The sequence below is a fragment of the Muntiacus reevesi genome, chromosome 1, assembly GCF_963930625.1.
Source record: "Muntiacus reevesi chromosome 1, mMunRee1.1, whole genome shotgun sequence".
NCBI classification, from domain to species: Eukaryota; Metazoa; Chordata; class Mammalia; order Artiodactyla; family Cervidae; genus Muntiacus; species Muntiacus reevesi.
The window spans coordinates 218353505-218497683 of NC_089249.1; the positions used below are offsets into that span (position 1 = coordinate 218353505).

General features: G+C 38.9%; 1 pseudogene; it reads left to right on the plus strand.

Moving 5' to 3' along the window:
- Positions 1–90659: 90659 nt before the first annotated feature.
- Positions 90660–92373, plus strand: LOC136156018 (dnaJ homolog subfamily C member 7 pseudogene; annotated as a pseudogene).
- Positions 92374–144179: the final 51806 nt, after the last annotated feature.

Below are 144179 nucleotides of genomic sequence, written 5' to 3' on the forward strand. Positions count from 1 at the left end.
ATTATTTTTTTCCTTGGCAAAAATAGCACAATAGGCACCCATTTTCACTAAATGATCTAGTGTAGAGATCTTTCTACATCAGCACATAGAAAACATTCTCATTTTTTCATGTCACACAATATTCTACTCATATGGATGCATCATCACATACCTAGCTAGTCTCCACGGATAGGTTTTGGGTTCTTTCCCTCTATGGTAAATCTGTAATAAACAATTATGGATATATGCCACTTCACAAATGCACAGGTTTATTTGAACAACAGCTCTGACTCCTCACTCTTCCTTTAACCTGGTGTGTATGACCCCAACTTAATAGGGATCAGAAACTCAAAACAGAGTCTGGAAGAGGTTTCTCCTAATCAAGCCCCCTATTTTCCAGCTCACGGGTGTTGGGAACTCCAGGGTATAAGCCTTTTAGTCTCTGCCTCACCCTAACTCCATTTCTACTGGTCCAAATTCAGTACCCATCAGCAGTACCATGCACACACACTAACCAAGGTGGAAAGAAATCATTTTTGGAAAGAAATAATTTTCAAGTTCTGTGCTCTTAGCTACTTCTGTCAACTAAAAAAACAAAACCCAAAAAAATGTAGAATCTAAAAGTTGAGAATTATCTTTTAATAAGGGCATTACTGGAGATTTCAGCCTAGGAAACAGTCTCTCAGATAGCTCTGACGGACTGTTTTGAACAGTGTTAGGGAAATTAAATGAATAGTCTTGCTTAGCTTCAGGGACAAAGCTGAGCGGGCCTTTGATCTTGCTTCTAAACTGCTGGACCCTGCCTTGACTAGTAGTGACTGGGGGTGACTGCCTGCTGTGAGTGCAAGACTTGCAGCAGCAGAGATAAAATGGGGGAGGAATCTTGAGATTGTTGAGCCCCTGGAGAGGGCCCAGCCTAGATAGCATATTAAAAAGCAGAGACATTACTTTTTACAAAGGTCCATCTAGTCAAAGCTATGGTTTTTCCAATAGTCAAGTATAGATGTGAGAGTTGGACTGTAAAGAAAACTGAGCGCTGAAGAACTGATGCTTTGAACTGTGGTTTTTGGAGAAGACTCTTGAGAGTCCCTTGTACTGCGCAGAGATCAAATCAGTCAGTCCTAAAGGAAATCAGTCCTGATATTCATTGGAAGGACTGATGCTGAAGCTGAAACTCCAATACTTTGGTCACCTGATAGAATGACTCATTTGAAAAGACCCTGATGCTAGGAAAGATTGAAGGCGGGAGGAGAAGGGGACGACAGAGGATGAGATGGTTGGATGGCATCACTGACGCGATGGGAATAAGTTTGAGCAAGCTCCTGGAGTCAGTGATAGACAGGGGAACCTGGCGGTCTGCAGTCTGTGGGGTCGCAAATAGTCTGACAAGACTGAGCGACTGAACTGAACTGAACTGAGCTGGTAGGGGCCTGGCCAACCAAATCCCAGGCTTAACTACATTCCAAGTTTTACAAGGCAAAATAAACAACATTAACAGGAAACCAGGTTTGCAATTTGGTCACAAATTGATGATGATATCAGTTCGCATCTGTCCTGGGATTATAAGTGGAAACTCTGAACTACAGTCTTTGAAGTCTCACCCACAGAGCAGATGTGCTACCTGGAACATTTTCCCAATTGGGAGTGCAGATGTGCTGTAACGAGGGACTTCCCAGCATGAATTAAGTCTGGATGTTGGTCAAAACCCAATTTGGTGATGTATCTTCTGCTCTTTCTATTTCTTTTTTCTTTTAATGTTAGTATGTTGAAAGTAAGCTAGATAATTCTCTAATAAATATTTGTATTATTTATTTGCATATAACGAGTGGTTTATTTTGTTAACAAATCTTTTGAACCTGAGACGAAAGTGAAAACTTTTGGCAAAACATTAATTGGTTCTGTGAGCAGGATTTGTGAGACAGAATGCCACTAGATTAAGGTTGTTGATGTTTTTATTCCTGTATGGAAAGATTCACCTTATTGCTCATTAGCTAATGAATGGGATGTATTCACTGAAGTGTGTGAGAATTGGAACCTTAAATTAAAGCAGGCCAAAACTTAAGAAGTTATTGAATGTTTGCAGCTTGTGCTGATTGAGAAAGGTTAAGAATGACTGAGAAAGGTTAAGAATGTGCCATGCTAGGTGAGAGGCTGGATCCTCCTCTCTCCTTACTGGAAGGCACATGAATTTAACTTAAAATTGTCTGAAAAGAAGTTACAATTGGAAAAAAGAATTATGCTATTTGTGAAGATGATTGTTCATGTTACAATGCCAAAATTATATTTTAGTTGATCATATCTTCACTTTTTAAGTCAGCTCTCCCTTGAGATAGCCCACAGCTCTAACAGTGTCCCCCACTCCCCTTTCTTTCTCCTTTCTTTGTCCTGTTGCTGCCTTACACCACGGTGCCCCCCCACCCCACCCCAGGCCCCATCTGCCACTGTCTCCCTCTCCATCAGCTAATCCCCTTCTATCTTTCCCTATCTCTGAGTGGGGGCAGGGGAGGCCCAACTTCCTCCACTGCTTCTGCTCTAGCAAGCTTTTTTCCCCTGACCTTGTTACCAGAGTCAATTTGAACACTATTTGGTCTATATTTTAGCTGTAAAACTATGGAACACAGGATGGAGAGATGGAAACACAGGATGAAACACAGGATGGAAAACACAGAAAGGAAAGATAACTTTTATGACACAGAATGGCCATGATATTCTTTAGACTCTGGAGAAAACTGGTTAAAATGATTTTTTTCCCTTTGAAACTGCAAAACCAGGTTTTTTGTTTTTTTTTTTTTTCATATTCAATTAAAAACAGCTAACTTTTTACAAAGGCCTGACTAGAAAAAAACTTGAAGCTAACCTTTGCCTGGGCTTTCCAGATGGTGCTAGTGGCAGAGAATCTGTCTGCCAACACAGGAGATCCAAGAGACATGGGTTTAATCCCTGGGTTGGGAGGATCACCTGGAAGATCCTCCTTCAGGAACAGAGGAAACTGGTGGGCTACAGCCCATGGGGTTCCATAGATTTGGAGACGACTGAAGTCATTAAGCACAGTATGCAACCTTTGCCACATCCTTGAAATACAGAACCCAATTTGCCAGAGATTTCAGCCTTGAGCAAATTAGAATTTCAAGCCAAGGTTAAAAAAAAAAAAAACCAAAAACTAAAGAGAGAAAAGAGTCAAAGAGACATTTTATTTTATTTATTTATTTATTTAATTTTATTTTATTAGTTGGAGGCCAATTACTTCACAACATTTCAGTGGGTTTTGTCATACATTGACACGAATCAGCCATAGAGTTACACGTATTCCCCATCCCGATCCCCCCTCCCACCTCCCTCTCTACCCAATCCCTCTGGGTCTTCCCAGTGCACCAGGCCCGAGCACTTGTCTCATGCATTCAACCTGGGCTGGTGATCTGTTTCACCATAGATAATATACATGTTTTGATGCTGTTCTCTCGAAACATCCCACCCTCGCCTTCTCCCACAGAGTCCAAAAGTTTGTTCTGTACATCTGTGTCTCTTTTTCTGTTTTGCATATAGGGTTATCATTACCATCTTTCTAAATTACATATATATGTGTTAGTATGCTGTAATGTTCTTTATCTTTCTGGCTTACTTCACTCTGTATAATGGGCTCCAGTTTCATCCATCTCATTAGAACTGATTCAAATGAATTCTTTTTAATGGCTGAGTAATATTCCATGGTGTATATGTACCACAGCTTCCTTATCCATTCGTCTGCTGATGGGCATCTAGGTTGCTTCCATGTCCTGGCTATTATAAACAGTGCTGCGATGAACATTGAGGTGCACGTGTCCAAAGAGACATTTTAAATCTCAAGTGGAAAACTATGAGATCTCTGTCTGTCTGGATTTATCTCTGTCTCAGTATGTGTCTTTGTTTATGGATAATATGGGGTTAATTGGTAAATGAGCTCTAATTCAATTGGCTTAAAGAATAGTAAGTGCTTACAAATCAATTACAAGAGAAATTAACCTAAATGAGTTTCAGATTCACGTGAACTGAGAAATATTCAATATTAAATATCTAGTATTAATGTTTGTATGCTAATCTAATTGTTAAGTAGTTAGAATAGGAAACAGGAGTCCAGAATGGCGGTGGCTAAAAGACAAGGAAGGGAAAAGACTTCAAAAATAGAACAAAGGAAGGTCCGAGGACCGGAGTGAGGACCTCAGGTAGAATAAACAACACTCCTGGCTAGCCCAATTTATATAGGGCAGGCCTAGGGGGAGAAAAAACATATAAAAAGAGGAGCCAAAGGACCAGGGCTCTCTCTCTCCCTCTCTCCCACACTCTGGGGTGCTCTTCTCTTTGAGTCTTTGGGTCGACATGCCCTCACGCCTCAATGATGGATTTTCCTGCTATTATCTAAATAAAATAGAGCTGTAACACGGAGCTGTAACACTGATTTGTCTAAGAGCTATAACACAGTCTGTTTGAGACCTGAGAGCTACAACACCGTCAGTCCAAGACCCTATAGCTGTGACAAGCTGAGGGCTTTAATGTCTGTCACTCCAAGTCTTTGTTGTGATGCGACAGAACCAAGGGGAATACACTCGCCTGACATAATTAACACATGTCTTGAGTCATCAACACTGTATAATACTTTTATTGTGCCTAACTTTAATGTAAGCTAAATTTGTCAATAAGGAAAGTAACTCAAGTGAAGAAAATTTTTCTTAAAAAAAGAAAAATATAAATGGGACAAGAGCTTTTAAATAAACTCCATTAAGCTTATAAAAAAAAAAAAAGAATGTACTTTAGAGTTGTCTGTCTAAATTAGTCTCTCCGTGTTGGGATAACTTGAATTTCTAGAGTTATTCTAAACTAAGTGATGAAAATTTATTGACTAGTTAGGTCAACAAAATAAGATTTGAAAACATTAATTACTGAACACTGACTTCCTTTCACAGGGAAGCTAAAGAGATTTTGGACTATTAGTGAACATGTTTGGTGCCATCCTGAGATGTTCTGTATAAGAAAGCAAATGCTTTTAGAAATTATCACTGGTATTTATGTTCAACAACCTACAGTATGCTAATATAAAGGACAGTTAATGGTTGCTTAAGGAAAATAGGTTGTGTTTTTAGAAAAGAAAAAAAGTATGAGGAATGAAATTACATTTTATTAAGAAAAAAAAGAAAGTAGGTCTGACTTACAGGTGACTGTTTCTAAATGAACAAAGTGATTTAAAAAAGAGAGAGAGGTTTTATTGAAAGTGGACTCCAAGAAAAGAGTTTTGTGCATAAAATAATTTTCTTGAGATGTTGAACTGCCTTTGATAATGGATTTTAAGTGTCTTTACCTCTGAAGTGATCTGTTGTATGTTCACCTTTGAAATCTTTTGTTAACTGTGGCTAAGCAAATAACTGCTGTTTCACAATGACCTATATGATCCTATCTGACTGAGTGTTATAAACCCTGTGAATTTTTGGCAAAACTTCCCAAGATTAAACTCTAATGAAGTTCTTGTGACCTCTAGCTGACTTTGAGATGCTTCAGAGAACCCTGATATCTCCCACAGAGAGGTAATAAACTACATGGGTTCATTTGACACATTAAATTACATGGGAAGTACTGTTGAAGTAATGATAAATCTTCTCAGGTTATACTGTATGGTTGATGTTACTAATATAGATATCCTAAATTCTGTGGAATTAATAAGATCTGATATGTCCTGATAAAATATTGTCAATTTTAATTCTAGTTATCATATTAAAGTGTTACATGTCACAGCAATTACCAGGTTCTTTTGTCAGTTGCAATATAATCAGATGTTAAACATGCTTTCCATGATTTTGTTCTGATGCCTTTAGAGGAATACTGCTACTTCTCCAAAATTTATGAAAAAGACTTTTCTAAGATTAACCAGATAAACAAATTTTGTTATTAACAGTAACCTGGTAGCAGACTGGAATTTGGTTTTTTCTCTCTGTTAAGAGAAAAAATTTTTCTTAGAATGCAGCTTTGACTTGAAGTGATTTATATTTATTTTAAAAAACTTTTGCTACTTTGGTGAAGTAAAGAAGTATTATTTCACAGGGATTTATGAAAATTATGGTACATGTAGATAAAGCTTCTCATGCTTCTACAAAATTAACCCGTGACTGTCAAACTATTGCTATCTTGATGTCCTTGACAGTGAGTGTCACTCAGCCACATCTGACTCTTTGTGACCCCATGGACTGTATAGTCCATGGACTTCTCCAGGCTGGAATACTGGAGTAGGTAGCCTTTCCCTCTCCAGGGGGATCTTCCTGACCCAGGGATTGAACCCAGGTCTCCCGCATTGAAGGCAGATTCTTTACCAGCTCAGCCTCCAGGAAGCCCCTTGATGTTCTTAAAACATGGCAATAATCTCCTCCTAAATCGGGAGGTTTAAAATGAGTAAGCAATTAAATTGTAAATTAAGCAGTCAGGGCTATGGGAAATTCCAGGCATCTCCTTGACAAACTTCATTTTTATTTGATGGGTTAAAGCCTTCCCTGGCTGCAGGGTTAATGCCCTCACAATGAAAAATGTTTATGTTTCACCTAACATCACATTCTAATCTTGTTATTCACTTCTGAGATAGTTCCCTGTTGTTATGTTTTATGGTTTAGATTTTAATTAAGTTGTTAAAAGGATACTCTAACTTTGTTTCTAAAACTTATATCAGTAGTTAATCTTCGGATAAAGATCAAGTGCTCCATGATGTACAACCAGGAGATTAACCCCTGGCTGTAATCATTTAACTAAGTCAGATAACCTGTGGTATACTGGGCTATACCTAATGAAAGTTCTTGACTTAAATTCTAGCTTGTGACCTTACTGCTAACTGCTAGTTATATTATTTTCTATGTTGCCTGTTTAAAAAAATTGCTGTCTCTTACATTACCAAGTAGGTGACTGAGCCACTGACAAAATGATGATATATATATAGTTCCATATGAGATCAATGATTGTAATAATAATGTAACTCTAGACATGGGAATATAATCAATCTGATTTCAGTGTTACCATCTGGTGATGTCCATGTGTAGAGACTTCTCTTGTGTTGTTGGAAGAGGGTGTTTGCTATGACCAGTGCGTTCTCTTGGCAGAACTCTATTAGCCTTTGCCCTGCTTCATTCCATACTCTAAGGCCAAATTTGCCTGTTACTCCAGGTGTTTCTTGACTTCCTACTTTTGCATTCCAGTCCCCTATGATGAAAAGGACAACTTTTTTGGGTGTTCGTTCTAAAAGGTCTTTAGGTCTTCATAGAACCATTCAACTTCAGCTTCTTCAGCGTTACTGGTTGGGGCATAGGCTTGGATTACCGTGATATTGAATGGCTTGCCTTGGAAACGAACAGAGATCATTCTGTCATTTTTGAGATTGCATCCAAGTACTGCATTTTGGACTCTTTTGTTGACCATGATGGCTACTCCATTTCTTCTAGGGGATTCCTGCCCACAGTAGCAGATATAATGGTCATCTGAATTAAATTCACCCATTCCAGTCCATTTTAGTTCACTGATTCCTAGAAAGTCGACATTCACTCTTGCCATCTCCTGTTTGACCATTTCCAATTTGCCTTGATTCATGGACCTAACATTCCAGGTTCCTATGCAACATTGCTCTTTACAGCATCGAACCTTGCTTCTATCACCAGTCACATCCACAGCTTCGTACTGTTTTTGCTTTGGCCCCATCCCTTCATTCTTTCTGCAGTTATTTCTCCACTGATCTCCAGTAGCATATTGGGCACCTTACAGACCTGGGGAGTTCCTCTTGCAGTATCCTATCATTTTGCCTTCTCATACTGTTCATGGTGTTCTCGAGGCAAGAATACTGAAGTGGTTTGCCATTCCTTTCTCCAGTGGACCACATTCTGTCAGACCTCTCCACAATGACCCGTCCATCTTGGGTGGCCCTACATGCCATGACTTAGCTTCATTGAGTCAGACAAGACTGTGGTCTGTGTGATCAGATTGGCTTGTTTTATGTGATTATGGTTTTAGTGGGTCTACCCTCTGATGCCCTCTCGCAACACCTACCATCTTACTTGGGTTCCTCTTACCTTGGACATGGGGTATGTCTTTACAGCTGCTCCAGCAAGGTGCAGCTGCTGCTCCTTACCTTGGAAGAAGGGTATCTCCTCACGCCACCCCTCCTGACCTTGAACGTGGAGTAGCTCCTCTTGGCCCTCCTGCGCCTGCGAAGTCACCACTCCTTGGAGGTTGGGTTGCTCCTCTTGGCCGCTGCCCCTGACCTCGGATGTGGGGAAGTGGACCTTAGAAAGCATCACTACGAACAAAACTAGTGGAGGTGATGGAATTCCAGTTGAGCTATTTCAAATCCTGAAAGATGACGCTGTCAAAGTGCTGAACTAAATATGCCAGCAAATTTGGAAAACTCAGCAGTGGCCACAGGACTGGAAAAGGTCAGTTTTCATTCCAATCCCTAAGAAAAGCAATGCCAAAGCATGCTCAAACTACCGCACAATTGCACTCATCTCACACGCTAGTGAAGTAGTGCTCAAAATTCTCCAAGCCAGGCTTCAGCAATATGTGAACCATAAACTTCCAGATGTGCAAGCTGGTTTTAGAAAAGGCAGAGGAACCAGAGATCAGGATCATCAAAAAGGCAAGAGAGTTCTAGAAAAACATCTATTTCTGCTTTATTGACTACACCAAAGCCTTCGACTATGTGGATCACAATAAACTCTGGAAAATTCTGAAAGAGATGGGAATACCAGACCACCTGACCTGCCTCTTGAGAAACCTGTATGCAGGTCAGGAAGCAACAGTTAGAACTGGACATGGAACAACAGACTGGTTCCAAATAGGAAAAGGAGTACATCAAGGCTATATATTGTCACCCTGCTTATTTAACTCATATGCAGAGTACATCATGAGAAATGCTGGGCTGGAAGAGGCACAAGCTAGAATCAAGATTGCTGGGAGAAATATCAATAACTTCAGATATGCAGATGACACCACCCTTATGGCAGAAAGTGAAGAGGAACTAAAAAGCCTCTTGATGAAAGTGAAAGAGGAGAATGAAAATGTTGGTTTAAAGCTCAACATTCAGAAAACTAATATCATGGCATCTGGTTCCATCACTTCATGGGAAATAGATGGGGAGACAGTGGAAACAGTGTCAGACTTTATTTTTTTGGGCTCCAAAATCAGTGCAGATGGTGATTGCAGCCATGAAATTAAAAGATGCTTACTCCTTGAAAGGAAAGTTATGACCAAACTAGACAGCATATTAAAAAGGAGAGACATTACTTTGACAACAAAGGTCCATCTAGTCAAGCCTATGGTTTTTCCAGTGGTCATGTATGGATGTGAGAGTTGGACTGTGAAGAAAGCTGAGCACCAAAAAATTGATGTTGGAGAAGACTCTTGAGAGTCCCTTGGACTGCAAGGAGTTTCAACCAGTCCATCCTAAAGGAGATCAGTCCTGGGTGTTCATTAGAAGGACTGATGCTGAAGCTGAAACTCCAATACTTTGGCCACCTCATTGGAAAAGACCCTGATGCTGGGAGGGATTGGGGGCAGGAGGAGAAGGGGACGACAGAGGATGAGATGGCTGGATGGCATTACCGACTCGATGGACATGGGTTTGAGTAAACTCCAGGAGGTGGTGTTGGACAGGGAAGTCTGGCATGCTGCAATTCATGGGGTCAGACACAACTGAGTGACTGAATTGAACTGACTGAGATATGGGAAGCAGCAACAAGAGGGAATATTTTCCTGGACCAAGAGACTAGCAATACAGGAATGGTCTGGAGACTTTTGCTATTCACAGGGCCTGGTCCAGTAACAGCACCCTGAGTGGCCTAACAATGGAATCTTCACTAGACCTGGAAATAATCCTTTCCAGCACCATGAGACACAAAGGCCATGAAATTCCCCCAAAGTATGGTCAAACCAGTAGTCATAAAGGGGCCTTGCTGACTGGAAACTGGCACTTGTAGACTGCATTTGCAAAGATGAAATCATGGTCACTACAATTGCTGAACTTCAACACCCCTTGAAAGGAATTCAGGGTGGATATCAGAAAAACACTCATTCTGTGGAAAAAATGGACAAAGCAGGCCTTCAGACAGTCAGATTTTTCAAGTAATAATTTTTTTTCCATTTTTTTATGAGCCCAAATTTTTGAATCTTTTCATACCTAGAACAGCTACCCACTCTAGTATTCTAGCCTGGAGAATTCCATGGACTGATAGTCCATGGGGCCGCAAAGAGTCAGACAAGACTGAGGGCCTTTCACTTCACTTCACTTCTCATACCTACAGAAACACTAACATCATGGGCCAATGTCTGGTCCTGATTCTCCTCTCTAGCCTTTCTTCTAGGCACCTTGACAACTCTTCTGCTTTTATGCATTTTTAACCCTCTTGATAAGTTTGTTTCTTTGAGACTATAGCAAATCGATTTCCAAATGGTAACACAAAAATATCACCTGCTCTACTGTTGGTCAATAGAAGCATAAAATCAAAGACTTTTGCAAAGGTGGCTAAATTATCTAGACGTTGATAGCTGCACCCATTTGTTGACAGATTGTGACAAGGCTACGGCAGGACTGCTGTATGAACCAACTTAAGTTTGAGAACTCTGTTTATTGGAACACTCCATCAATTATTGTGAATGGACTATTTTCACTAAAACCTGCAATATGTTCTACATAGTTACTTATAGAATGAATAAGACTGTTTGTGTTATTTTGCCTTGTTCCTATGTTCTTCAGCCTAAACAATCCTGGGGCTGACTGTTAGGGAAATTAAATGAATAGTCTTGTTTAGACTTCAGAGACAAAGAAGAGCAATCCATCCTGGGATTATAAGCAGGAACTCTGAATTGCAGTCTTTGAAGTCTCACCCACAGAGCAGATGCTCTGCCTGGGACATTTTCCCAACTGGGACTCCAGATGTACTGTGACATGGGACTTCCCAGTGCTAATTGAGTCTGGATGTTGGTCAAGATACAATTTGGGGATGTATCTTCTGCTTTTTCTGTTTCTCTTTTCTTTTACTGTTAGTATGTTGAAAGTAAGCTAGATAATTCTTTAATAAATATTTGTACTGTTTATTTGTATATAGCAAGTGGCTTTATTTTGTTAATAAATCTTTTGAACTTGAGTTGAAAGTGAAAACTTTCAGCAAAACAAAGAGGTAAGTAAGGGGTCAAGACATATAGGAGTTTTTGCAAGCAAAAACAAAGACACCCAGGTAGTCTGAACATGAAAAGATTATTTCTAATGAAAGAAAATCTGACATCTCAAGTTAATGAATTTAATGCTTTTCTAAGTATGGGAAGCTGCAAGTGCCTAGGCATATTGAATTACACCTTTGATATGCATCTTAGCCATCTAGGGACAGTATTCTATTTATCTCCATCCCATCCATAGTTCCCCTAAGGTGCACAGTCTGAATTGGCTGCAGAGGCTGATAACTTGGAAGATACAACATTCTTAGTTTACTGAATTGACAGGTGACATTCTTGGTCTAAATTTCCCTCAGGAAATCAATGCTTGGATGGCTACTGGTCAGGAAAGAGCTGACCCAAGATGCAGAGCACACTGAAAAGTGCCCTAGGACAAGCCTCCAGACATGAGGCTCCCTTACACAGAAGTGAACATTTGTGGAGGCCATCACTGGGGAGAGGCTGAGATGTACCTGCCAGGCCTGTGGGAACCTCTCTGCAACCTGCAGTGGAGAGAGAGAGCAGAGCATGAGAAGAAAGAAGAGGGGCCATCTGGGATCACAGCACAGGGCAGGCAAGCCCCTGGGGACATCAGGCTTACGGTCCCTTCCCTCCCCAGACCTGCTACTCACCTTCCTGTCTAGACTGCTCCAGCACTGCACTGCTGTCCTTCTCAAACCAGAAGTGATCAGAGTTGTGGGCAGAGGAAGAAATGACAATAGGAATGAAGAAGTGAAGATGGATTGAGAAGTAGGTGGTCATGCTTGAGCATGCACCCCTGTATGGATGAATACCTGCCCCCGTCCCCACCCCCAGTTCTCCATTCACTTTTTCTTTCCAGTATTACAGATGTTTTTCCTCACATAAAGGATAAAAACAAATTCTCCAGAACCAAGTATAGTCAAGAGAAGAAGTTAAGTTCTATGAGTCCTCATATGTCAAACTGCTGTATCAGAGCCAAAGTGTGTAATGGCTCAAAATATGTAATGGTTCATTTCTTGCTTGGTTACTTGGCAAAATAACTGGCCAGCTGACCAAATCAGTAGTCACATAAGTGAGTGAATTAACAAACTTGAATTACACTCTCTTTTTTCCCTTAAACTGTTAAGACCAATCCAACAAGAAGACAGGTGAGGTGTTTACACCTCACTGATACAAAATTAAAAGGAGTAATCTGTCTGATAACAGATGACACATCATCAGTTTGACTTTGACTTTCATTGGACAGTGTGGTTTCAACCAGACCAATCCTGAATGATCTGGCCCAGACCTTGGCTCGGGGACTGGCTATTGCCCACTGAGGAATCCACTTGGGTTTGAACTGAAAACGCTGAAAGGGTGAAAGGGGCTTGATATTAGGAGTAGGTTTTTGCCTCTGCCCATCTTCTAAGACTCTGTCACAGAACATGCCTTTCCCAGAAGTCTCTCTCTCTGTTCGCTTTTTGTCTCTCTGTCCTTATCTGCCACCTCCCACTTCTGTCCTCTCATTTTTGTTTCTTTTGGCAGTGGAATGCCAGAATTATTTCATTTGAAAGGATCTGCAGGAGTGCATATCTAAGTTAATTGTCAACTTTCCCTGGTCAAAGGGATTTTATTAAATCTTTGAGCAACAACCCCCTACCCACCTACCACTACCACCAACCCGAAAAAGCACACACTTTACATTTAACACACAACCTCAGAGTATCCCTATGTCTGCTGGAGCTACAGAACCCAGGATACATGGTCTGAATCCATTTTCTCTCTCCTCACATGAGTGTATGGACAAAGATCACCTGCCATTTCAGTATATGAAGGATGTTGGGGCCTTAAAGCCATCAGCCCCTGCAGCTACACCCTGAGGGGAATTCAGTGTGGAGAAAAGTGTGATACCACCATATAAAATTAAGATATATCTCAAAAGAGTGATTTCAATAGGCCCAGACTCTTGGATCTGCCCTTACATACAAAAGCACCAAAATTATTAACTTGAGATGTCTGGCTTTTTTGTGTGATTAGCAGTAATCTTTTGGTGTTCAACTATATATTGTTGATTTATTTCTCAGCAAAATCTCTTATATATCCTGGCCCCTTCCTTACATTTTTGGAACTGTTCCTCAGAGCTATTGGAGAGACAGTATCTTGGCTATTAATCCTCACTGAGGTCACTGAATAAAACATAATTCTCAAATTTCAGTTTGTGCAATATATTTTAGTCAGTAAGGCAAACATCCCAAATTCCACCCTCGGAATTTCTAGGGACAAGAATGTTGTCCTGTGTAAGCTATAAATAGCATATGAGTAAATAACAAGAAAACACAGTGTCCTTCAACTACAAAGATTATTAGAAAATAGAAAGCAAAAGTGGACTCCAGAGGTCATTCTACAAGAACGAATAACATGAGAATTAACCTCTGGCATGTTGGAGGGGGGTTGGTTACAGACAAAAGGGGGACTGAGTTGGCCTTTTAGATGCTGAATCCAAAAACTAGTTCTCAAAATATGTTTATGTCCATTATGAAAATTTAATTATGCACCAGACATTAACCAATACCAAGAATACCAATACTTCTGATTTTGTCTGATGTGCCAAGGTCATGAAATTCTGTAAGAAAATACCCATGGTTTTTAGAAATTCCTTCCTGAATTATGATGGAGCAGAATGACAAGTTGTCTAGGATTTGATTTGGGATTTTATTCTGCATAGAAATGGACAGAGATGAAGGAAACATGGTATTAATAGTTATGTAACCTGGTTGGTGAGTATAAGGAGAGGTCATTATATTCTTTCTACTTCAGTGGCTGTTTGAAGTGTTTCTAAAATGTTTCTAAAAAGCTTATAACAGGCTTTTTTTTTTTTTTTTTTTTTTTTTTTTCAGGAAAGCAGGCCTAGGGCAAATGGACAAGTGATTTTCATTTCAAGTTGTAATAAGTTGCTGTTCTTCTGCCTCAACTGCTTATAGCTGCTCTAAGAATACAGTTAATCTTCTTCAGGAAGTTTGATGTTCATCCCCTCCCCTGCCAGTCTTGTATTTGCCCCACAGTCCCCAGGGTCCCTGTACCCAGTAAGTCAGGCTTCAAACCTGGCACATGGCTGGGAAGTGAGGGTAACCCAGTTTCCTCTCAGAAGACCCAATAACTTGTCCATTAAGATAAGGAACCTGTGGGGCAGTAATTTTTGGTACAGTAAGATCAAAACTGCATGTGATCTGCTCAGCTCTCTGGGAAGGATTTTAGTCTTGGTCTCTTTCTTCATTAGCTAAAACAATTTCTATATGCAATATAATAATGTAGTAAATAGCCCTTGCAGTCACAACTGTCATCTTAGGCAGTTGCTCTTACTGTTATTACTGTAGTCACTTACATTCCACAGCATTCCCTCATATCAATAAAGATTGAGTTCTGAACTAGAGGGTGGTAAAGCCAACCTTGTGTTTGTGTAGGCATCATTGCTCCATTTAATTTACTAGAGAGTAGGTTCTTGTCTCATTGCAGAAAGAATTCAGAGATAAGACACGGAGTCCAAGAAAGGAAACGGAGGATTTATTAAGTGACAGTACTCTTTCAGAAAGGGAGAGTGGGCAGGATCATGTGAGTGACTGCCCTGAGTTCCTTTGGCAAACTGGTTAAAAATGTTTGAGCAGAATATCCATTGAGGATGGAGGGGTATTTTCTGATTTTTATCCCAGTTCCACTTTCCCAAGGGAAGGAAGGATTTTTGTTCTTGTTGTTGTTTTTTTTTTTTTTTCAGTTTGTCTTCATTTTTAAATATTTATTTACTTTCAATTGATTGATGATTGCTTTATAATATTTATCCAGTCTTGATTATATGTGTCAAGGTACCGATACATGATGGGAACTTCTTATCAGTAAGCTTAATTATATTGTAATGAGAGCATAATGAGGGAAAACACCAGAGATTCCCACCTTTCTTCACTTTTCTTTGTCTGCCTCTAGGATCCTTGTCACCCAAGATGTATGGTTTTCTGTCAGTCTGGAGGTTATTGCTTTGTCTGCCCAAGACTCCCTGTCATTCATAAGATGTATGATTTCCTGCCACCTGATCAATGAACCACTATTCTCTGCTCATATCTAGCTATCTGCCTGCTCTTACATTTAGAAAGAACTTCCTTACACACCTGCCACTTTCCCTACAGCAGCTGCTACCCCTGTTGCACCCAGGGTTCAAAGCAGAAACCAGCTAGAAGCAGACTCTTAACAACACAAGCAAGGGGGTTGCTGCTTTTCCTGCTTTTGCCTCACTTACACCATCTGGAAGACATGACAGGGAGGCCCGGGGGAAACAAGGGGTCTTATATAAATAAGAGTACTGCTTTTTCTACTCCATCCTGGGCTCCAGGCTCCTGGGAATCACAACGTTATTACCTAGCATCTCAAGGACTTGGGAGCAGTTTTCCCCATGAGCAAAACTGGTAGCAACAGGTAAAATTTTATATGGCTGCAGAACTATCAGAGCTAGAGAAACTGCCTAGACTCCTTAGTCTGATACCAGACAAAAAATGAGGGAAATGCTGAACTGGGCAGGCACTCATCCATGGGAAAACTTGCAGAAGTCAAGCTCATCTTTGGAATGAAAAGAAAATTGCCAGTCTGACTGCAGCAGGGATGGCAAGAGAAACTTTCCCTGTGCTGCCCTTCCCCAAGAAAATATTGAGTAAGACTGATCTATCAGATGGAGGTGACCACTCCTTGTGGGAAAAGAAAAGTGTTGAGTGAGTGACAGTTATGGCTGGAAAGATTCAATTCTTTCCACCAGCCTCTCAAGTAGTAAGGTGGGATTTCTACAACTGATGGCAGGGAGGATATTGGGAAAGAGGCAGAATAGAATTTAAAGGTTATTAAAAGGATTGTGCTCAGCAGGAAAACATCCCATAAGCCTCTCAGAGTACCATCCCCAGAGATTTCCCTGCCAGGTGCACTGGTAACCCAGATGGGCATGAACACTGAACCCATAACTCCCATCTCTGCTACAGGCTCCTTGTGTGCACTCCCCAGTGTGTCTGGGAGAACAAGTTCTGGTAAACATGGAGTGGTGTCTGAAGATAGAGCATGATGGTTGGCAAGAAAGACTATAATGCCACCTTGTGGAAAACAAAACAGCAGTTTCCAATAACCAGCCTGGTATATTTTAAGAGCTCATTCATTCAGTTCAGTTCAGTTCAGTCTCTCAATCGTGTCTGACTCTTTGCATCCATGAGATATCACTTCACACTGGTCAGAATGGCCATCATCAAAGGCTACAAAGAATAAATGCTGGAGAGGATGTGAAGAAAAGGGGATCACCTTACATTGTTGGTGGGAATGTAAAAATTCCCAAAATTGATACAACCACTATGAAAAACAGTATAATAATTTCTTTAAAAACTAGAAGCAAAACTACCATGTGTGGGTGCATGCTAAGTTGCGTCAGTCATGTCCGACTCTGTGCGACCCATGGACTATAGTCTACCAGGCTCTTCTGTTCATGAGATTCTCCAGGCAAAAATACTGGAGTGGGTTGCCATGCCCTTCTCCAGGGGATCTTCCAAACTCAGGGATTAAACTCACATTTCCTATGTTTCCTGTATTGGCAGGCAGGTTCTTTACCACTAGCACCACCTGGGTGTGACTCAACAGTCCCACTACTGAGCATATACCCTATGGAAACCAAAATTTAAAAAGACTCTTTAACACCAATATTCATTGCAGCACTATTTACAATAGCTAGGTTATGGAAAGAACCTAGATGTCCATCGAAGATGAGTGCATAAAGAAAGGGAGGTACATATATACAATGGAATATTACTAAGCCATAAAAAAGAAATGCATTTGAGTCAGTTCTGATGAGGTAGAAGAATCTACAGTCTATTATACAGAGTATAGTAAGTCAGAAATAGAAAGAAAAATATCACATATTAACACATATATATGAATTATAGAAAGATGGTACTGATGAACATTTTTATAGGACAACAATGGAGATGATGACATAGAGGAGAGACTTGTGGTCACAGGTAGGGAGAGGGTGGGATGAATGGAAAGAATAGCATGGAAACATTTCTTGAGAGTCCCTTGGACTGCAAGGACATCCAACCAGTCAATCCTAAAGGAAATCGGTCCTGAATATTCATTGGAAGGAGTGATGCTAAAGTTGAAACTCCAATACTTTGACCACCTGATGGGAAGAACTGACTCTTTTGAAAAGACGTTGATGCTAAGAAAGTTTGAAGGCGGGAGGAGACAGGGACGATAGAGGATGAGATGGTTGGATGGCATCACTGATGCTATGGACATGAGTTTGAGTAAGCTCCAGGAGTTGGTGATGGACAGGGAAGTCTGGCGTGCTGCAGTATATGGGGTTTCAAAGAGTGGGACTCGACTGAGCGACTGAACTGAACTGATATACATTACCATATGTAAAATAGATAGTCTGTGGTAATTTTCTGTATGAGTCAGGGAACTCAACCCTGGGCTCTGTGAGGGGTGGGCTAGGTGGAAAGGTAGCAGGGAGGCTCAAGAGGGAGGGCACATATGTATACCCATGGCTGAGTAATGTTGATGTATGACAGAAACTAATGCAATATTGAAAAGCAACTATCATTCAATTAAATATAAATTAACTAAAAATGCTAAATATATGTGGAACCACAGAGCAGCCCAAATAGCCAAACCAATTAGGAAAAAGAAGAAAGAAACAAGAGGCATCATACATCCTGGATTCAATGCTGTAGTAATTAAAACAGCAAGATACTGACTCCATAGTTCATTGGAACTGAGTAGGTCCTCAGAATTAAACCTTAATATATGCTGAGTGAAGAACTCCCAAGGAGGATGGTATCTTCAACAAATGATAAGCGGAAAACTGGATAACCACATGCCGAAAAATAAAATTGTACTCTTGTGCCACTCACAAAAGTTTAAATCAATATAGATCAAAGATTTGAATATTATCTGATACCATAAAACACCTAAAAGAAAACATGGAGGAAACCTCTTCCACAGTGATTTTTAGAATGACACCTAAAGTAAAACCAATGATAGAAAAAATCAATAACTAGAATTAGATCAAACTAAAAATCTTCTGCTCAGCAAAGAAATAATTAACAAAATGAAAAGTCATCATACTTGGGTGAGATCAGAGTGGAAAAGGAGAAATATCCTGAACTGTTCTTATCCCATGAACACATCAAAACTACAAATCCGTATATAAAAATTCTGAAAATGACTCGAAGATTTGTAGAACATTGATCTAGAATGAAGAATGTAAGGAAAAACACAGTGAGATAGGTAGGAAAGACAAAGGCACAATTTAGTCAGGACCCCACCCTTGGTGCAGTGACCCATAAGCAGGAGTGTGTGTGTGTTGGTTGCTCACTGATCTAATCTGAGTGACCAGTGGTTGCACAGGGGCTGTCAATTGTCTTGAACGTATTAGTTACTCAGTTGTGTCCAATTCTTTGTGATCACATGAACCATAGCCCACCAGGCTCTTCTGTCCATGAAGTTCTCCAGGCAAGAATACTGGAGTGGGTTGTCATTTCCTTCTCCAGGGGATCTTCCCTACCCAGGGATTGAACCTAGGTCTTGCATATTTTAGGCAGATTCTTTACCATCTGAGCCACTTGGAAAGTGTCCAAAGCAGGAGTGAAAATGAAGTGAAGTCGCTCAGTCGTATCCGACTCTTTGCGACCCCGTGGACTGTAGCCTACCAGGCTCCTCTATCCATGGGATTCTCCAGGCAAGAATACTGGAGTGGGTTACCACTTCCTTCTCCAGGGGATCTTCCCGACCCAGGGATCAAACCCGGGTCTCCCGCATTGGAGGCAGACGCTTTAACCTCTGAGCCACCAGGGAAGCCCAAAGCAGGAGAGGCTATCACAAATTTAAAACTCCTCCTTAAGGAGTGAGGGGTTTAAGCCCCACACCAGGCATCCCAGTCCTGGGGGCATGACCCAGAGGATAAGTCTCCATAATGTCTGCTTTTAAGCCAGTAGGACTTACATCCATGAGAGCCAGAGAACTCTTGGAATCCAGGATTCAGCTATTAGAGTGTTTATGCACAAGCTAACTCACATTAAGTTCCAGAAAAAAGTTCCAGAAAACTTATTTGCTTCAGCTACATTGACAAGACTACCCCAGCATGTCTCTGAGCCCATGCCTATTGCAGCAACAGATACCCTAACAAGACAACTCCAGCTGTCTGGGCATGCCCAGGGACCTCTGCCACTTACACTCACTCTAGCCCTATTCATATGACCAAGGCAACCTCAGGCCAGTCCAGTGCACTCTGAAAAATCTGGCCTGCACTGGTTCAAACTACTGCCATCCTATAAATGTGGTCTTGGCATAGTGCACCTTGAGACCAACCCCCCATTTTCCTCACTTCAAGAACAGCTGTTCTAAGAAACTAGCTCAGTTGTAGCACATTCCAGGAAAAAATTGTCTTGTGCCTTCTCCAGCTGGATTCAGCCTGATGGGGAAAAAGCACATATCATCTACATATGGGATGTGCTTACACAAGGCCATGCCTTCAAGACTGGAAGAAGTAAATATTTTTCCAAATTCAAAGAAACAAACACAGAAAATCAAACAAAATAAGGAGACAGAGAAATATGTTCAAACAAAAGAGTGAGACAGTGAAATGGGGATGAGTAACTTACCTAATAAAGGGATTAAGTAATGATCATAAAGATGCTCACTGAACTCAGGAGAAAATACAGGAACACAGGGAAAACTTCAACAGAATTAGAGCCAATCAGAGCTGAAGAGTACAATATTTGAAGTGAAAAATACATTGCAGAAAAACAACAGATTGGATAATATGGAAGAATGCATAAGATATCTGATGGACAGAATAGTGGAAAATCTCCCATCACAACAACCACTAAAAAAAAAAAAAAAGAGAAATAACAACTAAAACATTAAGCATAATTTAAGAGACCTCTGGGAGAACATAAAAAATATCAGCACTTGCATTATAGGAAATCTTGAAAGAGGAGAGAGAAAGTGGCAGAAAATTTATTTGAAGAAATAATAGCTAAAATTAGGGAAAAAAACAGGCCCAAAAAACACAGAAGGTACCAAATATGATGAACACAAAAAAATCCACACCAAGACATCATAATTAAAATGACAAATGTTAAAGATAAGGGAAAGAATTTTAAAGGTAACCAGAGAAACACAACTAGTCCCATTTAAGGAAAAACTGATGAGGCTATAAGCCAGTATTTCAGCAAGAATCAGGTCAGAAGGGGACTGTATGATGTGTTTAAAGTTCTGAAAAAGAAAAAATAAACACTTACCACACAGATTCTTCAGCAAGGTTATCTTTCAGACCTGCAGGAGAGAAAAAGTGTTTCCCATAAAAGCAAAACTAAAGGAGTCTATTACCACTAAGCAGGCCTTACCAGAAATGTTAAAGGGTCTTCTTTAAGTGGAAAAGAAAAGACAATAAACAGATATATAAAAATAGATTAAAGAAAAATTTCATTGGTTTAGACAAACATATAGTAAAGGCAGTGGACTGGGCCCTTAAAATGCTAGTGCAAAAGTTCAAAGATAAAAGAGTAAAAGCGACTATATCTGTAACTATAGATAACTATATTTATAACTATATATATATAACTTCATCCTAAGTAAAAGGATGTAAAATATAACATCTATAACATAAAATGTGGGGTACGGAGTAAAAATATACTGTATTTAGAATTTATTTGAACATAAACAACTATTAGCTAAAATAAACTGTATAAGCAACTATAATTATAATTATATATAAAACTGTATATATATAGAAAGAGAGTGAGAGCGAGAGAGAGACAAGGAGAGAGAGACAGAGGAACAAAGAGAAAAAGATAGATAGATATAAACCTCATAGTTTATAAATAGTAACCACAAACCAAAAATTTACAATAAAGACACAAAAATTTTTTTAAAAGAGCAATCAAACATAACACTAAAGAAAATCACCAAACAAGAGAAATGACTAAAACAAGAAGAAAGAAACAGAGAAAAACTACAAAAACCATCATAAAACATTTTAAAAATTTTATTTATTTTCTAATTGAAGGATAATTGCTCTACAGAATTTTGTTGTTTTCTGTCAAACCTCAACATGAATCAGCCATAGGTATACATATATCCCCTGTCTTTTGAACCTCCCTCCCATCCACCTCTCCATCCCATTCCTCTAGATTACTACAGAGCTCCTGTTTGAGTTTCCTGAGCCATACAGCAAATTCCTGTTGGTTATCTGTTTTACACATGGTAATGTTAAGTTTCCATGTTACTCTTTCCATATATCTCACCCTTTCCTCCCCTCTCCCCAGGTCGATAAGTCTGTTCTCTATTTCTGTTTCTTCATTGTTGTCCTATAAATAAATTCTTCAGTATCATTTTTCTAGATTCCATATATATGTGTTAGAATATGATATTTATCTTTCTCTTTCTGACTGACTTCACTCTGTATAATAGGCTCTAGGTTCATCCACCTCATTAGAACTGACTCAAATGCATTTCTTTTTATGACTGAGTAATATTCCATTGTGTATATGTACCAAAATTCTTTACCCATTCATCTGTTGACGGACATCTAGGTTGCTTCCATATTCTAGCTATTGTAAATAGTGCTGCAGTGAACAATGGGCTACATGTGTCTCACAAAACAATTTTTGATGGCAGTAAGTTCATATTTATCAATAATCACCTTAAATTAAATTAAGGAAATATTCCAAACAGAAGATGTATTGGTGGCTGAATGAATAAACAGGCAAAATCCATCTATATGTTGCTATGAGGCTCACATCAGATCTTAAACACACACAAAGTGAAAGATGCAGACAGACAGTCCATAAAAGTGGAAGTGAAAATAAAGCTAGAGTAGCAATATCATATAAGACAAAATAAACATTAAAACTAAGAATGAAATCGAAAAAAAATGAGGACATTAAATAATGATAAAGGTTAATCCAAGAAGTGGATATAAAATTTGTAATAATGTGTGCACCAACCTCAAGAGTACTTAAATATAGAAATAAAATATTAACAGGCAAAAAGGGAGAAACTGACAGTAATACAATGATAGTATGGAACTTTAACACCCTATTTATACCACAGATCATCCAGATAGAATATCAATAATGAAACACAGGCCAAAACAGACCAGATTGATTTTAAAGATACAAATATAAAATATTTGTATAAAATATTCCATCTGAGAACTTTAGAAAATTATTGTAGAACACTCACTGTTTACAAGTACAAAAAAATTATTCCTCAGGAAAAATCACATTTTAGGTCACAAAACAAGTCTCAATAAACTTTTAAAAGTTGAAATCATTTGAAGCACTCTTTTTCTGACCATAACAGTATAAATTTAGAAATTAATTGAAAAAAGAAACCTAGGAAAAACATAAACACATGCATCATAAAGAACATGTTATTAAACAACCAATTTCTTCATTTCTCAATGAAGAAATAAAAGAGGATATCCAAAAATGCCTTGAGACAAATAACAATGAAACATAATATTCTAAAATATATGGCATGTAGCAAAAGAAGTTCTAGGAGGGAAGTTCATAGTAATATTCTGGAGAAAGGAATGGCAATCCACTCCAGTATTCTTGCCTGGAGAATCCCATGGACAGAGGAGCCTGGTGGGCTACAGTCTGTGGGGTCGCAAAGAGTCGGACAGGACTGAGCAACTAAGACTACCTGAAAAAACAAGAAAAGTCACAAAAAACCCATCAATCTTTCCACTTAAATAAACTAGGAAAATAAAACCCAACAAAGCCCAAACTTAGTAGAAGGAAGAAAATAATGAAGATCAGAGTAGAAAGAAAAGAAACAGAGACCCAAAAATGAGATCAATGGGACTAAAAAAACTATAGTTCTTAGAAAAGATAAGGAAAATTAATAGAGTTTTATCCAGACTCATCAAGGAAAAGAGAGGGACAAAGTAAATAACTTCAAACAGAAAAGAGGGGAAAGTTACAAATTTCCTGTTGAAATGTGAACTATCATAAAACTCTATTGCAATCATATTACAATATGGCATATTACATATTACAATATGGCAACAAATTACACAAACTGGAAAAAAAAGGGTAATTTTTGGAAACATATCATCTTACAAGACTGAATGAAATGAAACATGAATAGAACAATTATGAAATCTATGGAACATATGCCAAATCCTAGTACAGAGTCTTTTCATAATGTCCATAGCAGTTCTCTAGGCGAGAATACATGGAGTGAATTCCTATTTTCTTCTGAATTCCAATGTCAGAAAGTGAAAAGAAACTAAGACCCTCTTGATGAGGGTGAAAGAGCAGAGTGAAAAAACTGGCTTGAAATTCAACATTCAAAAAACTAAGATCATGGCATAGATTCCATCATTTCGTGGCAAATAGATGCGGAAAAAGTGGAAACAGTGACAGATTTTATTTTCTTGAGCTCCAAATTCACGGCAGATGGTGACGGCAGCCATGAAATTAAAAGATGCTTGCCCCTGGAAGGAAAGCTATGACAACCCTAGACAGCATATTAAAAAGCAGAGATATCACTTTGCCAACAAATGTCTGTAGAGTCAAAGCTATGGTTCTTCCAATAGTCATGTATGGATGTGAGAGTTAGACCTTAAGGAAAGCTAGGCACCAAAACACTGGTGCTTTTGAATTGTGCTGGAAAACTCTTAAGAGTCTCTTGGACTGTGAGAAGATCAAACCATTCAGTCTTGAAGGAAATCAACCCTGAATATTCATTGGAAGGAGTGCTGCTGAAACTGAAGGTCTTGTACTTTGGCCACTTGATGGGAAGAGTTGACTCACTGGAAAACACCCTGATGCTGGGAAAGATTAAAGGTAAAAAGAGTAGGGGGAACAGGGGGTAAGATGGTTAGACAGCATTACTGACTCAATAGACATAAATTTGAGCAAACTCCAGGGGATGGTGGAGGACAGATGAGCCTGGCATGCTGCATGCTGTCCATGGGGTCTCAAATAGTTGGACATGACTTAGCAACTGAACAACAACAAAATTATGATGTTATAAAATATGAGACATAGTAGTGAGAAAAATACACTGCCTGATAGGATTTTGAGTTTATTAGAATTTGCAGTATAAGATTTATGATGAAAACACTCCAGTGTTTTGTTGTTGTTGTTGTTCTGCTTATGCAGTTACACATTCTTTTCTTATGACCTTTCGCTGGGGAATGGGGCTGAGAATTAGTATCTTCAAGTTATATATATTCTTTTCAACAAACATTGTGCCTCCACCTTGCCATACATTAAACTCAATTGCCATGCAATGAGAAATTCATTTTACTTATTCATGGTTTCTGATGCTGATCTTATATATTACTTTCTTTGTTTGCATTTCTTAAAGGTCTATTTATAAACTAATCACAGCGGGAAACATTTTCCTTTAATAATATTGCCAGCTTTATTTTTCTTGCTACTAATCTATTGTCACTTAAATCTTTCTCACTTTGTCTCCTTCAATTTCCATTATCATTTTATGCTACTGATGTCCACTCATAGATCTTATAAAGATATTCATAGTATACAGTAAATCTGATGAGGAAAATAACTTTTACATTGATATAACAGTAAAACACTGCACATAATCCTATTTTGCCATATAGAATACATACAAGACCTTCTAGAACTAACACCAAAAATTGATGTCCTTTTCATCATAGCGGACTGGAATGGAAGATAGGAAGATAGGAAGTCAAGAGATACCTGGAGTAACAGGCAAGTTTGGCCTTGGAGTAGAGTGAAGCAGGGCAAAGGCTAACAGAATTTTGCCAAGAGAATGGATTGGTCAGAGCAAACACTCTCTTCCAACAACACAAGAGACACTACACATGGATATCACCAGGTGAGCAATACCAAAATCAGATTAATCATATTCTTTGTAGCCAAAGATGGAGAAGCTCTATACAGTCAGCAAAAACAAGACTGGGAGCTGACTGTGGCTCAGATCATGATCTCCTTATTGCAAAACTCAGACTTAAATTGAAGAAAGTAGGGAAGACCTCTAGACCATTCAAGTATGACCTAAGTCAAAACCCTTATGATTATACAATGGAAGTGACAAATAGATTCAAGGTATTAGATCTGATAGATACTGCCTGAAGAATTATGGAGAGAGGTTTGTGACACTGTACAGGAGGCAGTGATCAAGACCATCCCTTGCATGAGACAAGTGCTCGGGCCTGGTGCACTGGGAGGACCCAGAGGAGTCGGGTGGAGAGGGAGGTGGGAGGGGGGATCGGGATGGAGAATACGTGTAACTCTATGGCTGATTCGTGACAATGTATGACAAAACCCACTGAAATATTGTGAAGTAATTGGCCTCCAACTAATAAAATAAAATAAAATAAAAAAAAGACCATCCCTAAGAAAAATAAATGAAAAAAGATAAAATGGTTGTCTGAGGAGGTCTTACAAATAGCTGAGAAAAGAACAGAAGCTAAAGGCAAGAGAGAAAAGGAAAGATACACCCATCTGAACGCAGAGTTTCAAAGAATAGCAAGGGGAGATAAGAAAGCCTTCCTCAGTGATCAGTGCAAAGTACTAGAGGAAAAGAATAGAATGGGAAAGACTAGAGATCTCAAGAAAATTAGAGATACTAAGGGAACATTTCATGCAAAGATAGGCACAATAAAGGACAGAAATGGTATGAACCTAACAGAAGCAGAAGAGATTAAGAAGAGGTGCTGAGAATATACAGAACTGTACATAAAAGATCTTAATGAACAAGATAACCATGATGGTGTGATCACTCACCTTGAGCCAGACATCCTGGAGTGTGAAGTCAAGTGGGCCTTAGGAAGCATTATTTTAAGCAAAGCTAGTGGAGGTGATGGAATTCCTGCTGAACTATTTCAAATTCTAAAAGATGATGCTATTAAAGTGCTGCACTCAATATGCCAGCAAATTTGGAAAACTCAGCAGTGGCCACAGGACTGGAAAGGTCAGTTTTCATTCCAATCCCAAAGAAGGGCAATGCCAAAGAATGTTCAAAATACCACACAATTGTACTCATCTCACACACTAGCAAAGTAATGCTCAAAATTCTCGAAGCAAGACTCCAACAATACATGAACTGAGAACTTCCAGATGTTCAAGATGGATTTAGAAAAGGCAGAGGAACCAGAGATCAAATTGCCAACATCCACTGGATCATTGAAAAACAAGAGAGTTCTAGAAATATTTACTTCTGCTTTATTGACTATCCCAAAGACTTTGTGTGGATCACAACAAACAGTGAAAAATTCTTCAAGAGATGGGAATACCAGACCACCTGACCTGCCTCCTGAGAACTCTGTATGCAGGTCAAGAAGCAACAGTTAGAACTGGATATGGAAGAACAGACTGGTTCAAAACTGGGATAGGAAAAGAACTGGAATTAGAGTAGAGTTCAGTGAAATTGGAAACAGAAAATAGGGGACAGTAACAAAACTTGGCTTTATGAAAACATCCATTAAATTAATAAGCCTGTAGTCAGGACATCTAAGAAAAAAACAAGAATTCAAATTGTTAATATCAGAAGTTAAAGAGGAGACATCACTATATATCACAAGGAAATTGGAAGGATAATAAAGGAATACTATGGATAATTGTATGGTTTAAAATTTGATAGCCTAGATGATAAGTTTTATCTTTAAAAGATGCAGTTTGCTAAACCTCTCACAAGTAGAACTTAGGAAAACTGAATAGTCCCTATGTATTAAAGAAACTGTATAAAAGATTATTAACAATTTAAAACAGTATATACCAAATCCTTTTGGTTCACTGGTGAATTTTAACAAACATGTAAGAAAGAAATTATACTAGTTTTCTAAAATCTCTTTCAGACGTTAGAAGCAGAGGGAGTACATTCTAGCTCATTTTCTGAGGCCAGCATTACCCTAACGCCAAAACTAGGGTTTTGATTATAGAAAGACTGTTAAATTCAAGGTTAATACACAAAAGAGAATAATCTTCCTACATAACTACAGTGAACAGGGACTTGAATTTAGCAACACAATCTATTTACATTAGCACTGCAAAAAATGAAATACTTAGGTGTAAGTCCAAAAAAAAAAAAAAAGTACAAAAAACCCACAAACACTAATGAATAAAATAAAAGAAAAACTAAATAAAAGAGCTATCCTATGTTCCTGGAGAGAAAGACACAATATTGTCAAGACATCAGTTTTTCTCAACTTGATTTATGGATTCTATGCAATCCCAATTAAAATCCCCAAATGTTATTTTATGATTATTGACAAATTGATTCTGGAGTTTATATGGAGAGGTCAGTTAGTCAGTTCAGTTCAGTCTGTCAGCCATGTCTGACTCTTTGCGACCCCATGAATCGCAGTTTGCCAGGCCTCCCTGTCCATCACCAACTCCAGGAGTTTACTCAAACTTATGTCCATCGAGTTGGTGATGCCTTCCAGCCATCTCATCCTCTGTCATCCCTTTCTCCTCCTGCCCCCAATCCCTCCCAGCATCAGGGTCTTTTCCAATGAGTCAACTCTTCACATGAGGTGGCCATAGTACTGGAGTTTCAGCTTCATTATCAGTCCTTCCAATGACTACCCAGGACTGATATCCTTTAGGATGGACTGGTTGGATCTCCTTGCAGTTCAAGGGACTCTCAAGAGTCTTCTCCAAAACCACAGCTCAAAAGCATCAATTCTTTGGCACTCAGCTTTCTTCACAGTCCAACTCTCACATCCATACATGACCACTGGAAAAACCATAGGCTTGACTAGACGGACCTTTGTTGTCAAAGTAATGTCTCTGCTTTTTAATACGCTATCTAGATTGGTCATAAGTTTCCTCCAAAGGAGTAAGCATCTTTTAATTTCATGGCTGCAGTCACCATCTGCAGTGATTTTGGAGCCCAAATAAATAAAGTCTGACACTGTTTCCACTGTTTCCCCATCTATTTCCCATGAAGTGATGGGACCAGATGCCATGATATTAGTTTTCTGAATGTTGAGCTTTAAGCCAACTTTTTCACTCTCCTCTTTCACTTTCATCAAGAGGCTTTTTAGTTCCTCTTCACTTTCTGCCATAAGGGTGGTGTCATCTGCATATCTGAGGTTATTGATGTTTCTCCTGGCAATCTTGATTCCAGCTTGTGCTTTTTCCAGACTAGCGTTTCTCATGATGTATTCGGCATATAAGTTAAATAAGCAGGGTGACAATATACAGCCTTGATATACTCCTTTTCCTATTTGGAACAAGTCTGTTGTTCATGTCCAGTTCTAACTGTTGCTTCCTGACCTGCATACAGGTTTCTCAAGAGGCAGGTCAGGTGGTCTGGTATTCCCATCAGTTTCAGAATTTTCCACAATTTATTGTGATCCTCACAGTCAAAGGCTTTGGCATAGTCAATAAAGCAGAAATAGATGTTTTCCTGGAACTCTCTTGCTTTTTTGATGATCTAGGGGATGTTGGCAATTTGATCTCTGTTTCCTCTGCCTTTTCTAAAACCAGCTTGAACATCTGGAAGTTCATAGTTCATGTATTGCTGAAGCCTGGCTTGCAGAATTTTGAGCATTACTTTACTAGCCTGTGAGGTGGGTAAAAGACCCATAATAGTCAACACAATATTGAAGCAGAAGAACAAAACTGGAGGACTCAAACTACCTAACTTTGACGCTTATTATAAAACTATAGTAACGAAGGCTGTATCATATTGGTGAAAGACCATGCAAATAGATCAATGGAACAGAATACAGAGCCCAGAACAAGACATCATAGATATAGCAAAGTGGTCTTTGACACTTTGGGTGAGGATGAGACATGAGTAGATAGAGCCCAGAGAAGTTTTAGGACAGTGAAAAAATTGTGTATGATATTTAAATGATGGTTATATGCCATTAGACAATTATCCAAGCCTGTTGAATGTACTATACCAAGAATGAGCCCTTAGGTAAAATATGAACATTGTGTGATTATGATCTATCACTGTAGGTTTACTCCTGTTAACCCTGTATCTTTTGTTGAGTGATATTGGTAAGGGAAATAGGTGTGCATATATGTAGGGGTATATGACATATCTCCATACCTTCCTCTAAATTTTATGTATACCTAAAACTGCTCTTTAAAGATAGCCTTAAAAAAACAGAAATGTGATTTCCATAGGAGCTTCTAAAAAGTACACATCAAAAAGGACAGGTTTTCTGTATAAAGATCTGACAGTCAAATTAAAAGAGTAAAAATCTTGTAAGCATATGTGATATTCAAAACAAAATGACTATTAAATGAAGGAAACCACAAAGAAATTGATGTAGATCAACTTATGTTTAGATATAGGAACAAGTGATTCCGTATGTTTTAAATAAATAGTGTTGCAAAATCTGTTCTACTTGGATAGTTTAACTGATGATAGGAGGAATATTTTCAAGAGAATTATTTATTCAATAACTTGTTAAAAATTGATAATGTCTGCCACATGCTTTTCACAATACTAATTGCCCTTTTATCCAAAACAATTAGCACCAAAGGACTGATAGTGGAATAGAAATTGATCCAAGTGTCTGGACATCCAGGATGACTGGGTCATATGACCAAACCAGAACTGAGGAGGTTGAGATGACGAAGTCCACCCAACATGTGAACACAAAGAAACACACCAACAGAAGGATGGTCTTGGTGGCTCTTTTCTCCAGAGAGGCTTTTGAGGGGAGACTTGTGCCGTGAAGGTTCTTGAACCATCTCTGATGCTGAAACAAGAGAATCACCATGTATGCACTTGAGAGCAGCATAATGACTAGGATGAAGACATCCTTGTGTATTGTCAGAGTGAGAAACAAGCCCTTGATGATGTAATTCATATGAGAAAGTGAACAGTGTTTACTGAAAACCAGATTAGTCTTGTTCTCATTGGAAGAAGTCACAGTGTAGAAGATGAGGTTACTCCTAGAAGTCAAATTGAGAAATCAAAAGAAGAAAAATATATGAACAAGATAATTTGTGGATTTATTTTCAAACCTCACCAGCCAGGAGGTGTGGGACTGATGGTGATGGCCTGGATTATGTTCAGGAAGCAGTTAATATAGATAGAGAGGCCCTTATCACCCTGTTCATGAAGATGAATGCCTTATATTTGAAGTCATTCAAATAATTCAGTGACTCAGACAGATCTGGAGACACCAAAAATGCTACAACAAGGAGCGTTACTATGTGGACAAGGGCGGGGTGACTGGTTGCCAATTCTGTGGGCTTAGGCCTGTGATTCAGAAGGAGTACAAAGATGTGGAAGAGAAGAAAAAAGGTAATTGATGAAAAGTCCAATGCCAACTCAGGAAATAAGGCATTTTTAAATGATAACATAAGCAGAAAGTGTGTTAATCTTAATGAAAAGGAAAAATATTTTATTTGTCTGAAAAAAAATAGACCTCACATTAACATCAGTGTTATTTCTTTTTAATTATATTCATCCTCATCATCTCTTTTTATTTCATCTAATAATTTTGATAAATACTAAATATAGGATATCAGTTCAGTTCAGTCACTCAGTCATGTTCGACTCTTTGTGACTCCATGAACTGCAGCACACCAGGCCTCTCTGTCCATCACCAACTCCCGGAGTTCACTCAAACCCATGTCCATTGAGTAGGTGATGCCATCCAACCATCTCATCCTCTGTCATCCCCTTCTTCTCCTGCCCTCAATCTTACCCAGCATCGGGGTCTTTTCCAATGAGTCAGTTCTTCCCATCAGGTGGCAAAAGTATTGGAGTTTCTGCTTCACCATCACTCCTACCAATAAATACCCAGGACTGATCCTCTTTAGGATGGTCTGGTTGGATCACCTTGCGGTACAATGGACTCTCAAGAGTCTTTCTCCAACACCACAGTTCAAAGCATCAATTCTCCGGCGCTCAGCCTTCCTCACAGTCCAACTCTCACATCCATACATGACCACTGGAAAAACCATAGCCTTGATTAGACACACCTTTGTTGACAAAGTAATGTCTCTGTATTTTAATATGCTGTCTAGGTTGGTCATAAGTTTCCTCCCAAGGAGTAAGCGTCTTTTAATTTCATGGCTGCAGTCACCATCTGCACTGATTTTGGAGCCTAGAAAAATAAAGTCAGCCAGTTTCCACTCTTTCCCCGTCTATTTGCCATGAAGTGATGGGACCGGATGCGATGATCTTAGTTTTCTGAATTTTGAGCTTTAAGCCAACTTTTTCACTCTCCTCTTTCACTTTCATCAAGAGGCTCTTTAGTTTATCTTCACTTTCTTCCATAAAGGTGGTGTCATCTGCATATCTGAGGTTATTGATGTTTCTCCTGGCAATCTTGATTCCAGCTTGTGCTTTTTCCAGACCAGTGTTTCTCATGATGTACTCTGCATATAAGTTAAATTATCAGGGTGACAATATACAGCCTTGATATACTCCTTTTCCTATTTGGAACAAGTCTGTTGTTCCATGTCCAGTTCTAACTGTTGCTTCCTGACCTGCATATAGGTTTCTCAAGAGGCAGATCAGGTGGTTTGGTATTCCCATCTGTTTCAGAATTTTCCACAGTTTATTGTGATCCACACAGTCGAAGGCTTTGGTGTAGTCAATAAAGCAAAAATAGATGTTTTTCTGGAGCTTTCTTGCTTTTTCGATGATCCAGTGGATGCTGGCAGTTTGATCTCTGTTTCCTCTGCCTTTTCTAAAACCAGCTTGAACATCTGGAAGTTCACGGTATTGCTGAAGCCTGGCTTGGAGAATTTTGAGCATTACTTTACTAGCGTGTGAGATGAGTGCAATTGTGTGGTAGTTTGAGCATTCTTTGGGATTGCCTTTCTTAGGGATTGGAATGAAAACTGACCTTTTCCAGTCCTGTGGCCACTGCTGAGTTTTCCAAATTTACTGGCATATTGATTGCAGCACTTTCACAGCACCATCTTTTAGGATTTGAAATAGCTCAACTGGAATTCCATCACATCCACTAGCTTTGTTCATAGCGATGCTTCCTAAGGCCCACTTGACTTCACATTCCAGGATGTCTGGCTCTAGGTGAGTGATCACACCATCGTGATTATCTGGGTTGTGAAGATCTTTTGTGTATAGTTCTTCTGTGTATCTTCCCACCTCTTCTTAGTCTCTTCTGCTTCTATTAGGTCCATACCATTTCTGTCCTTTATCGAACCCATCTTCGTGTGAAATGTTCCCTTGATATCTCTAATTTTCTTGAAGAGATCTCTAGTCTTTCCCATTCTATTGTTTTCCTCTATTTCTTTGCATTGATCACTGAGGAAGGCTTTCTTATCTCTCCTGGCTATTCTTTGGAACTCTGCATTCAAATGGGAATATCTTTCCTTTTCTCCTTTGCCTTTAGCTCCTGTTCTTTTCACAGCTATTTGTAAAGTCTCCTCAGACAACCATTTTGCCTTTTCACATTTCTTTTCCATGGGGATGGTCTTGATCCCTGTCTCCTGAACAATGTCACGAACCTCCATCCATAGTTCATCAGGCTCTCTGTCTATCAGATCTAGTCCTTTAAATCTATCTCTCACTTCCACTGTATACTCATAAGAGATTTGATTTAGGTCATACCTGAATGGTCTAGTGGTTTTCCCTACTTTCTTCTATTTCAGTCTGAATTTGGCAATAAGGAGTTCATGATCTGAGCCACAGTCAGCTCCTGGTCTTGTTTTTGCTGACTGTATAGAGTTTCTCCATCTTTGGCTATAAAGAATATAACCAATCTGATTTCAGTGTTGACCATCTGGTGATGTCCATGTGTAGAGTCTTCTCTTGTGTTGTTGCAAGAGGGTGTTTGCTATAACCAGTGAGTTCTCGTGGCAAAACTTTATTAGCCTTTGCCCTGCTTCATTCCGTACTCTAAGGCCAAATTTGCCTGTTACTCCAGGTGTTTCTTGACTTTCTACTTTTGCATTCCAGTCCCCTATAATGAAAAAGACAACTTTTTTGGGTGTTAGTTCTAGAAGGTCTTGTAGGTCTTCATAGAACTGTTCAACTTCAGCTTCTTCAGCGTTACTGGTTGGGGCATAGGCTTGGATTACTGTGATATTGAATGGTTTGCCTCGGAAACGAACAGAGATCATTCTGTCATTTTTGAGATTGCAACCAAGTACTGTATTTTGGACTCTTTTGTTGACTCTGATGACCACTCCATTTCTTCTAAGGGATTCCTGCCCACAGTAGCAGATATAATGGTCATCTGAATTAAATTCACCCATTCTAGTCCATTTTAGTTTGCTGATTCCTAGGTGGAATTTAAAAAGATGGTAACAAAGATGCTATATGTGAGACAGCAAAAGAGACACAGATATAAATAAAAGATTTTTTGGGAGAGGGCAAGGGTGGGATGATTTGAGAGAATAGCATTGAAACATGTATATTACCATATGTGAAATAGGTGACCAGTCTAATTTCGATGCATGAAACAGCACACTCAAAGTCAGTGTACAAGGACAACCCAGAGAGATGGGATGGGTGGAGAGTTGGGAGCGGGGTTCAGGATGTGGGGGACATATATACACTCATGGCTGATTCATGTCAATGTATGGCAAAAACCACCAAAATATTGTAAAGTAGTTAGCCTCCAATTAAAATAAATAACTTATTTAGAAACTAAAGTAAACCAAGAGAGAAAAGATATGTATATTTCCAATATAAAAGTAATTAAAAATAAAAAAGCAATATTAAAATATTACTATAGTAAAAGTAGTAGCAAGTTATTCTCTTTTGTACTTTATCAAGATCCATTAAATATCAGAACCCATAAAAATTTCACTGAAGAATTTTAAAAGTTACATTTTCATGTATTTACTGTAAATATAAGCATTATTATTTTGTCTAATTAAATCAATCCAGAATGTAGAGAATTTCAGCTGTATAAGAAAACAAAACTTCGTATAGCATCATATTCTTCTTTTAGTGTCTATGAGTGTTTGGTTATGTTTTTAAGGTTTCTTACAGAAATACATTTCCATAAATGAAATATGAAAGCAATGCATAAATGTAGCCAGACGGTATTCTTGATTCATATTCAGAAATTCATGACTGAGTAGAATATTACACTAAAACCACCAAATATTTATAAGTTTATGAATGAGAATTTGCACAGCTGATTAAATATATCCTTTTTCTCTATAAAATCTTAATTAGTATAGGGAGATTTTTAGTATCACATACTGTCTAAGAGGGCTTCCCAGGTGGTACTAGTGGTAAAGAAATCCTCTGCCAGTACAGGAGATGTAAGCGACGTGGGTCTGATCCATGGGTCAAGATGATCCCCTGGAGGAGGGCGTGGCAACCCGCTCCAGTATTCTTGCCTGGAAAATCCCATGGACAGAGGAGCATGTCAGGCTATGGTCCATAGGGTCACAAAAAGCCAGAAAGGACTGAAATGACTTAGCACTCACGTGGGCACTAAGAATTGATCTCCTAGATGGTCAGTGCCCCTTTCTCCAATGAAGCTTTTGAGTTCATTGGTCCTGAGGCTGAACTGGAGATGACAATGGACCTCATGGAATGGGATTACCAAACAGCACACAGGGTACTCAATTAAATTTAAATTTCAATTAAAAATATTTTTTGTATAAAGATTTCTCAGAACTGCAGGCAAATATTGCATGCTCAAACTGAAAAGTCTTTTGCAGAAAAGTGTTTTGTTTTTGTTATTTTAGATTCTATATGTCTTTATTTCTCTTTAAAATGTGTCCACAATACAAACCATCCAAAGGAGAAAGATTCAATTTCCTGAAATTGGAAAGCCCTTTTCATTTTTGAGTCTTTTTTATTTTTCTAAATGAAAGCCATTTGTAGGGTCAGTATTGATGGTTGTGGGTAGTCTAGTCAAAATTTCTTGTTTTCAAGGCACTTTTACCTGTAGGAACCATTGCCATATAGCATAGAAGGCAGCAATTTGATAGAACATATGCTTATACAAACCTTCAAAAAGTTACAGGTATGATTTTGTTTTTAAAAGTTATCTGTTACTCAACTAAAATTCAAACTTAAGTGGTGCCATGGATTTTTATTTTCTGAATCTGACACTCTGCCTTAGAAGAGTCATAGGATTTTAGTAACATGGTCCAGACCAAAGGAGAAATAGAATTAGGAACATCCATTGAAGTCACATAGATTTGGTCAGACTGTAGAGCATAACTGTATTCTAACACATTAATGAGTTCATGTCACAGGACTCACTAGAAGAGATAAAAACAGGTACTTCAGAGTCTATAAGTAAAGCCTCTGAGCTGACTCAGGAGACAGAGAGTATGGATTAAATTCATCCTCATTAAATTGGCTATATTTTAGTCTATTCTCAATATTCTAAGACTCAAAGTATGCATATATTACAAATACTGATGGGAAAATAATACTAGATAAACCAAGAACAAGAAAGTTATCTAAACTTCAAGTGGTTAGATTCAAAGGAAAATAGAAGAATAATGAAAAGAGTAGGTCATGTCTAGAATCCAACTGCTATCCGGGGAGATAACAAGTAAGTTGTTCTGAGAGAATAAAGTTTGGCAAATTTAGTTCTTCATCCTTAGAGTAATATCTAATTTTAGGTTTGTTTCATTTCATGAATGGCACCATTTCTGCAAAGAATTTAGTACTCTTCCATTTAGATAAAATTTATACTACATCACAAAATAGCATCTTAAAGTTTGCTTTATCATTATATTAATCAGTTGGTATTTAATTATTTTATTTTTGCCATCCACATTATCATACTACCTACACAACACTGCTTCAGTGGCAATAGTGGGAAACATGAGAAGAATCTCATACAGTTTTAAAAAAGGAAGATCCCCTCCCCATATTGGTCACTTTCATGGACTTTTGTGAAATATGCAAATTCTCAGGGAAAAGTAAAATAAGCAAAGAATGCAATATATCCACTCTCCTTCAGTAATTAAACTTAATGCAGGATACGGCTGGAAGCTGGTCCTGATATGAATATTCATAATCTCAATACATTGCTCAGTAGAATTCACAAAATTGATGCTTTCATCTGTAAATATCTACTGTGTTTCATTCTGATCTTCTAACATGTAAATCTGAAATTATGAGAAGATAATCCTCCTATCCCTTCACTGAGAAAATTTTGCCTCATCCCACAAGACACCTGAGTCTTGAGCACTCACATTAATGAAGTTGCAAAACAGAAACTCACCAGGCTGAGTCAATGAAGTGAGTCCATGTATGTGATATGAGGCTCTCTAGATATAATTATAAGGAAAGGATGCCATCAGCCCATCTCCCTCCAAGGCCATAATTTTCATGACATATGTAGAAAGTTGACATCTCTGGTCTTGGGATTATTAGCATAGGGATTCCCCAAAGGGGGCTTATCTCATTCCTGAAAAAAACAGAGTAGGAAGAGCTGGTCCCAAATTCCAGGAACTCCTGGTGTCCTCACACATGGTCCCCAGTATTATCTAGTTTTCAGGGTCACCCCTAGACTATAAGCAGCTTTGAATGATTTAGGAAAGTGACTCTTCAGCCACAACTCTGAGTCAGGGCACCAAACACAAAAAGCAGAATGCAAGATGCTTTTTATATTTTATCAATGTATTTATTGACAACAGGAAGGTCAATTCCATTTCAAGCAGTACTGAAATTTGGGGTATGCACTGTCCTTCCAGAGATATTTTACTTGAAATATTAGACTACTGTGACAGCATATTTTGTCACTATCATTCTTCGGTATTCCGTTTCTTTTCACAGGAGAGTTTGGCAGTGATTTCAACTGCCAACTTTAGGGCACCCATTCTTCAGTAAATGTCAATTTTTCTTTGCTACTTTGACATCTACCAACCACATTGTTTTTATAACTAACCCTAAGTAAAAGTGAAAGTCACTCAGTTATGTCTGACTCTTTGTGATTCCATGGACTATATACTGGAGTTGTTATCCTTTCCCTTCTCAAGGGGATCTTCCCAACCCAGGGTTTGAACCCAGGTCTCCAGCATTGTAGGAGAATTCTTTACCAGCTGAGCCACAAGGGAAGTCCAACTAGCCCTAAATTTAACTTTAATTATGACTGCGACATTTGTGTTCCTCTTTGTTAAGCACCATTTGATTTTAAAGTGGTAAACGTAATCCTCTAGCACTAGGAATATTAGCACAGGTCATAAACTCTCAGACTGTTTGGGCTTAATATGATGTACCTCTCACGTTTCATTTTGACCCTCTTCAAACCATTTATTTGGACTCAGGAACATATGTCTCACAAACTGAAGCAGTCTGGAACACACTTCTCCCTGCTGTTATCAATCTATCATTAGCCACCATTGTAATAACATCATTGTGCATTCCATATGACTTTCTTTAGTCTCTTTTCTTTCTTGGAAGTATCTTAAATTTTTTAAATTTATTTTTAATTAGAGATAATTGCTTTACAATGTTGTGTTGGCTTCTGCCATTTATCAACATGAATCAGCCATAGATATACATATGCCCCTTACTCTTGAACCTCCCTCCCACATCCCACCCCATCCCATCCCTCTTGATTGTCACAGAGCACCAAGTTGAGCTCCCTGCTTCATACAGCAAATTGCCACTGGTTATCTATTTTATATATGGTAATGTACATGTTTCAATTCTACTCTCTCAATTTGTCCCACACTCTCCTTCCCCCACTGGGTCCACAAATCTGTTCCCAATGTCTGCATCTCTACTGCTGCCCTGCAAATAGGTTCATCAGTACCATCTTTCTAGATTCCATGTATACACAATAATATACAGTATTTGTTTTTCTATTTTGACTTACTTCAGTCTGAATAACAGGCTCTAGGTTCATCCACCTCACTAGAACTGACTCAAATGCATTCCTTTTTAAGGCTGAGTAATATTCCATTGTATATAAGTACCACAAAGAAGTATTTTAAATTTTATGTCAAAATATTTCTGCCATGTGCTCAATGAAAAAAACTGTGAAGCAAGAATATTGTACCCAGCACAACTGTATATGTAAAAAATACAATAAAGGTATCATTCGACTATTGATGATTTGCATTTCCACTTTGAAAAATGTCTATTCAGTTCTGCCTATTTTAGAGTTGTTTTATTTTTTAATGTTGACTTGTATGATCTGTTTATATATGTTGGATATTAATCTCCTATCAGACATATCATTTGCAACCATTGTCTTCTATACAGTAGGCTGCCTTTCTGTTTTGTCAGTGATAAGTAGCTTAACATTGCTAATCATCAACAGAATGCAAATCTGTTGACTACAAGATATCACCTCAAACCAATTAGAATGGTTATCATAAAAAAGAACACAAGTAATAAATATTGGTAAGGATGTGGAGGAAATGAAACCCTCCTATGCTATTGCTGGGAACATAACTTTTGTTCAGCCACTGTGGGAAACAGTACAGAGTTTTTTCAAAAAATTAAAACTAAAATTCCCAATGACCCTGCAATTCCATTCATGAGTATACACACACACACACACACACACACACACACACACACATATATATATGAAAAAAACAAAAACATACTAATTCAAGAAGATGCATGCACCCCAATGTTCATAACAGCATTGTTTACAGTTGCCAAGATAAGGAAGCAACTTGTGTTCATCAACAGATGAATGGATAAAATAGTTGTACATATAGATATATACAATGAATACTACTCAGCCATAAAATAACAAACTTTTGCCATTTGCAGAAACATGGGTAGACTTGGAGTGCATTATGTTGAGTGGAATGTTAGGTAAACACAAATATTATATGATATCACTTATATGTAAAATAGAAAGTATACTAGAAACTGCTGCCGCTGCTGCTGCTGCTGCATCGCTTCAGTCGTGTCTGGCTCTGTGTGACCCCATAGACGGCAGCCCAGCAGGCTCCCCTGTCCCTGAGATTCTCCAGGCAAGAACACTGGAGTGGGTTGCCATTTCCTTCTCCTACTAGAAAGTAATGAATACAAAAACAAAACAAAACAAAAAAGGAGCAGAGAACATATTAGTGGTTTTCAGCGGTGAGTGGGGAGGGACAATAAAAGGATGTGAGAGTGAGTGGTACAAATAATGGTACAAGATAGGCTACAAGTATGTATTGTATGACACAAAGAACACAGTTATATTTTGTAATAACTGTAAATGGAGTATAATCTTTAAAAATGTATAAAAATTTCAAAATATACAAAGAAGACATTCCAGATCAATAAACATTGAGATAGTTTAAAATTAGAAGACCTATCTAAAAGAAATACTAAAAAACGCTCTTTAGTCTAAAGACATATGATACTTCAGGCTTTTGGCTCAAGATGGTGGAGTAGAAGGATGTGCGCTCATCTCCTCCTGCAAGAACACCAAAATTGCAACTAGAAGTTGAGTAGCCATCAACAGAAGGATGTTGGAACCCACCAAAAAAAGATATTCCACATCCAAAGACAAAGAAGAGGCTGCAGAGAGACAGTAGTTCCATTCAGTTCAGTCGCTCAGTCGTGTCTGACTCTTTGTGACCCCAAGGACTGCAACATGCCAAGCTTCCCTGTCCATCACCAATTCCTGGAACTTGCTCAAACACATGTCCATTGAGTGGGTGATGCCATCCAACCATCTCATCCTTTGTTATCCCCTTCTCCTGCGTTCAATCTTTCCCAGCATCAGGGTGCTATCCAATGAGTCATTTCTTTGCATCAGGTGGCCAGAGTATTGGAGTTTCAGCTTCAACAGCAGTCCTTCCAATGAATAGTCAGAACTGATTTCCTTTAGGATCTACTGGTTTGATCTCCTTGCAGTCCAAGCGACTCTAAAGAGTCTTCTCCAGCACCACAATTCAAAAACATCAATTCTTCAGTGCTCAGGTTTGTTTATGGTCCAGCTCTCACATCCATACATGACTACTGCAAAAGTCATAGCTTTGACTCTAGATGGACCTTTGTTGTCAAAGTAATGTCTCTGCTTTATAATATGCTGTCTAGGTTTGTCATAGCTTTTCTTCCAAGGAGCAAACGTCTTTTAATTTCATGGCTGCAGCCATCATCTGTAGTGATTTTGAAGCCCAAGAAAATAAGGTCTGTCACTGTTTCCATTGTTTTTCTATCTATTTGCCATGAAGTGATGGGGCCAGATGCCATGATCTTTGTTTCTGAATGTTGAGTTTTAAGCCAACTTTTTCAATCTCTTCTTTCACTTTCATTAAGAGGCTCTTCAGTTCCTCTTTGCTTTCTGCCATAAGGGTGGTGTCATCTGAGGTTATGGATATTTCTGCTGGCAATCTTGATTTCAACTGTGCTTCATCCAGCCCAGCATTTCACATGATGTACTCTTTATAGAAGTTAAATAAACAGAGTGACAATATGCAGCATTGACTTACTCCTTTCCCAATTTGGAACCAGTCCATTGTTTCATGTTTGGTTCCAACTGTTGCTTCTTGACCCGCATTTCTCAGGAGGCAGTAAGATGATCTGGTATTCCATCTCTTGAAGAATTATCCACAGTTTGTTGTGATGCACACAGTCAAAGGCTTTGGCGTAGTCAATAAAGTCAAAGTAGATGTTTTTCTGGAACTGTCTTGCTTTTTCTATGATTCGATGGATGCTGGCAATTTGATCTCTGGTTCCTCTGCCCTTTCTAAATCCAGCTTGAATTGGTGGGACTATAATAGCAGCAATATTTACAAATGCCAAGACATGGAAATAGCCAAAGTGCCCATCAACAGGTGATTGGCTTAAGAAGTTGTGTTATACATATGCAATGAAATATTGCTGAGCTATAAAAAATGATAAAATATTGCCAATTGCAGAAACATGGATGGACCTAGAGAATATTATACTTAGTGAAGTATATCAGACAAAGACAAACACTATATGATATCACTTATGTGTGGAATCTAAAAAATAATACAGATGAATCTATATACAGAACAGAAACAGACTCATGAAGGTAGAAAACAAGCTTAGATTTTGTAACGTATTTCAATCACAAAGTTTTATTATGATTCAAATAGCCTGATATCAAGGACCATTTTCATAGACATAGAAAACTAAATAAAATCTTTTCTGCATCTAGAAAATCTTGTCTTAGGCCTTATTACTGGGACTCACAATTCTAACCAGACTTTATCCTCTTTTGTCATGTGAAATGTGGGATTGCCTCAAATGGCACAATGTTAGAGAGAGCCTTGCCCGTATGCTCCTTACAGCCCATGTTCTCAGTAGCAGCTGGACAGCTTTCCTGCTTGTAGTCTATGTTATAAGCAATAGAGGCATCATCCACTCTTATTTTAGTTAGCAATCTGGGTTTGCATGTGTTTCCACATGCAGTCATGGATATCCTCTTGGGAGTTCAATGCAACATCTTCCTAATATGTATATAATCAACTCTGAAATGTTGCTAACCTTTATTGGTTACTTCAGTCTCATTCGTAGTTCAATATGTTTCTTTTTTTTTCAATGTGTTTCATTTTTTGATGAATCTTACAGTTACTTTACATAAGTTTCTTCAAAAATACTCCAATTATTTTTTAACTCTGTTCATCAAAGTTGACTTATTTGCACATTTTTTATGGATAAATGACAGTGCCTTATAAGAGCATAAAAGTATCCCATAAGGAAAAAAACAGGTATGAATATGGACTGATTCCAGAGTCCGGGAAATATTTGGCATAGGCAGAGGGTACCTCCCCTAAATAGCTGATGGGTAGGTGTAGCCTTCTGACACTCCTATTTCTACTTTTTATCTTGAGTTACAAACACACTCACTGAATGAAGAATGCAAAGCTTGCCCAAGAAAAGTTTCTATCCAAGATAGGCAGAGAGAATAGAGAAAACACATTGAGTTTTCTAGGGTATTTAGGGCTTCCTTGGTGGCTCAGATGGTGAAGAATCTGCTTGCAATGTGGGAGACCCAGGTTCAATCCCTGGGTCAGGAAGATCCCATGGAGAAGGGAATATCTAGCCACTCCAGTATTCTTGCCTGGAGAGTTCCATGGACAGAGGCTACAGTCTATAGGGTCACAAAGAGTCAGGTATTTAAGAGAAAAAGAAATTATCTTTTTATTATCCATGATAAAATCAATTCTTTTTTTACATGTCAGTCACATATGTCTTTCACAGGAACTTTGTACTTCTAACAATGGAAATTAACAAGACTTGAATTACCAATAATACCAGATAAAGCTGAGCCTAAAAGACACTTAAAAATGTCTAAATATTTCATGTTTAAGAAGAGAAGATTGGAAATTTGTCTGTGCTTATGAACTGATTTGGTTAATAGCAATTGGATTGATCTATCTTGATAACAAGTTAATAAAAACTGATTGAGAAAAAGCTCCTTATGTATTATTTATTATTGAACTAATATTGTCAATTGAATTCAACAATATGGTTTGTGTATGGGGCTACAGCAAAGTTCCTCATGCTGGAAAATGCCACTGACATGCTTTTGAAGTCTTTGTCTTGACCCTCTAGATAACTGTTTTCCACCTTGATATTTATGTGGTCCATTTAAAGACTGGATACTTCCTCAGGACCTTCTGAAAAGCCCCCAAAACATCTTTGTTTCTCAAGCTATAGATGAATGGATTGAGCATGGGTGTGAGCACAGTGCAAAATACAGACACAGCCTGCTCCTGATCAGGGGTATGAGAAGAACCAGGTGTCATGTACATATAAACACATGGTCCTAGATAAAAGCTTACCACTGTAAGATGGGAGAAGCAGATGGCCGAGGCTTTGCTCCTGCCTTGGGGGGATTTCATATGAAGGACTGTGTGGAAGATGAGGATGTAGGAAGCCATAATAAATCCAAAAGGGATGATGATGAAACAAATGCCCATCACAAAGACCACCACTTCATAGATAGAAGTGTCTTTGCATGAGATCTTCATGATTGCTGGCATCTCACAGAAGAAATGTTGGATTTCTCTGGAGCCACAGATAGGCAGGCTCATAGTATAGAATGTGTGGGCTGAGGAAGCTAAAATTCCCCAAGTCCAAGACACTACGACCATTTGCAGACAGACCCCATGGTTTATAATGACTGCATATCTCAAGGGGTTACAGACAGCTACATATCGGTCATAGGCCATGAGAGTCAAGAGGATACATTCAGCACCCCCAAGAGTAAAAAAGAAAAATACCTGGGTTCCACAGGCTGCCCGAGTGATGTCTTTCCTTCCAGAGAAAAAGTTTACCATCATCTTTGGAACAGTGCTGCTGATGAGGGCCAGGTCTATGAGAGAAAGCTGGCTAAGCAGAAAGTACATTGGAGTGTGGAGACTCAAGTCCATCCATATCAGGAGGAGCAGGAAGAAGTTTCCGGTTACTGCGGCAAGATAAATTAAGATGATAATGTAGATAAGAATACTGACATAGTTCATGTTGGGGAAGAGTCCTGAGAGAATAAAATCTGTTGTTAATGTCTCATTTTCTTCTTCCATGGTTGACTGGTCTGGTTGAGCTCTAAGAAGAAGGAAAGGGAACAAAAGTAAAATAAAATAAAAGCTTTTGAAAATATTTTTATTGGTCAGGTATTGCTGTAATAATGTGAGGTAAAAAGTGACTCCACAAATTTCAGTGGCCTATGACAGTAAACATATATTTTCTTGCTCCTACGTTTGTGAGTCAGGTGGAGGCATTTTGCTTTAGGATGCCCGCCAAGTACAGATATACTCCACCGTAAGTCTCTCACTCTGGGGCTTGCTCTTCTCAAAGAAGATGGCAGGAGCCGAAAACGGACAAGCAAAATTACCTGATTTCCGCTAAGTGAGTGAAGTGAAGTCGCTCAGTCGTGCCCGACTCTCCGCGACCCCTTATGGACTGTAGCCTACCAGGCTCCTCCGTCCATGGGAGTTTTCAGGCAAGAGTGCTGTTGTGGGTTGCCATTTCCTTCTCCAGGGGATCTTCCCGACCCAGGGATCAAACCTGGTGATCCGGGTCTCCCGCATTGTGGGCAGATGCTTTACCCTCTAAGCCAGCTAGGATTTCCCCTAAGCGCTGAACTTAAAGCTGACTCTATTACTTTCTACCACATTCCACTGACTAAAATAAGTCACAAGTAGAAACCCAACATCAATATGATGGGGAAGTAAGCTCCACCCACAGCAAGCTCTAAACTGTTGAGACATGAAGAGAGAATTAGAAGCAATTAATATGATTCACTACATTTCTCAGAGTTCCTACCTCTACCATTCTCAGTTTTATGATTTTAATGCTGGGTATTCAGATATTTCATTATTTCTTAGTATCCTGTTTAATGTGCTCTACTAAGACTCAGTGATAAAGATCTATGGGTTTTCGATGATCACAAACTATTTTCACCATAAATAATGCCTTGAGGTCATATGTAGCAATTTCTTATATTCATGACTAGACATGCAACAGGTAAATACATAAATTTTTTCTTAGCTCTCCTCTACCTGTGGATCTAGTTACATATATTTATGGAAGAAACCATAGATAAATGAGAAATAGAGTACAGCAAAATGAAACTGTTGTCTTGTACTTGAATCTAGGCAGTCATTTTCTAAAACAATATACATTAGCCAAGGAATCAACCAGCATAGTCAAAGCTGTGTTCTCATTTAGATTTTTTTCATAGAAACTTATATAAACCACATCAAGATAAATTCAGAAATAAAAATGAAATTAGATTTCATAAACTCTAAATGAGAAATAAGATTGTGCCTACATTCAAAAGGGAGGATGTTCCTCCCTACAAGTTTATGGAAATAGAAATGGAGAATTTGTTTTTTCTAAGTAGCTTGAAACAGGCTAGAAGCAACTAAGCATGAACTTTAACTTTTATGTCCATATCACTAGTTACTCAGGTTGTATGTAGGCAGTAAGAAAATTTCAATCTACAAGGGACAAGTTTCAAAGGGAAAGCTCTGATTGGGATATGAAAAACTCTAAGATTTCCCACTTTCCCAACCAATACCACCAAGTGGTACCTCTTGGTGGCAACAGTGATTATGTGTAAATTTCATTTTCATTTTACCGCTGAAAATGAAGGTAACACTGACAATTTACTCTTAATGTTGCTTCATTGATGTCTACTAGATTTACTTACTTCTGGGCCCCAATAATTGCATTTTCCCATCAGCTGACTACTAAATTTCTAGACAGAAGTTATGGAAAACTCTTAGGAACAGTGAGACAAGGAGGTGAAAGCTGAAGAAAGAACCAGATGCAAGAGGTGATTTAATTTAATAAAAATGTTCCTAATGTTTGTTCCATATCCTTAAAGTTACAGCCAGTTAATTGAACAAAATATTCCCCTCTGGTTGTTCAAGATGCTACAAAGGACTCTATTAAGCGGAAATACTAAACTGAAGAGAAGAAAAACAGTAGGTAGAATTATTGGAAGCCAGGCCTGTCTCTTCATTTTACCTGCACTTGTGTACCTACACACAGTGGATTTTCCTCAACACAACATGCTTCCCCCAAAGAAGTGATATTCCTGGTTACTTCCTGAAGAAGCCTTGTTGTAGGAGACTGGAGCATTTTGTTTTCCATGTACAAGCAACATTTCTGAGATCATGTAGGCAATTACACATACATTTGATAAAAGTAAGTACTCCAGAGGATCCTTGAGACAAATAGGAAACCACAGAGGAAGTGAGTCCCTAGATACCTATTAAAAGATTTGTTTTTCTCTATTGCCTTGCATTTTTCTTAAAACAAGACTCTATGTGTGAGGGTTGGCAGGGATAAATTACTTTGTTTATCTGGTATTTTATTATCCTGGGTTGCTTAAATATGTCCCACATTTTGGCTTCTTATGGAGCCTCATTTATTTGGGTGATTTTCTGACTCATCAACAAGGAATTACGTTCTGTTAAATCTTTATTGAATTGACCTGAACATAGTAAATTTTACTTTTTCCAGTAGCAGCCACATATAGAAGGGATATTTCTCTCTTTCAGATTCAAAAGACATTGCCCCTCAGGACAAACATAGCTATTCATCATCATGAAAACTGGCCATCTTGGTTTTCAAATAATTTCTTCCCTAATGGTTTTCCACAAGTGAAATTGAAGTATATTAAAAGAAATAAAGTTTTCATTTTGTTTTTTTAATATTCACTTGCAAGACCAGGGAATTCCCTGGTGACCCAGTGGCTAAGACTCCATGCTCCCAATGCAGGGGGCTCAGGTTCAATCCTTTTTCAGGGAACTAGATCCCATATGTCACAACCAAGTGTTCACATGCTGCAACTAAAGATCAAAGATCCTGCATGCTGCAACTAAGACCCAATCCAACCAAATAAATAAATAAATAAATAAAATTTTTGAAAATACACAGTTAGATAGAACAACAGCAACAAAAATCCCAAAATTTGTATGCAGACACAAAAGACCCCGAGTGGCCAAAGCAATCTTGAGAGAGAAAAACAGAGCTGGAGGAGTCAGGCTCACTGACTTCCAACAAGACTACAAAGCTACAGTCATCAAAACAGTATGGTGCTGGCACAAAAATAGAAATATAGATCAATGGAACATAACAGAAAACCCATAAATAAACCCATGAACCTACGGTCAGTTAATCTATGACAAAGACTACACAAGACAAGACTACACAATGTTGGAAACATAGTCCCTTCAACAAATGGTGCTGGGAAAACAGGACAGTTTTACATGTAAAAAAATGAAATCAGATCATTCTTTAACACCATACACAAAAATAAGCTCATAATGGATTAAAGGCCAAACACTATAAAACTTCTAGGGGAAAACATCAGCAGAACACTCTCTGACAAATCACAGCAATATCTTTTTCAGTCTGTCTTCCAGAATAATGGAAATAAAAACAAAAATAAGCAAATGCGGCCTACTTAAATTCAAAAGTTTTTGCACAGCAAAGGAAACAATAAACAAAATGAAAAGACAACCCACAGATTGGGAGAAAATACGTGCAAATGATGTGACTAACAAGGAATTACCCTTCAAAATTTGCAAACCACTCATGATGCTTATCAGCATACAAACAGACAACCCAATCAAAAAATGGGCAGGGGGCAGAGTCAAAATGGCAATGAGGGAAGACACAGAGTCTGTGTCTCCTCAGGCCTAGGATACTCACCAGGTGCTGGTGGGGGACCTCTGGCAGACAGGCTGCAGGGGAAGCCCTGGGGGCAACCTGGTACTGGGTAGGGGAAAGTGGGGGAGGTTGAAGTTGGGGGACCAGCGGCTGAGGGGTTGCTGGGGGAAGGGGAGAGATTTGGGCTCAAAAAATAGTTTGGGTGCAGGAGTGGTTTTGGTTCCCTGGGCGCCAATAGAAACATGTCTGCACAGCCAAAAGAGGGAGGAAACTCCTGGGATTGGAGGATCCACTGAGGGAAGCCTCTGGGGCTCTCCATCACTCAGCCAGTTTGACGAGGGGCTGCTGGTGGAGGGGCAGTCATTTGGGTGTCTTTGGGTGCTAGGAGGAATATGATTGCTTGGCCAAGAGAGACCCCTGAAGGGGGTCTGATCCGGGATCAGAGGATCCATTGAGGAATCCCTTGCGGTTCCCATTTCACTTGGCCCCAGGGAGCCTTCTGGGGCCCCCTGGGTCTCTGCATTCTGAAGTCCCATCTGCCTTCCTGGGCCCTCTCTACCCTCCAGTTGAGCCCTCACATCTTTGGGGCACTCTCTACTTTTCAGGGGCTCCTTTACTTGTGTGGGTCCCATGGACATGAGAAGGAGTGGGGAGGCTCCTGTGGAGAGAGGAAAAGATGGGCCAGCTAGGGGAGGATCTTGTGGGATTCCAGGAACAGGGAACTGACTGGTCTTCCCCCACCCACTCAGCTTTGGGGAGCCTCCTAAGGTCCCCAGGCCACCTTCTCCACCCTTTGGATCCAACTCCATCCTCCAGGGCCCCCCTCTACGCTCGGCTGCCCTATGTCTTCTAGTTTCCAACCCCCTCTGGGACCCCTGTTTCCTGAGGCCATCATCCTCTTCCTAGGGACACCCATCTGGCCTCTGAACTGGGCACTCTGCCTTCCAAGTTTCTCCTCTGCCCTCCAGGGCCCTCTTCTCCCTTTGAGGCCCTCTTCCTCCCTCCAGGCAGATCCCACTGCTATCCAGGTATCTCCCTCCATCCTCCAGGGTCACCCTCTGTTCTCTGGTTTCCTCCTCCCTCTAGGGTTCTATTCTCTGTGGACCCCTTCAATCCTGCAAACTCCACTGCTGGAAACCTCAGGCCAAACAACTAATGAGACAGGAACAGAGTCCCACTCATCAAAAAAAAAAAAAAAAAAGAAAGAAAGAAAGAAAGAAATGAAAAAGAAAGAAGCAAAGAAATGATAAAAAAAAATATATTACAAATGAAGAATCAAGGTGAAAAACTACAAAACCAAATAAATGAAGAGTGAATAGGCAACCTATCTGAAAAAGAAATTTGAGTAATGATAGTAAAGATGTTTAAACATATTGAAAATGGAATAGAGAAAATGCTGGAAATATTTAACACATTTAACAAAGACATAAAAGAAATAAAGAAAAAGCAAACAGTGATGAATAACACAATCACTGAAATTAAAAATACTCTAGAAGGAATTGATAGCAGAATAACTGAAGCAGAAGGATGATTCCAGTGAACTGGAAGATAAAATGATGGAATAACTGCTGAGGAGCAGAATAAAGAAAAAAGAATGCAAAGAGACAGTCTAAGAGACTGCTGGGACAATATTAATATTAAATATTAAATTCCTATATTCAAATTATAGGGATCCCAGAAGAGGTAGAGAAAAAGAAAAGTTATGAGAGGATATTTTAAGATATTATAGTCAAAAACTTGCCTAACGTGGGAAAGGAAATAACCACCCAAGTCCAGGAAGTCCAGAGAGTCCTGTACAGGATAAATTTAAAGAGAAATACACCAAGACACATATTAATCAAACTAATCAAAATTAAACACAAAGAAAAACTATTAAAAGCTGCAAGGGAAAAGCAAAAAATAACATACAAAGAATCCCCATGAGGGGAACAGCTGATTTTTCAGCAGAAATTCTGTAGACAAGAAGGGAGTGACAGGATATATTTAAAGTATGAAAGAGGGAAAATACATATATATATATATATAATATATATATAATAAATATATAGTCAAGATTACTCTATAGCCAGCATTACTTCCAGCCACAGAACTCTAAAAGGTCAGTTTTCATAACAATCCCAAAAAAGGACAATGGCAAAGAATGTTCAAATTACCATACAATTGCACTCATTTCACATGGGAGCAAGGTAATGCCCAAAATCCTTCAAGCTAGGCATCAATGGTACATGAACTGAGAAGTTCCAGATGTACAAGCTAGATTTAAAAACACAGAGGAACCAGAGAAGACAACACTCATTGAAACACAGAGAAAGCAAAAGAATTCCAGAAAAAAATCTACTTTCTGTTACACTGACTATACTAAAGCCTCTGATTGTGTGGACCACAACAAACTGGAAAGTTCTTAAAGAGATGGAAACACCAGACCACCTTACTTGTCTCCTGAGAAAGCTGTATGCAGGGCAAAAAACAACAGTTAGAACCAGACATGGAACGATGGATTGGTTCAAAATTGGGAAAGGAGTACATCAAGGCTCTGTATTGTCATCTTGTTTATTTAACATCATGCAGAATGCAGGCTGAATGAATCACAAGCTGGAATGGAGATTGCCAGGAGAAATAGCAACAACCTTAGATATGCAGATGATACCACCCTAATGACTGAAAGCAAAGAGGAAATAAAGACCCTCTTGATGAGGGTGAAAGAAAAGAGTGGAAAAGCTGGCTTAAAACTCAACCTTCAAAAAACTAAGATCATGGCATTCAGTCCTATCACTTGATGGCAAATAGATTCATGGCAAAAAAAGACTCTGATGCTGGGAAAGGTAGAGGGCAGGAAGGAAAAGGGGACGACAGAGGATAAGATGGTTGGATAGCATAGGCAACTCAATAAGCATGAGTTTGAATAACTCCAGGAGATAGTGAAGGACAGGGACCTGGCATGCTGCAGTCCACAGGGTTTCAGGGAATTGATTCTGACTTGGTGACTGAACAGCGAGATTACTCTCTCCAGTAAGGATCTCATTAATATTTGATGGTGAAATCAAAAGCTTTATAGACAAATAAAAACTAAGAGAATTCAGCTCCACCAAATCAGCTTTACAACAAATACTAAAGGAACTTTCCTAGCAGGAAACGTAAGAGAAAAAAAAGCCTAAGAAACCCTAAAAGAAACCCTAAACAACTAAGAAAATGGCAATAAGGGCATATATATAGAAAAGTACCTTAAATTGTAGATGGATTAAATGCCCAAACCAAAAGACACAGAAAGGCTGAATGGATACAGAAGCAAGACCTTTGTATATGCTACCTGCAAGAGACCCACTTCAGACCTAAGGAAACATACAAACTGAAAATCATGGGATGGCAAACGGTATTTCATGTAAATGGGAATCAAAAGAAAGTGGGAGTAGCAATGCTCATGTGAGACAAAATAAACTTTAAAATAAGAACTTTTACAAGAGGTAATAATAAACACTACATAACGATCAAGGGATCGATCTTCCAAGAAGATTTAACAATTATAAATATTTATGCACCCAACATAGGAGCACCTCAATACATAAGGCAAATGCTAACAACCATAAAGAGGAAATCAATGGTAACACAGTAATAGTAAGGGATTTTAACACCCCACTCACACCAGTGAGCAGATCATCTGTACAGAAGATTAATAAGGAAACACAAACCTTAAATCACACATTAGACCAGATGAACCTAATTGATATCTTCAGGACATTTCATTTCAGAACAGCAGAATACACTTTTTTCTCAAGTACACATGGAGCATCTTGCAGGAGAGGTCACATCTCGGGTCACAAATCAATTCTTGGTCAGTTTAAGAAAATTGAAGTTGTATCAGGCATCTTTTCCAACCACAACAATATGAGACTAGATATCAATTACAGGGGGAAAATATAAAAAACACAAGCACATGGAGACTAAATAATATGCTTCTAAATAACCAAAAGGTCACTGAAGATTTCAAAAAGGAAATAAAAAATGCCTAGAAGCAAATGACAGTGAAAACATGATGACCCAAATTCTATGGGATTCAGCACAAGCAGTTCTAAGAAAGAGGCTTATAGCAATACAAGCCTACCTCGAGAAATGAAAAAAACCATCAAATAAACAACTTGACTACACCTAAACCAACTAGAAAAAGAAGAAACAAACAAACAAAAAAAACCAGCCACAGTTAGCAGAGGGAAAGAAATCATAAAGATTAGAACAGAAATAAATGAAAAAGAAATGACGGAAACAATAGCAAAGATCAGTAAAACTAAAAACTGGCTCTTTGACAAGATAAAATTGACAGACCACTAGCCAGACTTGTTAAGAAAAATAAAAAAGAAAACTCAAATCAATAAAATTAGAAACACAAAAGGAGAAGTTACAACAGACAACTCAGAAATACAAAGGATCATAAGAGACTACTATGAGCAACTATATGCCAATAAAATGGACAAACTGGAAGAAATGGATAAGTTCTTAGAAAAGTACAATCTCCTAATACTGAACCAGGAAGAAATAGAAGTGATCAGACCATTCATAAGCACCAAAATCAAAACTGCAATCAAAAATCTTTCAACAAACAAAAGTTCAGGGTAAGATGGTTTCCCAGGTGAAATCTACCAAAGTTTACAGAATAGCTAAAACCTATCTTGCTCAAACTCTTCCAGAAAATTGCAGAGGAAGGAAATCTCCCAAACTCCTTCTATGAGGTCTCCATCACTTTGATACCAAAACAAGACAAAGATACCACCAAAAAAGAAAATTAGAGGTCAATATCACTGATGAATGTAGATGCATATATCCTCAACAAAATTCTAGCAAAGAGAATCCAACAACACATTAAAATGATCATACACTGTGATTAAGTAGAATTTATCCCAGGGATGTCAGGATTCTTCAATATATGCTAATCATCAATGTGATACAGCATGTCAACAAACTGAAAGATAGAAACCATATGATCATCTCAATAGATGCAGAAAAGGCTTTTGACAAAGTTCAACACTCATTTATGATGAAAACTCTCCAGAAAGTAGGCATAGAAGGAACATACCTCAACATAATAGATGCTATATATAACAAACCCACAGCAAACATTATCCTCAAGGCTGAAAAAACTGAAAGCAGTTCTTCTAAGATCATGAACAAGATGAGGGTGTCCACTCTTGCCACTATTATTCAACATAGTTTTGGAAGTCCTAGCCAAGGCAATCAGAGAAGAAAAAGAAAAGTAATCCAGATCAGAAAAGAAGTAAAACTATCACAGGTTGCAGATGACATGCTACTACATATAGAAGACCCTAAAGATGCCACCAGAAAATTACTAAAGCTAATCAATAAATATTGTAAAGTTGCAAGATATAAAGTTAATACACTGAAATGCCTTACATTCTTATATGATAACAATGAAAAATCAGAAAGTGAAGTTAAGGAAACAATCCCATTCACCATTGCAAATAAAAGAATAAAATATCTAGGAAGAAACCTACCTGCAGAAAATTATAAGACATTGATGAAAGAAATGAAAGATGATGCAAACAGATGCAAAGATATTCCATGTTATTGGATTGGAATAATTAATATTGTAAAAAAGACTATATGGCCCAAAGCAATCTACAGATTTAACGCAATCCCTACCAAACTACCCAGGGTAATTTTCAGAGAACAAGAAAAAAAAAAAATCAGTTTATATGTAAACATGAAATATGCTAAATAACCAAAGAAATCTTGAGAAAAAACAGGGAACTGGAGGAATCATCCTTTCTGACTTCAGACTATACTACAAAGCTACAGTCATATATAAAGACAGTATGGTATTGGCATGAAAACAGAAATATAGACCAATGGAACAGATGGAAAGCCCAGAGATAAACCCACACCCCTATGAACCCCTTGTCTTTGACAAAGGAGGCAAGAATATACAATGGGGAAAAGACAGCCTCTTCAAGCCGGGATAACTGCATAGCTACATGTAAAACAATGAAACTAGAACCATTCTTAACATCAAACACAAAAATAAATTCAAAATGGATTAAAGACTTAAATGTAATGTGAGAAACTATAAAGCTCCTAGAGGAACACATAGGCAGTACACTCTTTGACATAAATGACCGAAGATCCTCTTTGACCCACCACCCAGAGTAATGGAAATAAAAATAAACAAATGGGCCCTAATTAACTTAAAATCTTTTGCATAGCAAAGGAAACAATAAGCATAATTAAAAGACAACCCTCAAAAGAGAAAATAATTACAAATGAAATAACTGACAAAGGACTACTCTCCAGATATATAAGCAGCTCATACAGCTCAATATCAGGAAAACAAACAGCCCCATCAAAAATTGGGCAGAAGGCCTAAACAGACATTTCTCCAAAGAAGATATACAAATGGCCAATAAACATGTGAAAAGATGCTAAACATCACTAATTATTAGAGAAATGCAAATCAAAAGTACAATGAAGTATCACCTCACATGAGTCAAAATGGTCACCATCAAAAAAATTTACAAACAGTAAGTGTGGAAGTGGGTGTGGAGGTGCACTGTCGGTAGGAATATAAATTGATACAGTCACTATGGAGAACAGTATGGGGATTCCTTAAAAAACTAGGAATAAAATGATCATATGACCTAGCAATCCCTGTGCTGGGCATATATTCTGAGAAAACCATGATTGAAAAAAAACCATACGCACTCCAAAGTTCATTGCAGAACTATTTACAATAGCTAGGGCATGGAAGCAACCTGGGTGTCTATCAACAGATGGATGGACCAAGAAGTTATGGTGTATATATATACAGTGGGATATTACTCAGCCATAAAAGGAACACATTTGAGTCCATTCTAATGAGATGGATGAACATAGAGCCTCTACAAAGTGAAATAACTCAGAAGGAGAAAAACAAATACCATACATAAATGCATATATATATAATCTAGAAAGATGGTACTGATGAACCTATTTGCAAGGAAGCCTTGGAGACACAGATATAGACAATAGACTTGCAGATAAAATGGGGGAAGAAGAGGGTAGGACAAATTGAGAGAATAGCATTGAGACATGTACATACCATGGATAAAATGAATAGCCAGGGGGGATTTGCTATATGATGAGGGAATGCAAACCCAGTGTTCTGTGACAACCTAGGCAGAGGGAGGTGAGAGGGAGCTCCGGCGGGGGGAGGGGGGGGACATGTGTATACCTATATCTGATTCATGTTGATGTATGGCAGAAACCAACAAAATATTGTAAAGCAATTATTCTCCAATTAAAAATAAAAAATTTTAAAAGAACAAATTGACTCAATTTTCAGAACTTGTATATCTGCAGTTTCTTTAAAATAACCAGTTTAAGATAATCCTAATAAAATCAAAATTACATTTTACGACAAGATAAGAAAACCTTAAACATAAAATTTTTCTATGCCCATTTAGTCCTCTTTCTTCCCTTTTGATGTATTTTGTGCTTCTGTATTATCTAGACCTCCATAGGAGAAAACATTCCTTTTTAATTCAGTAAGGGTTCACAGTGATTCACTATTCACTTTGTAGTGCAAATCTGGATTGTATAAACTGTCAATACATAGTTTAAAATATAGCCCTTTTAACTGTTTCTTGACCTCTAATGGGTGAAACAGGCCTCAGAGCTTTCTGAAAGACTGTCTCCCTAGCTATAATCCTCAGGTTGGCTCATATAATATTTTTTATTTCTATTTTAGTTTGACTATTTATATTGATTAAATTTTTGGTCTACATTTTTGTGGCAGAACCAGCAGGATATCAAAGATACCCAGTAAAAAGAAAAATAAATATTGTAAATTAATGCATATATAGATGAAACCTAGAAAAATGGTACTGATGAACCTATTTGCAGGGCAGGAATAGAGACATAGACATGGAGAACAGACTTGTGGACACAATGGGGAAAGGAGAGAGTGGGACAAATTGGGAGAGTAGCAATGAAGTACATTTATTACCATATGTAAAATAGATAGCAACTGGGAAGTTGCTATATGACACAGGGAGTTCAACCTGGTGCTCTGGGACACCTAGAGGGGTGGGATTGGTGTGAGTGGTGGGTGGGAGGGAGATTCAAGAAGGAGGGGATATGTGCACTTGAAAAAAAGAAAGGGAAAATGCAAGTTGTTCAGTTGCGTCCAGCTCTTTGCAACCCCTTGGACTATACAGGCCATTGAATTCTTCAGACCAGAATACTGGAGTGGGTAGACTTTCCCTTCTCCTGGAGATTTTCCCAACCCAGGGATTGAACCCAAGTCTCCTGCATTGTGGGCAGATTCTTTACCCGTTGAGTCACAAGGGAAGCCCAAGAACACTGGAGTTGGTAGCCTATCTCTTCTCCAGAGGATCTTCTCCACTCAGGAATCAAACCGGGGTCTTCTGTATTGCAGGCAGATTCTTTACCAACTGAGCTATCAGTGTACTTATGACTTATATGTATACTTGTGACTGATTCACACTGTTATATGGCAGAAACCAATGCAACATTGTAAAGCAATCATCTACCAATTAAAAATAAATTTTAAAAAATTGTGGGAAGAAAAAAAGGTACCCAACTGTGAACATATAGTCTACCCTGAACTGGTGCTTAGTACCAGTATTTGCAGTTCAGTTCAGTCGCTCAGTTGTGTCGGACTCTTTGCGACCCCATGAACCACAGCACGCCAGGCCTCCCTGTCCATCACCAACTCCCGGAGTCCACCCAAACTCATGTCCATTGTGTCGGTGATGCCATCCAACCATCTCATCCTCTGTCCTCCCCTTCTCCTCCTGCCCTCAATCTTTCCCAGCATCAGGGTCTTTTCAAATGAGTTAGGTCTCCACCTCAGGTGGCCAAAGTATTGGAGTTTCAGCTTCAACATCAGTCCTTACAACGAACACCCAGGACTGATCACTTTTAGAAGGGACTGGTTGGATCTCCTTGCAATCCAAGGGACTCTCAAGAGTCTTCTCCAACACCACAGTTCCAAAGCATCAATTCTTCAGTGTTCAGCTTTCTTTATAGTCCAGCTCTCACATCCATACATGACTACTGGAAAAACCATAGCCTTGACTAGACAGACCTTTGTCCGGCAAAGTAATGTCTCTGCTTTTTAATAAAATTGGCACTTTGCGCTCCACCAACTTTTTGGTACTCCTTAGTGTTCTGATGAGTTCCCCTGATATCTGGGTTTCGTCTGTTTTTAAATGGTGATCTTAAAAATTTTTTATTTGACCTGTTTTGACTTAAGACTGATGCATTTTCTAGGCATGAGCCTAGGAGGTTCTGGGTAGGAAGTCCAGGGAAACAGAGGTGGGTGGGCTTTTGTTAAATTTGGTTTAAATTGGGGGGAAAAAATGTTGAATTATGGTCTGAACAAACTGTTCACTAGTGAAATGAGAGACTGAATTATTTAGCCCCAAAGAATGAGAGACATTTGCTCCTTCTAGCCACAAGGTGTCCTCAGGTGACTGAGAACCTAGTGAAATTGTCTGAGGATCAATCCTTTTGACAAGGAGCTGTCTCACAGGGTATCCCTCTACAACATTTAAGTAAATTCTCCTCTTTCAGGGATGCATAATAGAGGCTGATCACCTAGTGGTCTGAGCATTCACAGTGGTTTTAGACTGTCAGAGGGAGAAACTGAGACATACAAAAGAGTCCAGTGGACCCAAGAGTGACTCTTTGGGGAGCTAGATGCAGAAGCAACACAGGGCCAATCCGCTACACTGTTTGCAGAAACTTGTTCATATCATATCTCATATCTGAATTAGACTACATAATAGTACTGGGAAATGGTGTCTCAAAGGCCAAATAGCTCCTGGATGGAACAGCCACCTATGTGTACACTAGCTGTGTTTATGTATAACACAGAACTGATACTTGCAAGAACTATTGGGAATTAAAGTAAATCCTGACCTGATTCCAAAACTAACTTTTGTGTGTACAGTTAGAGAAAGCCTATGGAAAGCAAGACTTCTCATTAGGTCAGTCAGTCTCCTTGATCCCCGCTTGCAGGGTCTATTGGAAACAAAAGTGGTAAGAGCTTTTATCTTTTCTAAAATTACATTATCAGGAGAAAATATTTGCAGGACTAGTTCCTTAGACCCCTTGAACTGGAAAGACAATTGTTAAAATTTTAGAATTCTCTCATCTTAAACTATTGTATGAATTTTAATTTATATGCAGAAGCCCCCAAAAGGCTCCAAAATTTCAAAATAATCTCATTGAAGGATTTGCTATAGAAGGCTAATCAAAGACTAATGATATAAAAGGTATTTAAAACAAAAATTTATAAGACTGATGTGACTACTGCTCCTCTCTATCCTCCTTTATTTGAGTACTCACTCTAGCAATCCTCTATTTGAATTGCCTTTCCACTGTGAAAAGACTTTTAAAATGTTGCCTTTAGAAATGGGACTACATGAGGCTGTAGGTGATCCTATTCAGGACAAGGCTAAACTGAAGGGCATACTAACAAACTACTTCCCTGGTAGTCCAATGGTTAAGAATCCACCTGCCAGAACATTTGATGACATAAATCAAAGCAAGATCCTCTATGACTCACCTCCTAGACTAATGGAAATTTGAAAAGAAAGTAAACAAGTGGGACCTGATTAAACTTAAAAGCGTTTGCACAGCAAATGAAAAGACAACCCTCAGAATGGGAGAAAATAATAATAGCAAATGAAACAACTGACAAAGGATTAATTTCCAAAATATACAATCAGCTCGTATAACTCAATACCAGAAAAACAAACAATCCAATCAGAAAGTGGGAAAAAGACTGAGACACATTTTTTCCAAGGAAAATATACAGATGGCTAATAAACACAAGAAAAGATACTCAATATTGTTCATTAGTTGAGAAATGCAAATGAAAACTACAGTGAGATATCACCTCAAACTGGTCAGAATGACCATCATCAAAAAGTCTACAAACAATAAATGCTGGAGAGGGTGTGGAGAAAAGGAAACCCTCTTGCGCTGTTGATGGGAATGTAAATTGATCCAACCACTATAGAGATGGTATGGAGATTCCATCCATATACTCTGAGGAAACCCAAACTGAAAAAGACACATGCACTCAATGCTCATTGCAGCACTATTTACAATTGCTCGAACATGGAAGCAACCTAGATGCCCATCGACAGATGAATCGATACAGAAGTTGTAATACACATACACAAAGTAATATTAGTCATAAAAATAGCACATATGAGTCAGTTCTAATGAGGTGGATGAACCTAGAGCCCATTATACAGAGTGCCGTAAGTCAGAAAGAAAAAGATAAATATCTTATAATAACTCATATATATGGAGCTTATAAAGAGGGTACCAAAGAATTTATTTGCGGGGCAGCAATGGAGAAACAGATATAGGGAACAAACTAATGGACATGGGAGAAGGGAGGAGAGGGTGAGATGTCTAGAGAGAGGAACATGCAAACTTACATTACCATATGTAAAATGGATAGCCAACAGGAATTTGCTATATGGCTCAGGGCAAACAGGGACTCTGTATCAACCTAGAAGGGTGGGATGGGGAGGGAGATGGGAGGGAGGTTCAAGAGGGAGGTAACATATGTATACCTATGGCTGATTCATGTTGAGGTTTGACAGAAAACCACAAAATTTTGTGAAGCAATTATGCTTCACTTAAAAAACTAATAAAGAAAAAAAAATGAATCCACCTGCCAATGCAGATGGCACAGATTCCATCTCTGCCTTAGAACTAGCATCCCACATGCCTCGTGGCAACTGATGGTATGTGCCACAACTACTGAAGCATGCATGCCCTAGATCCTGTGCTCTACAACAAGAGAAGTCACACAAAGAGATGCCCATGCACCACAGCTAGAGAGTATATCTCACACTCCACACTTAGAGAAAGCTTGCGCGCAGCAACAAAAACCCAGTGAAGCGAAAAAAAAGAAGTCTATGGGGAAAATGTTAAAAAAAAAAAAGAGTTTCATAAGTCCAGGGAGGATCCTCAAAACTCTTTGTAAATGGAATACAAGATGGGATTCCACAGTCAGACTATAGTCAAGCTGTTCATGTCCAGTCATGTCCAACTCTTTGCAATCCCATGGACTGCAGCAGGCTTCCCTGTCCATCAACTGGAGCTTGCTCAAACTTATATCCATTGAATTGGTGATGCCATCCAATCATTTCGTCTTCTGTTGTTCCCTTCTCCTCCTGCCTTCAATCTTTCCCAGCACCAGGGTCTTTTCCAAAGAGTCAGTTCTTTCCTTCAGGTGGCCAAAGTATTGATGCTTCAACTTCAGCATCAGTCCCTCTGATGAATATTCAGGATTGACTTCCTTTAGAATTGACTGGTTTGAACTCCTTGCAGTCCAAGAGACTCTCAAAAGTCATCTTCAACACCACAGTTCAAAAGCATCAATTCTTCAGTGCTCAGCCTTCTTTATGGTCCAATTCCCACAGCCATACATGACTACTGGAAAAAAATCATAACTTTGACTAGACGAACCTTTGTCCAGCAAAGTAATGTCTCTGCTTTTTAATAAGCCTGATCGTAGCTTTTTTCCCAAGGAGCAAGCATCTTTTAATTTCATGACTGCAGTCACCATTTGCAGTGATTTTGGAGCCCAGTAAAATAAAGTCTGTAACTGTTTCCATTGTTTCTGCATCTATTTGCCATGAAGTAATGGGACCAGATTGGAGAAGGCAATGGCAACCCACTCCAGCACTCTTGCCTGGAAAATCCCATGAATGGAGGAGCCTGGTGGGCTGCAGCCCATGGGGTCTCGAAGAGTCGGACATGACTGAGCGACTTCACTTTCACTTTTCACTTTCATGCATTGGAGAAGGAAATGGCCACCCACTCCAGTGTTCTTGCCTGGAGAATCCCAGGGACGGTGGAGCCTGGTGGGCTGCCGTCTATGGGGTCGCACAGAGTTGGACACAACAGACGTGACTTAGCAGCAGCAATGGGACCAGATGCCATGATCTTTGTTTTTTGAATGTTGAGTTTTAAGCCAGCTTTTTCACTCTCCTCTTTCACCTTCATCAACTGGCTCTTTAATTCCTCTTCACTTTTTGCCATAAGGGTGGTGTCATCTGCATATCTGAGGTTATTGATATTTCTCCCAGCAATCTTGATTCCAGCTTGTGCTTCATCCAGCCTGGCATTTCACATGATGAACTCTACATATAAATTAAATAAGGAGGGTGACAATATACAGCCTTGACTTACTCCTTTCCCAATTTGGAACCAGTCCATTGTTTCATGTCTGGTTCTAACTGTTGCTTCTTGACCCACATTTCTCAGGAGGCAGTAAGGTGGTCTGGTATTCCATCTCTTGAAGAATTATCCACAGTTTGTTGTGATGCACACAGTCAAAGGCTTTGGCGTAGTCAATAAAGCCAAAGTAGATGTTTTCCTGGAATTGTCTTGTTTTTTCTATGATCCGATGGATGCTGGCAATTTGATCTCTGGTTCCTCTGCCCTTTCTAAATTCAGCTTGAATTGGTGGGACTATAAATTGCTGCATCTATTATGTAAAGCAGTCTGGATTTTTCATTCACAACTAAAAATAGAGCTATCATGTGATCCTGAGTATGTATCTGGTAAAAATGAAAATTCTAATTTGCAAAGACACAAGCACTCCAATATTCATAGCAGCAGTATTTACAAACGCCAAGACATGGAAATAGCCAAAGTGCCCATCAACAGATGATTGGCTTAAGAAGTTGTGTTATACATATGCAATGAAATATTGCTGAGCTATAAAGGAATAATAAAATATTGCCAATTGCAGAAACATGGATGGACCTAGAGAATATTATACTTAGTGAAGTATATCAGACAGAGAAAGACAAATACTATATGACATCACTTATGTGTGGAATCTAAAAAATAATACAAATGAATCCATATACAGAACAGAAACAGACTCATGAAGGTAGAAAACAAGCTTCGATTTTGTAACGTATTTCAATCACAAAGTTTTATTATGATTCAAATGGCCTGATATCAAGGACCATTTTCACAGACATAGAAACTAAATAAAATCTTTTCTGCATCTAGAAAATCTTGTCTTGGGCCTTATTACTGGGACTCACAATTCTAACCAGACTTTATCCTCTTTTGTCATGTGAAATGTGGGATTGCCTCAAATGGCACAATGTTAGAGAGAGCCTTGCCCGCATGCTCCTTACAGCTCACGTTCTCAATAGCAGCTGGACAGTTTTCCTGCTTGTAGTCTATGGTCTAAGCAATAGAGGCATCATCCACTCTTATTTTAGTTAGCAATCTGGGTTTGCATGTGTTTCCACATGCAGTCATGGATATCCTCTTGGGAATTCAATGCAACATCTCTCTAATATGTATATAATCAACTCTGAAATGTTGCTAACCTTTATTGGTTACTTCAGCCTCATTTGTAGTTCAACGTGTTTCATTTTTTTTCAATGTGTTTCATTTTTTGATGAACCTTACAGTTGCTTTACATAAGTTTCTTCAAAAATACTCCAATTATTTTTTAACTCTGTTCATCAAAGTTGACTTATTTACACATTTTTTATGGATAAATGACAGTGCCTTATAAGAGCATAAAAGTATCCCATAAGGAAAAAAACAGGTATGAATATGGACTGATTCCAGAGTCTGGGAAATATTTGGCATAGGCAGAGGGTACCTCCCCTAAATAGCTGATGGGTAGGTGTAGCCTTCTGAGACTCTTATTTCTACTTTTTATCTTGAGTTACAAACACACTCACTGAATGAAGAATGCAAAGCTTGCCCAAGAAAAGTTTCTATCCAAGATAGGCAGAGAGAATAGAGAAAACACATTGAGTTTTCTAGGGTATTTAGGGCTTCCTTGGTGGCTCAGATGGTGAAGAATCTGCTTGCAATGTGGGAGACCCAGGTTCAATCCCTGGGTCAGGAAGATCCCATGGAGAAGGGAATATCTAGCCACTCCACTATTCTTGCCTGGAGAGTTCCATGGACAGAGGCTACAGTCTATAGGGTCACAAAGAGTCAAGTATTTAAGAGAAAAAGAAATTATCTTTTTATTATCCATGATAAAATCAATTCTTTTTTTACATTGTCAGTCACATATGTCTTTCACAGGAACTTTGTACTTCTAACAATGGAAATTAACAAGACTTGAATTACCAATAATACCAGATAAAGCTAAGCCTAAAAGACTTTTAAAAATGTCTAAATATTTCATGTTTAAGAAGAGAAGATTGGAAATTTGTCTGTGCTTATGAACTGATTTGATTAATAGCAATTGGATTGATCTATCTTGATAACAAGTTAATAAAAACTGATTGAGAAAAAGCTCCTTATGTATTATTTATTATTGAACTAATATTGTCAATTGAATTCAACAGTATGGTTTGTGTATGGGGCTACAGCAAAGTTCCTCATGCTGGAAAATGCCAATGACATGCTCTTGAAGTCTTTGTCTTGACCCTCTAGATAACTGTTTTCCACCTTGATATTTATGTGGTCCATTTAAAGACTGGATGCTTCCTCAGGACCTTCTGAAAAGCCCCCAAAACATCTTTGTTTCTCAAGCTATAGATGAATGGATTGAGCATGGGTGTGAGCACAGTGCAAAATACAGACACAGCCTGCTCCTGATCAGGGGTATGAGAAGAACCAGGTGTCATGTACATATAAACACATGGTCCTAGATAAAAGCTTACCACTGTAAGATGGGAGAAGCAGATGGCCGAGGCTTTGCTCCTGCCTTGGGGGGATTTCATATGAAGGACTGTGTGGAAGATGAGCATGTAGGAAGCCATAATAAATCCAAAAGGGATGATGATGAAACAAATGCCCATCACAAAGACCACCACTTCATAGATAGAAGTGTCTTTGCATGAGATCTTCATGATTGCTGGCATCTCACAGAAGAAATGTTGGATTTCTCTGGAGCCACAGGTAGGCAGGCTCATAGTATAGAATGTGTGGGCTGTGGAAGCTAAAATTCCCCCAGTCCAAGACACTATGACCATTTGCAGACAGACCCCATGGTTTATAATGACTGCATATCTCAAGGGGTTACAGACAGCTACATATCGGTCATAGGCCATGAGAGTCAAGAGGATACATTCAGCACCCCCAAGAGTAAAAAAGAAAAATACCTGGGTTCCACAGGCTGCCCGAGTGATGTCTTTCCTTCCAGAGAAAAAGTTTACCATCATCTTTGGAACAGTGCTGCTGATGAGGGCCAGGTCTATGAGAGAAAGCTGGCTAAGCAGAAAGTACATTGGAGTGTGGAGACTCAAGTCCATCCATATCAGGAGGAGCAGGAAGAAGTTTCCGGTTACTGCGGCAAGATAAATTAAGATGATAATGTAGATAAGAATACTGACATAGTTCATGTTGGGGAAGAGTCCTGAGAGAATAAAATCTGTTGTTAATGTCTCATTTTCTTCTTCCATGGTTGACTGGTCTGGTTGAGCTCTAAGAAGAAGGAAAGGGAACAAAAGTAAAATAAAATAAAAGCTTTTGAAAATATTTTTATTGGTCAGGTATTGCTGTAATAATGTGAGGTAAAAAGTGACTCCACAAATTTCAGTGGCCTATGACAGTAAACATATATTTTCTTGCTCCTACGTTTGTGAGTCAGGTGGAGGCATTTTGCTTTAGGATGCCCGCCAAGTACAGATATACTCCACCGTAAGTCTCTCACTCTGGGGCTTGCTCTTCTCAAAGAAGATGGCAGGAGCCGAAAACGGACAAGCAAAATTACCTGATTTCCGCTAAGTGAGTGAAGTGAAGTCGCTCAGTCGTGCCCGACTCTCTGCGACCCCTAATGGACTGTAGCCTACCAGGCTCCTCCGTCCATGGGATTCTTCAGGCAAGATTACTGGAGTGGGTTGCCATTTGCTTCTTCAGGGAATCTTCCCGACCCAGGGATCAAACCTGGTGATCCGGGTCTCCCGCATTGTGGGCAGATGCTTTACCCTCTAAGCCAGCTAGGTTTTCCCCTAAGGGCTGAACTTAAAGCTGACTCTATTACTTTCTACCACATTCCACTGACTAAAATAAGTCACAAGTAGAAACCCAACATCAATATGATGGGGAAGTAAGCTCCACCCACAGCAAGCTCTAAACTGTTGAGACATGAAGAGAGAATTAGAAGCAATTAATATGATTCACTACATTTCTCAGAGTTCCTACCTCTACCATTCTCAATTTTATGATTTTAATGCTGGGTATTCAGATATTTCATTATTTCTTAGTATCCTGTTTAATGTGCTCTACTAAGACTCAGTGATAAAGATCTATGGGTTTTTGATGATCACAAACTATTTTCACCATAAATAATGCCTTGAGGTCATATGTAGCAATTTCTTATATTCATGACTAGACATGCAACAGGTAAATACATAAATTTTTTCTTAGCTCTCCTCTACCTGTGGATCTAGTTACATATATTTATGGAAGAAACCATAGATAAATGAGAAATAGAGTACAGCAAAATGAAACTGTTGTCTTGTACTTGAATCTAGGGGGTCATTTTCTAAAACAATATACATTAGTCAAGGAATCAACCAGCATAGTCAAAGCTGTGTTCTCATTTAGATTTTTTTCATAGAAACTTATATAAACCACATCAAGATAAATTCAGAAATAAAAATGAAATTAGATTTCATAAACTCTAAATGAGAAATAAGATTGTGCCTACATTCAAAAGGGAGGATGTTCCTCCCTACAAGTTTATGGAAATAGAAATGGAGAATTTGTTTTTTCTAAGTAGCTTGAAACAGGCTAGAAGCAACTAAGCATGAACTTTAACTTTTATGTCCATATCACTAGTTACTCAGGTTGTATGTAGGCAGTAAGAAAATTTCAATCTACAAGGGACAAGTTTCAAAGGGAAAGCTCTGATTGGGATATGAAAAACTCTAAGATTTCCCACTTTCCCAACCAATACCACCAAGTGGTACCTCCTGGTGGCAACAGTGATTATGTGTAAATTTCATTTTCATTTTACCGCTGAAAATGAAGGTAACACTGACAATTTACTCTTAATGTTGCTTCATTGATGTCTACTAGATTTACTTACTTCTGGGCCCCAATAATTGCATTTTCCCATCAGCTGACTACTAAATTTCTAGACAGAAGTTATGGAAAACTCTTAGGAACAGTGAGACAAGGAGGTGAAAGCTGAAGAAAGAACCAGATGCAAGAGGTGATTTAATTTAATAAAAATGTTCCTAATGTTTGTTCCATATCCTTAAAGTTACAGCCAGTTAATTGAACAAAATATTCCCCTCTGGTTGTTCAAGATGCTACAAAGGACTCTATTAAGCGGAAATACTTAACTGAAGAGAAGAAAAACAGTAGGTAGAATTATTGGAAGCCAGGCCTGTCTCTTCATTTTACCTGCACTTGTGTACCTACACACAGTGGATTTTCCTCAACACAACATGCTTCCCCCAAAGAAGTGATATTCCTGGTTACTTCCTGAAGAAGCCTTGTTGTAGGAGACTGGAGCATTTTGTTGTCCACATACAAGCAACATTTCTGAGATCATGTAGGCAATTACACATACATTTGATAAAAGTAAGTACTCCAGAGGATCCTTGAGACAAATAGGAAACCACAGAGGAAGTGAGTCCCTAGATACCTATTAAAAGATTTGTTTTTCTCTATTGCCTTGCATTTTTCTTAAAACAAGACTCTATGTGGGAGGGTTGGCAGGGATAAATTACTTTGTTTATCTGGTATTTTATTATCCTGGGTTGCTTAAATATGTCCCACATTTTGGCTTCTTATGGAGCCTCATTTATTTGGGTGATTTTCTGACTCATCAACAAGGAATTATGTTCTGTTAAATCTTTATTGAATTGACCTGAACATAGTAAATTTTACTTTTTCCAGTAGCAGCCACATATAGAAGGGATATATCTCTCTTTCAGATTCAAAAGACATTGTCCCTCAGGACAAACATAGTTATTCATCATCATGAAAACTGGCCATCTTGGTTTTCAAATAATTTCTTCCCTAATGGTTTTCCACAAGTGAAATTGAAATATATTAAAAGAAATAAAGTTTTCATTTTGTTTTTTTAATATTCACTTGCAAGACCAGGGAATTCCCTGGTGACCCAGTGGCTAAGACTCCATGCTCCCAATGCAGGGGGCTCAGGTTCAATCCTTTTTCAGGGAACTAGATCCCATATGTCACAACCAAGTGTTCACATGCTGCAACTAAAGATCAAAGATCCTGCATGCTGCAACTAAGACCCAATCCAACCAAATAAATAAATAAATAAATAAAATTTTTGAAAATACACAGTTAGATAGAACAACAGCAACAAAAATCCCAAAATTTGTATGCAGACACAAAAGACCCCGAGTGGCCAAAGCAATCTTGAGAGAGAAAAACAGAGCTGGAGGAGTCAGGCTCACTGACTTCCAACAAGACTACAAAGCTACAGTCATCAAAACAGTATGGTGCTGGCACAAAAATAGAAATATAGATCAATGGAACATAACAGAAAACCCATAAATAAACCCATGAACCTACGGTCAGTTAATCTATGACAAAGACTACACAAGACAAGACTACACAATGTTGGAAACATAGTCCCTTCAACAAATGGTGCTGGGAAAACAGGACAGTTTTACATGTAAAAAAATGAAATCAGATCATTCTTTAACACCATACACAAAAATAAGCTCATAATGGATTAAAGGCCTGAATACAAGGCCAAACACTATAAAACTTCAAGAGGAAAACATCAGCAGAACACTCTCTGACAAATCACAGCAATATCTTTTTCAGTCTGTCTTCCAGAATAATGGAAATAAAAACAAAAATAAGCAAATGTGGCCTATTTCAATTCAAAAGCTTTTGCACAGCAAAGGAAACAATAAACAAAATGAAAAGACAACCCATAGATTGGGAGAAAATACGTGCAAATGATGTGACTAACAAGGAATTACTATTCAAAATTTGCAAACCACTCACGATGCTTAACAGCATACAAACAAACAACCCAATCAAAAAATGGGCAGGGAGCAGAGTCAAGATGGCAATGAGGGAAGACACAGAGTCTGTGTCTTCTCAGGCCTAGGATACTCACCAGGTGCTGGTGGGGGACCTCTGGCAGACAGGCTGCAGGGGAAGCCCTGGGGGCAACCTGGTACTGGGTAGGGGAAAGTGGGGGAGGTTGAAGTTGGGGGGCCAGTGGCTGAGGGGCTGCTGGGGGAAAGGGAGAGATTTGGGCTCAAAAAATAGTTTGGGTGCAGGAGTGGTATTGGTTCCCTGGGCGCCAGTAGAAACACATCTGCACAGTCAAAAGAGGGAGGAATTTCCTGGGATTGGAGGATCCACTGAAGGAAGCCTCTGGGGCTCTCCATCACTCACCCAGTTTGACTGAGGGGCTGCAGGGGGAGGGGGAGTCATTTGGGTGTCTTTGGGTGCTAAGAGCAACATGATTGGTTGGCCAAGAGAGACCCCTGAAGGGATCAGAAGATCCATTGAGGAATCCCTTGCGGTTCCCATTTCACCTGGCCCCAGGGAGCCTTCTGGGGCCCCCTGGGCCTCTGCCTTCTGAAGCCCCATCTGCCTTCCTGGGCCCTCTCTACCCTCCAGTTGAGCCCTCACCTCTTTGGGGCACTCTCTACTTTTCAGGGGCTCATCTACCTGTGTGGGTCCCATGGACATGAGAAGGAGTGGGGAGGCTCCTGTGGAGAGAGGAAAAGGTGGGCTAGGTAGGGGAGGATCTTGTGGGATTCCAGAAACAGGGAACTGACTGGTCTTCCCCCACCCACTCAGCCTTGGGGAGCCTCCTAAGGGCCCCAGGCCACCTTCTCCACCCTTTGGAGCCAACTCCATCCTCCAGGACCCCCCTGTATCCTTGGCTGCCCTTTGTCTTCTAGTTTCCAACCCCCTCTGGGATCCCTGTTTCCTGGGGCGCCCATCCTCTTTCTAGGGACACCCATCTGGCCTCTGAACTGGGCATTCTGCCTTCCAAGTTTCTCCTCTGCCCTCCAGGGCCCTCTTCTCCCTTTGAGGCCCTCTTCCTCCCTCCAGGCAGATCCCACTGCTATCCAGGAGTCTCCCTCCATCCTCCAGGGTCACCCTCTGTTCTCTGGTTTCCTCCTCCCTCTAGGGTTCTATCCTCTGTGGACCCCTTCAATCCTGCAAACTCCACTGCTGGAAACCTCAGGCCAAACAACTAATGAGACAGGAGCAGAGTCCCACTCATCAAAAAGAAAGAAAGAAAGAAAGAAAGAAATGATAAAAAATACATTACAGATGAAGAATCAAGGTGAAAAACTACAAGACCAAATAAATGAAGAGGGAATAGGCAACCTATCTGAAAAAGAAATTAGAGTAATGATAGTAAGATGTTTAAAAATATTGAAAATAGAATAGAGAAAATGCTGGAAATATTTAACACATTTAACAAAGACATAAAAGAAATAAAGAAAAAGCAAACAGTGATGAACAACACAATCACTGAAATTAAAAATACTCTAGAAGGAATTGATAGCGGAATAACTGAAGCAGAAGGATGATTCCAGTGAACTGGAAGATAAAATGATGGAATAACTGCTGAGGAGCAGAATAAAGAAAAAAGAATGAATAGAGACAGTCTAAGAGACTGCTGGGACAATATTAATATTAAATATTAAATTCCTATATTCAAATTATAGGGATCCCAGAAGAGGTAGAGAAAAAGAAAAGTTATGAGAGAATATTTTAAGATATTATAGTCAAAAACTTCCCTATCGTGGGAAAGGAAATAACCATCCAAGTCCAGGAAGTCCAGAGAGTCCTGTACAGGATAAATTTAAAGAGAAATACACCAAGACACATATTAATCAAACTAATCAAAATTAAACACAAAGAAAAACTATTAAAAGCTGCAAGGGAAAAGCAAAAAATAACATACAAAGAATCCCCATGAGGGGAACAGCTGATTTTTCAGCAGAAATTCTGTAGACAAGAAGGGAGTGACAGGATATATTTAAAGTATGAAAGAGGGAAAATACATATATATATACATATATATATATAATATATATATAATAAATATATAGTCATGATTACTCTATAGCCAAGATTACTTCCAGCCACAGAACTCTAAAAGGTCAGTTTTCATAACAATCCCAAAAAAGGACAATGGCAAAGAATGTTCAAATTACCATACAATTGCACTCATTTCACATGGGAGCAAGGTAATGCCCAAAATCCTTCAAGCTAGGCATCAATGGTACATGAACTGAGAAGTTCCAGATGTACAAGCTAGATTTAAAAACACAGAGGAACCAGAGAAGACAACACTCATTGAAACATAGAGAAAGCAAAAGAATTCCAGAAACAAATCTACTTTCTGTTACACTGACTATACTAAAGCCTCTGATTGTGTGGATCACAACAAACTGGAAAGTTCTTAAAGAGATGGAAACACCAGACCACCTTACTTGTCTCCTGAGAAACCTGTATGCAGGGCAAAAAACAACAGTTAGAACCAGACATGGAACGATGGATTGGTTCAAAATTGGGAAAGGAGTACATCAAGGCTCTGTATTGTCATCTTGTTTATTTAACATCATGCAGAATGCAGGCTGAATGAATCACAAGCTGGAATGGAGATTGCCAGGAGAAATAGCAACAACCTTAGATATGCAGATGATACCACCCTAATGACTGAAAGCAAAGAGGAAATAAAGACCCTCTTGATGAGGGTGAAAGAAAAGAGTGGAAAAGCTGGCTTAAAACTCAACCTTCAAAAAACTAAGATCATGGCATTCAGTCCTATCACTTGATGGCAAATAGATTCATGGCAAAAAAAGACTCTGATGCTGGGAAAGGTAGAGGGCAGGAAGGAAAAGGGGACGACAGAGGATAAGATGGTTGGATAGCATAGGCAACTCAATAAGCATGAGTTTGAATAACTCCAGGAGATAGTGAAGGACAGGGAAGCCTGGCATGCTGCAGTCCACAGGGTTTCAGGGAATTGATTCTGACTTGGTGACTGAAGAGCGAGATTACTCTATCCAGTAAGGATCTCATTAAGGTTTGATGGTGAGATCAAAAGCTTTATAGACAAATAAAAGCTAAGGGAAATCAGCTCCACCAAATCAGCTTTACAACAAATACTAAAGGAACTTTTCTAGCAGGAAACATAAGAGAAAAAATAGCCCAACAAAAAGAAACCCTAAACAACTAAGAAAATGGCAATAAGGGCATATATATAGAAAAGTACCTTAAATTGTAGATGGATTAAATGCCCAAACCAAAAGACACAGACAGGCTGAATGGAAACAGAAGCAAGACCTTTGTATATGCTACCTGCAAGAGACCCACTTCAGACCTAAGGAAACATACAAACTGAAAATCATGGGATGGCAAAAGGTATTTCATGCAAATGGGAATCAAAAGAAAGAGGGAGTAGCAATGCTCATGTCAGACAAAATAAACTTTAAAATAAGAACTTTTACAAGAGGTAATAACAAACACTACATAACGATCAAGGGATCGATCTTCCAAGAAGATTTAACAATTATAAATATTTATGCACCCAACATAGGAGCACCTCAATACATAAGGCAAATGCTAACAACCATAAAGAGGAAATCAATGGTAACACAGTAATAGTAAGGGATTTTAACACCCCACTCACACCAGTGAGCAGATCATCTGTACAGAAGATTAATAAGGAAACACAAACCTTAAATCACACATTAGACCAGATGAACCTAATTGATATCTTCAGGACATTTCATTTCAGAACAGCAGAGTACACTTTCCCTCAAGTACACATGGAGCATTTTGCAGGAGAGGTCATATGTTGGGTCACAAATCAAACCTTGGTCAGTTTAAGAAAATTGAAGTTGTATCAGGCATCTTTTCCAACCACAACAATATGAGACTAGATATCAATTACAGGGGGAAAATGTAAAAAACACAAGCACATGGAGACTAAATAATATGCTTCTAAATAACCAAAAGGTCACTGAAGACTTCAAAAAGGAAATAAAAAATGCCTAGAAGCAAATGACAGTGAAAACATGATGACCCAAATTCTATGGGATTCAGCACAAGCAGTTCTAAGAAAGAGGCTTATAGCAATACAAGCCTACCTCGAGAAATGAAAAAAACCATCAAATAAACAACTTGACTACACCTAAACCAACTAGAAAAAGAAGAAACAAACAAACAAAAAACCCAGCCACAGTTAGCAGAGGGAAAGAAATCATAAAGATTAGAACAGAAATAAATGAAAAAGAAATGACGGAAACAATAGCAAAGATCAGTAAAACTAAAAACTGGCTCTTTGACAAGATAAAATTGACAGACCACTAGCCAGACTTGTTAAGAAAAATAAAAAAGAAAACTCAAATCAATAAAATTAGAAATAAAAAAGGAGAAGTTACAACAGACAACTCAGAAATACAAAGGATCATAAGAGACTACTATGAGCAACTATATGCCAATAAAATGGACAAACTGGAAGAAATGGATAAGTTCTTAGAAAAGTACAATCTCCTAATACTGAACCAGGAAGAAATAGAAGTGATCAGACCATTCATAAGCACCAAAATCAAAACTGCAATCAAAAATCTTTCAACAAACAAAAGTTCAGGGTAAGATGGTTTCCCAGGTGAAATCTACCAAAGTTTACAGAATAGCTAAAACCTATCTTGCTCAAACTCTTCCAGAAAATTGCAGAGGAAGGAAATCTCCCAAACCCCTTCTATGAGGCCTCCATCACTGTGATACCAAAACAAGACAAAGATACCACCAAAAAAGAAAATTAGAGGTCAATATCACTGATGAATGTAGATGCATATTTCCTCAACAAAATTCTAGCAAAGAGAATCCAACAACACATTAAAATGATCATACACTGTGATTAAGTAGAATTTATCCCAGGGATGTCAGGATTCTTCAATATATGCTAATCATCAATGTGATACAGCATGTCAACAAACTGAAAGATAGAAACCATATGATCATCTCAATAGATGCAGAAAAGGCTTTTGACAAAGTTCAACACTCATTTATGATAAAAACTCTCCAGAAAGTAGGCATAGAAGGAACATACCTCAACATAATAGATGCTATATATAACAAACCCACAGCAAACATTATCCTCAAGGCTGAAAAAACTGAAAGCAGTTCTTCTAAGATCATGAACAAGATGAGGGTGTCCACTCTTGCCACTATTATTCAACATAGTTTTGGAAGTCCTAGCCATGGCAATCAGAGAAGAAAAAGAAAAGTAATCCAGATCAGAAAAGAAGTAAAACTATCACAGGTTGCAGATGACATGCTACTACATATAGAAGACCCTAAAGATGCCACCAGAAAATTACTAAAGCTAGTCAATGAATATTGTAAAGTTGCAAGATATAAAGTTAATACACTGAAATGCCTTACATTCCTATATGATAACATTGAAAAATCAGAAAGTGAAGTTAAGGAAACAATCCCATTCACCATTGCAAATAAAAGAATAAAATATCTAGGAAGAAACCTACCTGCAGAAAATTATAAGACACTGATGAAAGAAATGAAAGATGATGCAAACAGATGCAAAGATATTCCATGTTCTTGGATTGGAATAATTAATATTGTAAAAAAGACTATATGGCCCAAAGCAATCTACAGATTTAACACAATCCCCACCAAACTACCCAGGGTAATTTTCAGAGAAGAAGAAAAAAAAAATCAGTTTATATGTAAACATGAAATATGCTAAATAACCAAAGAAATCTTGAGAAAAAACAGGGAACTGGAGCAATCATCCTTTCTGATTTCAGACTATACTACAAAGCTACAGTCATATATAAAGACAGTATGGTATTGGCATGAAAACAGAAATATAGACCAATGGAACAGATGGAAAGCCCAGAGATAAACCCACACCCCTATGAACCCCTTGTCTTTGACAAAGGAGGCAAGAATATACAATGGGGAAAAGACAGCCTCTTCAAGCCGGGATAACTGCATAGCTACATGTAAAACAATGAAACTAGAACCATTCTTAACATCAAACACAAAAATAAATTCAAAATGGATTAAAGACTTAAACGTATTGTGAGAAACTATAAAGCTCCTAGAGGAACACATAGGCAGTACACTCTTTGACATAAATGACCGAAGATCCTCTTTGACCCACCACCCAGAGTAATGGAAATAAAAATAAACAAATGGGCCCTAATTAACTTAAAATATTTTGCACAGCAAAGGAAACAATAAGCATAATTAAAAGACAACCCTCAAAAGAGAAAATAATTACAAATGAAATAACTGACAAAGGACTACTCTCCAGATATATAAGCAGCTCATACAGCTCAATATCAGGAAAACAAACAGCCCCATCAAAAATTGGGCAGAAGGCCTAAACAGACATTTCTCCAAAGAAGACATACAAATGGCCAATAAACATGTGAAAAGATGCTAAACATCACTAATTATTAGAGAAATGCAAATCAAAAGTACAATGAAGTATCACCTCACATGAGTCAAAATGGTCACCATCAAAAAAATTTACACACAGTAAGTGTGGAAGTGGGTGTGGAGGTGCACTGTCGGTAGGAATATAAATTGATACAGTCACTATGGAGAACAGTATGGGGATTCCTTAAAAAACTAGGAATAAAATGATCATATGACCTAGCAATCCCTGTGCTGGGCATATATTCTGAGAAAACCATGATTGAAAAAAAACCATATGCACTCCAAAGTTCATTGCAGAACTATTTACAATAGCTAGGGCATGGAAGCAACCTGGGTGTCTATCAACAGATGGATGGACCAAGAAGTTATGGTGTATATATATACAGTGGGATATACTCAGCCATAAAAGGAACACATTTGAGTCCATTCTAATGAGATGGATGAACATAGAACCTCTACAAAGTGAAAGAACTCAGAAGGAGAAAAACAAATACCATACATAAATGCATATATATATAATCTAGAAAGATGGTACTGATGAACCTATTTGCAAGGAAGCCTTGGAGACACAGATATAGACAATAGACTTGCAGATAAAATGGGGGAAGAAGAGGGTAGGACAAATTGAGAGAATAGCATTGAGACATGTACATACCATGGATAAAATGAATAGCCAGGGGGGATTTGCTGTATGATGAGGGAATGCAAACCCAGTGTTCTGTTACAACCTAGGCAGAGGGAGGTGAGAGGGAGGTCCCGGGGGGGGGGGGACCTATGTATATGTGTATACCTATGTCTGTTTCACATTGATGTATGGCAGAAACCAACAAAATATTGTAAAGTAATTATTCTCCAATTAAAAATAAAAAATTTTAAAAGGACAAATTGACTCAATTTTCAGAACTTGTATATCTGCAGTTTTTTTAAAATAACCAGTTTATGATAATCCTAATAAAATCAAATTTACTTTTTATGACAAGATAAGAAAAGCTTAAATATAAAATTTTTCTATGCCCATTTAGTCCTCTTTCTTCCCTTTTGATGTGTTTTGTGCTTCTGTATTATCTAGACCTCCATAGGAGAAAACATTCCTTTTTAATTCAGTAAGGGTTCACAGTGATTCACTATTCACTTTGTAGTGCAAATCTGGATTGTATAAACTGTCAATACATAGTTTAAAATATAGCCCTTTGTCTCAAAAATGTACGTAACTGTTTCTTGACCTCTAATGGGTGGAACAGGCCTCAGAGCTTTCTGAAAGACTGTCTCCCTGGTTATAATCCTCAGGTTGGCTCATATAAATATTTTTTATTTCTTTTTTAGTTTGACTATTTATATTGATTAAATTTTTGGTCTACATTTTTGTGGCAGAACCAGCAGGATATCAAAGATACCTAGTAAAAAGAAAAATAAATATTGTAAATTAATGCATATATAGATGAAACCTAGAAAAATGGTACTGATGAACCTATTTGCAGGGCAGGAATAGAGACACAGACATAGAGAACAGACTTGTGGACACAATGGGGAAAGGAGAGAGTGGGACAAATTGAGAGAGTAGCAATGAAGTACATTTATTACCATATGTAAAATAGATAGCTAGTGGGAAGCTGCTATATGACACAGGGAGTTCAACCTGGTGCTCTGGGACACCTAGAGGGGTGGGATTTGGGTCGGGGGGTGGGTGGGAGGGAGATTCAAGAAGGAGGGGATATGTGCACTTGAAAAAAAGAAAGTGAAAGTGCAAGTTGTTCAGTCGCGTCCAGCTCTTTGCAACCCCTTGGACTATACAGGCCATTGAATTCTTCAAACCAGAATACTGGAGTGGGTAGACTTTCCCTTCTCCTGGAGATTTTCCCAACCCAGGGATTGAACCCAAGTCTCCTGCATTGTGGGCAGATTCTTTACCCGTTGAGTTACAAGGGAAGCCCAAGAACACTGGAGTTGGTAGCCTATCCCTTCTCCAGGGGATCTTCCCCACCCAGGAATCAAACCGAGGTCTCCTGTATTGCAGGCAGATTCTTTACCAACTGAGCTATCAGTGTACTTATGAACTTATATGTATACTTGTGACTGATTCACATTGTTATATGGCAGAAACCAATACAACATTGTAAAGCAATCATCTACCAATTAAAAATAAATTTTAAAAAATTGTGGGAAAAAAAAAAAGGTACCCAACTGTGAACATATAGTCTACCCTGAACGGGTGCTTAGTACCAGTATTTGCAGTTCAGTTCAGTCGCTCAGTTGTGTCGGACTCTTTGCGACCCCATGAACCACAGCATGCCAGGCCTCCCTGTCCATCACCGACTCCCGGAGTCCACCCAAACCAATGTCCATTGTGGCGGTGATGCCATCTAATCATTTCATCCTCTGGCCTCCCCTTCTCCTCCTGCCCTCAATCTTTCCCAGCATCAGGGTCTTTTCAAATGAGTTAGGTCTCCACATCAGGTGGCCAAAGTATTGGAGTTTCAGCTTCAACATCAGTCCTTACAACGAACACCCAGGACTGATCTCCTTTAGGATGGACTGGTTGGACCTCCTTGCAATCCAAGGGACTCTCAAGAGTCTTCTCCAACACCACAGTTCCAAAGCATCAATTCTTCAGTGTTCAGCTTTCTTTACAGTCCAGCTCTCACATCCATACATGACCACTGGAAAAACCATAGCCTTGACTAGACAGACCTTTGTCCGGCAAAGAAATGTCTCTGCTTTTTAATAAAATTGGCACTTTGCGCTCCACCAACTTTTTGGTACTCCTTAGTGTTCTGATGAGTTCCCCTGATATCTGGGTTTCGTCTGTTTTTAAATGGTGATCTTAAAAATTTTTTATTTGACCTGTTTTGACTTAAGACTTAAGACTGATGCATTTTCTAGGCATGAGCCTAGGAGGTTCTGGGTAGGAAGTCCAGGGAAACAGAGGTGGGTGGGCTTTTGTTAAATTTGGTTTAAATTGGGGGGAAAAAAAGTTGAAATATGGTCTGAACAAACTGTTCACTAGTGAAATGAGAGACTGAATTATTTAGCCCCAAAGAATGAGAGACATTTGCTCCTTCTAGCCACAAGGTGTCCTCAGGTGACTGAGAACCTAGTGAAATTGTCTGAGGATCAATCCTTTTGACAAGGAGCTGTCTCACAGGGTATCCCACTACAACATTTAAGTAAATTCTCCTCTTTCAGGGATGCATAATAGAGGCTGATCACCTAGTGGTCTGAGCATTCACAGTGGTTTTAGACGTCAGAGGGAGAAGCTGAGACATACAAGAGTCCAGTGGACCCAAGAGTGACTCTTTGGGGAGCTAGATGCAGAAGCAACACAGGGCCAATCCGCTACACTGTTTGCAGAAACTTGTTCATATCATATCTCATATCTGAATTAGACTACATAATAGTACTGGGAAATGGTGTCTCAAAGGCCAAATATCTCCTGGATAGAACAGCCTCCTATGTGTACACTAGCTGGGTTTATGTATAACACAGAACTGATACTTGCAAGAACTATTGGGAATTAAAGTAAATCCTGACCTGATTCCAAAACTAACTTTTGTGTGTACAGTTAGAGAAAGCCTATGGAAAGCAAGACTTCTCATTAGGTCAGTCAGTCTCCTTGATCCCCGCCTGCAGAGTCTATTGGAAACAAAAGTGGTAAGAGCTTTTATCTTTTCTAAAATTACATTATCAGGAGAAAATATTTGCAGGACTAGTTCCTTAGACCCTTTGAACTGGAAAGACAATTGTTAAAATTTTAGAATTCTCTCATCTTAAACTATTGTATGAATTTTAATTTATATGCAGAAGCCCCCAAAAGGCTCCAAAATTTCAAAATAATCTCATTGAAGGATTTGCTATAGAAGGCTAATCAAAGACTAATGATATAAAAGGTATTTAAAACAAAAATTTATAAGACTGATGTAACTACTGCTCCTCTCTATCCTCCTTTATTTGAGTACTCACTCTAGCAATCCTCTATTTGAATTGCCTTTCCACTGTGAAAAGACTTTTAAAATGTTGCCTTTAGAAATGAGACTACATGAGGCTGTAGGTGATCCTATTCAGGACAAGGCTAAACTGAAGGGCATACTAACAAACTACTTCCCTGGTAGGCCAATGGTTAAGAATCCACCTGCCAGAACATTTGATGACATAAATCAAAGCAAGATCCTCTATGACTCACCTCCTAGACTAATGGAAATTTGAAAAGAAAGTAAACAAGTGGGACCTGATTAAACTTAAAAGCGTTTGCACAGCAAATGAAAAGACAACCCTCAGAATGGGAGAAAATAATAATAGCAAATGAAACAACTGACAAAGGATTAATTTCCAAAATATACAATCAGCTCGTATAACTCAATACCAGAAAAACAAACAATCCAATCAGAAAGTGGGAAAAAGACTGCAGACACATTTTTTCCAAGGAAGATATACAGATGGCTAATAAACACAAGAAAAGATACTCAATATTGTTCATTAGTTGAGAAATGCAAATGAAAACTACAGTGAGATATCACCTCAAACTGGTCAGAATGACCATCATCAAAAAGTCTACAAACAATAAATGCTGGAGAGGGTGTGGAGAAAAGGAAATCCTCTTGCGCTGTTGATGGGAATGTAAATTGATCCAACCACTATAGAGATGGTATGGAGATTCCATCCATATACTCTGAGGAAACCAAAACTGAAAAAGACACATGCATTCAACGCTCATTGCAGCACTATTTATAATTGCTCGAACATGGAAGCAACCTAGATGCCCATCGACAGATGAATCGATACAGAAGTTGTAATACACATACACAAAGTAATATTAGTCATAAAAATAGCACATATGAGTCAGTTCTAATGAGGTGGATGAACCTAGAGCCTATTATACAGAGTGACGTAAGTCAGAAAGAAAAAGATAAATATCTTATAATAACTCATATATATGGAGCTTATAAAGATGGTACCAAAGAATTTATTTGCGGGGCAGCAATGGAGAAACAGATATAGGGAACAAACTAATGGACATGGGAGAAGGGAGGAGAGGGTGAGATGTCTAGAGAGAGGAACATGGAAACTTATATTACCATATGTAAAATGGATAGCCAACAGGAATTTGCTATATGGCTCAGAGCAAACAGGGGCTCTGTATCAACCTAGAAGGGTGGGGGAGATGGGAGGGAGGTTCAAGAGGGAGGTAACATATGTATACCAATGGCTGATTCATGTTGAGGTTTGACAGAAAACAACAAAATTCTGTAAAGCAATTATCCTTCACTTAAAAAACTAATAAAGAAAAAAAAATGAATCCACCTGCCAATGCAGATGGCACAGATTCCATCTCTGCCTTAGAACTAGCATCCCACATGCCTCGTGGCAACTGATGGTATGTGCCACAACTACTGAAGCATGCATGCCCTAGATCCTGTGCTCTGCAACAAGAGAAGTCACACAAAGAGATGCCCATGCACCACAGCTAGAGAGTATATCTCACACTCCACACTTAGAGAAAGCTTGCGCGCAGCAACAAAAACCCAGTGAAGCGAAAAAAAAGAAGTCTATGGGGAAAATGTTAAAAAAAATTTAAAAAAAGAATTTCATAAGTCCAGGGAGGATCCTCAAAACATTTTGTAAATGGAATACAAGATGGGATGCCACAGGTCAGACTATAGTCAAGCTGTTCATGTCCAGTCATGTCCAACTCTTTGCAATCCCATGGACTGCAGCAGGCTTCCCTGTCCATCAACTGAGCTTGCTCAAACTTATATCCATTGAATTGGTGATGCCATCCAATCATTTTGTCTTCTGTTGTTCCCTTCTCCTCCTGCCTTCAATCTTTCCCAGCACCAGGGTCTTTTCCAAAGAGTCAGTTCTTTCCTTCAGGTGGCCAAAGTATTGATGCTTCAACTTCAGCATCAGTCCCTCTGATGAATATTCAGGATTGACTTCCTTTAGAATTGACTGGTTTGAACTCCTTGCAGTTCAAGAGACTCTCAAAAGTCTTCTTCAACACCACAGTTCAAAGCATCAATTCTTCAGTGCTCAGCCTTCTTTATGGTCCAATTCCCACAGCCATACATGACTACTGGAAAAAAATCATAACTTTGACTAGACGAACCTTTGTCCAGCAAAGTAATGTCTCTGCTTTTTAATAAGCCTGATCGTAGCTTTTTTCCCAAGGAGCAAGCATCTTTTAATTTCATGACTGCAGTCACCATTTGCAGTGATTTTGGAGCCTAGTAAAATAAAGTCTGTAACTGTTTCCATTGTTTCTGCATCTATTTGCCATGAAGTAATGGGACCAGATTGGAGAAGGCAATGGCAACCCACTCCAGCACTCTTGCCTGGAAAATCCCATGAATGGAGGAGCCTGGTGGGCTGCAGCCCATGGGGTCTCGAAGAGTCGGACATGACTGAGCGACTTCACTTTCACTTTTCACTTTCATGCATTGGAGAAGGAAATGGCCACCCACTCCAGTGTTCTTGCCTGGAGAATCCCAGGGACGGTGGAGCCTGGTGGGCTGCCGTCTTTGGGGTCGCACAGAGTTGGACACAATAGACGTGACTTAGCAGCAGCAATGGGACCAGATGCCATGATCTTTGTTTTTTGAATGTTGAGTTTTAAGCCAGCTTTTTCACTCTCCTCTTTCACCTTCATCAACTGGCTCTTTAATTCCTCTTCACTTTCTGCCATAAGGGTGGTGTCATCTGCATATCTGAGGTTATTGATATTTCTCCCAGCAATCTTGATTCCAGCTTGTGCTTCATCCAGCCTGGCATTTCACATGATGAACTCTACATATAAATTAAATAAGGAGGGTGACAATATACAGCCTTGACTTACTCCTTTCCCAATTTGGAACCAGTCCATTGTTTCATGTCTGGTTCTAACTGTTGCTTCTTGACCCACATTTCTCAGGAGGCAGTAAGGTGGTCTGGTATTCCATCTCTTGAAGAATTATCCACAGTTTGTTGTGATGCACACAGTCAAAGGCTTTGGCGTAGTCAATAAAGCCAAAGTAGATGTTTTCCTGGAATTGTCTTGTTTTTTCTATGATCCGATGGATGCTGGCAATTTGATCTCTGGTTCCTCTGCCCTTTCTAAATTCAGCTTGAATTGGTGGGACTATAAATTGCTGCATCTATTATGTAAAGCAGTCTGGATTTTTCATTCACAACTAAAAATAGAGCTATCATGTGATCCTGAGTATGTATCTGGTAAAAATGAAAATTCTAATTTGCAAAGACACAAGCACTCCAATATTCATAGCAGCAGTATTTACAAACGCCAAGACATGGAAATAGCCAAAGTGCCCATCAACAGATGATTGGCTTAAGAAGTTGTGTTATACATATGCAATGAAATATTGCTGAGCTATAAAGGAATAATAAAATATTGCCAATTGCAGAAACATGGATGGACCTAGAGAATATTATACTTAGTGAAGTATATCAGACAGAGAAAGACAAATACTATATGACATCACTTATGTGTGGAATCTAAAAAATAATACAAATGAATCCATATACAGAACAGAAACAGACTCATGAAGGTAGAAAACAAGCTTCGATTTTGTAACGTATTTCAATCACAAAGTTTTATTATGATTCAAATGGCCTGATATCAAGGACCATTTTCACAGACACAGAAACTAAATAAAATCTTTTCTGCATCTAGAAAATCTTGTCTTGGGCCTTATTACTGGGACTCACAATTCTAACCAGACTTTATCCTCTTTTGTCATGTGAAATGTGGGATTGCCTCAAATGGCACAATGTTAGAGAGAGCCTTGCCCGCATGCTCCTTACAGCTCACGTTCTCAATAGCAGCTGGACAGTTTTCCTGCTTGTAGTCTATGGTCTAAGCAATAGAGGCATCATCCACTCTTATTTTAGTTAGCAATCTGGGTTTGCATGTGTTTCCACATGCAGTCATGGATATCCTCTTGGGAATTCAATGCAACATCTCTCTAATATGTATATAATCAACTCTGAAATGTTGCTAACCTTTATTGGTTACTTCAGCCTCATTTGTAGTTCAACGTGTTTCATTTTTTTTCAATGTGTTTCATTTTTTGATGAACCTTACAGTTGCTTTACATAAGTTTCTTCAAAAATACTCCAATTATTTTTTAACTCTGTTCATCAAAGTTGACTTATTTACACATTTTTTATGGATAAATGACAGTGCCTTATAAGAGCATAAAAGTATCCCATAAGGAAAAAAACAGGTATGAATATGGACTGATTCCAGAGTCTGGGAAATATTTGGCATAGGCAGAGGGTACCTCCCCTAAATAGCTGATGGGTAGGTGTAGCCTTCTGAGACTCTTATTTCTACTTTTTATCTTGAGTTACAAACACACTCACTGAATGAAGAATGCAAAGCTTGCCCAAGAAAAGTTTCTATCCAAGATAGGCAGAGAGAATAGAGAAAACACATTGAGTTTTCTAGGGTATTTAGGGCTTCCTTGGTGGCTCAGATGGTGAAGAATCTGCTTGCAATGTGGGAGACCCAGGTTCAATCCCTGGGTCAGGAAGATCCCATGGAGAAGGGAATATCTAGCCACTCCACTATTCTTGCCTGGAGAGTTCCATGGACAGAGGCTACAGTCTATAGGGTCACAAAGAGTCAAGTATTTAAGAGAAAAAGAAATTATCTTTTTATTATCCATGATAAAATCAATTCTTTTTTTACATTGTCAGTCACATATGTCTTTCACAGGAACTTTGTACTTCTAACAATGGAAATTAAGAAGACTTGAATTACCAATAATACCAGAAAAAGCTAAGCCTAAAAGACACTTAAAAATGTCTAAATATTTCATGTTTAAGAAGAGAAGATTGGAAATTTGTCTGTGCTTATGAACTGATTTGATTAATAGCAATTGGATTGATCTATTTTGATAACAAGTTAATAAAAACTGATTGAGAAGAAGCTCCTTATGTATTATTTATTATTGAACTAATATTGTCAATTGAATTCAACAGTATGGTTTGTGTATGGGGCTACAGCAAAGTTCCTCATGCTGGAAAATGCCACTGACATGCTCTTGAAGTCTTTGTCTTGACCCTCTAGATAACTGTTTTCCACCTTGATATTTATGTGGTCCATTTAAAGACTGGATACTTCCTCAGGACCTTCTGAAAAGCCCCCAAAACATCTTTGTTTCTCAAGCTATAGATGAATGGATTGAGCATGGGTGTGAGCACAGTGCAAAATACAGACACAGCCTGCTCCTGATCAGGGGTATGAGAAGAACCAGGTGTCATATACATGTAAACACATGGTCCTAGATAAAAGCTTACCACTGTAAGATGGGAGAAGCAGATGGCCGAGGCTTTGCTCCTGCCTTGGGGGGATTTCATATGAAGGACTGTGTGGAAGATGAGCATGTAGGAAGCCATAATAAATCCAAAAGGGATGATGATGAAACAAATGCCCATCACAAAGACCACCACTTCATAGATAGAAGTGTCTTTGCATGAGATCTTCATGATTGCTGGCATCTCACAGAAGAAATGTTGGATTTCTCTGGAGCCACAGATAGGCAGGCTCATAGTATAGAATGTGTGGGCTGTGGAAGCTAAAATTCCCCCAGTCCAAGACACTATGACCATTTGCAGACAGACCCCATGGTTTATAATGACTGCATATCTCAAGGGGTTACAGACAGCTACATATCGGTCATAGGCCATGAGAGTCAAGAGGATACATTCAGCACCCCCAAGAGTAAAACAGAAAAATACCTGGGTTCCACAGGCTGCCCGAGTGATGTCTTTCCTTCCAGAGAAAAAGTTTACCATCATCTTTGGAACAGTGCTGCTGATGAGGGCCAGGTCTATGAGAGAAAGCTGGCTAAGCAGAAAGTACATTGGAGTGTGGAGACTCAAGTCCATCCATATCAGGAGGAGCAGGAAGAAGTTTCCGGTTACTGCGGCAAGATAAATTAAGATGATAATGTAGATAAGAATACTGACATAGTTCATGTTGGGGAAGAGTCCTGAGAGAATAAAATCTGTTGTTAATGTCTCATTTTCTTCTTCCATGGTTGACTGGTCTGGTTGAGCTCTAAGAAGAAGGAAAGAGAACAAAAGTAAAATAAAATAAAAGCTTTTGAAAATATTTTTATTGGTCAGGTATTGCTGTAATAATGTGAGGTAAAAAGTAACTCCACATATTTCAGTGGCCTATGACAGTAAACATATATTTTCTTGCTCCTACGTTTGTGAGTCAGGTGGAGGCATTTTGCTTTAGGATGCCCGCCAAGTACAGATATACTCCACCGTAAGTCTCTCACTCTGGGGCTTGCTCTTCTCAAAGAAGATGGCAGGAGCCGAAAACGGACAAGCAAAATTACCTGATTTCCCCTAAGTGAGTGAAGTGAAGTCGCTCAGTCGTGTCTGACTCTCTGCAACCCCTTATGGACTGTAGCCTACTAGGCTCCTCCATCCATGGGATTTTTCGGGCAAGAGTGCTGTTGTGGGTTGCCATTTGCTTCTCCAGGGAATCTTCCTGACCCAGGGATCAAACCTGGTGATCCGGGTCTCCCGCATTGTGGGCAGATGCTTTACCCTCTAAGCCAGCTAGGTTTTCCCCTAAGGGCTGAACTTAAAGCTGACTCTATTACTTTCTACCACACTCCACTGACTAAAATAAGTCACAAGTAGAAACCCAACATCAATATGATGGGGAAGTAAGCTCCACCCACAGCAAGCTCTAAACTGTTGAGACATGAAGAGAGAATTAGAAGCAATTAATATGATTCACTACATTTCTCAGAGTTCCTACCTCTACCATTCTCAATTTTATGATTTTAATGCTGGGTATTCAGATATTTCATTATTTCTTAGTATCCTGTTTAATGTGCTCTACTAAGACTCAGTGATAAAGATCTATGGGTTTTCGATGATCACAAACTATTTTCACCATAAATAATGCCTTGAGGTCATATGTAGCAATTTCTTATATTCATGACTAGACATGCAACAGGTAAATACATAAATTTTTTCTTAGCTCTCCTCTACCTGTGGATCTAGTTACATATATTTATGGAAGAAACCATAGATAAATGAGAAATAGAGTACAGCAAAATGAAACTGTTGTCTTGTACTTGAATCTAGGGGGTCATTTTCTAAAACAATATACATTAGTCAAGGAATCAACCAGCATAGTCAAAGCTGTGTTCTCATTTAGATTTTTTTCATAGAAACTTATATAAACCACATCAAGATAAATTCAGAAATAAAAATGAAATTAGATTTCATAAACTCTAAATGAGAAATAAGATTGTGCCTACATTCAAAAGGGAGGATGTTCCTCCCTACAAGTTTATGGAAATAGAAATGGAGAATTTGTTTTTTCTAAGTAGCTTGAAACAGGCTAGAAGCAACTAAGCATGAACTTTAACTTTTATGTCCATATCACTAGTTACTCAGGTTGTATGTAGGCAGTAAGAAAATTTCAATCTACAAGGGACAAGTTTCAAAGGGAAAGCTCTGATTGGGATATGAAAAACTCTAAGATTTCCCACTTTCCCAACCAATACCACCAAGTGGTACCTCCTGGTGGCAACAGTGATTATGTGTAAATTTCATTTTCATTTTACCGCTGAAAATGAAGGTAACACTGACAATTTACTCTTAATGTTGCTTCATTGATGTCTACTAGATTTACTTACTTCTGGGCCCCAATAATTGCATTTTCCCATCAGCTGACTACTAAATTTCTAGACAGAAGTTATGGAAAACTCTTAGGAACAGTGAGACAAGGAGGTGAAAGCTGAAGAAAGAACCAGATGCAAGAGGTGATTTAATTTAATAAAAATGTTCCTAATGTTTGTTCCATATCCTTAAAGTTACAGCCAGTTAATTGAACAAAATATTCCCCTCTGGTTGTTCAAGATGCTACAAAGGACTCTATTAAGCAGAAATACTAAACTGAAGAGAGGCAAAACAGTAGGTAGAATTATTGGAAGCCAGGCCTGTCTCTTCATTTTACCTGCACTTGTGTACCTACACACAGTGGATTTTCCTCAACACAACATGCTTCCCCCAAAGAAGTGATATTCCTGGTTACTTCCTGAAGAAGCCTTGTTATAGGAGACTGGAGCATTTTGTTTTCCATGTACAAGCAACATTTCTGAGATCATGTAGACAATTACACATACATTTGATAAAAGTAAGTACTCCAGAGGATCCTTGAGACAAATAGGAAACCACAGAGGAAGTGAGTCCCCAGATACCTATTAAAAGATTTGTTTTTCTCTATTGCCTTGCATTTTACTTAAAACAAGACTCTATGTGGGAGGGTTGGCAGGGATAAATTACTTTTTTTATCTGGTATTTTATTATCTTGGGTTGCTTAAATATGTCCCACATTTTGGCTTCTTATGGAGCCTCATTTATTTGGGTGATTTTCTGACTCATCAACAAGGAATTACGTTCTGTTAAATCTTTATTGAATTGACCTGAACATAGTAAATTTTACTTTTTCCAGTAGCAGCCGCATATAGGAGGGATATTTCTCTCTTTCAGATTCAAAAAAGATTGTCCCTCAGGACAAACATAGCTATTCATCATCATGAAAACTGGCCATCTTGGTTTTCAAATAATTTCTTCCCTAATGGTTTTCCACAAGTGAAATTGAAGTATATTAAAAGAAATAAAGTTTTCATTTTGTTTTTTTAATATTCACTTGCAAGACCAGGGAATTCCCTGGTGACCCAGTGGCTAAGACTCCATGCTCCCAATGCAGGGGGCTCAGGTTCAATCCTTTTTCAGGGAACTAGATCCCATATGTCACAACCAAGTGTTCACATGCTGCAACTAAAGATCAAAGATCCTGCATGCTGCAACTAAGACCCAATCCAACCAAATAAATAAATAAATAAATAAAATTTTTGAAAATACACAGTTAGATAGAACAACAGCAACAAAAATCCCAAAATTTGTATGCAGACACAAAAGACCCCGAGTGGCCAAAGCAATCTTGAGAGAGAAAAACAGAGCTGGAGGAGTCAGGCTCACTGACTTCCAACAAGACTACAAAGCTACAGTCATCAAAACAGTATGGTGCTGGCACAAAAATAGAAATATAGATCAATGGAACATAACAGAAAACCCATAAATAAACCCATGAACCTACGGTCAGTTAATCTATGACAAAGACTACACAAGACAAGACTACACAATGTTGGAAACATAGTCCCTTCAACAAATGGTGCTGGGAAAACAGGACAGTTTTACATGTAAAAAAATGAAATCAGATCATTCTTTAACACCATACACAAAAATAAGCTCATAATGGATTAAAGGCCTGAATACAAGGCCAAACACTATAAAACTTCAAGAGGAAAACATCAGCAGAACACTCTCTGACAAATCACAGCAATATCTTTTTCAGTCTGTCTTCCAGAATAATGGAAATAAAAACAAAAATAAGCAAATGTGGCCTATTTCAATTCAAAAGCTTTTGCACAGCAAAGGAAGCAATAAACAAAATGAAAAGACAACCCATAGATTGGGAGAAAATACGTGCAAATGATGTGACTAACAAGGAATTACTATTCAAAATTTGCAAACCACTCACGATGCTTAACAGCATACAAACAAACAACCCAATCAAAAAATGGGCAGGGAGCAGAGTCAAGATGGCAATGAGGGAAGACACAGAGTCTGTGTCTTCTCAGGCCTAGGATACTCACCAGGTGCTGGTGGGGGACCTCTGGCAGACAGGCTGCAGGAGAAGCCCTGGGGGCAACCTGGTACTGGGTAGGGGAAAGTGGGGGAGGTTGAAGTTGGGGGGCCAGTGGCTGAGGGGCTGCTGGGGGAAAGGGAGAGATTTGGGCTAAAAAAATAGTTTGGGTGCAGGAGTGGTTTTGGTTCCCTGGGCGCCAGTAGAAACACGTCTGCACAGCCAAAAGAGGGAGGAATTTCCTGGGATTGGAGGATCCACTGAAGGAAGCCTCTGGGGCTCTCCATCACTCAGCCAGTTTGACTGAGGGGCTGCAGGGGGAGGGGGAGTCATTTGGGTGTCTTTGGGTGCTAGGAGCAACATGATTGCTTGGCCAAGAGAGACCCCTGAAGGGATCAGAAGATCCATTGAGGAATCCCTTGCGGTTCCCATTTCACCTGGCCCCAGGGAGCCTTCTGGGGCCCCCTGGGCCTCTGCCTTCTGAAGCCCCATCTGCCTTCCTGGGCCCTCTCTACCATCCAGTTGAGCCCTCACCTCTTTGGGGCACTCTCTACTTTTCAGGGGCTCCTCTACCTGTGTGGGTCCCATGGACATGAGAAGGAGTGGGGAGGCTCCTGTGGAGAGAGGAAAAGGTGGGCTAGGTAGGAGAGGATCTTGTGGGATTCCAGAAACAGGGAACTGACTGGTCTTCCCCCACCCACTCAGCCTTGGGGAGCCTCCTAAGGGCCCCAGGCCACCTTCTCCACCCTTTGGATCCAACTACATCCTCCAGGGCCCCCCTCTACGCTCGGCTGCCCTTTGTCTTCTAGTTTCCAGCTCCCTCTGGGATCCCTGTTTCCTGGGGCGCCCATCCTCTTTCTAGGGACACCCATCTGGCCTCTGAACTGGGCACTCTGCCTTCCAAGTTTCTCCTCTGCCCTCCAGGGCCCTCTTCTCCCTTTGAGGCCCTCTTCCTCCCTCCAGGCAGATCCCACTGCTATCCAGGAGTCTCCCTCCATCCTCCAGGGTCACCCTCTGTTCTCTGGTTTCCTCCTCCCTCTAGGGTTCTATCCTCTGTGGACCCCTTCAAACCTGCAAACTCCACTGCTGGAAACCTCAGGCCAAACAACTAATGAGACAGGAGCAGAGTCCCACTCATCAAAAAGAAAGAAAGAAAGAAAGAAAGAAAGAAATGATAAAAAATACATTACAGATGAAGAATCAAGGTGAAAAACTACAAGACCAAATAAATGAAGAGGGAATAGGCAACCTATCTGAAAATGAAATTAGAGTAATAATAGTAAGATGTTTAAAAATATTGAAAATAGAATAGAGAAAATGCTGGAAATATTTAACACATTTAACAAAGACATAAAAGAAATAAAGAAAAAGCAAACAGTGATGAACAACACAATCACTGAAATTAAAAATACTCTAGAAGGAATTGATAGCAGAATAACTGAAGCAGAAGGATGATTCCAGTGAACTGGAAGATAGAATGATGGAATAACTGCTGAGGAGCAGAATAAAGAAAAAAGAATGAAAAGAGACAGTCTAAGAGACTGCTGGGACAATATTAATATTAAATATTAAATTCCTATATTCAAATTATAGGGATCCCAGAAGAGGTAGAGAAAAAGAAAAGTTATGAGAGAATATTTTAAGATATTATAGTCAAAAACTTCCCTATCGTGGGAAAGGAAATAACCATCCAAGTCCAGGAAGTCCAGAGACTCCTATACAGGATAAATTTAAAGAGAAATACACCAAGACACATATTAATCAAACTAATCAAAATTAAACACAAAGAAAAACTATTAAAAGCTGCAAGGGAAAAGCAAAAAATAACATACAAAGAATCCCCATGAGGGGAACAGCTGATTTTTCAGCAGAAATTTTGTAGACAAGAAGGGAGTGACAGGATATATTTAAAGTATCAAAGAGGGAAAAAACATATATATATACATATATATATAATATATATATAATAAATATATAGTCATGATTACTCTATAGCCAAGATTACTTCCAGCCACAGAACTCTAAAAGGTCAGTTTTCATAACAATCCCAAAAAAGGACAATGGCAAAGAATGTTCAAATTACCATACAATTGCACTCATTTCACATGGGAGCAAGGTAATGCCCAAAATCCTTCAAGCTAGGCATCAATGGTACATGAACTGAGAAGTTCCAGATGTACAAGCTAGATTTAAAAACACAGAGGAACCAGAGAAGACAACACTCATTGAAACATAGAGAAAGCAAAAGAATTCCAGAAACAAATCTACTTTCTGTTACACTGACTATACTAAAGCCTCTGATTGTGTGGATTTCAACAAACTGGAAAGTTCTTAAAGAGATGGAAACACCAGACCACCTTACTTGTCTCCTGAGAAACCTGTATGCAGGGCAAAAAACAACAGTTAGAACCAGACATGGAACGATGGATTGGTTCAAAATTGGGAAAGGAGTACATCAAGGCTCTGTATTGTCATCTTGTTTATTTAACATCATGCAGAATGCAGGCTGAATGAATCACAAGCTGGAATGGAGATTGCCAGGAGAAATAGCAACAACCTTAGATATGCAGATGATACCACCCTAATGACTGAAAGCAAAGAGGAACTAAAGACCCTCTTGATGAGGGTGAAAGAAAAGAGTGGAAAAGCTGGCTTAAAACTCAACCTTCAAAAAACTAAGATCATGGCATTCAGTCCTATCACTTGATGGCAAATAGATTCATGGCAAAAAAAGACTCTGATGCTGGGAAAGGTAGAGGGCAGGAAGGAAAAGGGGACGACAGAGGATAAGATGGTTGGATAGCATAGGCAACTCAATAAGCATGAGTTTGAATAACTCCAGGAGATAGTGAAGGACAGGGAAGCCTGGCATGCTGCAGTCCACAGGGTTTCAGGGAATTGATTCTGACTTGGTGACTGAACAGCGAGATTACTCTCTCCAGTAAGGATCTCATTAAGATTTGATGGTGAGATCAAAAGCTTTATAGACAAATAAAAGCTAAGGGAATTCAGCTCCACCAAATCAGCTTTACAACAAATACTAAAGGAACTTTCTAGCAGGAAACATAAGAGAAAAAAAAGCCCAACAAAAAGAAACTCTAAACAACTAAGAAAATGGCAACAAGGGCATATATATAGAAAAGTACCTTAAATTGTAGATGGATTAAATGCCCAAACCAAAAGACACAGAAAGGCTGAATGGAAACAGAAGCAAGACCTTTGTATATGCTACCTGCAAGAGACCCACTTCAGACCTAAGGAAACATACAAACTGAAAATCATGGGATGGCAAAAGGGATTTCATGCAAATGGGAATCAAAAGAAAGAGGGAGTAGCAATGCTCATGTCAGACAAAATAAACTTTAAAATAAGAACTTTTCTTCACCGCCGACCTCCCACCCGGCTCTCTGGTCCCGGCGGTAAGATGGCGGCTGCCGCGGAGTGCGATGTGGTAATGGCGGCGACCGAGCCAGAGCTGCTAGACGATGAGGAGGCGAAGAGAGAAGCAGAGTCTTTCAAGGAACAAGGAAATGCCTACTATGCCAAGAAAGATTACAATGAAGCTTATAACTATTATACAAAAGCCATAGATATGTGTCCTAAAAATGCTAGCTACTATGGGAATCGAGCCGCCACCTTGATGATGCTTGGAAAGTTCCGGGAAGCTCTCGGGGATGCACAGCAGTCAGTGAGGTTGGATGACAGTTTCGTCCGGGGACATCTACGAGAAGGCAAATGCCACCTATCTCTAGGGAATGCCATGGCAGCATGTCGTAGTTTCCAGAGAGCCCTAGAACTGGATCATAAAAATGCTCAGGCCCAGCAGGAGTTCAAGAATGCGAATGCAGTCATAGAATATGAGAAAATAGCAGAAACGGATTTTAAGAAGCGGGATTTTCGGAAGGTTGTTTTTTGCATGGACCGTGCCCTAGAATATGCCCCTGCCTGCCATCGCTTCAAAATCCTCAAAGCAGAATGTTTAGCAATGCTGGGTCGTTACCCAGAAGCACAGTCTGTGGCCAGTGACATTTTACGAATGGATTCCACCAATGCCGATGCTCTGTATGTACGAGGTCTTTGCCTTTATTATGAAGATTGTATTGAGAAGGCGGTTCAGTTTTTTGTACAGGCTCTCAGGATGGCTCCTGACCATGAGAAGGCCTGCGTTGCTTGCAGAAATGCCAAAGCACTTAAAGCAAAGAAAGAAGATGGGAATAAAGCATTTAAAGAAGGAAATTACAAGCTAGCATATGAACTGTACACAGAAGCCCTGGGGATAGACCCCAACAATATAAAAACAAATGCTAAACTCTACTGTAATCGGGGTACGGTTAATTCCAAGCTTAGGAAACTAGATGATGCAATAGAAGACTGCACAAATGCAGTGAAGCTCGATGACACATATATAAAAGCCTACTTGAGAAGAGCTCAGTGTTACTTGGACACAGAACAGTATGAAGAAGCAGTACGGGACTATGAAAAAGTATATCAGACGGAGAAAACAAAAGAACACAAACAGCTCCTTAAAAATGCACAGTTAGAACTGAAGAAGAGTAAGAGGAAAGATTATTACAAGATTCTTGGTGTAGACAAGAATGCCTCTGAGGACGAGATCAAGAAAGCCTACCGGAAGCGGGCCTTGATGCACCATCCAGATCGGCACAGTGGAGCCAGTGCCGAAGTTCAGAAGGAGGAGGAGAAAAAGTTCAAGGAAGTCGGAGAAGCTTTTACCATTCTCTCTGATCCCAAGAAAAAGACTCGCTATGACAGTGGACAAGACCTTGATGAAGAGGGCATGAATATGGGTGATTTTGATGCAAACAATATCTTCAAGGCATTCTTTGGCGGTCCTGGGGGCTTCAGCTTTGAAGCTTCTGGTCCAGGGAATTTCTTTTTTCAGTTTGGCTAATGAAAGGACACCACCCAGAATCCAGAAAATGCAGACTTGCTCAGTTTAACCTCGAATGTGGACACAATTCACCTCCTCCCTTCATCACGTCTCCACGTCCTTAGAGCAGTTTCGTTTTCAGTTGGATACCCTGTGTCTGTGTGAGTGGGGTGAAGGAAAGGGAGCCAGCGCCGAAGACTGCGGGGAGGGGAGGGAGGCGGGGGGGCGGACAGGGCAGCTTGTGAATTTTTGTTTTACTGTTTAACTTTATTAAAAAAGAAAAAAAAATTAAGAGAAAAAAAAAATAAAATAAAATAAGAACTTTTACAAGAGGTAATAACAAACACTACATAATGATCAAGGGATCGATCTTCCAAGAAGATTTAACAATTATAAATATTTATGCACCCAACATAGGAGCACCTCAATACATAAGGCAAATGCTAACAACCATAAAGAGGAAATCAATGGTAACACAGTAATAGTAAGGGATTTTAACACCCCACTCACACCAGTGAGCAGATCATCTGTACAGAAGATTAATAAGGAAACACAAACCTTAAATCACACATTAGACCAGATGAACCTAATTGATATCTTCAGGACATTTCATTTCAGAACAGCAGAGTACACTTTCCCTCAAGTACACATGGAGCATTTTGCAGGAGAGGTCATATGTTGGGTCACAAATCAAACCTTGGTCAGTTTAAGAAAATTGAAGTTGTATCAGGCATCTTTTCCAACCACAACAATATGAGACTAGATATCAATTACAGGGGGAAAATGTAAAAAACACAAGCACATGGAGACTAAATAATATGCTTCTAAATAACCAAAAGGTCACTGAAGACTTCAAAAAGGAAATAAAAAATGCCTAGAAGCAAATGACAGTGAAAACATGATGACCCAAATTCTATGGGATTCAGCACAAGCAGTTCTAAGAAAGAGGCTTATAGCAATACAAGCCTACCTCGAGAAATGAAAAAAACCATCAAATAAACAACTTGACTACACCTAAACCAACTAGAAAAAGAAGAAACAAACAAACAAAAAACCCAGCCACAGTTAGCAGAGGGAAAGAAATCATAAAGATTAGAACAGAAATAAATGAAAAAGAAATGACGGAAACAATAGCAAAGATCAGTAAAACTAAAAACTGGCTCTTTGACAAGATAAAATTGACAGACCACTAGCCAGACTTGTTAAGAAAAATAAAAAAGAAAACTCAAATCAATAAAATTAGAAATAAAAAAGGAGAAGTTACAACAGACAACTCAGAAATACAAAGGATCATAAGAGACTACTATGAGCAACTATATGCCAATAAAATGGACAAACTGGAAGAAATGGATAAGTTCTTAGAAAAGTACAATCTCCTAATACTGAACCAGGAAGAAATAGAAGTGATCAGACCATTCATAAGCACCAAAATCAAAACTGCAATCAAAAATCTTTCAACAAACAAAAGTTCAGGGTAAGATGGTTTCCCAGGTGAAATCTACCAAAGTTTACAGAATAGCTAAAACCTATCCTGCTCAAACTCTTCCAGAAAATTGCAGAGGAAGGAAATCTCCCAAACCCCTTCTATGAGGCCTCCATCACTGTGATACCAAAACAAGACAAAGATACCACCAAAAAAGAAAATTAGAGGTCAATATCACTGATGAATGTAGATGCATATTTCCTCAACAAAATTCTAGCAAAGAGAATCCAACAACACATTAAAATGATCATACACTGTGATTAAGTAGAATTTATCCCAGGGATGTCAGGATTCTTCAATATATGCTAATCATCAATGTGATACAGCATGTCAACAAACTGAAAGATAGAAACCATATGATCATCTCAATAGATGCAGAAAAGGCTTTTGACAAAGTTCAACACTCATTTATGATAAAAACTCTCCAGAAAGTAGGCATAGAAGGAACATACCTCAACATAATAGATGCTATATATAACAAACCCACAGCAAACATTATCCTCAAGGCTGAAAAAACTGAAAGCAGTTCTTCTAAGATCATGAACAAGATGAGGGTGTCCACTCTTGCCACTATTATTCAACATAGTTTTGGAAGTCCTAGCCATGGCAATCAGAGAAGAAAAAGAAAAGTAATCCAGATCAGAAAAGAAGTAAAACTATCACAGGTTGCAGATGACATGCTACTACATATAGAAGACCCTAAAGATGCCACCAGAAAATTACTAAAGCTAGTCAATGAATATTGTAAAGTTGCAAGATATAAAGTTAATACACTGAAATGCCTTACATTCCTATATGATAACAATGAAAAATCAGAAAGTGAAGTTAAGGAAACAATCCCATTCACCATTGCAAATAAAAGAATAAAATATCTAGGAAGAAACCTACCTGCAGAAAATTATAAGACACTGATGAAAGAAATGAAAGATGATGCAAACAGATGCAAAGATATTCCATGTTCTTGGATTGGAATAATTAATATTGTAAAAAAGACTATATGGCCCAAAGCAATCTACAGATTTAACACAATCCCCACCAAACTACCCAGGGTAATTTTCAGAGAAGAAGAAAAAAAAAAATCAGTTTATATGTAAACATGAAATATGCTAAATAACCAAAGAAATCTTGAGAAAAAACAGGGAACTGGAGGAATCATCCTTTCTGATTTCAGACTATACTACAAAGCTACAGTCATATATAAAGACAGTATGGTATTGGCATGAAAACAGAAATATAGACCAATGGAACAGATGGAAAGCCCAGAGATAAACCCACACCCCTATGAACCCCTTGTCTTTGACAAAGGAGGCAAGAATATACAATGGGGAAAAGACAGCCTCTTCAAGCCGGGATAACTGCATAGCTACATGTAAAACAATGAAACTAGAACCATTCTTAACATCAAACACAAAAATAAATTCAAAATGGATTAAAGACTTAAACGTAATGTGAGAAACTATAAAGCTCCTAGAGGAACACATAGGCAGTACACTCTTTGACATAAATGACCGAAGATCCTCTTTGACCCACCACCCAGAGTAATGGAAATAAAAATAAACAAATGGGCCCTAATTAACTTAAAATCTTTTGCACAGCAAAGGAAACAATAAGCATAATTAAAAGACAACCCTCAAAAGAGAAAATAATTACAAATGAAATAACTGACAAAGGACTACTCTCCAGATATATAAGCAGCTCATACAGCTCAATATCAGGAAAACAAACAGCCCCATCAAAAATTGGGCAGAAGGCCTAAACAGACATTTCTCCAAAGAAGACATACAAATGGCCAATAAACATGTGAAAAGATGCTAAACATCACTAATTATTAGAGAAATGCAAATCAAAAGTACAATGAAGTATCACCTCACATGAGTCAAAATGGTCACCATCAAAAAAATTTACACACAGTAAGTGTGGAAGGGGTGTGGAGGTGCACTGTCGGTAGGAATATAAATTGATACAGTCACTATGGAGAACAGTATGGGGATTCCTTAAAAAACTAGGAATAAAATGATCATATGACTTAGCCATCCCTGTGCTGGGCATATATTCTGAGAAAATCATGATTGAAAAAACCATACGCACTCCAAAGTTCATTGCAGAACTATTTACAATAGCTAGGGCATGGAAGCAACCTGGGTGTCTATCAACAGATGGATGGACCAAGATGTTATGGTGTATATATATACAGTGGGATATTACTCAGCCATAAAAGGAACACATTTGAGTCCATTCTAATGAGATGGATGAACATAGAGCTTCTACAAAGTGAAATAACTCAGCAGGAGAAAAACAAATACCATATATAAATGCATATATATATAATCTAGAAAGATGGTACTGATGAACCTATTTCAAGGAAGCCTTGGAGACACAGATATAGACAATAGACTTGCAGATAAAATGGGGGAAGAAGAGGGTAGGACAAATTGAGAGAATAGCATTGAGACATGTACATACCATGGATAAAATGAATAGCCAGGGGGGATTTGCTGTATGATGAGGGAATGCAAATCCAGTGTTCTGTGACAACCTAGGCAGAGGGAGGTGAGAGGGAGGTCCCGGGGGGGGGAACCTATGTATATGTGTATACCTATGTCTGTTTCACATTGACGTATGGCAGAAACCAACAAAATATTGTAAAGTAATTATTCTCCAATTAAAAATAAAAAATTTTAAAAGGACAAATTGACTCAATTTTCAGAGCTTGTATATCTGCAGTTTCTTTAAAATAACCAGTTTAAGATAATCCTAATAAAATCAAAATTACATTTTATGACAAGATAAGAAAAGCTTAAACATAAAATTTTTCTATGCCCATTTAGTCCTCTTTCTTCCCTTTTGATGTGTTTTGTGCTTCTGTATTATCTAGACCTCCATAGGAGAAAACATTCCTTTTTAATTCAGTAAGGGTTCACAGTGATTCACTATTCACTTTGTAGTGCAAATCTGGATTGTATAAACTGTCAATACATAGTTTAAAATATAGCCCTTTGTCTCAAAAATGTACGTAACTGTTTCTTGACCTCTAATGGGTGGAACAGGCCTCAGAGCTTTCTGAAAGACTGTCTCCCTGGTTATAATCCTCAGGTTGGCTCATATAATATTTTTTATTTCTTTTTTAGTTTGACTATTTATATTGGTTAAATTTTTGGTCTACATTTTTGTGGCAGAACCAGCAGGATATCAAAGATACCTAGTAAAAAGAAAAATAAATATTGTAAATTAATGCATATATAGATGAAACCTAGAAAAATGGTACTGATGAACCTATTTGCAGGGCAGGAATAGAGACACAGACATAGAGAACAGACTTGTGGACACAATGGGGAAAGGAGAGAGTGGAACAAATTGAGAGAGTAGCAATGAAGTACATTTATTACCATATGTAAAATAGATAGCTAGTGGGAAGCTGCTATATGACACAGGGAGTTCAACCTGGTGCTCTGGGACACCTAGAGGGGTGGGATTTGGGTCGGGGGGTGGGTGGGAGGGAGATTCAAGAAGGAGGGGATATGTGCACTTGAAAAAAAGAAAGTGAAAGTGCAAGTTGTTCAGTCGCGTCCAGCTCTTTGCAACCCCTTGGACTATACAGGCCATTGAATTCTTCAAACCAGAATACTGGAGTGGGTAGACTTTCCCTTCTCCTGGAGATTTTCCCAACCCAGGGATTGAACCCAAGTCTCCTGCATTGTGGGCAGATTCTTTACCCGTTGAGTTACAAGGGAAGCCCAAGAACACTGGAGTTGGTAGCCTATCCCTTCTCCAGAGGATCTTCCCCACCCAGGAATCAAACCGAGGTCTCCTGTATTGCAGGCAGATTCTTTACCAACTGAGCTATCAGTGTACTTATGACTTATATGTATACTTGTGACTGATTCACATTGTTATATGGCAGAAACCAATACAACATTGTAAAGCAATCATCTACCAATTAAAAATAAATTTTAAAAAATTGTGGGAAAAAAAAAAAGGTACCCAACTGTGAACATATAGTCTACCCTGAACGGGTGCTTAGTACCAGTATTTGCAGTTCAGTTCAGTTGCTCAGTTGTGTCGGACTCTTTGCGACCCCATGAACCACAGCATGCCAGGCCTCCCTGTCCATCACCAACTCCCGGAGTCCACCCAAACCCATGTCCATTGTGTCGGTGATGCCATCCAACCATCTCATCCTCTGGCCTCCCCTTCTCCTCCTGCCCTCAATCTTTCCCAGCATCAGGGTCTTTTCAAATGAGTTAGGTCTCCACATCAGGTGGCCAACGTATTGGAGTTTCAGCTTCAACATCAGTCCTTACAACGAATACCCAGGACTGATCACTTTTAGAAGGGACTGGTTGGATCTCCCTGCAATCCAAGGGACTCTCAAGAGTCTTCTCCAACACCACAGTTCCAAAGCATCAATTCTTCAATGTTCAGCTTTCTTTATAGTCCAGCTCTCACATCCATACATGACTACTGGAAAAACCATAGCCTTGACTAGACAGACCTTTGTCCGGCAAAGTAATGTCTCTGCTTTTTAATAAAATTGGCACTTTGAGCTCCACCAACTTTTTGGTACTCCTTAGTGTTCTGATGAGTTCCCCTGATATCTGGGTTTCGTCAGTTTTTAAATGGTGATCTTAAAAATTTTTTATTTGAGCTGTTTTGATTTAAGACTGATGCATTTTCTAGGCATGAGCCTAGGAGGTTCTGGGTAGGAAGTCCAGGGAAACAGAGGTGGGTGGGCTTTTGTTCAATTTGGTTTAAATTGGGGGAAAAAAAGTTGAATTATGGTCTGAACAAACTGTTCACTAGTGAAATGAGAGACTGAATTATTTAGCCCCAAAGAATGAGAGACATTTGCTCCTTCTAGCCACAAGGTGTCCTCAGGTGACTGAGAACCTAGTGAAATTGTCTGAGGATCAATCCTTTTGACAAGGAGCTGTCTCACAGGGTATCCCTCTACAACATTTAAGTAAATTCTCCTCTTTCAGGGATGCATAATAGAGGCTGATCACCTAGTGGTCTGAGCATTCATAGTGGTTTTAGACTGTCAGAGGGAGAAGCTGAGACATACAAAAGAGTCCAGTGGACCCAAGAGTGACTCTTTGAGGAGCTAGATGCAGAAGCAACACAGGGCCAATCCGCTACACTGTTTGCAGAAACTTGTTCATATCATATCTCATATCTGAATTAGACTACATAATAGTACTGGGAAATGGTGTCTCAAAGGCCAAATAGCTCCTGGATGGAACAGCCACCTATGTGTACACTAGCTGTGTTTATGTATAACACAGAACTGATACTTGCAAGAACTATTGGGAATTAAAGTAAATCCTGACCTGATTCCAAAACTAACTTTTGTGTGTACAGTTAGAGAAACCCTATGGAAAGCAAGACTTCTCATTAGGTCAGTCAGTCTCCTTGATCCCCGCCTGCAGGGTCTATTGGAAACAAAAGTGGTAAGAGCTTTTATCTTTTCTAAAATTACATTATCAGGAGAAAATATTTGTAGGACTAGTTCCTTAGACCCTTTGAACTGGAAAGACAATTGTTAAAACTTTAGAATTCTCTCATCTTAAACTATTGTATGAATTTTAATTTATATGCAGAAGCCCCCAAAAGGCTCCAAAATTTCAAAATAATCTCATTGAAGGATTTGCTATAGAAGGCTAATCAAAGACTAATGATATAAAAGGTATTTAAAACAAAAATTTATAAGACTGATGTAACTACTGCTTCTCTCTATCCTCCTTTATTTGAGTACTCACTCTAGCAATCCTCTATTTGAATTGCCTTTCCACTGTGAAAAGACTTTTAAAATGTTGCCTTTAGAAATGGGACTACATGAGGCTGTAGGTGATCCTATTCAGGACAAGGCTAAACTGAAGGGCATACTAACAAACTACTTCCCTGGTAGTCCAATGGTTAAGAATCCACCTGCCAGAACATTTGATGACATAAATCAAAGCAAGATCCTCTATGACTCACCTCCTCTAGACTAATGGAAATTTGAAAAGAAAGTAAACAAGTGGGACCTGATTAAACTTAAAAGCGTTTGCACAGCAAATGAAGAGACAACCCTCAGAATGGGAGAAAATAATAATAGCAAATGAAACAACTGACAAAGGATTAATTTCCAAAATATACAATCAGCTCGTATAACTCAATACCAGAAAAACAAACAACCCAATCAGAAAGTGGGAAAAACACTGAGATACATTTTTTCCAAGGAAGATATACAGATGGCTAATAAACACAAGAAAAGATACTCAATATTGTTCATTAGTTGAGAAATGCAAATGAAAACTACAGTGAGATATCACCTCAAACTGGTCAGAATGACCATCATCAAAAAGTTTACAAACAATAAATGCTGCAGAGGGTGTGGAGAAAAGGAAACCCCCTTGCGCTGTTGATGGGAATGTAAATTGATCCAACCACTATAGAGATGGTATGGAGATTCCATCCATACACTCTGAGGAAACCAAAACTGAAAAAGACACATGCACTCAATGCTCATTGAAGCACTATTTACAATTGCTAGAACATGGAAGCAACCTAGATGCCCATCGACAGATGAATCGATACAGAAGTTGTAATACACATACACAAAGTAATATTAGTCATAAAAATAGCACATATGAGTCAGTTCTAATGAGGTAGATGAACCTAGAGCCTATTATACAGAGTGCTGTAAGTCAGAAAGAAAAAAATAAATATCTTATAATAACTCATATATATGGAGCTTATAAAGAGGGTACCAAAGAATTTATTTGCGGGGCAGCAATGGAGAAACAGATATAGAGAACAAACTAATGGACATGGGAGAAGGGAGGAGAGGGTGAGATGTCTAGAGAGAGGAACATGGAAACTTACATTACCATATGTAAAATGGATAGCCAACAGGAATTTGCTATATGGCACAGGGCAAACAGGGACTCTGTATCAACCTAGAAGGGTGGGATGGGGAGGGAGATGGGAGGGAGGTTCAAGAGGGAGGTAACATATGTATACCTATGGCTGATTCATGTTGAGGTTTGACAGAAAACAACAAAATTTTGTAAAGCAATTATCCTTCACTTAAAAAACTAATAAAGAAAAAAAAATGAATCCACCTGCCAATGCAGATGGCACAGATTCCATCTCTGCCTTAGAACTAGCATCCCACATGCCTCGTGGCAACTGATGGTATGTGCCACAACTACTGAAGCATGCATGCCCTAGATCCTGTGCTCTGCAACAAGAGAAGTCACACAAAGAGATGCCCATGCACCACAGCTAGAGAGTATATCTCACACTCCACATTTACAGAAAGCTTGCGCGCAGCAACAAAAACCCAGTGAAGCGAAAAAAAAGAAGTCTATGGGGAAAATGTTAACAACAACAACAAAAAAAAGAATTTCATAAGTCCAGGGAGGATCCTCAAAACTTTTTGTAAATGGAATACAAGATGGGATGCCACAGGTCAGACTATAGTCAAGCTGTTCGTGTCCAGTCATGTCCAACTCTTTGCAATCCCATGGACTACAGCAGGCTTCCCTGTCCATCAACTGGAGCTTGCTCAAACTTATATCCATTGAATTGGTGATGCCATCCAATCATTTCCAATCATTTCGTCTTCTGTTGTTCCCTTCTCCTCCTGCCTTCAATCTTTCCCAGCACCAGGGCCTTTTCCAAAGAGTCAGTTCTTTCCTTCAGGTGGCCAAAGTATTGAAGCTTCAACTTCAGCATCAGTCCCTCTGATGAATATTCAGGATTGGCTTCCTTTAGAATTGACTGGTTTGAACTCCTTGCAGTCCAAGAGACTCTCAAAAGTCTTCTTCAACACCACAGTTCAAAAGCATCAATTCTTCAGTGCTCAGCCTACTTTATGGTCCAATTCCCACAGCCATACATGACTACTGGAAAAAAATCATAACTTTGACTAGACGAACCTTTGTCCAGCAAAGTAATGTCTCTGCTTTTTAATAAGCCTGATCGTGGGATTTCCCTGGTGGTCTGGTGGCTAAGACTTTGCGTTTGCAGTCCAAAGGGCCCAGGTTTGACCCCTGGTCAGGAAACTAGATCCCACATGCTGCAACTAAGACCCAGTGCAGCCAAATAAAATAAACTTTAAAAAAAAAAAATAAAATAAAATAAATAAGCCTGATCGTAGCTTTTTTCCCAAGGAGCAAGCATCTTTTAATTTCATGGCTGCAGTCGCCATTTGCAGTGATTTTGGAGCCCAGTAAAATAAAGTCTGTAACTGTTTCCATTGTTCCTGTATCTATTTGCCATGAAGTAATGGGACCAGATTGGAGAAGGCAATGGCAACCCACTCCAGTACTCTTGCCTGGAAAATCCCATGAATGGAGGAGCCTGGTGGGCTGCAGTCCATGGGGTCTCGAAGAGTCGGACACGACTGAGCGACTTCACTTCACTTTTCACTTTCATGCATTGGAGAAGGAAATGGCCACCCACTCCAGTGTTCTTGCCTGGAGAATCCCAGGGACGGTGGAGCCTGGTGGGCTGCCGTCTATGGGGTCGCACAGAGTTGGACACAACAGAAGTGACTTAGCAGCAGCAATGGGACCAGATGCCATGATCTTTGTTTTTTGAATGTTGAGTTTTAAGCCAGCTTTTTCACTCTCCTCCTTCACCTTCATCATTTGGCTCTTTCATTCCTCTTCACTTTCTGCCATAAGGGTGGTGTCATCTGCATATCTGAGGTTATTGATATTTCTCCCAGCAATCTTGATTCCAGCTTGTGCTTTATCCAGCCTGGCATTTCACATGATGAGCTCTACATATAAATTAAATAAGGAGGGTGACAATATACAGCCTTGACTTACTCCTTTCCCAATTTGGAACCAGTCCATTGTTTCATGTCTGGTTCTAACTGTTGCTTCTTGACCCGCATTTCTCAGGAGGCAGTAAGGTGGTCTGGTATTCCATCTCTTGAAGAATTATCCACAGTTTGTTGTGATGCACACAGTCAAAGGCTTTGGCGTAGTCAATAAAGCCAAAGTAGATGTTTTTCTGGAACTGCCTTGTTTTTTCTATGATCCGATGGATGCTGGCAATTTGATCTCTGGTTCCTCTGCCCTTTCTAAATTCAGCTTGAATTGGTGGGACTATAAATTGCTGCATCTATTATGTAAAGCAGTCTGGATTTTTCATTTACAACTAAAAATAGAGCTATCATGTGATCCTGAGTATGTATCTGGTAAAAATGAAAATTCTAATTTGAAAAGACACAAGCACTCCAATATTCATAGCAGCAGTATTTACAAATGCCAAGACATGGAAATAGCCTAAGTGCCCATCAACAGATGATTGGTTAAGAAGTTGTGTTATACATATGCAATGAAATATTGCTGAGCTATAAAGCAATAATAAAATATTGCCAATTGCAGAAACATGGATGGACCTAGAGAATATTATACTTAGTGAAGTATATCAGACAGAGAAAGACAAATACTATATGATATCACTTATGTGTGGAATCTAAAAAATAATACAGATGAATCTATATACAGAACAGAAACAGACTCATGAAGGTAGAAAACAAGCTTCGATTTTGTAACGTATTTCAATCACAAAGTTTTATTATGATTCAAATGGCCTGATATCAAGGACCATTTTCACAGACCTAGAAAACTAAATAAAATCTTTTCTGCATCTAGAAAATCTTGTCTTGGGCCTTATTACTGGGACTCACAATTCTAACCAGACTTTATCCTCTTTTGTCATGTGAAATGTGGGATTGCCTCAAATGGCACAATGTTAGAGAGAGCCTTGCCCGCATGCTCCTTACAGCCCATGTTCTCAATAGCAGCTGGACAGTTTTCCTGCTTGTAGTCTATGGTCTAAGCAATAGAGGCATCATCCACTCTTATTTTAGTTAGCAATCTGGGTTTGCATGTGTTTCCACATGCAGTCATGGATATCCTCTTGGGAGTTCAATGCAATATCTCTCTAATGTGTATATAATCAACTCTGAAATGTTGCTAACCTTTATTCGTTACTTCAGCCTCATTTGTAGTTCAACGTGTTTCATTTTTTTTCTATGTGTTTCATTTTTTGATGAACCTTACAGTTGCTTTACATAAGTTTCTTCAAAAATACTCCAATTATTTTTTAACTCTGTTCATCAAAGTTGACTTATTTGCACATTTTTTATGGATAAATGACAGTGCCTTATAAGAGCATAAAAGTATCCCATAAGGAAAAAAACAGGTATGAATATGGACTGATTCCAGAGTCTGGGAAATATTTGGCATAGGCAGAGGGTACCTCCCCTAAATAGCTGATGCGTAGGTGTAGCCTTCTGAGACTCTTATTTCTACTTTTTATCTTGAGTTACAAACACACTCACTGAATGAAGAATGCAAAGCTTGCCCAAGAAAACCTTCTATCCAAGATAGGCAGAGAGAATAGAGAAAACACATTGAGTTTTCTAGGGTATTTAGGGCTTCCTTGGTGGCTCAGATGGTGAAGAATCTGCTTGCAATGTGGGAGACCCAGGTTCAATCCCTGGGTCAGGAAGATCCCATGGAGAAGGGAATATCTAGCCACTCCACTATTCTTGCCTGGAGAGTTCCATGGACAGAGGCTACAGTCTATAGGGTCACAAAGAGTCAAGTATTTAAGAGAAAAAGAAATTATCTTTTTATTATCCATGATAAAATCAATTCTTTTTTTACATTGTCAGTCACATATGTCTTTCACAGGAACTTTGTACTTCTAACAATGTAAATTAACAAGACTTGAATTATCAATAATACCAGATAAAGCTAAGCCTAAAAGACACTTAAAAATGCTTAAATATTTCATGTTTAAGAAAAGAAGATTGGAAATTTGTCTGTGCTTATGAACTGATTTGATTAATAGCATTTGGATTGATCTATTTTGATAACAAGTTATTAAAAACTGATTGAGAAAAAGCTTCTTATGTATTATTTATTATTGAGCTAATATTGTCAATTGAATTCAACAGTATGGTTTGTGTATGGGGCTACAGCAAAGTTCCTCATGCTGGAAAATGCCACTGACATGCTCTTGAAGTCTTTGTCTTGACCCTCTAGATAACTGTTTTCCACCTTGATATTTATGTGGTCCATCTAAAGACTGGATGCTTCCTCAGGACCTTCTGAAAAGCCCCCAAAACATCTTTGTTTCTCAAGCTATAGATGAATGGATTGAGCATGGGTGTGAGCACAGTGCAAAATACAGACACAGCCTGCTCCTGATCAGGGGTATGAGAAGAACCAGGTGTCATGTACATATAAACACATGGTCCTAGATAAAAGCTTACCACTGTAAGATGGGAGAAGCAGATGGCCGAGGCTTTGCTCCTGCCTTGGGGGGATTTCATATGAAGGACTGTGTGGAAGATGAGCATGTAGGAAGCCATAATAAATCCAAAAGGGATGATGATGAAACAAATGCCCATCACAAAGACCACCACTTCATAGATAGAAGTGTCTTTGCATGAGATCTTCATGATTGCTGGCATCTCACAGAAGAAATGTTGGATTTCTCTGGAGCCACAGATAGGCAGGCTCATAGTATAGAATGTGTGGGCTGTGGAAGCTAAAATTCCCCCAGTCCAAGACACTATGACCATTTGCAGACAGACCCCATGGTTTATAATGACTGCATATCTCAAGGGGTTACAGACAGCTACATATCGGTCATAGGCCATGAGAGTCAAGAGGATACATTCAGCACCCCCAGAGTAAAACAGAAAAATATCTGGGTTCCACAGGCTGCCCGAGTGATGTCTTTCCTTCCAGAGAAAAAGTTTACCATCATCTTTGGAACAGTGCTGCTGATGAGGGCCAGGTCTATGAGAGAAAGCTGGCTAAGCAGGAAGTACATTGGAGTGTGGAGACTCAAGTCCATCCCTATCAGGAGGAGCAGGAAGAAGTTTCCGGTTACTGCGGCAAGATAAATTAAGATGATCATGTAGATAAGAATACTGACATAGTTCATGTTGGGGAAGAGTCCTGAGAGAATAAAATCTGTTGTTAATGTCTCATTTTCTTCTTCCATGGTTGACTGGTCTGGTTGAGCTCTAAGAAGAAGGAAAGGGAACAAAAGTAAAATAAAATAAAAGCTTTTGAAAATATTTTTATTGGTCAGGTATTGCTGTAATAATGTGAGGTAAAAAGTGACTCCACAAATTTCAGTGGCCTATGACAGTAAACATATATTTTCTTGCTCCTACGTTTGTGAGTCAGGTGGAGGCATTTTGCTTTAGGATGCCCGCCAAGTACAGATATACTCCACCGTAAGTCTCTCACTCTGGGGCTTGCTCTTCTCAAAGAAGATGGCAGGAGCCGAAAACGGACAAGCAAAATTACCTGATTTCCCCTAAGTGAGTGAAGTGAAGTCGCTCAGTCGTGTCTGACTCTCTGCAACCCCTTATGGACTGTAGCCTACCAGGCTCCTCCATCCATGGGATTTTTCGGGCAAGAGTGCTGTTGTGGGTTGCCATTTCCTTCTCCAGGGGATCTTCCCGACCCAGGGATCAAACCTGGTGACCCAGGTCTCTCGCGTTGCAGGCAGATGCTTTACCCTCTAAGCCACCAGGGATTTCCCCCTAAGGGCTGAACTTAAAGCTGACTCTATTACTTTCTACCACATTCCACTAACTAAAGTAATTCACAAGTAGAAACCCAACATCAATATGATGGGGAAGTAAGCTCCACCCACAGCAAGCTCTAAACTGTTGAGACATGAAGAGAGAATTAGAAGCAATTAATATGATCTATTACATTTCTCAGAGTTCCTACCTCTACCATTCTCAGTTTTATGATCTTAATGCTGGGTATTCAGATATTTCATTATTTCTTAGTATCCTGTTTAATGTGCTCTACTAAGATTCAGTGATAAAGATCTATGGGTTTCCTATGATCACAAACTATTTTCACCATAAAGAATGCCTTGAGGTCATATGTAGCAATTTCTTATATTCATGACTAGACATGCAACAGGTAAATACATAAATTTTTTCTTAGCTCTCCTCTACCTGTGGATCTAGTTACAAATATTTATGGAAGAAACCATAGATAAATGAGAAATAGAGTACAGCAAAATGAAACTGTTGTCTTGTACTTGAATCTAGGGGGTCATTTTCTAAAACAATATACATTAGTCAAGGAATCAACCAACATAGTCAAAGCTGTGTTCTCATTTAGATTTTTTTTCATAGAAACTTATGTAAACCACATCAAGATGAATTCAGAAATAATAATGAAATTAGATTTCATAAACTCTAAATGAGAAATAAGATTGTGCCTACATTCAAAAGGGAGGATGTTCCTCCCTACAAGTTTATGGAAATAGAAATGGAGAATTTGTTTTTCTAAGTAGCTTGAAACAGGATAGAAGCAACTAAGCATGAACTTTAACTTTTATGTCCATATCACTAGTTACTCAGGTTGTATGTAGGCAGTAAGAAAACTTCAATCTACAAGGGACAAATTTCAAAGGGAAAGCTGTGATTGGGATATGAAAAGCTCTAAGATTTCCCACTTTCCCAACCAATACCACCAAGTGGTACGTCCTAGTGGCAACAGTGATTATGTGTAAATTTCATTTTCATTTTACCGATGAAAATGAAGGTAACACTGACAATTTGCTCTTAATGTTGCTTCATTGATGGTTACTAGATTTACTTACTTCTGGGCCCCAATAATTGCATTTACCCATCAGCTGACTACTAAATTTCTAGACAGAAGCTATGGAAAACTCTTAGGAACAGTGAGACAAGGAGGTGAAAGCTGAAGAAAGAACCAAATGCGAGAGGTGATTTAATTTAATAAAAATGTTCCTAATGTTTGTTCCATATCCTTAAAGTTACACCCAGTTAATTGAACAAAATATTCCCCTCTGGTTGTTCAAGGTGCTACAAAGGACTCAATTAAGCAGAAATACTAAACTGAAGAGAGGCAAAACAGTAGGTAGAATTATTGGAAGCCAGGCCTGTCTCTTCATTTTACCTGCACTTGTGTACCTACACACAGTGGATTTTCCTCAACACAACATGCTTCCCCCAAAGAAGTGATATTCCTGGTTACTTCCTGAAGAAGCCTTGTTGTAGGAGTCTGGAGCATTTTGTTGTCCATGTACAAGCAACATTTCTGAGATCTATAGACAATTACACATACATTTGATAAAAGTAAGTACTCCAGAGGATCCTTGAGACAAATAGGAAACCACAGAGGAAGTGAGTCCCTAGATACCTATTAAAAGATTTGTTTTTCTCTATTGCCTTGCATTTTACTTAAAACAAGACTCTATGTGGGAGGGTTGGCAGGGATAAATTACTTTGTTTATCTGGTATTTTATTATCCTGGGTTGCTTAAATATGTCCCACATTTTGGCTTCTTATGGAGCCTCATTTATTTGGGTGATTTTCTGACTCATCAACAAGGAATTATGTTCTGTTAAATCTTTATTGAATTGACCTGAACATAGTAAATTTTACTTTTTCCAGTAACAGCCACATACAGAAGGGATATTTCTCTCTTGCAGATTCAAAAGACATTGTCCCTCAGGACAAACATAGCTATTCATCATCATGAAAACTGGCCATCTTGGTTTTCAAATAATTTCTTCCCTAATGGTTTTCCACAAGTGAAATTGAAGTATATTAAAAGAAATAAAGTTTTCATTTTGTTTTTTTAATATTCACTTGCAAGACCAGGGAATTCCCTGGTGACCCAGTGGCTAAGACTCCATGCTCCCAATGCAGGGGGCTCAGGTTCAATCCTTTTTCAGGGAACTAGATCCCATATGTCACAACCAAGTGTTCACATGCTGCAACTAAAGATCAAAGATCCTGCATGCTGCAACTAAGACCCAATCCAACCAAATAAATAAATAAATAAAATTTTTGAAAATACACAGTTAGATAGAACAACAGCAACAAAAATCCCAAAATTTGTATGCAGACACAAAAGACCCCGAGTGGCCAAAGCAATCTTGAGAGAGAAAAACAGAGCTGGAGGAGTCAGGCTCACTGACTTCCAACAAGACTACAAAGCTACAGTCATCAAAACAGTATGGTGCTGGCACAAAAATAGAAATATAGATCAATGGAACATAACAGAAAACCCATAAATAAACCCATGAACCTACGGTCAGTTAATCTATGACAAAGACTACACAAGACAAGACTACACAATGTTGGAAACATAGTCCCTTCAACAAATGGTGCTGGGAAAACGGGACAGTTTTACATGTAAAAAAATGAAATCAGATCATTCTTTAACACCATACACAAAAATAAGCTCATAATGGATTAAAGGCCTGAATACAAGGCCAAACACTATAAAACTTCTAGAGGAAAACATCAGCAGAACACTCTCTGACAAATCACAGCAATATCTTTTACAGTCTGTCTTCCAGAATAATGGAAATAAAAACAAAAATAAGCAAATGTGGCCTACTTAAATTCAAAAGTTTTTGCACAGCAAAGGAAACAATAAACAAAATGAAAAGACAACCCACAGGTTGGGAGAAAATACGTGCAAATGATGTGACTAACAAGGAATTACTACTCAAAATTTGCAAACCACTCATGATGCTTATCAGCATACAAACAAACAACCCAATCAAAAAATGGGCAGGGGAAGAGTCAAGATGGCAATGAGGGAAGACACAGAGTCTGTGTCTCCTCAGGCCTAGGATACTCACCAGGTGCTGGTGGGGAACCTCTGGCAGACAGGCTGCAGGAGAAGCCCTGGGGGCAACCTGGTACTGGCTAGGGGAAAGTGGGGGAGGTTGAAGTTGGGGGACCAGCGGCTGAGGGGTTGCTGGGGGAAGGGGAGAGATTTGGGCTCAAAAAATAGTTTGGGTGCAGGAGTGGTATTGGTTCCCTGGGCGCCAGTAGAAACATGTCTGCACAGTCAAAAGAGGGAGGAATCTCCTGGGATTGGAGGATCCACTGAGGGAAGCCTCTGGGGCTCTCCATCACTCAGCCAGTTTGAATGAGGGGCTGCTGGGGGAGGGGCAGTCATTTGGGTGTCTTTGGGTGCTAGGAGCAATAGAGGATCCATTGAGGAATTCCTTGCGGTTCCCATTTCACCTGGACCCAGGGAGCCTTCTGGGGCCCCCTGGGTCTCTGTCTTCTGAAGCCCCATCTGCCTTCCTGGGCCCTCTCTACCCTCCAGTTGAGCCCTCACCTCTTTGGGGGCACTCTCTACTTTTCAGGGGCTCCTCTACCTGTGTGGGTCCCATGGACATGAGAAGGAGTGGGGAGGTTCCTGTGGAGAGAGGAAAAGATGGGCCAGCTAGGGGAGTATCTTGTGGGATTCCAGGAACAGGGAACTGACTGGTCTTCCCCCACCCACTCAGCCTTGAGGAGCCTCCTAAGGGCCCCAGGCCACCTTCTCCACCCTTTGGAGCCAACTCCATCCTCCAGGGCCTCCCTCTACCCTCGGCTGCCCTTTGTCTTCTAGTTTCCAACTCCCTCTGGGACCCCTGTTTCCTGGGGCCCTCATCCTCTTTCTAGGGACACCCATCTGGCCTCTGAACTGGGCACTCTGCCTTCCAAGTTTCTCCTCTGTCCTCCAGGGCCCTCTTTTCCCTTTGAGGCCCTCTTCCTCCCTCCAGGCAAATCCCACTGCTATCCAGGAGTCTCCCTCCATCCTCCAAGGTCACCCTCTGTTCTCTGGTTTCCTCCTCCCTCTAGGGTTCTATTCTCTGTGGACCCCTTCAATCCTGCAAACTCCACTGCTGGAAACCTCAGGCCAAACAACTAATGAGACAGGAGCAGAGTCCCACTCATAAAAAAAAAAAAAAAAAAAAGGAAGAAAAGAAAAAGAAAGAAAGAAAGAAATGATAAAAAAAATACATTACAGATGAAGAATCAAGGTGAAAAACTACAAGACCAAATAAATGAAGAGGGAATAGGCAACCTATCTGAAAAAGAAATTAGAGTAATGATAGTAAAGATGTTTAAAAATATTGAAAATGGAATAGAGAAAATGCTGGAAATATTTAACACATTTAACAAAGACATAAAAGAAATAAAGAAAAAGCAAACAGTGATGAACAACACAATCACTGAAATTAAAAATACTCTAGAAGGAATTGATAGCAGAATAACTGAAGCGGAAGGATGATTCCAGTGAACTGGAAGATAGAATGATGGAATAACTGCTGAGGAGCAGAATAAAGAAAAAAGAATGTAAAGAGACAGTCTAAGAGACTGCTGGGACAATATTAATATTAAATATTAAATTCCTATATTCAAATTATAGGGATCCCAGAAGAGGTAGAGAAAAAGAAAAGTTATGAGAAAATATTTTAGGATATTACAATCAAAAACTTCCCCAACGTGGGAAAGGAAATAACCACCCAAGTCCAGGAAGTCCAGAGAGTCCTGTACAGGATAAATTTAAAGAGAAATACACCAAGACACATATTAATCAAACTAATCAAAATTAAACACAAAGAAAAACTATTAAAAGTCACAAGGGAAAAGCAAAAAATAACATACAAAGAATCCCCATGAGGGGAACAGCTGATTTTTCAGCAGAAATTCTGTAGACAAGAAGGGAGTGACAGGATATATTTAAAGTATGAAAGGGGGAAAAAAATATATATATATATAGTCAAGATTACTCTATAACCAAGATTACTTCCAGCCACAGAACTCTAAAAGGTCAGTTTTCATAACAATCCCAAAAAAGGACAATGGCAAAGAATGTTCAAATTACCATACAATTGCACTCATTTCACATGGGAGCAAGGTAATGCCCAAAATCCTTCAAGCTAGGCATCCATGGTACATGAACTGAGAAGTTCCAGATGTACAAGCTAGATTTAAAAAGGCAGAGGAATCAGAGAAGACAACACTCATTGAAACGTAAAGAAAGCAAAGGAATTCCAGAAAAAAAATCTACTTTCTGTTACACCAACTATACTAAAGCCTCTGATTGTGTGGATCACAACAAACTGCAAAGTTCTTAAAGAGATGGAAACACCAGACCACCTTACCTGTCTCCTGAGAAACCTGTATGCAGGGCAAAAAACAACAGTTAGAACCAGGCATGGAACAATGGATTGGTTCAAAATTGGGAAAGGAGTACATCAAGGCTCTGTATTGTCATTCTGTTTATTTAACATCATGCAGAATGCAGCCTGAATGAATCACAAGCTGGAATGGAGATTGCCAGGAGAAATACCAACAACCTCAGATATGCAGATGATAACACTCTAATGACTGAAAGCAAAGAGGAACTAAGGACCCTCTTGATGAGGGTGAAAGAAAAGAGTTGAAAAGCTGGCTTAAAATTCAACCTTCAAAAAACTAAGATCACGGCCTTCAGTCCTATCACTTGATGGCAAATAGATTCATGGCAAAAAGACTCTGATGCTGGGAAAGGTAGAGGGCAGGAAGGAAAAGGGGACGACAGAGGATAAGATGGTTGGATAGCATAGCCAACTCAATAAGCATGAGCTTGAATAACTCCAGGAGATAGTGAAGGACAGGGAAACCCAGCATGCTGCAGTTCACAGTGTTTCCGGGAGTTGATTCTGACTTGGTGACTGAACAGCGAGATTACTCTAACCAGTAAGGATCTCATTAAGATATGATGGTGAAATCAAAAGCTTTATAAACAAATAAAAGCTAAGAGAATTCAGCTCCACCAAATCAGCTTTCCAACAAATACTAAAGGAACTTTTCTAGCAGGAAACGTAAGAGGAAAAAAAGCCTAACAAAAACAAACCCTAAACAATTAAGAAAATAGCAATAAGGGCATATATATAGAAAACTACCTTAAATGTAAATGGATTAAATGCCCAAACCAAAAGACACAGACAGGCTGAATGGATACAGACGCAAGACCTTTGCATATGCTACCTGCAAGAGACCCACTTCAGACCTAAGGAAACATACAAACTGAAAATCATGGAATGGCAAAAGATATTTCATGCAAATGGGAATCAAAAGAAAGTGGGAGTAGTAATGCTCATGTCAGACAAAAAACTTTAAAATAAGAACTTTTACAAGAGGTAATAATGAACACTACACAATGATCAAGGGATCCATCTTTCAAGAAGATTTAACAATTATAAATATTTATGCACCCAACATAGGAGCACCTCAATACATAAGGCAAATGCTAACAACCATAAAGAGGAAATCAATGGTAACACAGTAATAGTAAGGGATTTTAATACCCCACTCACACCAGTGAGCAGATCATCTGTACAGAAGATTAATAAGGAAACATAAACCTTAAATCACACATTAGACCAGATGGACCTAATTGATATCTTCAGGACATTTCATTTCAGAACAGCAGAATACACTTTTTTCTCAAGTACACATGGAGCATTTTGCAGGAGAGGTCATACCTTGGGTCACAAATCAAACCTTGGTAAGTTTAAGAAAATTGAAATTGTGTCAGGCATCTTTTCCAACCATAACAATATGAGACTAGATATCAATTACAGGGGGAAAATGTAAAAAACACAAGCACATGGAGACTAAATAATATGCTTCTAAATAACCAAACGGTCACTGAAGACTTCAAAAAGAAAATAAAAAATGCCTAGAAGCAAATGACAGTGAAAACATGATGACCCAAATTCTATGGGATTCAGCACAAGCAGTTCTAAGAAAGAGGCTTATAGCAATACAAGCCTACCTCAAGAAATGAAAAAAATATCAACTAAACAACTTGACTACACCTAAACCAACTAGAAAAAGAAGAAACAAACAAACAAAAAAACCAGCCACAGTTAGCAGAGGGAAAGAAATCATAAAGATAAGAACAGAAATAAATGAAAAGAAATGATGGAAACAATAGCAAAGATCAGTAAAACTAAAAACTAGCTCTTTGATAAGATAAAATTGACAGACCACTAGCCAGACTTGTGAAGAAAAATAAAAAAGAAAACTCAAATCAATAAAATTAGAAACAAAAAAGGAGAAGTTACAACAGACAACTCAGAAATACAAAGGATCATAAGAGACTACTATGAGCAACTATATGCCAATAAAATGGACAAACTGGAAGAAATGGATAAGTTCTTAGAAAAGTACAATCTCCTAACACTGAACCAGGAAGAAATAGAAGTGATCAGACCATTCATAAGCACCAAAATCAAAAGTGCAATAAAAAATCTTTCAACAAAGAAAAGTTCAGGGTAAGATGGCTTACCAGGTGAAATCTACTAAAGTTTACAGAATAGCTAAAATCTATCCTGCTCAAACTCTTCCAGAAAATTGCAGAGGAAGGAAATCTCCCAAACTCCTTCTATGAGGCCTCCATCACTTTCATACCAAAACAAGACAAAGATACCATCAAAAAAGAAAATTAGAGGTCAATATCACTGATGAATGTAGATGCATATATCCTCAACAAAATTCTAGCAAAGAGAATCCAACAACACATTAAAATGATCATACACTGTGATTAAGTAGAATTTATCCCAGGGATGCCAGGATTCTTCAATATAAGCTAATCATTCAATGTGATACAGCATGTCAACAAACTGAAAAATAGAAACCATATGATCATCTCAATAGATGCAGAAAAGGCTTTTGACAAAGTTCAACACTCATTTATGATAAAAACTCTCCAGAAAGTAGGCATAGAAGGAACATACCTCAACATAATAGATGTTATATATAACAAACCCACAGCAAACATTATCCTCAAGGCTGAAAAAACTGAAAGCAGTTCTTCTAAGATCATGAACAAGATGAGGGTGTCCACTCTTGCCACTATTATTCAACATAGTTTTGGAAGTCCTAGCCATGGCAATCAGAGAAGAAAAAGAAAAGTAATCCAGATCAGAAAAGAAGTAAAACTATCATAGGTTGCAGATGACATGCTACTACATATAGAAGACCCTAAAGATGCCAACAGAAAATTACTAAAGCTAATCAATGAATATTGTAAAGTTGCAAGATGTGAAGTTAATACACTGAAATGCCTTACATTCCTATATGCTAACAATGAAAAATCAGAAAGTGAAGTTAAGGAAACAATCCCATTCACCATTGCAAATAAAAGAATAAAATATCTAGGAAGAAACCTACCTGCAGAAAATTATCAGACACTGATGAAAGAAATGAAAGATGATGCAAACAGATGCAAAGATATTCCATGTTCTTGGATTGGAATAATTAATATTGTAAAAAAGACTATATGGCCCAAAGCAATCTACAGATTTAACACAATTCCTACCAAACTACCCAGGGTATTTTTCAGAGAACAAGAAAAAAAAACACAGTTTATATGTAAACATGAAATATGCTAAATAGCCAAAGAAATCTTGAGAAATAACAGGGAACTGGAGGAATCATCCTTTCTGACTTCAGACTATACTACAAAGTTACAGTCACATATAAAGACAGTATATGGTATTGGCATGAAAACAGAAATATAGACCAATGGAACAGATGGAAAGCCCAGAGATAAACCCACACCCCTATGAACCCCTTATCTATGACAAAGGAGGCAAGAATATACATTGGGGAGAAGACAGCCTCTTCAAGCCGGGATAACTGCATAGCTACATGTAAAACAATGAAGCTAGAACCATTCCTAACACCAAACACAAAAATAAATTCAAAATGGATTAAAGACTTAAATGTAAGGTGAGAAACTATAAAGCTCCTAGAGGAACACATAGGCAGTACACTCTGACGTAAATGACCGCAAGATCCTCTTTGACCCACCTCCCAGAGTAATGGAAATAAAAATAAACAAATGGGCCCTAATTAACTTAAAATCTTTTGCACAGCAAAGGAAACAATAAGCATAATTAAAAGACAACCCTCAAAATAGAAAATAATTACAAATGAAATAACTGACAAAGGACTACTCTCCAGATATATAAGCAGCTCATACAGCTCAATATCAGGAAAACAAACAGCCCCATCAAAAATTGGGCAGAAGGCCTAAACAGACATTTCTCCAGAGAAGACATACAAATGGCCAATAAACATGTGAAAAGATGCTAAACATCACTAATTATTAGAGAAATGCAAATCAAAAGTACAATGAAGTATCACCTCACATGAGTCAAAATGGTCACCATCAAAAAAATTTACAAACAGTAAGTGTGGAAGAGGGTGTGGAGGTGCACTGTCGGTAGGAATATAAATTGATACAGTCACTATGGAGAACAGTATGGGGATTCCTTAAAAAACTAGGAATAAAATGATCATATGACTTAGCCATCCCTGTGCTGGGCATATATTCTGAGAAAATCATGATTGAAAAAACCATACGCACTCCAAAGTTCATTGCAGAACTATTTACAATAGCTAGGGCATGGAAGCAACCTGGGTGTCTATCAACAGATGGATGGACCAAGAAGTTATGGTGTATATATATATACAGTGGGATATTACTCAGCCATAAAAGGAACACATTTGAGTCCATTCTAATGAGATGGATGAACATAGAGCCTCTACAAAGTGAAATAACTCAGAAGGAGAAAAACAAATACCATATATAAATGCATATATATATAATCTAGAAAGATGGTACTGATGAACCTATTTCAAGGAAGCCTTGGAGACACAGATATAGACAATAGACTTGCAGATAAAATGGGGGAAGAAGAGGGTAGGACAAATTGAGAGAATAGCATTGAGACATGTACATACCATGGATAAAATGAATAGCCAGGGGGGATTTGCTGTATGATGAGGGAATGCAAACCCAGTGTTCTGTTACAACCTAGGCAGAGGGAGGTGAGAGGGAGGTCCCGGGGGGGGGGGGGGACCTATGTATATGTGTATACCTATGTCTGTTTCACATTGACGTATGGCAGAAACCAACAAAATATTGTAAAGTAATTATTCTCCAATTAAAAATAAAAAATTTTAAAAGGACAAATTGACTCAATTTTCAGAGCTTGTATATCTGCAGTTTCTTTAAAATAACCAGTTTAAGAAAATCCTAATAAAATCAAATTTACATTTTATGACAAGATAAGAAAAGCTTAAACATAAAATTTTTCTATGCCCATTTAGTCCTCTTTCTTCCCTTTTGATGTGTTTTGTGCTTCTGTATTATCTAGACCTCCATAGGAGAAAACATTCCTTTTTAATTCAGTAAGGGTTCACAGTGATTCACTATTCACTTTGTAGTGCAAATCTGGATTGTATAAACTGTCAATACATAGTTTAAAATATAGCCCTTTGTCTCAAAAATGTACGTAACTGTTTCTTGACCTCTAATGGGTGGAACAGGCCTCAGAGCTTTCTGAAAGACTGTCTCCCTGGTTATAATCCTCAGGTTGGCTCATATAATATTTTTTATTTCTTTTTTAGTTTGACTATTTATATTGGTTAAATTTTTGGTCTACATTTTTGTGGCAGAACCAGCAGGATATCAAAGATACCCAGTAAAAAGAAAAATAAATATTGTAAATTAATGCATATATAGATGAAACCTAGAAAAATGGTACTGATGAACCTATTTGCAGGGCAGGAATAGAGACATAGACATAGAGAAGAGACTTGTGGACACAATGGGGAAAGGAGAGAGTGGGACAAATTGAGAGAGTAGCAATGAAGTACATTTATTACCATATGTAAAATAGATAGCTAGTGGGAAGCTGCTATATGACACAGGGAGTTCAACGTGGTGCTCTGGGACACCTAGAGGGGTGGGATTTGGGTCGGGGGGTGGGTGGGAGGGAGATTCAAGAAGGAGGGGATCTGTGCAGTTGAAAAAAAGAAAGTGAAAGTGCAAGTTGTTCAGTCGCGTCCAGCTCATTGAAACCCCTTGGACTATACAGGCCATTGAATTCTTCAAACCAGAATACTGGAGTGGGTAGACTTTCCCTTCTCCTGGAGATTTTCCCAACCCAGGGATTGAACCCAAGTCTCCTGCATTGTGGGCAGATTCTTTACCCGTTGAGTCACAAGGGAAGCCCAAGAACCCTGGAGTTGGTAGCCTATCCCTTCTCCAGAGGATCTTCCCCACTCAGGAATCAAACCGGGGTCTTCTGTATTGCAGGCAGATTCTTTACCAACTGAGCTATCAGTGTACTTATGACTTATATGTATACTTGTGACTGATTCACACTGTTATATGGCAGAAACCAATACAACATTGTAAAGCAATCATCTACCAATTAAAAATAAATTTTAAAAAATTGTGGGAAAAAAAAAGGTACCCAACTGTGAACATATAGTCTACCCTGAACGGGTGCTTAGTACCAGTATTTGCAGTTCAGTTCAGTCGCTCAGTCGTGTCGGACTCTTTGCGACCCCATGAACCACAGCATGCCAGGCCTCCCTGTCCATCACCAACTCCCGGAGTCCACCCAAACCCATGTCCATTGTGTCGGTGATGCCATCCAACCATCTCATCTTCTGTCTTCCCCTTCTCCTCCTGCCCTCAATCTTTCCCAGCATCAGGGTCTTTTCAAATGAGTTAGGTCTCCACCTCAGGTGGCCAAAGTATTGGAGTTTCAGCTTCAACATCAGTCCTTACAACGAACACCCAGGACTGATCACTTTTAGAAGGGACTGGTTGGATCTCCTTGCAATCCAAGGGACTCTCAAGAGTCTTCTCCAACACCACAGTTCCAAAGCATCAATTCTTCAGTGTTCAGCTTTCTTTATAGTCCAGCTCTCACATCCATACATGACTACTGGAAAAACCATAGCCTTGACTAGACAGACCTTTGTCCAGCAAAGTAATGTCTCTGCTTTTTAATAAAAATGGCACTTTGCGCTCCACCAACTTTTTGGTACTCCTTAGTGTTCTGATGAGTTCCCCTGATATCTGGGTTTCGTCTGTTTTTAAATGGTGATCTTAAAAATTTTTTATTTGACCTGTTTTGACTTAAGACTTAAGACTGATGCATTTTCTAGGCATGAGCCTAGGAGGTTCTGGGTAGGAAGTCCAGGGAAACAGAGGTGGGTGGGCTTTTGTTAAATTTCGTTTAAATTGGGGGAAAAAAAGTTGAATTATGGTCTGAACAAACTGTTCACTAGTGAAATGAGAGACTGAATTATTTAGCCCCAAAGAATGAGAGACATTTGCTCCTTCTAGCCACAAGGTGTCCTCAGGCGACAGAACCTAGTGAAATTGTCTGAGGATCAATCCTTTTGACAAGGAGCTGTCTCACAGGGTATCCCACTACAACATTTAAGTAAATTCTCCTCTTTCAGGGATCCATAATAGAGGCTGATCACCTAGTGGTCTGAACATTCATAGTGGTTTTAGACTGTCAGAGGGAGAAGCTGAGACATACAAGAGTCCAGTGGACCCAAGAGTGACTCTTTGGGGAGTTAGATGCAGAAGCAACACAGGGCCAATCCGCTACACTGTTTCAGAAACTTGTTCATATCATATCTCATATCTGAATTAGACTACATAATAGTACTGGGAAATGGTGTCTCAAAGGCCAAATATCTCCTGGATGGAACAGCCTCCTATGTGTATACTAGCTGGGTTTATGTATAACACAGAACTGATACTTGCAAGAACTATTGGGAATTAAAGTAAATCCTGACCTGATTCCAAAACTAACTTTTGTGTGTACAGTTAGATAAAGCCTATGGAAAGCAAGACTTCTCATTAGGTCAGTCAGTCTCCTTGATCCCCGCCTGCAGGGTCTATTGGAAACAAAAGTGGTAAGAGCTTTTATCTTTTCTAAAATTACATTATCAGGAGAAAATATTTGCAGGACTAGTTCCTTAGACCCTTTGAACTGGAAAGACAATTGTTAAAATTTTAGAATTCTCTCATCTTAAACTATTGTATGAATTTTAATTTATATGCAGAAGCCCCCAAAAGGCTCCAAAATTTCAAAATAATCTCATTGAAGGATTTGCTATAGAAGGCTAATCAAAGACTAATGATATAAAAGGTATTTAAAACAAAAATTTATAAGACTGATGTGACTACTGCTCCTCTCTATCTTCCTTTATTTGAGTACTCACTCTAGCAATCCTCTATTTGAATTGCCTTGTGAAAAGACTTTTAAAATGTTGCCTTTAGAAATGAGACTACATGAGGCTGTAGGTGATCCTATTCAGGACAAGGCTAAACTGAAGGGCATACTAACAAACTACTTCCCTGGTAGTCCAATGGTTAAGAATCCACCTGCCAGAACATTTGATGACATAAATCAAAGCAAGATCCTCTATGACTCACCTCCTAGACTAATGGAAATTTGAAAAGAAAGTAAACAAGTGGGACCTGATTAAACTTAAAAGCGTTTGCACAGCAAATGAAAAGACAACCCTCAGAATGGGAGAAAATAATAATAGCAAATGAAACAACTGACAAAGGATTAATTTCCAAAATGTACAATCAGCTCGTATAACTCAATACCAGAAAAACAAACAACCCAATCAGAAAGTGGGAAAAAGACTGCAGACACATTTTTTCCAAGGAAGATATACAGATGGCTAATAAACACAAGAAAAGATACTCAATATTGTTCATTAGTTGAGAAATGCAAATGAAAACTACAGTGAGATATCACCTCAAACTGGTCAGAATGACCATCATCAAAAAGTCTACAAACAATAAATGCTGGAGAGGGTGTGGAGAAAAGGAAACCCTCTTGCGCTGTTGATGGGAATGTAAATTGATCCAACCACTATAGAGATGGTATGGAGATTCCATCCATACACTCTGAGGAAACCAAAACTGAAAAAGACACATGCATTCAATGCTCATTGAAGCACTATTTACAATTGCTCGAACATGGAAGCAACCTAGATGCCCATCGACAGATGAATCGATACAGAAGTTGTAATACACATACACAAAGTAATATTAGTCATAAAAATAGCACATATGAGTCAGTTCTAATGAGGTGGATGAACCTAGAGCCTATTATACAGAGTGACGTAAGTCAGAAAGAAAAAGATAAATATCTTATAATAACTCATATATATGGAGCTTATAAAGATGGTACCAAAGAATTTATTTGCGGGGCAGCAATGGAGAAACAGATATAGAGAACAAACTAATGGACATGGGAGAAGGGAGGAGAAGGTGAAATGTCTAGAGAGAGGAACATGGAAACTTACATTACCATATGTAAAATGGATAGCCAACAGGAATTTGCTATATGGCTCAGGGCAAACAGGGACTCTGTATCAACCTAGAAGGGTGGGATGGAGAGGGAGATGGGAGGGAGGTTCAAGAGGGAGGTAACATATGTATACCTATGGCTGATTCATGTTGAGGTTTGACAGAAAACAACAAAATTCTGTAAAGGAATTATCCTTCACTTAAAAAATTAATAAAGAAAAAAAAATGAATCCACCTGCCAATGCAGATGGCACAGATTCCATCTCTGCCTTAGAACTAGCATCCCACATGCCTCGTGGCAACTGATGGTATATGCCACAACTACTGAAGCATGCATGCCCTAGATCCTGTGCTCTGCAACAAGAGAAGTCACACAAAGAGATGCCCATGCACCACAGCTAGAGAGTATATCTCACACTCCACACTTAGAGAAAGCTTGCGCGCAGCAACAAAAACCCTGTGAAGCGAAAAAAAAGAAGTCTATGGGGAAAATGTTAAAAAAAAATTAAAAAAAAGAATTTCATAAGTCCAGGGAGGATCCTCAAAACATTTTGTAAATGGAATACAAGATGGGATGCCACAGGTCAGACTATAGTCAAGCTGTTCATGTCCAGTCATGTCCAACTCTTTGCAATCCCATGGACTGCAGCAGGCTTCCCTGTCCATCAACTGGAGCTTGCTCAAACTTATATCCATTGAATTGGTGATGCCATCCAATCATTTTGTCTTCTGTTGTTCCCTTCTCCTCCTGCCTTCAATCTTTCCCAGCACCAGGGTCTTTTCCAAAGAGTCAGTTCTTTCCTTCAGGTGGCCAAAGTATTGATGCTTCAACTTCAGCATCAGTCCCTCTGATGAATATTCAGGATTGGCTTCCTTTAGAATTGACTGGTTTGAACTCCTTGCAGTTCAAGAGACTCTCAAAAGTCTTCTTCAACACCACAGTTCAAAAGCATCAATCCTTCAGTGCTCAGCCTTCTTTATGGTCCAATTCCCACAGCCATACATGACTACTGGAAAAAAATCATAACTTTGACTAGACGAACCTTTGTCCAGCAAAGTAATGTCTCTGCTTTTTAGTAAGCCTGATCATAGTTTTTTTCCCAAGGAGCAAGCATCTTTTAATTTCATGACTGCAGTCACCATTTGCAGTGATTTTGGAGCCCAGTAAAATAAAGTCTGTAACTGTTTCCATTGTTTCTGCATCTATTTGCCATGAAGTAATGGGACCAGATTGGAGAAGGCAATGGCAACCCACTCCAGCACTCTTGCCTGGCAAATCCCATGAATGGAGGAGCCTGGTGGGCTGCAGCCCATGGGGTCTCGAAGAGTCGGACACGACTGAGCGACTTCAGTTTCACTTTTCACTTTCATGCATTGGAGAAGGAAATGGCCACCCACTCCAGTGTTCTTGCCTGGAGAATCCCAGGGACGGGGGAGCCTGGTGGGCTGCCGTCTATGGGGTCGCACAGAGTTGGACACAACAGAAGTGACTTAGCAGCAGCAATGGGACCAGATGCCATGATCTTTGTTTTTTGAATGTTGAGTTTTAAGCCAGCTTTTTCACTCTCCTCTTTCACCTTCATCAACTGGCTCTTTAATTCCTCTTCACTTTCTGCCATAAGGGTGGTGTCATCTGCATATCTGAGGTTATTGATATTTCTCCCAGCAATCTTGATCCAGCTTGTGCTTCATCCAGCCTGGCATTTCACATGATGAACTCTACATATAAATTAAATAAGGAGGGTGACAATATACAGCCTTGACTTACTCCTTTCCCAATTTGGAACCAGTCCATTGTTTCATGTCTGGTTCTAACTGTTGCTTCTTGACCCGCATTTCTCAGGAGGCAGTAAGGTGGTCTGGTATTCCATCTCTTGAAGAATTATCCACAGTTTGTTGTGATGCACACAGTCAAAGGCTTTGGCGTAGTCAATAAAGCCAAAGTAGATGTTTTTCTGGAACTGCCTTGTTTTTTCTATGATCCGATGGATGCTGGCAATTTGATCTCTGGTTCCTCTGCCCTTTCTAAATTCAGCTTGAATTGGTGGGACTATAAATTGCTGCATCTATTATGTAAAGCAGTCTGGATTTTTCATTCACAACTAAAATAGAGCAATCATGTGATCCTGAGTATATATCTGGTAAAAATGAAAATTCTAAGTTGCAAATACACAAGCACTCCAATATTCATAGCAGCAGTATTTACAAGCGCCAAGACATGTAAATAGCCAAAGTGCCCATCAACAGATGATTGGCTTAAGAAGTTGTGTTATACATATGCAATGAAATATTGCTGAGCTATAAAGCAATAATAAAATATTGCCAATTGCAGAAACATGGATGGACCTAGAGAATATTATACTTAGTGAAGTATATCAGACAGAGAAAGACAAATACTATATGATATCACTTATGTGTGGAATCTAAAAAATAATACAAATGAATCTATATACAGAACAGAAACAGACTCATGAAGGTAGAAAACAAGCTTCGATTTTGTAACGTATTTCAATCACAAAGTTTTATTATGATTCAAATGGCCTGATATCAAGGACCATTTTCACAGACATAGAAACTAAATAAAATCTTTTCTGCATCTAGAAAATCTTGTCTTGGGCCTTATTACTGGGACTCACAATTCTAACCAGACTTTATCCTCTTTTGTCATGTGAAATGTGGGATTGCCTCAAATGGCACAATGTTAGAGAGAGCCTTGCCCGCATGCTCCTTACAGCTCACGTTCTCAATAGCAGCTGGACAGTTTTCCTGCTTGTAGTCTATGTTATAAGCAATAGAGGCATCATCCACTCTTATTTTAGTTAGCAATCTGGGTTTGCATGTGTTTCCACATGCAGTCATGGATATCCTCTTGGGAGTTCAATGCAACATCTCTCTAATATGTATATAATCAACTCTGAAATGTTGCTAACCTTTATTGGTTACTTCAGCCTCATTTGTAGTTCAACGTGTTTCATTTTTTTTCAATGTGTTTCATTTTTTGATGAACCTTACAGTTGCTTTACATAAGTTTCTTCAAAAATACTCCAATTATTTTTTAACTCTGTTCATCAAAGTTGACTTATTTGCACATTTTTTATGGATAAATGACAGTGCCTTATAAGAGCATAAAAGTATCCCATAAGGAAAAAAACAGGTATGAATATGGACTGATTCCAGAGTCTGGGAAATATTTGGCATAGGCAGAGGGTACCTCCCCTAAATAGCTGATGGGTAGGTGTAACCTTCTAAGACTCTTATTTCTACTTTTTATCTTGAGTTACAAACACACTCACTGAATGAAGAATGCAAAGCTTGCCCAAGAAAAGTTTCTATCCAAGATAGGCAGAGAGAATAGAGAAAACACATTGAGTTTTCTAGGGTATTTAGGGCTTCCTTGGTGGCTCAGATGGTGAAGAATCTGCTTGCAATGTGGGAGACCCAGGTTCAATCCCTGGGTCAGGAAGATCCCCTGGAGAAGGGAATATCTAGCCACTCCAGTATTCTTGCCTGGAGAGTTCCATGGACAGAGGCTACAGTCTATAGGGTCACAAAGAGTCAAGTATTTAAGAGAAAAAGAAATTATCTTTTTATTGTCCATGATAAAATCAATTCTTTTTTTACATTGTCAGTCACATATGTCTTTCACAGGAACTTTGTACTTCTAACAATGTAAATTAACAAGACTTGAATTACCAATAATACCAGATAAAGCTAAGCCTAAAAGACACTTAAAAATGTCTAAATATTTCATGTTTAAGAAGAGAAGATTGGAAATTTGTCTGTGCTTATGAACTGATTTGATTAATAGCAATTGGAATGATCTATTTTGATAACAAGTTAATAAAAACTGATTGAGAAAAAGCTTCTTATGTATTATTTATTATTGAGCTAATATTGTCAATTGAATTCAACAGTATGGTTTGTGTATGGGGCTACAGCAAAGTTCCTCATGCTGGAAAATGCCACTGACATGCTCTTGAAGTTTTTGTCTTGACCCTCTAGATAACTGTTTTCCACCTTGATATTTATGTGGTCCATTTAAAGACTGGATACTTCCTCAGGACCTTCTGAAAAGCCCCCAAAACATCTTTGTTTCTCAAGCTATAGATGAATGGATTGAGCATGGGTGTGAGCACAGTGCAAAATACAGACACAGCCTGCTCCTGATCAGGGGTATGAGAAGAACCATATGTCATGTCATGTACATGTCATGTCATGTACATATAAACACATGGTCCAAGATAAAAGCTTACCACTGTAAGATGGGAGAAGCAGATGGCCAAGGCTTTGCTCCTGCCTTGGGGAGATTTCATATGAAGGACTGTGTGGAAGATGAGCATGTAGGAAGCCATAATAAATCCAAAAGGGATGATGATGAAACAAATGCCCATCACAAAGACCACCACTTCATAGATAGAAGTGTCTTTGCATGAGATCTTCATGATTGCTGGCATCTCACAGAAGAAATGTTGGATTTCTCTGGAGCCACAGATAGGCAGGCTCATAGTATAGAATGTGTGGGCTGTGGAAGCTAAAATTCCCCCAGTCCAAGACACTATGACCATTTGCAGACAGACCCCATGGTTTATAATGACTGCATATCTCAAGGGGTTACAGACAGCTACATATCGGTCATAGGCCATGAGAGTCAAGAGGATACATTCAGCACCCCCAAGAGTAAAAAAGAAAAATACCTGAGTTACACAGGCTGCCCGAGTGATGTCTTTCCTTCCAGAGAAAAAGTTTACCATCATCTTTGGAACAGTGCTGCTGATGAGGGCCAGGTCTATGAGAGAAAGCTGGCTAAGCAGGAAGTACATTGGAGTGTGGAGACTCAAATCCATCCATATCAGGAGGAGCAGGAAGAAGTTTCCGGTTACTGCGGCAAGATAAATTAAGATGATCATGTAGATAAGAATACTGACATAGTTCATGTTGGGGAAGAGTCCTGAGAGAATAAAATCTGTTGTTAATGTATCATTTTCTTCTTCCATGGTTGACTGGTCTGGTTGAGCTCTAAGAAGAAGGAAAGGGAACAAAAGTAAAATAAAATAAAAGCTTTTGAAAATATTTTTATTGGTCAGGTATTGCTGTAATAATGTGAGGTAAAAAGTAACTCCACAAATTTCAGTGGCCTATGACAGTAAACATATATTTTCTTGCTCCTACGTTTGTGAGTCAGGTGGAGGCATTTTGCTTTAGGATGCCCGCCAAGTACAGATATACTCCACCGTAAGTCTCTCACTCTGGGGCTTGCTCTTCTCAAAGAAGATGGCAGGAGCCGAAAACGGACAAGCAAAATTACCTGATTTCCCCTAAGAGAGTGAAGTGAAGTCGCTCAGTCGTGCCCGACTCTCTGCGACCCCTAATGGACTGTAGCCTACCAGGCTCCTCCGTCCATGGGAGTTTTCAGGCAAGATTACTGGAGTGGGTTGCCATTTGCTTCTCCAGGGACTCTTCCCGACCCAGGGATCAAACCTGGTGATCCGGGTCTCCCGCATTGTGGGCAGATGCTTTACCCTCTAAGCCAGCTAGGTTTTCCCCTAAGGGCTGAACTTAAAGCTGACTCTATTACTTTCTACCACATTCCACTGACTAAAATAAGTCACAAGTAGAAACCCAACATCAATATGATGGGGAAGTAAGCTCCACCCACAGCAAGCTCTAAACTGTTGAGACATGAAGAGAGAATTAGAAGCAATTAATATGATTCACTACATTTCTCAGAGTTCCTACCTCTACCATTCTCAATTTTATGATTTTAATGCTGGGTATTCAGATATTTCATTATTTCTTAGTATCCTGTTTAATGTGCTCTACTAAGACTCAGTGATTAAGATCTATGGGTTTCCGATGATCACAAACTATTTTCACCATAAATAATGCCTTGAGGTCATATGTAGCAATTTCTTATATTCATGACTAGACATGCAACAGGTAAATACATAAATTTTTTCTTAGCTCTCCTCTACCTGTGGATCTAGTTACATATATTTATGGAAGAAACCATAGATAAATGAGAAATAGAGTACAGCAAAATGAAACTGTTGTCTTGTACTTGAATCTAGGGGGTCATTTTCGAAAACAATATACATTAGTCAAGGAATCAACCAGCATAGTCAAAGCTGTGTTCTCATTTAGATTTTTTTCATAGAAACTTATGTAAACCACATCAAGATAAATTCAGAAATAAAAATGAAATTAGATTTCATAAACTCTAAATGAGAAATAAGATTGTGCCTACATTCAAAAGGGAGGATGTTCCTCCCTACAAGTTTATGGAAATAGAAATGGAGAATTTGTTTTTTCTAAGTAGCTTGAAACAGGCTAGAAGCAACTAAGCATGAACTTTAACTTTTATGTCCATATCACTAGTTACTCAGGTTGTATGTAGGCAGTAAGAAAATTTCAGTCTACAAGGGACAAGTTTCAAAGGGAAAGCTCTGATTGGGATATGAAAAGCTCTAAGATTTCCCACTTTCCCAACCAATACCACCAAGTGGTACCTCCTGGTGGCAACAGTGATTATGTGTAAATTTCATTTTCATTTTACCGCTGAAAATGAAGGTAACACTGACAATTTACTCTTAATGTTGCTTCATTGATGTCTACTAGATTTACTTACTTCTGGGCCCCAATAATTGCATTTTCCCATCAGCTGACTACTAAATTTCTAGACAGAAGTTATGGAAAACTCTTAGGAACAGTGAGACAAGGAGGTGAAAGCTGAAGAAAGAACCAGATGCAAGAGGTGATTTAATTTAATAAAAATGTTCCTAATGTTTGTTCCATATCCTTAAAGTTACAGCCAGTTAATTGAACAAAATATTCCCCTCTGGTTGTTCAAGATGCTACAAAGGACTCTATTAAGCAGAAATACTAAACTGAAGAGGGGAAAAACAGTAGGTAGAATTATTGGAAGCCAAGCCTGTCTCTTCATTTTACCTGCACTTGTGTACCTACACACAGTGGATTTTCCTCAACACAACATGCTTCCCCCAAAGAAGTGATATTCCTGGTTACTTCCTGAAGAAGCCTTGTTATAGGAGACTGGAGCATTTTGCTTTCCACGTACAAGCAACATTTCTGAGATCATGTAGACAATTACACATACATTTGATAAAAGTAAGTACTCCAGAGGATCCTTGAGACAAATAGGAAACCACAGAGGAAGTGAGTCCCTAGATACCTATTAAAAGATTTGTTTTTCTCTATTGCCTTGCATTTTACTTAAAACAAGACTCTATGTGGGAGGGTTGGCAGGGATAAATTACTTTGTTTATCTGGTATTTTATTATCCTGGGTTGCTTAAATATGTCCCACATTTTGGCTTCTTATGGAGCCTCATTTATTTGGGTGATTTTCTGACTCATCAACAAGGAATTATGTTCTGTTAAATCTTTATTGAATTGACCTGAACATAGTAAATTTTACTTTTTCCAGTAGCAGCCACATATAGAAGGGATATTTCTCTCTTTCAGATTCAAAAGACATTGTCCCTCAGGACAAACATAGCTATTCATCATCATGAAAACTGGCCATCTTGGTTTTCAAATAATTTCTTCCCTAATGGTTTTCCACAAGTGAAATTGAAGTATATTAAAAGAAATAAAGTTTTCATTTTGTTTTTTTAATATTCACTTGCAAGACCAGGGAATTCCCTGGTGACCCAGTGGCTAAGACTCCATGCTCCCAATGCAGGGGGCTCAGGTTCAATCCTTTTTCAGGGAACTAGATCCCATATGTCACAACCAAGTGTTCACATGCTGCAACTAAAGATCAAAGATCCTGCATGCTGCAAGTAAGACCCAATCCAACCAAATAAATAAATAAATAAATAAAATTTTTGAAAATACACAGTTAGATAGAACAACAGCAACAAAAATCCCAAAATTTGTATGCAGACACAAAAGACCCCGAGTGGCCAAAGCAATCTTGAGAGAGAAAAACAGAGCTGGAGGAGTCAGGCTCACTGACTTCCAACAAGACTACAAAGCTACAGTCATCAAAACAGTATGGTGCTGGCACAAAAATAGAAATATAGATCAATGGAACATAACAGAAAACCCATAAATAAACCCATGAACCTACGGTCAGTTAATCTATGACAAAGACTACACAAGACAAGACTACACAATGTTGGAAACATAGTCCCTTCAACAAATGGTGCTGGGAAAACAGGACAGTTTTACATGTAAAAAAATGAAATCAGATCATTCTTTAACACCATACACAAAAATAAGCTCATAATGGATTAAAGGCCTGAATACAAGGCCAAACACTATAAAACTTCTAGAGGAAAACATCAGCAGAACACTCTCTGACAAATCACAGCAATATCTTTTTCAGTCTGTCTTCCAGAATAATGGAAATAAAAACAAAAATAAGCAAATGCGGCCTATTTCAATTCAAAAGCTTTTGCACAGCAAAGGAAGCAATAAACAAAATGAAAAGACAACCCACAGATTGGGAGAAAATACGTGCAAATGATGTGACTAACAAGGAATTACTATTCAAAATTTGCAAACCACTCACGATGCTTAACAGCATACAAACAAACAACCCAATCAAAAAATGGGCAGGGGGCAGAGTCAAGATGGCAATGAGGGAAGACACAGAGTCTGTGTCTTCTCAGGCCTAGGATACTCACCAGGTGCTGGTGGGGTACCTCTGGCAGACAGGCTGCAGGAGAAGCCCTGGGGGCAACCTGGTACTGGGTAGGGGAAAGTGGGGGAGGTTGAAGTTGGGGGGCCAGTGGCTGAGGGGCTGCTGGGGGAAAGGGAGAGATTTGGGCTCAATAAATAGTTTGGGTGCAGGAGTGGTTTTGGTTCCCTGGGCGCCAGTAGAAACACGTCTGCACAGCCAAAAGAGGGAGGAATTTCCTGGGATTGGAGGATCCACTGAAGGAAGCCTCTGGGGCTCTCCATCACTCACCCAGTTTGACTGAGGGGCTGCAGGGGGAGGGGGAGTCATTTGGGTGTCTTTGGGTGCTAGGAGCAACATGATTGGTTGGCCAAGAGAGACCCCTGAAGGGATCAGAAGATCCATTGAGGAATCCCTTGCGGTTCCCATTTCATTTGGCCCCAGGGAGCCTTCTGGGGCCCACTGGGCCTCTGCTTTCTGAAGCCCCATCTGCCTTCCTGGGCCCTCTCTACCCTCCAGTTGAGCCCTCACCTCTTTGGGGCACTCTCTACTTTTCAGGGGCTCCTCTACCTGTGTGGGTCCCATGGACATGAGAAGGAGTGGGGAGGCTCCTGTGGAGAGAGGAAAAGGTGGGCTAGGTAGGAGAGGATCTTGTGGGATTCCAGAAACAGGGAACTGACTGGTCTTCCCCCACCCACTCAGCCTTGGGGAGCCTCCTAAGGTCCCCAGGCCACCTTCTCCACCCTTTGGAGCCAACTCCATCCTCCAGGACCCCCCTGTATCCTTGGCTGCACTTTGTCTTCTAGTTTCCAGCTCCCTCTGGGACCCCTGTTTCCTGGGGCCCCCATCCTCTTTCTAGGGACACCCATCTGACCTCGGGACTGTGCACTCTGCCTTCCAAGTTTCTCCCTCCAGGCAGATCCCACTGCTATCCAGGAGTCTCCCTCCATCCTCCAGGGTCACCCTCTGTTCTTTGGTTTCCTCCTCCCTCTAGGGTTCTATCCTCTGTGGACCCCTTCAATCCTGCAAACTCCACTGCTGGAAACCTCAGGCCAAACAACTAATGAGACAGGAACAGAGTCCCACTCATCAAAAAGAAAGAAAGAAAGAAAGAAAGAAAGAAAGAAAGAAAGAAATGATAAAAAATACATTTCAGATGAAGAATCAAGGTGAAAACCTACAAGACCAAATAAATGAAGAGGGAATAGGCAACCTATCTGAAAAAGAAATTAGAGTAATGATAGTAAGATGTTTAAAAATATTGAAAATAGAATAGAGAAAATGCTGGAAATATTTAACACATTTAACAAAGACATAAAAGAAATAAAGAAAAAGCAAACAGTGATGAACAACACAATCACTGAAATTAAAAATACTCTAGAAGGAATTGATAGCAGAATAACTGAAGCAGAAGGATGATTCCAGTGAACTGGAAGATAGAATGATGGAATAACTGCTGAGGAGCAGAATAAAGAAAAAAGAATGAAAAGAGACAGTCTAAGAGACTGCTGGGACAATATTAATATTAAATATTAAATTCCTATATTCAAATTATAGGGATCCCAGAAGAGGTAGAGAAAAAGAAAAGTTATGAGAGAATATTTTAAGATATTATAGTCAAAAACTTCCCTATCGTGGGAAAGGAAATAACCATCCAAGTCCAGGAAGTCCAGAGAGTCCTTTACAGGATAAATTTTAAGAGAAATACACCAAGACACATATTAATCAAACTAATCAAAATTAAACACAAAGAAAAACTATTAAAAGCTGCAAGGGAAAAGCAAAAAATAACATACAAAGAATCCCCATGAGGGTAACAGCTGATTTTTCAGCAGAAATTCTGTAGACAAGAAGGGAGTGACAGGATATATTTAAAGTATGAAAGAGGGAAAATACGTATATATATACATATATATATATATAATATATATATATAATAAATATATAGTCATGATTACTCTATAGCCAAGATTACTTCCAGCTACAGAACTCTAAAAGGTCAGTTTTCATAACAATCCCCAAAAAGGACAATGGCAAAGAATGTTCAAATTACCATACAATTGCACTCATTTCACATGGGAGCAAGGTAATGCCCAAAATCCTTCAAGCTAGGCATCAATGGTACATGAACTGAGAAGTTCCAGATGTACAAGCTAGATTTAAAAACACAGAGGAACCAGAGAAGACAACACTCATTGAAATATAGAGAAAGCAAAAGAATTCCAGAAAAAAATCTACTTTCTGTTACACTGACTATACTAAAGCCTCTGATTGTGTGGATCACAACAAACTGGAAAGTTCTTAAAGAGATGGAAACACCAGACCACCTTACTTGTCTCCTGAGAAAGCTGTATGCAGGGCAAAAAACAACAGTTAGAACCAGACATGGAACGATGGATTGGTTCAAAATTGGGAAAGGAGTACATCAAGGCTCTGTATTGTCATCTTGTTTATTTAACATCATGCAGAATGCAGGCTGAATGAATCACAAGCTGGAATGGAGATTGCCAGGAGAAATAGCAACAACCTTAGATATGCAGATGATACCACCCTAATGACTGAAAGCAAAGAGGAACTAAAGACCCTCTTGATGAAGGTGAAAGAAAAGAGTGGAAAAGCTGGCTTAAAACTCAACCTTCAAAAAACTAAGATCATGGCATTCAGTCCTATCACTTGATGGCAAATAGATTCATGGCAAAAAAAGACTCTGATGCTGGGAAAGGTAGAGGGCAGGAAGGAAAAGGGGACGACAGAGGATAAGATGGTTGGATAGCATAGGCAACTCAATAAGCATGAGTTTGAATAACTCCAGGAGATAGTGAAGGACAGGGAAGCCTGGCATGCTGCCGTCCACAGGGTTTCAGGGAATTGATTCTGACTTGGTGACTGAACAGCGAGATTACTCTCTCCAGTAAGGATCTCATTAAGATTTGATGGTGAGATCAAAAGCTTTATAGACAAATAAAAGCTAAGGGAATTCAGCTCCACCAAATCAGCTTTACAACAAATACTAAAGGAACTTTTCTAGCAGGAAACATAAGAGAAAAAATAGCCCAACAAAAAGAAACCCTAAACAACTAAGAAAATGGCAATAAGGGGATATATATAGAAAAGTACCTTAAATTGTAGATGGATTAAATGCCCAAACCAAAAGACACAGACAGGCTGAATGGAAACAGAAGCAAGACCTTTGTACATGCTACCTGCAAGAGACCCACTTCAGACCTAAGGAAACATACAAACTGAAAATAATGGGATGGCAAAAGGTATTTCATGCAAATGGGAATCAAAAGAAAGAGGGAGTAGCAATGCTCATGTCAGACAAAATAAACATTAAAATAAGAACTTTTACAAGAGGTAATAACAAACACTACATAATGATCAAGGGATCGATCTTCCAAGAAGATTTAACAATTATAAATATTTATGCACCCAACATAGGAGCACCTCAATACATAAGGCAAATGCTAACAACCATAAAGAGGAAATCAATGGTAACACAGTAATAGTAAGGGATTTTAACACCCCACTCACACCAGTGAGCAGATCATCTGTACAGAAGATTAATAAGGAAACACAAACCTTAAATCACACATTAGACCAGATGAACCTAATTGATATCTTCAGGACATTTCATTTCAGAACAGCAGAATACACTTTTCCTAAAGTACACATGGAGCATTTTGCAGGAGAGGTCATATGTTGGGTCACAAATCAAACCTTGGTCAGTTTAAGAAAACTGAAGTTGTATCAGGCATCTTTTCCAACCACAACAATATGAGACTAGATATCAATTACAGGGGGAAAATGTAAAAAACACAAGCACATGGAGACTAAATAATATGCTTCTAAATAACCAAAAGGTCACTGAAGACTTCAAAAAGGAAATAAAAAATGCCTAGAAGCAAATGACAGTGAAAACATGATGACCCAAATTCTATGGGATTCAGCACAAGCAGTTCTAAGAAAGAGGCTTATAGCAATACAAGCCTACCTCGAGAAATGAAAAAAACCATCAAATAAACAACTTGACTACACCTAAACCAACTAGAAAAAGAAGAAACAAACAAACAAAAAACCCAGCCACAGTTAGCAGAGGGAAAGAAATCATAAAGATTAGAACAGAAATAAATGAAAAAGAAATGACGGAAACAATAGCAAAGATCAGTAAAACTAAAAACTGGCTCTTTGACAAGATAAAATTGACAGACCACTAGCCAGACTTGTTAAGAAAAATAAAAAAGAAAACTCAAATCAAGAAAATTAGAAACAAAAAAGGAGAAGTTACGACAGACAACTCAGAAATACAAAGGATCATAAGAGACTACTATGAGCAACTATATGCCAATAAAATGGACAAACTGGAAGAAATGGATAAGTTCTTAGAAAAGTACAATCTCCTAATACTGAACCAGGAAGAAATAGAAGTGATCAGACCATTCATAAGCACCAAAATCAAAACTGCAATCAAAAATCTTTCAACAAACAAAAGTTCAGGGTAAGATGGTTTCCCAGGTGAAATCTACCAAAGTTTACAGAATAGCTAAAACCTATTCTGCTCAAACTCTTCCAGAAAATTGCAGAGGAAGGAAATCTCCCAAACCCCTTCTATGAGGCCTCCATCACTTTGATACCAAAACAAGACAAAGATACCACCAAAAAAGAAAATTAGAGGTCAATATCACTGATGAATGTAGATGCATATATCCTCAACAAAATTCTAGCAAAGAGAATCCAACAACACATTAAAATGATCATACACTGTGATTAAGTAGAATTTATCCCAGGGATGTCAGGATTCTTCAATATATGCTAATCATCAATGTGATACAGCATGTCAACAAACTGAAAGATAGAAACCATATGATCATCTCAATAGATGCAGAAAAGGCTTTTGACAAAGTTCAACACTCATTTATGATAAAAACTCTCCAGAAAGTAGGCATAGAAGGAACATACCTCAACATAATAGATGCTATATATAACAAATCCACAGCAAACATTATCCTCAAGGCTGAAAAAACTGAAAGCAGTTCTTCTAAGATCATGAACAAGATGAGGGTGTCCACTCTTGCCACTATTATTCAACATAGTTTTGGAAGTCCTAGCCATGGCAATCAGAGAAGAAAAAGAGAAGTAATCCAGATCAGAAAAGAAGTAAAACTATCACAGGTTGCAGATGACATGATACTACATATAGAAGACCCTAAAGATGCCACCAGAAAATTACTAAAGCTAGTCAATGAATATTGTAAAGTTGCAAGATATAAAGTTAATACACTGAAATGCCTTACATTCCTATATGATAACAATGAAAAATCAGAAAGTGAAGTTAAGGAAACAATCCCATTCACCATTGCAAATAAAAGAATAAAATATCTAGGAAGAAACCTACCTGCAGAAAATTATAAGACATTGATGAAAGAAATGAAAGATGATGCAAACAGATGCAAAGATATTCCATGTTCTTGGATTGGAATAATTAATATTGTAAAAAAGACTATATGGCCCAAAGCAATCTACAGATTTAACGCAATCCCCACCAAACTACCCAGGGTAATTTTCAGAGAACAAGAAAAAAAAAAAATCAGTTTATATGTAAACATGAAATATGCTAAATAACCAAAGAAATCTTGAGAAAAAACAGGGAACTGGAGGAATCATCCTTTCTGACTTCAGACTATACTACAAAGCTACAGTCATATATAAAGACAGTATGGTATTGGCATGAAAACAGAAATATAGACCAATGGAACAGATGGAAAGCCCAGAGATAAACCCACACCCCTATGAACCCCTTGTCTTTGACAAAGGAGGCAAGAATATACAATGGGGAAAAGACAGCCTCTTCAAGCCGGGATAACTGCATAGCTACATGTAAAACAATGAAACTAGAACCATTCTTAACATCAAACACAAAAATAAATTCAAAATGGATTAAAGACTTAAATGTAATGTGAGAAACTATAAAGCTCCTAGAGGAACACATAGGTAGTACACTCTTTGACATAAATGACCGAAGATCCTCTTTGACCCACCACCCAGAGTAATGGAAATAAAAATAAACAAATGGGCCCTAATTAACTTAAAATCTTTTGCACAGCAAAGGAAACAATAAGCATAATTAAAAGACAACCCTCAAAAGAGAAAATAATTACAAATGAAATAACTGACAAAGGACTACTCTCCAGATATATAAGCAGCTCATACAGCTCAATATCAGGAAAACAAACAGCCCCATCAAAAATTGGGCAGAAGGCCTAAACAGACATTTCTCCAAAGAAGACATACAAATGGCCAATAAACATGTGAAAGATGCTAAACATCACTAATTATTAGAGAAATGCAAATCAAAAGTACAATGAAGTATCACCTCACATGAGTCAAAATGGTCATCATCAAAAAAATTTACACACAGTAAGTGTGGAAGAGGGTGTGGAGGTGCACTGTCAGTAGGAATATAAATTGATAGTCACTATGGAGAACAGTATGGGGATTCCTTAAAAAACTAGGAATAAAATGATCATATGACCTAGCAATCCCTGTGCTGGGCATATATTCTGAGAAAACCATGATTGAAAAAAAACCATACGCACTCCAAAGTTCATTGCAGAACTATTTACAATAGCTAGGGCATGGAAGCAACCTGGGTGTCTATCAACAGATGGATGGACCAAGAAGTTATGGTGTATATATATACAGTGGGATATTATTCAGCCATAAAAGGAACACATTTGAGTCCATTCTAATGAGATGGATGACCATAGAACCTCTACAAAGTGAAATAACTCAGAATGAGAAAAACAAATACCATATATAAATGCATATATATATAATCTAGAAAGATGGTACTGATGAACCTATTTGCAAGGAAGCCTTGGAGACACAGATATAGACAACAGACTTGCAGATAAAATGGGGGAAGAAGAGGGTAGGACAAATTGAGAGAATAGCATTGAGACATGTACATACCATGGATAAAATGAATAGCCAGGGGGGATTTGCTATATGATAAGGGAATGCAAACCCAGTGTTCTGTGACAACCTAGGCAGAGGGAGGTGAGAGGGAGCTCGGGGGTGGGGGAGGGGGGGGTGGGACATGTGTATACATATGTCTGATTCAGGTTGATGTATGGCAGAAACCAACAAAATATTGTAAAGTAATTATTCTCCAATTAAAAATCAAAAATTTTAAAAGGACAAATTGACTCAATTTTCAGAACTTGTATATCTGCAGTTTCTTTAAAATAACCAGTTTAAGATAATCCTAATAAAATCAAATTTACATTTTATGACAAGATAAGAAAAGCTTAAACATAAAATTTTTCTATGTCCATTTAGTCCTCTTTCTTCCCTTTTGATGTGTTTTGTGCTTCTGTATTATCTAGACCTCCATAGGAGAAAACATTCCTTTTTAATTCAGTAAGGGTTCACAGTGATTCACTATTCACTTTGTAGTGCAAATCTGGATTGTATAAACTGTCAATACATAGTTTAAAATATAGCCCTTTGTCTCAAAAATGTATGTAACTGTTTCTTGACCTCTAATGGGTGGAACAGGCCTCAGAGCTTTCTGAAAGACTGTCTCCCTGGTTATAATCCTCAGGTTGGCTCATATAATATTTTTTATTTCTTTTTTAGTTTGACTATTTATATTGATTAAATTTTTGGTCTACATTTTTGTGGCAGAACCAGCAGGATATCAAAGATACCCAGTAAAAAGAAAAATAAATATTGTAAATTAATGCATATATATATGAAACCTAGAAAAATGGTACTGATGAACCTATTTGCAAGGCAGGAATAGAGACATAGACATAGAGAAGAGACTTGTGGACACAATGGGGAAAGGAGAGAGTGGGACAAATTGAGAGAGTAGCAATGAAGTACAGTTATTACCATATGTAAAATAGATAGCTAGTGGGAAGCTGCTATATGACACAGGGAGTTCAACCTGGTGCTCTGGGACACCTAGAGGGGTGGGATTGGGGTGAGTGGTGGGTGGGAGGGAGATTCAAGAAGGAGGGGATATGTGCACTTGTAAAAAAGAAAAGGAAAATGCAAGTCGTTCAGTTGCGTCCAGCTCTTTGCAACCCCTTGGACTATACAGGCCATTGAATTCTTCAGACCAGAATACTGGAGTGGGTAGACTTTCCCTTCTCCTGGAGATTTTCCCAACCCAGGGATTGAACCCAAGTCTCCTGCATTGTGGGCAGATTCTTTACCCGTTGAGTCACAAGGGAAGCCCAAGAACCCTGGAGTTGGTAGCCTATCCCTTCTCCAGAGGATCTTCCCCACCCAGGAATCAAACCGGGGTCTTCTGTATTGCAGGCAGATTCTTTACCAACTGAGCTATCAGTGTACTTATGAACTTATATGTATACTTGTGACTGATTCACACTGTTATATGGCAGAAACCAATACAACATTGTAAAGCAATCATCTACCAATTAAAAATAAATTTTAAAAAATTGTGGGGAAAAAAAAAGGTACCCAACTGTGAACATATAGTCTACCCTGAACTGGTGCTTAGTACCAGTATTTGCAGTTCAGTTCAGTTGCTCAGTCGTGTCGGACTCTTTGCGACCCCATGAACCACAGCATGCCAGGCCTCCCTGTCCATCACCAACTCCCGGAGTCCACCCAAACCCATGTCCATTGTGTCGGTGATGCCATCCAACCATCTCATCCTCTGTCCTCCCCTTCTCCTCCTGCCCTCAATCTTTCCCAGCATCAGGGTCTTTTCAAATGAGTTAGGTCTCCACCTCAGGTGGCCAAAGTATTGGAGTTTCAGCTTCAACATCAGTCCTTACAACGAACACCCAGGACTGATCACTTTTAGAAGGGACTGGTTGGATCTCCTTGCAATCCAAGGACTCTCAAAAGTCTTCTCCAACACCACAGTTCCAAAGCATCAATTCTTCAGTGTTCAGCTTTCTTTATAGTCCAGCTCTCACATCCATACATGACTACTGGAAAAACCATAGCCTTGACTAGACAGACCTTTGTCCAGCAAAGTAATGTCTCTGCTTTTTAATAAAATTGGCACTTTGCGCTCCACCAACTTTTTGGTACTCCTTAGTGTTCTGATGAGTTCCCCTGATATCTGGGTTTCGTCTGTTTTTAAATGGTGATCTTAAAAATTTTTTATTTGACCTGTTTTGACTTAAGACTTAAGACTGATGCATTTTCTAGGCATGAGCCTAGGAGGTTCTGGGTAGGAAGTCCAGGGAAACAGAGGTGGGTGGGCTTTTGTTAAATTTCGTTTAAATTGGGGGGAAAAAAATTTGAATTATGGTCTGAACAAACTGTTCACTAGTGAAATGAGAGACTGAATTATTTAGCCCCAAAGAATGAGAGACATTTGCTCCTTCTAGCCACAAGGTGTCCTCAGGCGACAGAACCTAGTGAAATTGTCTGAGGATCAATCCTTTTGACAAGGAGCTGTCTCACAGGGTATCCCACTACAACATTTAAGTAAATTCTCCTCTTTCAGGGATGCATAATAGAGGCTGATCACCTAGTGGTCTGAGCATTCATAGTGGTTTTAGACTGTCAGAGGGAGAAGCTGAGACATACAAAAGAGTCCAGTGGACCCAAGAGTGACTCTTTGGGGAGCTAGATGCAGAAGAAACACAGGGCCAATCCGCTACACTGTTTCAGAAACTTGTTCATATCATATCTCATATCTGAATTAGATTACATAATAGTACTGGGAAATGGTGTCTCAAAGGCCAAATATCTCCTGGATGGAACAGCCTCCTATGTGTATACTAGTTGGGTTTATGTATAACACAAAACTGATACTTGCAAGAACTATTGGGAATTAAAGTAAATCCTGACCTGATTCCAAAACTAACTTTTGTGTGTACAGTTAGAGAAAGCCTATGGAAAGCAAGACTTCTCATTAGGTCAGTCAGTCTCCTTGATCCCCGCCTGCAGGGTCTATTGGAAACAAAAGTGGTAAGAGCGTTTATCTTTTCTAAAATTACATTATCAGGAGAAAATATTTGTAGGACTAGTTCCTTAGACCCTTTGAACTGGAAAGACAATTGTTAAAATTTTAGAATTCTCTCATCTTAAACTATTGTATGAATTTTAATTTATATGCAGAAGCCCCCAAAAGGCTTCAAAATATCAAAATAATCTTATTGAAGGGTTTGCTATAGAAGGCTAATCAAAGACTAATGATATAAAAGGTATTTAAAACAAAAATTTATAAGACTGATGTGACTACTGCTCCTCTCTATCCTCCTTTATTTGAGTACTCACTCTAGCAATCCTCTATTTGAATTGCCTTTCCACTGTGAAAAGACTTTTAAAATGTTGCTTTTAGAAATGGGACTACATGAGGCTGTAGGTGATCCTATTCAGGACAAGGCTAAACTGAAGGGCATACTAACAAACTACTTCCCTGGTAGTCCAATGGTTAAGAATCCACCTGCCAGAACGTTTGATGACATAAATCAAAGCAAGATCCTCTATGACTCACCTCCTAGACTAATGGAAATTTGAAAAGAAAGTAAACAAGTGGGACCTGATTAAACTTAAAAGCGTCTGCACAGCAAATGAAACTATAAGCAAGGTGAAAAGACAACCCTCAGAATGGGAGAAAATAATAATAGCAAATGAAACAACTGACAAAGGATTAATTTCCAAAATATACAATCAGCTCATATAACTCAATACCAGAAAAACAAACAACCCAATCAGAAAGTGGGAAAAAGACTGAGACACATTTTTTCCAAGGAAGATATACAGATGGCTAATAAACACAAGAAAAGATACTCAATATTGTTCATTAGATGAGAAATACAAATGAAAACTACAGTGAGATATCACCTCAAACTGGTCAGAATGACCATCATCAAAAAGTCTACAAACAATAAATGCTGGAGAGGGTGTGGAGAAAAGGAAACCCTCTTGCGCTGTTGATGGGAATGTAAATTGATCCAACCACTATAGAGATGGTATGGAGATTCCATCCATACACTCTGAGGAAACCAGAACTTAAAAAGACACATGCACTCAATGCTCACTGCAGCACTATTTACAATTGCTAGAACATGGAAGCAACCTAGATGCCCATCGACAGATGAATCGATACAGAAGTTGTAATACACATACACAAAGTAATATTAGTCATAAAAATAGCACATATGAGTCAGTTCTAATGAGGTGGATGAACCTAGAGCCTATTATACAGAGTGCCGTAAGTCAGAAAGAAAAAGATAAATATCTTATAATAACTCATATATATGGAGCTTATAAAGAGGGTACCAAAGAATTTATTTGCAGGCAGCAATGGAGAAACAGATATAGAGAACAAACTAATGGACATGGGAGAAGGGAGGAGAGGGTGAGATGTCTAGAGAGAGGAACATGGAAACTTACATTACCATATGTAAAATGGATATCCAACAGGAATTTGCTATATGGCTCAGAGCAAACAGGGGCTCTGTATCAACCTAGAAGGGTGGGATGGGGAGGGAGATGGGAGGGAGCGTCAAAAGGGAGGGGACATATGTATACCTATGGCTGACTCATGTTGAGGTTTGACAGAAAACAACAAAATTCTGTAAAGCAATTGTCCTTCACCTAAAAAATTAATAAAGAAAAAAATGAATCCACCTGCCAATGCAGATGGCACAGATTCCATCTCTGCCTCAGAACTAGCATCCCACATGCCTCGTGGCAACTGAAGGTATGTGCCACAACTACTAAAGCATGCATGCCCTAGATCCTGTGCTCTGCAACAAGAGAAGTCACACAAAGAGATGCCTACGCACCACAGCTAGAGAGTATATCTCACACTCCACACTTAGAGAAAGCTTGCGTGCAGCAACAAAAACCCAGTGAAGTGGAAGAAAAAAAAAAAAAAGAAGAAGTATATGGGGCATATGTTAAAAAAAAAAAAAAAAGAATTTCATAAGTCCAGGGAGGATCCTCAAAACTTTTTGTAAATGGAATACAAGATGGGATGCCACAGGTCAGACTGTAGTCAAGCTGTTCATGTCCAGTCACGTCCAACTCTTTGCAATCCCATGGACTGCAGCAGGCTTCCCTGTCCATCAACTGGAGCTTGCTCAAACTTATATCCATTGAATTGGTGATGCCATCCAATCATTTCGTCTTTTGTTGCTCCCTTCTCCTCCTGCCTTCAATCTTTCCCAGCACCAGGGTCTTTTCCAAAGAGTCAGTTCTTTCCTTCAGGTGGCCAAAGTATTGAAGCTTCAACTTCAGCATCAGTCCCTCTGATGAATATTCAGGATTGACTTCCTTTAGAATTGACTGGTTTGAACTCCTTGCAGTCCAAGAGACTCTCAAGAGTCTTCTTCAACACCACAGTTCAAAAGCATCAGTTCTTCAGTGCTCAGCCTACTTTATGGTCCAACTCCCACAGCCATATATGACTACTGGAAAAAAATCATAGCTTTGACTAGACGAACCTTTGTCCAGCAAAGTAATGTCTTTGCTTTTTAATATGCCTGATCATAGCTTTTTTTCCAAGGAGCAAGCATCTTTTAATTTCATGGCTGCAGTCGCCATTTGCAGTGATTTTGGAGCCCAGTAAAATAAAGTCTGTAACTGTTTCCATTGTTCCTGTATCTATTTGCCATGAAGTAATGGGACCAGATTGGAGAAGGCAATGGCAACCCACTCCAGCACTCTTGCCTGGAAAATCCCATGAATGGAGGAGCCTGGCGGGCTGCAGTCCATGGGGTCTGGAAAAGTCAGACACGACTGAGCGACTTCAGTTTCACTTTTCACTTTCATGCATTGGAGAAGGAAATGGCAACCCACTCCAGTGTTCTTGCCTGGAGAATCCCAGGGACGGTGGAGCCTGGGGGCTGCCGTCTATGTGGTCGCACAGAGTCGGACACAACAGACGTGACTTAGCAGCAGCAGTGGGACCAGATGCCATGATCTTCGTTTTTTGAATGTTGAGTTTTAAGCCAGTTTTTTCACTCTCCTTTTTCACCTTCATCAACTGGCTCTTTAATTCCTTTTCACTTTCTGCCATAAGGGTGGTGTCATCTGCATATCTGAGGTTATTGATATTTCTCCCGGGAATCTTGATTCCAGCTTGTGCTTCATCCAGCTTGGCATTTCACATGATGAACTCTACATGTAAATTAAATAAGGAGGGTGACAATATACAGCCTTGACTTACTCCTTTCCCAATTGTGAACCAGTAATCCCATGTCCGGTTCTAACTCTTGCTCCTTGTACTGCATACAGGCAAGGTGGTTTAGTACTCCCATCTCTTTAAGAATTTCCCACAGTTTGTCATGATAGTTACTTGTAAACTGGAAAATGTCCTGAATTACTCTAGTTTTCTGACTATCTGACTATGACTATTCAAACAAATGTTTCCGTTTTCCTCCCATTCTCTTGACTTGAAATCGTTAAGAACCGAAACTGCCCCTTTTCTGAAGACACTCAAGCTAACATTGGATAACATGACATAAACTTCAGAGAAATCCCCAGAACAGCTCACCTGCAATCTTCATGCCTGATGCTGTATGAGTTACTCAGAAAGTTTACCTGGACCCCCAATGACATCATCAGAGACATTTCAAATTGCAAAAAAAAAAAAAAAAAAGCTTCAACCCATAAAATCTTCTTCAGTTGGCACCCTTCTTGTCTTGATGCCTTATTGTGATCTGGATTGCACCTAGTTACACTGGTTATTTTAATTTGTTCTCTATTGGCTGATTTCAAGTTGTTTGTGCTTTGTATGCTTCTCTGCTACACTATGGCACCCTCCACAGCAATAACGATAGCTGGATAGCTGGAGAGGATTGACCATTCCTATAAGATTTCTCTATATAATGATTCATTAACTCCTCCTATTTTGAACACCACCCAAGACTTACTTCTTAGAAAACTCCATCTCATTCTCCATAGTGGCTGTAAAACCTACATTCCCATCAACAGTGCAGGAGGATTCCCTTTTCTTCACACTCTCTCCAACATTTACTGTTTGTACATTTTTTGACAATAGCCATCCTAACCAGCATAAGGTGACTCCTCATTGTTTTTTTGATTGGCATTTTTCTAATAATTAGTAATGTTGAGCATCTTTTCATGTGCATATTTGAGAAATGGCTATTTAAATCTGCCAACCTTTTGAGTGGGTTCTTATTTTTTTTTTTTATTGAGCTGCATGAGCTCTTTGTATATTTTGGAGATTAATCCCTTCTTGTCAGTTGCTTTACTTGTGATGGATCTGTTCATGTTTTCTATTTGTTCCTGGTTCAGTCTTAGAAGATTCTACCTTTCTAAAGATTTGTTCATTTCTTCCAGCTTGTCCATTTTGTTGGTATATAGTTGCTTGTAATAGTCTCTTACAATCCTTTGTATTTCTATGGTGTTAGTTGTAATTTCTCCTTTCTCATCTCTAATTTTACTGATTTGAGTCCTCTCTCTGTCTCTCTGTCTGTGTTTTTTTTTTTCTTTTCTTGATGAGCCTGGCTAAAAGTTATCAATTTTGTTTATCTTCTCAAAGAACTAGCTTTTAGCTTTATTAATTTTTGTTATTATGTCCTCATCCTCCACCACCCCTTTTCATTGATTGTTTCAATTTATTTTTTATTAGTTTGATTAATATGTGTCTTGGTATGTTTTTCCTTAGGTTTATCTTGTAAGGGGCTCTATGTGCTTCCTGGACTTGTGTGGCTATTTCCTTCCCCATGTTAGGGATGTTTCTGACTAAAATCTCTTCAAACATTTTTGCAGATCCTGTTTTTCTTCTTTTTTTGGGTTCCCTATAGTCAGAATCTTGTTGTGTTTTATGTTGTCCCAGAAGTCTCTGAGATTGTCCTCATTTCTCTTCATTCTTTTTTCTTTATTCTGTTCCATGACAGTTATTTTCATCAT